Here is a 144,179-nt window from a genome sequence, read left to right on the forward strand (position 1 = left end):
AAAAGTGAAAGGTCCTTTTTCCCATGCTAAAACTACTATTTTTCCCATCCAAGAGTTTTCCTATTGGCTTCTATTCAACTGGTGCTTCAGAAAACAACATATTATTTGAATATTTTGAGGTTTAGAGAGGAGGGTTTTGACTAAATGTAATAATAACTTAAAAAATCTAAAACAACTAATGGCTGAGAAATAAAAGTCATCTGAATTTTATAATAAAAAGGAGATGGAATCAAAATGACACGCTACCATCTTGCTGTTTCTACAGTCTGCTATAGACTGTAGTAGTACAACTATTTCTACAGTCCACACTATAAACTATATCTACAGTTGATACGGTCTATAGTGTACTGTCATATAAAGACAAAGAGAAATGCCTATTCCAAAGAAAACTTTGACACATGGGAACTTTGCATTCCATATTACAAAAAAAAGTCAATATTTCATGAAAGAAAAATTTTAAAATGTCATTCTGGGCCCATGAGATATTTCTTTTCAACAAAATCACCTTGATTAATAATGAGAAGCCATATTTAAAAATTAGGGAATAAAAGTTAAAATAGTCTTTAAAAAAGAAAATGCCTGTGAAACATGCCCTTCCAAAAGAGATCAAGCAGCACATTCAAGCTTTATCAAAATAGCTTAATCTGTATTATTGCTCAAAAAATAAAATAGTCAAAATAATAGGCATATTATTGGGGAACAGTTTGATTTTTGACAAAACAACAGTTTCCTGTGAAAAAAAACATATCTTCCACTAGCAAATTTTCAGCCCATTGACCAGTGGGCTGGTGGGTTCGTCCTGCTCCACAGCACCAGGCAGGCAGGTAGGGCTCAGCCCTGAGTTTCAGCCCTGCTGCACTTAAACCATCTTCTTAATTATGCAGGAAAATATGCTGCAGATCCAATTTATTTTGGTTCAGTTCACCCTAGCCTGTAACCAGAGTAAACTGTGCAAGAGGATATCACAGCTAGGAGCAGTTTTTGCCTATCTATCTGCACCAAGGCACCAAGTGTTATGAGGATGCAGGGATGTCAGTGACTGGGAATAAGGGTTTTGCCTGAAATGGGGACACAGTCATAGCTGTGATGTTTCCTACACCACATGGATTTTTTTCTCATAGTTCCTTTTATCTTGGTTCTTGTTTGTTGTTGCTTACTTAGACTACTCTCTCTTCAAAGCTGCTGCAACTATATGTGTTTCCATTTGCTCTAATGACTTTGACTGCTACTCTGACTGTAATGACTACTTGTTATGAGTAGGCAAATCCAGAAAGTTGGAATGGAGAACAAATTCTGAGACAGATCAGCTTGCACCTAATTATGACAATTGTTCTTGCTGTGTAGTGCTGTTTAAGACAGATAGATTCATGTTTGCAAATGTCATGCTAAATGGCGTCAGTAGCTGTGCTTTTAGAGACATTGGGGATGTCTTTCTCAAAGCAAACTAAAAATTACATTCATCATACAGTTTGGAAAAAAATAGCCAAACCTCAGGGTTTACTAATGGTGCATAAATAGACCAAAGTTAGAATCATGGGCAAGGAATAAACAGTAGCCGTTCTTGAGATTCGGTACAGCGACCCAAGCAATGATACTGATCAATGCCTTCCCGGAGGAGGCCAAATTAGAGAGTGTGGAATTAGAGACACCATTCAGTGTGACATGAATGGAGCCCTAAGGAAAACAGAAGGGAACGACCTTGTGATGCTGTAAAAGGGCCTTTCAGTTCGGCCTGTACCATACCTTCTTTCATTGTGCGACACTGTTATCATCTTTCATTAGTGGACCTTTCAGCACAGGATTTTTCTCCCATGAAACAGGCAGATTTTTATGGATGATATTAGGACCATTAAATTAAAATCTTGGATGCTTGGCAATGAATACGTCCGAGGACAGAAGTTTAAAGGCACACAAGAAGCAATCAAATCACTTGGCAAGCAGAATAAGCAAATAAATACTTTGTGGCTGGACAAATGTTGTGTTGTATTAGCTTTCAGGAACATCCTGGGAAACAAACCCACGGTGGATATAGGAAATCAAGTTTAAAATCTCTGCTAACTTTGAGGCAACAACATGGATTTCTAGGCTGGGGTCTCCTCCTTTCTGTAACACTGGGTCAATTTATTTTACCTAAACATTCCTAGTGGCTGCAGCCCAGCTGGCCACAGCTGCTGAGCTGAGAAGTGCCCAGGGTGTCCTCCGGCCACAGAAGTTGTTGGGGACAACCTGCAAAGCGAGCCAGTGTCGAGAGGTGAGCAGAGGACGTGCCCCAGTGCCCTGCACACCCACGAGGCTGGCGTAGCTGGACAGGAAGGCAGATCAAGCCTCCAGCAGCAGAAGCATGAACTGTAGGTGGGTGACCCTGACCTTTGTGGATGTGCCTGTCCCCAGTGGATGGGGACAGCCTGTGAGAGTGACACGCTCCTGCCTCTTGCATAGTGTGCCACCCCAGACCTTGCTTTCCATAGCATCTCTTTGGTTATAAATTCTCAAAAGTGGTGAGAATTTACAGAGACATAGTAAGGGAAGGTGAAGAGGGAGGTAAGTTTCACAAACTCTTCCCTGATCACACAAAGTTAGTGAATTACAAACAAAATTTCCCCTGGTTGCTCCTGCTTTTCCTGCAGCATGCAACTGGAACTGCCATCAAAACACACAGATGTTCACAGTTCCTCCTCTGCTCTGTCTTCAGCGAGGCAAGGGGAAAGCATTAATCTGGCCTTTACTTCAGGTCACCTACTCTCCTCTCAGCACTTCTTCCTGGCAAGGGGAAGAGGCAGAGGAAGGCTGCTTTCTACTCACTTGGTCGTCACAGAGAGCGTCAAGAAATGCCTTCAGCCTGAGGACAGAAGGGGGATCCACAAGGGCGAAGAGGGAATAGTGGTGCAAAAGACAAGAGAACACACAATTCTTGTAAGAGTTGCCATGTGTTAACACCTCCAAAACTCTCACATGAGAGGTAATACTAATGTCTGATTCATCTTGACAATTTTGAAGGATCAGATCAGAGTGTGTGGTTTATGTTAGTTGCATGCAAACAGAGCAAAATCCCAGCCAGTAATTCTATACACTTAGTGTTTTCACAAAGTTCAATTACACAAAGCTGAAAACAATTATGAGCCAAATTATTTCAGAGAAAGAATTTAAACAGGAAAAATGTGAGTGATAATTGGGGACTATTTAAACACAATTTACTAAATGCCCCAAAAGGCACATTCTCACATTGCACAGAAGAGGTCAAGTGGAGTTAAAAACAAAAGCAAAACAAAACAAAAACACAAGCTGGCTTAGAGAGGAAATTAAATCAGCTTTTATAAAAACCTCCACAAACAATCTCCCTCCACCATTCTCCCAGCAACAGAACATTAAACAAACCAAAAACACATATATCATAATGAATAAGGAAGGAACTGCCGATAACAAACACATATCAGAAGACAGCAAGGGTAGATCGCTGAAACAAGAAGCAAAGGGACACAAAGAGAAGTATTTGGCCATCATAAGGATGAGAAGGGATTTTTCTCCTAAATATAAAGAAGGGGAAAGACCTCCTAAGAGTAATATTTATTCTCTGTTGGATGGCTGAAGTGGTAGAACTGTGATTCATAACAGAAGATTTTAGTATTTTTGTCTTAGGGAAAGATAAAGGCTTAGTCCTATATCATGTCTGTTGTTGTGCTGATGAAATGCAGTAAGGAAAAAGGGTATGAAAAGTGGACATAAAAGCCCTTTCCACCAAATGTCCCACCTAGGAGTTCTCCAAGTTTTAAAATATTGATTTTCAGTTGCTTACCATGTTAAGAAGCTTCCAGAGGACTGTGAGAACACTTGGGTGTTCAAAGGGAGTAAACAGCATGATCCATGGGGCAGCGCAGGGCAGGGAAGAGGTGACAAGGGACCTTTCTGCTGTGTGCCCGGCCCTAGTCCATGACAGAGCCAAAGGCAGGCATACTCTGCTTGGGCCAGGAGGAGGAAAGGCAGGAGAAAAATGCTGCTCCATGGAGCTGTGTAGGTTCTTGGGTTGTCCTAGTCAGAACCTCTTGGGTTTTGCCAGCTTTCTGCCAGTTCATTTAGCCTCTGGTGAGCCTGGCACCCCACTCTTGACCATCACTGATGTCGTGCTTGTGCTCACTGGAAGTGTGTTCCTCTGCCCTGGAAGGGTCAGCCTTGCAGAGGCTGCAAATTCTGGTCTCTGGTGCTAACTTGATCCATGGCATTTACGATGGCTTCCAAGAAGTCAGGCCATGAGAACGGTGGTTTTAAATTGCTGCAACAGATGGTATCTGTTTTGCTCACAGCTGGTTGTGTGTTAAAACACGACGTTCTTTTAAAAGGATTTGGCTGAGCAACAGAGAGCAATGCTACCAGCCTGCCCTGCCCCGGCTGCCGTGCTCCGGGCCCAGCGGTGACGTCTGGAGAGAATTGGGAGCACTACTTTCCAGAAAACACCATCAGGGGAAGGAAGCTTCCCCGGCGGAGAGGGAACAGCAAGAGGAGTTGCTAACAGCAAGCAGGAGCCAAGCAGGGAGCAGGCCTGAAGCCAGTGAGGAGCTCTTCACATAACCCAGGGACAGGAAGGGTACACGGCCATTCAAGGCACAGGCAGGAGGTTGCTGGGCTACGATGGAGCTCAGAGCCAAGGCCTGTCTGTCAGGACATCATGAGTGGGAGCGAGACTTTTCTGCAGGCCTCTGTATTTTCCTTCTGTGCCTCCTTGAAGCTCTCTCGGTCCCCTTCTAGGCGAGCCTGGCCCTAGTGCTGACAGGTGCCCACAAGGCCGGGTGTGCTGGACCTCCAGAAAAGCCACCGCTCTTGTGGTGAGCTCCCAGTACCACTGCTCTTCTTATAGTCCACATCTTGCTGCAAAGCTAGGCAAGACACCGAGGGCTTTTAGCCCCTTGCCACAGTTTCACCCTCACTGGATAAGCCTCTGCATTGGATATTCCTCCAAAGAGAAACAAAACTAGGAACCACAACAGCCAAAGCAAGTGCAGCCTCATTCCATGAAGCTCAACATAAACCTTGAAGCAATATTTTCATGGCCCGTTCTCCTCAGAAGCAAGGGGGGAGAAAAGGATTAACAAGTAAATGAGGATTAAGATAGTTACGGACTTTAAAAGGAAAAAATGCAACCACAAAAATCCTTCTGCAAAACAGGGCCTTGCTGCCTTTTTCTGCCACATTTAAGGGACAGCGCAGAGAGGAAAGCAGTAATGGAAATGACAGCACCACACGCCAGGACTGAGGCTAACTGCATGTCCTGCCTTGGTGGTTGGCTAGGAAAATGCTCCTGAGCCATCCCATCTGTGAGCAGTGGCTTTCACACAGGTCAGATATCAGCTCCTGTTGTCTTCTCCACAGCAGATGAGATTCCCAAACCATGGGACTAACCCCACAAGACATAAACCCTGACCACATCTGCACATGGGTTTTGATGGCTTTTTTAGGACTGTGCCTGCCATTACCACCACCTGTGGTGGCACCTGGGCCATCCCCGGTGGGACCATGGCAGGGGGTTGGGCACCTGCTCAGAAGAGTCCCGTGCAGTTCCCCAGCAAGCCCTGGGGACACTACAAGAAACAAGGTTTAGATCTGTATATTTGCCATTGATTGCTCAGGAGTTGGGGGACTGTCCTCAGCATGAGCTGTTGTAGGACATGAGTGGGTGAAGCCGTCTGTGAGCTGGGCTTCCTCATCACTAATCCCCTGAGCTGCCTGTTGGGACATCTCCTGAGGACAGCAACGAGACAAGGGAGCAAATTGCTTGGGCATCACTCTGGAAACTTGTCAAACATACTACTGGTCTTGTCATATTTATGTTTTATAGTTGTTACTCAATACGGAAGGCATTTCATTGAGCATTCTGAATGAAAATCTAATGTCTTAAATTATGCTTTATGTTGCTTAAGAAAAAAAATGATGGAGAGCTTGCTCTAATAAAAAAAAATAGAAAAGCTAGACATTTTGGTGTTTGGGATCATTTTTTGACATGGGAAAATTTGGACCTGGTTTGAGCCTCCTTTGTGAGAAATAGAAAGACAACTATGAACTACTGATGGGCTTTTCATTTTGTTCTTTTCATACACTAGCTTGTTCAAACGTATGTTTCAACAGATTCAATGCAACAGGCCAAAAGCAGCCAGAGCTGTATGTATAATAAATGTTAAATAAATAATAAACGGTGTACAAAGAGCTGATTGCTTGATGTTTGTGTCTTTGATGTGGATGCTACTTAGCATTTTGCAAGTTTACTCTTTCTGTTCATCTGCCTGCTAAATATGTGTTTTATCTTTCACATGGTTGTAAGTAAAGATTTTAATTTAATGTTTAAGGATCATTTCAGAATTATTTTTAATGTTACATAAGTTCTTACACATCTCCCATGCCTCCTCCTCTTTTAAAATTTTGTTCCTACTCAGAGGAAAACCATTCAGATGGAATGTACCAGATAAAAAGACAGAAAAAAAGCCCACAAATTTTGCAAGACATCTGTAAATTAAGTATGTGTTTTTAGAAGAGTTAAAGCTAAAGAGGCACCAGCACAAACCTTAGGCAGTAGGCAACAAATGCCTAAAATGCCAAAAACTAATTTGGCCCTTCCTCCCCCACCCCAAGCTTTGCAGAAACATTTTTCTTAATTTTCCAGACAACCTTAGACCAAGGCAATTTATCTAACTGAAATAAAAGGGTATTTTCCATTGTTCTATAATTTATAATGCCAAACATCTCATAAAGAGACAAGGATTATTTTGTTTGCTTGTTTTTCATGGAAGCTCACTACCCAATAAGCTGTGAAATACTAAAGTTCATTACAGAGTAATCAGCCTTTTAATCACTGATATTTTGCAAACCCACTTAAGAGATCCATAATTATTGACTCATTTTCTTTTATACACTTCCTTTGCTTTATCAGTGAATACAAGAAATCACCACCACAGCTGGGAATACTTAAAGAATAAAATAAACAAACAAAATCTCCCTGGATCCAGGCATTTTAAAATAAAGTCAAGCTGACAGAGCAATCGATTGATTTTCCAGCATGCAGAAGTTACACGTAAATGCAACAGACAAGTAAATATATTCATTTAATTTGTAGCTGGCAGAAATAAGACTTATTTATAAAGATCAAGGTTGTTTTCAACCATATATTACCATTTCTGGAAAATCAATCTACATTATTTTTAGTACAGGTTAGGAATTGGGAGCAATGGTTAAGTTATTTGCCAAGAACATGGTTAGACTGACTTGGAAAACTAGAAACTCTGATTTCCTTCCAAAGGGAACGTGTATCATAGTCACAGCTGGTATCATTATATAGAAGAGTTCAAGTTCATAATTTATGGTGTAAGCAACAAAATACAGTTTAATACAAGGGCTCATATTACCAAGCAACAGGAATCACCCCTGAGCAGTTTGGTCAAATCCATTTGAAGCTACTCAGGGATTGCAATTGTACTTGGCATTTAACTTTAGAAAGTGCAGCTTAACATTGTCTAATCCTCACACCTCCCTAGCAAAAGGACATGAGATTAGCACTCTGTTTAGCAGAGGGCCAGGCAGACCCAGCAGATAAGCCAAGAGTTACGAAAGCATCTCAGGTTCATAAACACTTCTTTCCAACACCTCTACGTACTTCTCCCCCAGAGTACAACTTAACATACAAAAAGATTTTGCATTTTTAAACCCATGCATGAGCACTCTCAAAATGAAAAGGATTTAAATTACAAATGTGATTTATGCACTCACACGAATCCTGCTAAATTACAAACTCACACAGATTTGGTACAGTAGATCGAATCCATGATTCAACAACAAGCTTCTATTTAAAGCCAAGCCAGGCTTTACACAAGGGTACAAAAGGGTACAAAATCTCTGTTGCCCCAAGCCACTGTATCCTAGTCTTGCACCCAGGAATTGCTCTTTGAAAGGGGAGGTGTCTCTCTAGAAGACATGGAAAAGAGCAGAGCAACTTTGAAGAGGAACCAGGAGGAGCCTAGTAAGATCAGAAGTAGCTTTCCCCTTTCCTGGCATGCAGCTTTAGGACCAGGACTCTCCAGTCGCAAATTAATTGAAGCTACCCTTAAGCCATGATTCCTGGTGCCTCTTCTTTTTCAGTTACAAAAGTAACTCTAATTTACTCTAATTCAGTCCATTTTGTTGTAGTAGTCAGTCTTCATCTACCCTAGCAATAAGTGCTGTGGTACAGGATGAAATATTCATCATTCCTAGAAAGGTCTTGCACAGTGAAATTCCTTCTGGCTGGAGAGAAACTTCTTGGAATAACTTACGTTTATAAATTGACTAATTTGTATAGATTGGGTAACCAGGAGAATCCCAACTTTTACTGCATATAGGACCCAATGTAAAATTAATGTCCTTATTCCCTCAATGAATGTGGTTAGTAAATGGCTTGGCAATGTTTCACCTGGGCAGAGAGGGCAAAAAATATTTCACAGTGGGGACTCCTGAGCTAAAGATAATTCAGTAAAAGAGGGTAAAAGACAGGAAAAGATTAAACTCCTTTCAGAGAAAATTACTGCTTTATATATTGCGGGCAGAGGGTGTCAAAGAGTTCACAGAGGAGCAAGATTTTAATGGAAACTATTTCATTCGGGAGCTGAGCAGATTTTGAAGGGCGATCCTGTGTACAATAACACCTGCAGCGAACTGCTGAGCAAACCCCTTACTCCTGCTCTTCCAGCCCTGCAAAATACCTACTGAAAACTGAAAAAGTAAAAAATCAAGCATAAAAAAAAATGATTGCCTAAGCGGGACTTCTGGGGAGGGTGGAGAGAGAGGCTCCACAGCTGGAAGTGAGAGATGAACAGCAGGGGACACATTGGGTTAGTGGGGAGACAATGTTCCCCGCAAGGAACCCTGCTGGGAGGCACTGCAGATGCCTGCTGGAAGGGGCCAAAACCCCAGCACTTGGGTTTTTTAAAGCAAAACAAGCACAAACACTGCGGGGAACATCCGTGCAGGCAAGAGTAAGATGGTCTAAAAAGGATTTTCCATGAAGAGTCTCTGGGGTGATGGAACAAGCTGAAGTTCTATCAGCAGATCCCCCCAGCAGTAACTCCCTCCCTCTTTGATGTGCTAACCAGGCATACCCCGTGTGGCTTCCTATCCCACTGCAACCTAAATGAGCCACATGAGTAGATCCCAAACATTTAAAATGTTCAGCAAAGTCCTCTGTTACCCAGCTGAAGTGGGTTAGTGGTGGCCAATTGTGCAGACAACTGAGGCAAAAATAACCTTTGCAGCAAGGGAGGCAACAATTTCTTCACCCAGCTCAGTGCAGCAGAAAGAGGGCCATGTCCAGAGCCTAGCAACATCACACAATTTGCATCTGCAACTCCAGGAAACTCAACCTATGCTGGAGGTGAGGACTTCCTAAACCATTCCCAAGAGTCCCACAACAATATGTCCCTAAGCAAAAACTGACCCTAAATTATGGGGAGATGGACCAACTGGCTGCTGAGGAATGATCATCTTTGTGCCAGCTTTAGCTGTTGATGAATAGAAAACACAATCCTCACTAGCCCATATCGTAAAACTGGAATCAAGCAAAGGTACCCAGGGCATAAAATGTAGTGCTGTTTGCATGTGTTGTCATAAATCTAAACTCATAAAATAAATATGAAAATTAAACAAGCCTCTTTTCCAGGAATCTATTGCAACAGTTTCTTTTCTTGTTTAGGAGGGTTGTGCTTGTAGCTTAGAAAGACACATTTTGGAAAGGAGTGGGTGGATTATTTAAATACCAGAGAGGAAGGCAAGCTTGTTAAGATAAGGATAATGTTGGCACAAGCAGAATAAAAAGATACAATCTGACCACGAATACATTAGGCTTGTCATTTTTTTCATCTTTATTCTAGATCTAGCTTCCAATTAAAGCACCAAGGCAAACAACTCCACTTAAGCTACAGCTTGTTGCAATTCTTATTTAGCAGTTTCCTTTAGGAAAACAGTTGCCTTCAGTGTCTAGAGCTGAGTTGCAGTGGTCTGAGAAATGCTACTTCTGAAGGTATTTGTGCATTCTTTTGGGTGACATTTAGAAGAGCAAACTCAAAAACTGGTTTTAGCTCCTTCCTTCTCTGTTAGGTAAAGCATATGATACAAGCAAAGCACCAAAATCTGCTCTAGCCTAGATTAACCTTGCAAGAACTCATCAGTTCATGTTTGTTGTTTGAGAGGGATTTTTCATGCTCCTCTATACCTTCAAGTGTTGAAACAGTAGTACAGTCTAAAGACATCAAACCTCTTTCATTTTTCTGCACTCTAGAAGCATCGAGCCCTTGCGTTAGCTGTTGTGTTATAATGTTACAAAGGACAAGCCCTGAAATGTTTACTGAATATCCCTCTGTCTGCCTGTAAACATTCCAGGGAAGAGAGAGCACAGGGTAGGGCTGAGATCTGCGCCAGTCACACTGTGTTGTGAAGCCAGCACTTCTGGTGGACCATCCTGAGATTTGGGATGCAGACCATTATCCAGCCCTGATGCTATGGATATTATATAGCACAGCTATGTGGCTGTTTTGCCTTTACAGCTGTATAGCAGAGAAGAAGATACAGCATCTTCAGTATTAAAGGCAAAGGCAAAAAGGGTCTATTACCCTTCTCTCCCTTCCTGCTTTTTGCCCTCTTCTTTCTCCTAAATCTGCTCTAGCTAGCTTTACTTTTCTTGTGCAATGAAAAACTGTTAAAAAGCAAGAACTGCCCGTGTAGGATTTTCCAGGGGAGCTGTACAATGACCACAGAACGAACTCCCCAAGAAACCACAAAACCTCTTCTCCAGCTTCAGAGCAACACAAAAATTAAGAATACCAACACCCTCTGAATCATGTACTACTACAACTTGAAAGGCAATGAGGCAACAAGCCTGAAATATGTGTCATTTACATTATCTAATGGACAACTGGAAGGTCCTCAGATAGACTGGCAATGAGAACCTGGCTAGTTCAGAGAAGAACAGGAGAAGCTTTTGTAGGACAGAGAAGGGGGAGGAGAAGTATGGAGGGAGGAAAGATGAAAAGATTTTTGTCAGGTGAGGCTCAACCTAAGAGAAGAGATGTGAACAGAGTCACAGAGGGCAAGTGGAGCAACATGGAAGGAGGTCACCCCCACACACCCAGGAAACCATCCAAGCATCTGTATTTCTCAACTGGTAGGAACTTTTCTCAATTTATGCTTAAAGGATAATATTTTAAAGTAGATTAAGGATTACATCAGATTTGGGGTAACAACACAATGAATAGCTCATGATTTTGACCACAGGAGGGCCCCCAGGTTTCATGAATGCATATGGAATCCTGCTGAGAAGGTTTAGGAAGAGATCACAAAACACAGAAGATGAAAGCCATGGAGTTAGACTGGAATCTTGCTAGGCCAGTTGGGCATACTATGCACAATAGTTTTCTTCTTCAACAAAACAGAGAGAAACAAAAGAGGCTATATTTCTGCACTCTACTTTTTCTCTCTTCCTATAAGAGAATCCTTACTGTAATATCACGTGTTAGATCTCTGAAACAGCAATATATATTCTTATAGTGCCAGTATGGAGGACCCAACACCTCCCAAGCCAAAGGAGTTCTGGCTAGTGAATAATGTTCTGAGATTGCATTTTTTTTTCTTTTTCTTGTGGGAAAGGACTATTAACATCTAGCAAGTCTGCAGCCCACATGGATTTGGTACTGCCTGCCAGGAGATAACACACTGTGTGTGACCTACTTCCTACTCTCATTTGCTCAAGGACCCTCAAAAGCAGGCTGGGAGAAGACTCCAGACCATGAGCCCTTGAACATGGGAAATATTTTCAGTGACATCACAGCATCTGACTAAATGAGGGAGCTGAGGACAGCTGTGCACGTGGCTAAACAATGGAGGAGGAAGAAAAAGGTGCAATTGCTGTTGATCCTGAAGAGTCCCTCCAAAAATCATGGTCCATACATCAACTGTCTACAGTAGATAGCTAAAAGAACAGAAAAGACTAAAAGTAAAAATATGCATCAAGATAAAGGGTACAGATAAGAGCTGGAAGAAAATGGAGACAAGAAAAAGGGATTAGTGACAAAGGGAACTTGGCAGAAAGGACCAGGAACTGGAAAAGATTTACTAAGAGGTTTTATGAAGCCCCTGTTCCCTCCACATCCAGCTTCTCATAGAGCAAGCCCTTCACACACAGTAGTTTAAATGGCTCCCTACTTTTCACACTGCCAGGATGCAGAAACCTTCCCAGGAAAATATCCCCTGAAGATGATCTCCTCCTTTTCCATTGAGGGTTTATCGTCCCAAATAGTCCAACATCTTTTCTAGTCAGTTCCAGTTGTAAAGTCAATCAGTTACAGCTGTGCTAATCCACTATTACTACCTTCTTTACCTGCTGATCTCCATGGTGAAACCTCCAGGTGAAACCAAGGTGACCTCCACCTGCTTTTCCCTATCATCTTTAGAAAACATCAGAACAAGGAAAGAACTTTAGCAGAGCAGAGCGCATACTGTGGATGCTACAGCATAGGATTTTTTTTTTCCTTTGGGAAGGCATATGTTTGAATGGGTTACATCCCAAACTTTTTGACTTGCAAAGTCAAAGAAACTTGTGGTTTTGTTTCCCGCAGTTGACTGCAGCAATGCTGCTTTTTATGTCAACATACATTTTAGTAAATGTTAGCTTGTACTCTGTAGTGATGGGCTGTTTGCAGTAACCTTGGGAGTACTGCTCTTATCTTATATTTACACAACAAGTGCAAAGAAACGAGATTAGGTATTTTTCCACAATGTTTTAAAAGCCTTTTTCCTCCTGTCTTTAACAAGGGCTGAACTTTAAGCATTTCAAACACTTGGAATCTGTACAGTTAATTCAGAATTAATCATTTCCTGACAGGTCTATCCTGACCAGAGTATAATGGATTATGGATTTTTGGCATGGATATGCTGTGTATCTCAGGTCAGGTGCAATGGTTGTATCAGCTGCAGAAAGGGAGGTGGAAAATAGATTCACAAAACTGAGTTGGACTGAGACTACAGCCCCAGAAAGTTGGGATGGATGGACGTAGAGCACGACCTTCCTCTGGAAACATGGAAGGACTTTGATAGGGTCGGCTTCCTTATCACAAGCATTTTGAAGGGTTGGACTGATGGAAAACTAGCATGATCCTGTCTCCAAAGGAATAGATTTTTTTTGAGTACACTGATTCAGCTGGCAACAGGCAGCATGCAATTTTCAGAAGAAGAAAAGGATTTTTCTCATGCTGCTTAGCACCAGGAACAATATCTCCTCTGTCCCCTGCAGAGAGCAGTCCATCTGAGCTACATGGCTCTGTAAAATGAATTTACACTTAATTAAAGATGTTAGGAGTGGAAGTGAGATCGAAGGGAACAATCATGGAAATGTAGCTCTACCTGCTATAAATCTCTGCCTTTCAGGTCAGGACCTGAACTCTCTCCTCATTAAAGAGGCCCTAACACTTTCAGAGTTCATGCACTTTTGCTGCAACCAGTGACAACTCCAGAGGGAAACTGTCCTTTAAAAGCTTCATGCTTTCATTTGTTGAAGTCTTCCTTACCTCTGGATGAGGTGACCAGCTCCTTGCACCCCGAAGCCCAGAGGGGCTGGGGAGTACAGCAGCTTTGTTTGGTTGCAGACCCCAGGATCACTGCAAGATTGGACTATTAAATATGTGTATTTAGTTTTATTCATACGATATCCCTGTGAATACTAGAAAACCTTCACTAACAGAAGATAACACAGACAGAAAAATTATAGTTCTCTAATCTTTCTCTGGAGCTGAAAATGCTTTATAACGTTATACAAATTGATCTGCTACTACCAGAATGCTCATAGGGTCAAAATGAGAACCTTTTTAACTCCAACATCTAACTCCATAAGGGGAGTAGAAGTTGGTGATGAGGAACAAGACAATAACAGTAGCCAAATGAAATCACACCAGTAGCTCACCAAGACGGATGCTTCCCAGTTTGCCAATTTTGTCGCCCCCATAATTGCTTGACTGAGCATCCTCCAACTCTGAAAATATCACTTCTATTTACATCATTATTCCATTTACACTCATTACTCCAGCCTGCGAAACCGGTGCTTGCTTGACAGGCGAATTCAACACTTGTTCTCCTCGGTGAACCTCTGGAGGAAGCCAAAATAATATCAAGAACAGGAAACACATAACACAAGGAAATGGTATTTTGTATTTTCAAAATGGCCAAGAAGTGAATGGAAAGCAGAGAGGTTCCTTCCTCCACACTGCCCTGAGCTGACATCCACCCTGATGAAAACCAAAGGGAAATTACAAGTGGGCTCAAAAACATCTGTTGTTTCTGCTGGAGACTAGAGTTGCCCAGAGGCTTTTACAAGGCTCCTGCTTCACACTGGAGCTTTTTGGTGGATATGACAGCTTCCAACAAGAAAAAGGAACACCCAGTTTGCAGAAGCTACCACAAAGTTTCCCCAGCGTAGCAGCTTCGGCTAGTGCACTAGGATAAAGCAGCAATACCATACAACAGCTTGGGGCCAAAGAGTTAAGAGAAGTAAATAGAACAGAAGAAAATTACCAGTATTTATTCTGACTGTAACCAACTTAACCACATTTCCCTACACACTAATCTCTAAAAGATTATTTTTATAGTGAAACTGAGATAAAGTTAAACCATATCTGTTAGCACTCATCAAAAGCTGTGCTTCAAAAGCAGAAACTTGACAAATACCTCTGAAAACATGAAGAGGAGCCTAGTTTTAAGAGCTTAAATGTTCCTTTGCTATGTATGTCACCTTTTCAGTAAGAAAATAAACCATTTACATCATTTGCTTGATTGCATTAGAGACAAATTAAAAAATAAATAAGATGAATATCAAAGCAATTCAGTAGTGATGGTCTTTAGTTTCGTTTATGAACATCCACATTACACCATTGCTAAAGTCAATGTTGGAGAAATTCAGTCTTAACGGAAGACTGTTTGAACTCCAGAGGAAATACCCTTTGTAGCACATGTAAGAATGTAAAGTTTGCCATGGCAGGGAGCCCTGCTGAAAGCGTACAGAAAAATAAAATATTTCTGTGCTACCAGACAACCACAAGAGACAAATTTTAAGTTGCAAGAATAGAACGTTTCCTAAAGCTTTGTGTAGCTATTAGAAACTTTTTTTAAGCTTGTAAAGTATTCCTGCTTTATGCACTTTAATTTAAGCAGAATTTGGCACATAGAATAAGACTGTCTATGATAAGGAATAATTCAGTTCTTTTAGTGTCCAGTGTTAAGATGATTCATTTCAGTTTAGCAGTTTCTCTGAGATGGGTTCTAATGGGTGCAAGCTGCTAGAATTGTGCCACGTTTAATTTTACATAGGAGTCCTGCAACTTGTAGGTGCCCTGGCTGAGATGACTGCCACCCCTTGTTGCCTCCCTCCTACGTACAGCGCTCAAAGAGAAAACAGACACTGACCAGTCTGGAAGACAAAGGGAGACTTCTAATCCCAAATTTCCTCCTAGTGCCACCATGGGATTCAGCCTTCAGTATTTCTCCAAATTCCTCAGCAAGTATTTTAAGCATTGAGCTACCTTTTAGTTGGTCTAACTTCTAACTATGCTCACCGATGATTAACGTGGGTGTTTACAATTCCAGCTGCCTGCTGCAACCTTATGGCTTATATATGTAATTGCCTAGGCCTTCGTATATAACACTGTCCTTTCCATCGGTCTGGGACTGTGCCATGGGTGTCCCCTGTGGAGCTTGCCAGGATTATGAAGTGACCATCTCAGATGCTCACTGCATAGGTGTAGCCAGCGGAGACTTGACAGGCTTGGTGACAGTCGTAAACCACAAGCACTATATGGGAAGTACAGTAGCAGTGCACTCAAGCCAACCAATCAGGCCCAAATTTGGTGGGAAAGCCTGCAGATGCTGGCCAGGAGAGAGAGGGAAGCACAGAATCAGGCTAGGAAGGGCTTCTCTTTCTCCTCCCAGTGGTAACTGCTGCCGCACAGTGCCAACCAACCTCTCCCAGCTCTGCCCCTATAGTGGCATATCTAAATATATGAGTGCATATAGTGCACTCATATATGCACATATATGCACTATAGGCCACTATATGGCAAAATCTAGCCACTAATGACCACCATGAGCACCCATGTTATGGTTACAGAGCATGAGGGCAGGTCATCTGGGCTCTTGTCAGTAGTCTCATCCACCACATCCAGACTCAGCAGAGAGGGGAAGGCGGCTCTGCCCTCTACATAAGAAAGTCTGCAGCACTTGCTGCTACCAAGTGCCTCTCAGAGTCCCTGTGAAAGGAAATCAAAAGACATTAAAAAAACTGAATGTGTGGTTTATTATATTTAAGATTCTATTTGCCTATAGGGTTTAAATATGTCTGTCACATAGTTAACAGTAAATTAATGTAATTTTACATGTTCAATATTTTGATACACGGTACAGGACTACAAGTGTGGTAAGGAGCATGGGAAATTACTATTTCCTTGATGCATGTATCAAATCCTGCAGCATCACTTAAAAGCTTGGACTAAGGACTCAAGCTGCAGTATTACAAGCGCTACTAAATAAACCAAAAAACATACCTATATTAAACATTAGAGAAACAAAACAAATGACAAAAGGTTTAATATTTAAGATTTGATACAGGATTAAAATACTAATATTTTTAATGTCCTGGTTTCAAATTAATAAATATAAAAACAATATAAAAATATACACCAGTTGATAAAAGGATGCACTGAGTAAGGTTAGAAAGCTAAATTTCACTTTCAAACGTATGCAGGTATGTCTTTAGGGAGAGGATTTCTGTGTAGCTGCGACTGGTCTTTCGGAAGAAGTCCAAGCTTGTGAGATGTTCGATGTCACGCACCCGTGCAGTGTGCATCTTAAGCAGATCTTCAACCCACTTTGATTCATCTTCCAAGCTCTGAAATGGAAAAAAAAAATATATATATACACACACACACACACAACATGAGAAAAAGCAGCTCTAAAAGCAAGTGTAGCCTTTTTGAAAGTTCAGTTGAACAATTTCTGAGCACTAATGTAAAGTGTCCTAAAGTAAAGGAAGCACAAAATAAAGGGTTTCACAGGAACCAAGCTTGAAACATTAGGTGCAAGATCATGTCTACAGGTCTCCTTTATTTCAGGACCCATTTTAGGACGTGGGCTGAATTAAGGACCAGAGTCATTTGTGAGAAGCTGACTCAACATTGTAGGTGTTTCAAAAAAGTATGTATACTGCTCTGAGAAGATCTGCAAGTCATTATATACTTTTTTCTTGCAGAAAGAACTTCATATTTATCAGTCACTGCATATTCTCAGGCTGTTTATTTTTGAGCTCTCTCTCCATGCATTATTTTCATCTAATCAGTACCTCTTCACCTCTTCTAACCTTTCCATCTACCATTAATAGACCATTATGATTAATGTCAACAAGGAAGCTAAGGTTTATGATGGTACCTGTAAAATACTGTTATTAAAACATATATATTATTTATGATAGAACAAATGCTTTGACTAAAAGCCTTCTTATCATGAAAGAATCAAGAAGGTGGTTTTCTCAGTCATTTGCAGTTCATCTTGGGCTATGTGAATGCACATGGACGATCTCCAAGCGGACTGGTCCAAGAGAACCAACACAAGAGCTCCAAAAGGGGCAGCTCCTGCTCTGCTTCCTATTGCTACCACTCTCCCAGTAGCTTGTGCCCGCTGCTTGCCGTCACGTCCACAAATTAATTTTTTTTTTTTATGTGAAAATCAGCTCTGCAAACCAGCAGAGTTATTGGCTGTTGAAGTGAGCTAAATCAGCTCAGTGACGTGGCCCGGGAACAGGACAAGCAGCACCTACAACTGGCAAGGCTGGGAGCAGACGTGGGAAAAGCACAGAGTAAACAAGACTTTCCCCTTTGGGCCTCGCAGGCAGGCACATCAGCACCGCTGGCAGGAAGCCTCATGTTAGGGGGGATATATGCGGCACCATATGCAAAAAAATTCCTTCATTTCTGCACCTACCCCTGAATTAACTCCCTTTCAGCCCTCTCTACAAGGTCCTCCCAAGAAGGGGTCCTCTCACAAGCAAAAACTGAGTTTCAGGAACCCAGAGATGTCCCAAAGCAGCCACAGCGCCACAGACCAGGCTTCTAACGCCAGGAAGATGAGCGTGATCGTTTGCACAGAGAGGACAACCAGGTCACAGCCAGATGCTCTAAAATCTATGTTTGTGACCAGCCAAACATCCAGCTGCTTTGATACAGGAAGCTTTTTAGCTCCAAAACCATTTTGCTTTTTCCTCTCCATGTCTATAGCAACCTGAGGCCCAAAACCACATCTGAAATATGAAATGAGAGATGCAAATGAGGACAGAAAGAGAAGGGAACATGCTCTGCTCCTTCCCCTCAGCCTGCCCAGGAACAGGGCTTGGCAGCACACAGCCCCAGGAAATCCCTTGCTCAGCTTTCAGTCTGGTGATCAGGTTGCTCGTCTGCAGATGGGCCTAAATGAGGTTAATACTGTAAATGTAATTACCGTGACATTTTCCTGTCTTCAAGCTTTCCTTCTAAACAGGAAATCTGCATTTTATAAAGCTCAGATGCAAGTCCCATTGCTACAAAGATGAGTTCTTAGACTACAAGGATGACTCAAAAAAGTTTGCAAAGAACTACAGTGTCAATAAATCACAGGACTGTGAGCTGGGTTTTAAACCAAGTAGCAAGAGAACATCTGTATAACCCTAGAAAATCAGTCAGTTAATCTGTTTTAGTTTTTCCATCTCACAACTGACCTGTGAAATCTTAGGTCCAGGAACAAGGTTTTAAACTCATCAATCAGCTAACAACAGTACAAAACAACTGTTTAAGTGTTTATATTTAAAATTCATCTCCATCTGTGCCAATTAGTCTGACCTCACTAACAAGACTTCTAGTGAGTCTTAGAAGGAAAAAAACAACTGAAGACATGGAGTTAAATAGAAATAGGCAATAAAATAGAGGGCTAACATAAAATTTCTTTGAAAAGATACCAGATAGCACAGAGACTGATATTACTGAAATTCTTTGGTTTAGACTATCTACGATATGAGAAATTATTAGTTGGAAAGTTGAAGATGCTCAGAGTATAGGCAGGTGGATCAGGAAATGGCTTTTAAAGGAGGTATTTAAAGATTCTGTTGAAAGGGAAAATAGTGGCTGGGAGGAAGTTTTAATGAAGTTCTTCCAGCTATGGTCTTGGAATTGATTTTATTTAGTATTTCCATAAGTGCTTTTTGTGCCAAGGTCATTCAGAATGCCAACAAAACACAGCGGGGAGTTCCTGTGTGTGGACCCGGGTGTGCTTATTTATGGCAGGATGATGGTGAGCCACCATTATTATAATACAGCTGTGGAAAAAGCAAATCCTAGAAAGTATCAGAAGGGCCAAGGCCAGGGGAAAGAGTACCATTTTCATTTTGAGATTTCAGATGGAATATTTTCTCTCATTCATGTCCCAAAAGAAATTTAAGCTGGAATAAATGTCCTGGAAGGCTACTACAATGCTTCTCCTCTCTCGCAAAACGAGCAAAAACGATCCCGAGTCTCCTGTGAATAGAGAGGAATATACCTAGAGTATACTCATAAATCATCAGGAGGGGTAAAACCCAAAGAAGCCCAGTGAAGTCATAGAAAGCCATAGAAAAAGAAAATGTTGACACAAGGAGAAATGAGTATAACCTCACCATGAATAAACAGAGTTTGGAAATCGTACAAATTCTAATGAGAAGAGTAGCCGTGTTCTCCGACAGCCATACAAAGAGAGAGAAAGTGTGTGCAATAAGAGCAGAAGGGGGAAGCTAATATTTCTCCAGATCTTAAAAGAAAGCTGTGGAGAGGGTTGAGGGAAAATTCTCATATTATCCCAAGCATTTTATCCATGAAGCTTTTGAGGTTTTACACAGTCACTGCTTTGAACAAGCCAGATGCAACACCATGTGCAAGAGTAAGACTGACAGTGTGCAAGAGTGTCAAAATTTTGCCTGACTATTAAAGAGCTGAATTAAAATATTTTTGTAGTGGTTCTTTGCTATGTCAAGCATAGAGTATTGCGCGTTAATGAGTGTGTAGCAGCACTAAAAGCACACACAACACTGAAAATATATATACCATACGCAGCACAGTATACACAGAAAATAAACCTGGGCTGGAATGTAAAAGATGTTCAGCTGCTTGTTTAAGAGGACAATGACAACAACTAGTTAGAGCACAATGTAGGGAGAGAACTGAATAAATAAATACCTACATAAACAAAGGACTTTGTCATAAAATCACATATGGCAAAGCACAAGTCACAGACACTAATTGGACCTTCATTCAAATGTCCAGCAGGAAAACCATCCATAGAAAAATCTCAATGAAATATATGTAGGATTTTCTGAATGTTCCCATAGAAGACAGCTTTGCCCAAAGCAGTTAAGAGTCTAAACAGGAGGAAGCCAGACCTCTTCAAGAGAGGGGGATGGCTCCAAAAGTTTGTTTTTTAAAGAGAGAGACCTGAAAACAAACGATGTTTGATGAATGAGAAAGAGACACTGTTCCAGGTGAATCGTGTACAGAGTCGGAATGACTATTTCTGCTTGTAGCTGGAAAAGGAGTTTTAACTTCTCGTGCCAATACAAAATTCGTAACACTAATGTGTTCAGTCAGGAAACAGACTCCTGGCAGCCTATAGTGACGAGTCTGTGTGCAGGAATCCACACAGCTGGGCGACGGGAGAACAAGTTCAGGCGGAAGGACAAGGCAAAATGCAGCTGCCTGGGGTGACTGCTGTCCTCACAGAGTGCAGTAACCTGCAGCTCTCCTGCTGCATGATCAGCCACAGAATATTTGTGTTACTTTCTAAAGCTCTGACCAAACCCAATCCTTCGTATTTCACCAAGATTCTTACGCTTTTTCATCCTAAAGGAATACGAAAATGGAACCAGGACAGTGTCCGTTCATCACCGTGATCGCTGCTAAAGGGAATACAAACTTCACCCCTGACAGCAATGCTTGAACAGCAAGAGTCGGCACTCTACCCTCAGCGAGGAGACAGGCTCTGGAACAACTATATTCTACCTGCACATGGAAACAGACCTCGACAAAAAACTTTGGGCTTGCTGCCACCGCAATACATGCTGGGCACAAAGCCTTCCCCCCAGCCTGCTCTGGGGTTACACTGACACCGTCCAGCAAAATGTACAAGCCTGCAAGTTGACTACTTGCTGCCAACTCACTGCATGTCAGCTCTTCCAGATGAGTTTATTGCTCAGCCACAGTTCTACCTTTCCTCTGATACCCACATTAAGCATGAAAGAGCACTCTTGTCTGATGAGTGGAACACAACACCTTATAAACACAGCATAGTCACTGCGGTTTCATTTGAGACATCTGCGAGCCATCATCTTCCAACTGTAATTGGTTTTGCAAATCCCATGGTCTGCAATAACACAGCAGAACCCTGCTGAACTTACGTTGCAGCTCTCGTCGTTGTCAGGCCGATGGGGCAGTATGTAGGAGAGAACCGAGAGCGGCCCGTCGCACTTGTCAGCCGGCTGGGTGAAGTCTAAGCAGCTGGTTATGATGCTGTAGTAATGAGTTGGAATAGGGATGGCACTGCCTTCCACAAACCTGTGGTGGAAGAGGAGATCACCACAGATAAAGCAAACATTTACCCATAGAGAATTAACCTTTTTGGAAGAAGGGGTTACACAAACGATACCATCTTCCCTCCCTTACATGTATTTTGTCGAGCAGTGTTTGATTACTAAACTCAGTCTTAAAATGAGCATTCAAGTTAGCTCATGTTTTGATACTGTGCCATGGAAATACCACATGCGGATTTCTAAAAGATTTCTTCAGTTCAGGGGTATAGGCAGAAAGCACCATTGAATTCAGGAAAGGTTTGAGTATCTAACCCAATACCACTATGATGTGCTCTAGTATGCAGCTGCCCACTCTTAAGATCTAGAAAATTTCAGGAGGGGAAAAAAGAAAAAAAAAAAAAGATTTGAAACATGAATTGGCTTCATCTTAAGGATGAATGAACACTTCATTTCAAAATCAAGGTGAATAGTTATCTAGTGAATTGCCATCCCTGTATTTTTCATTGTCCTATACGTAAAGGTCTTGAAGAAAAAAAAAAAAAAAAGGAATCAGGAAATTCACATAGTTTATCTAGTGGTTTACTTGCTTTCAAAAATCACAAGCAGTCATGGCTCAAGTTAGCATTCTGTATCACCTCTCTAAAACTAATGTGAAAATATTGAATAGTTTAAGATAAAATCATCATTAAGTGAAGCAATAGCAAGTCAATATAAACTTACTGTTTTATTTTGTCAGGTGTATCATGCAAACCATCATAATCATAGTCAAAGATTGGTCCACTTATAACATTGACTCCATTTCGTTCAGTGGCATATCTCTTCACCAAAACTCTTTGGAAATAATTCCATACCTCTGCAGGGAAAACAAACAAACAGAATATGATTTGGATGAGTCAAAACATGCCTACTAATCTTTTTGTTTCTGCATGGAGTTTAAAAATTCAGTGGACACCATTCAACCTATGGTTAAACAAATCAAAGAGTTAGCATCACAGATTTACTACAGATTCATTCAGTTTTGGCCATTAAAGTCTATTCAGACCTTTCTCTATAGATTTTTTTTTTTTCCAGACAGGGATGAAGGAAATGCACGGTACCATTCTACGGCTGGTATTGTGATAGATGCAACAGAGAGCTTGCTGTTCCATCACTAGCAGTAGAAACAGCTATTCACACACATACACTTTTGATGTCCTTATAAACACTTCCTTTGTCTTTCTTATCTAATTCCAGGGACTGATGCTACTTTTTTTTTTCTTTTTCCTTCTAAACAGAAAATAATACCATGACTAAAAGCAAAAAGCAACCATTTAAAACAAAGGCCAGTACAAAGGTCACATTCTTCCAGTTAAATTCTTGGATGCAAAAGGTCTAGCTTTTAAATTTGGTGCAGCCTGGTATGAACGAATTACAGTATGGCATCCAGGCAGATGTCTTGCATAAAGAATTTTAACCACAACTTTTGGAAAGAGCAGGACACATCCTGCCACACACTTTTCAACCTTAACAAGTTACAAGTATAGAGAGGGGTTCTCCACTTACACCATCTTTGCCCTTTTCTTCTAAATGCATATATTAACAGAAGCTTGTCTAAACAAAGCATCCCAAACTTGAAAAAGTTTAACTCTGGTTTTGCAACTCAGACATAATTCCATGATTCCTCAGTACTAATGGCAATGCCAGTTTAAGCAACTTCCCTCCCTTCCCCAGTGCACTTTTTTCTTAAGACTATTCAGTGCTATATGAATTTATTGTTCAAGAGCACCCCACGAACAGTGTCTAATAAGAACTGCAGCTGCGGTAACTGGTTGGCAGTTCTACTCCTCTGGCTGCTCACTCCACCAATGCAACAGCCTGAACAGTTAAAATAGCTCAACAAGAAAAGCATTTTTTTTCTGATTTTCCCACTGCAATGCAGTTTCCCATCTGTATTCCCACCCCACCTGCATAGACAGCAATGTCAGTCCAACTGGAAGCCAGTACAGGGACAAGATCTTGCAGATTCTGGAAACTGGAAGTGCTTCAGCCAGACTCAGTACCGATGATATATATATATATTATTTTGCTGTCCTCCTTCAGGCAATAATTCTATGTGTGTAAATATATACATGAATAAATAAAAACAGGAGAGAGGGCTTGTGCAGTCAGCACTGCCACCAGAGCCAGTGAGGTATAAAACTGTCATATCCCCTCATGTGAAAACTTCCATGTAATGAGTGGTTTTGGCTCTCTGCATTGCAACCTGCACAGCTGTAGGAGTTATACCTTTGGAATTATGTTAGTTCCAACATTTATTCTTAGGGAATCTGCCCCTTGCTGATAAAAAGGAACACCACATTACAAAAGGAGCTGCTTAAGGTTGGTTGCTCTGCAGTGATTAGCAACTCAGCTAATTGGCTTGGATTAGCATTAGCAGAAAAGGCGTTTTTATAGATAATGATTTCAGAGTGGGAATTCCCCAATAATTTTACACTCTGTAATCAGTTATGTGCCTTTGCTCAAATTTCCAGCAAACATCACCACTTGTTCCCACTCAGACGACTTCGGTTCAAAACACTTTTTTTTGGTTAAAAAAAAAAAAAAAAAAAAAAAGCCTCCCATATGCTTTGATGCTTATCCAAACCTCTTTGGCCTAAAATCTGAATTGTAAATCTCACAAGAAAAGGCTCTTGCAATTCTTCCAAGGTTTCCCAGGTCCTGCCAAGCCAAAAATGCCACCAGAATAGTCTGATGGTTTTCCTACCTCTTGGCAAAGCTAGAGAAAAAAAGGGACGTGCAGACAAAAGAAATGTTAACATAATATTCATAGAGCACAGAAGGTTTCATTTGATTTTAGACTATTCTTCATTTTTCCATAAATTGGTTTCCTCTTCCTTTTTCTTTATAGGTAATAAACGTCTTTGGTCTATGCATATGCTTAAGCATATGCTACAATAATTTAGGGTACAAACAGGAAAATTTGAACCATCTTTTGCAAACAGAATTACTGGGACATAGTGCACAGCTGCTGAGCTACAGTTACTGACCAGGTCTGCACTCCTATCTTAGTCTGGATTCGAGGAAAATATTACTGGTTTAAAACCTCATCCGCTAGTTTGTCTACCCATACTGACCATTATCTGCTGGCTGCAGCTACCTGAAATTTATGTTTTAAACTTCTCCCATCAATTCTTAATGTAGTTTAACAGGCACATCATTACATAAAATTACTGTAAGTTTGAGAAAGAGAAGAAACACTGTAGAAATGGCACTTACTTTTGAAGGCAGGATACATTGGGATGACGTTTGTTATTAGGAAGGCATCGTATTTCGCTTCTGCAGAGGAACTTAATTCTGAAAGTAATAAAATAGAGAAATATTACAAATTGAAGTATCAAAAATTCAAGGAACACAAAACTGTTTTCAAAAATAACTTTCAGCAGCAATTGAAAGGAATAGTGTCTTCTAAACAGAAATCTGAAATTTTTATTCAGAAGTACACATACACAAAAAAAATTATTCTTGCTTTCATGTGACAGCTGGATATGGAATGTAGGGATTTTGTCTTTGCTTCAACTGTCAACCATTTCAGAAGAGATTTACAGTTCATCTATTTTTGTAGTCTCTGAAGTCAGAGAGTTGCTCTGCTTGCTTTTGCAAAATAGACACATAGTTTCTAGAGCAAAGACTGCCAGATTATCCCCTCGCTCCGAGCAAGCCTGCTGCACCACTAATTCCATATCACAGATGCTCTCTTTGAAGTATTTCAGCCACCAAGCGAGGGAGGCAGAGCAAAGCAGGTCCAACTGCAAGACACTCCTCGTGTGTCCTTTCAGCACTTACTAAGCTCAGGAGCCCACAGCTGCAGTTTGCCCCAAGACTGAACTAAGGTAACCACACCAGGAGACTTTGCAATGATCTTTTCTATAGGTTTAATACTACTGTTGCTTTGATATGACAACAGAACTTTTTTTTTTTTTTTAATTTTCTATATAATAGTCCCATGTGGATTTATAAATTAGATGTACATTTTTCTTTCTGCTTTTTGAATTCAAAATAACTCTTTTCTCAGCTGGCATAAACTCGTGTCCAGGCAACAACTTCAAAGAAGAAATGTGAAATAGTAGTAGTCAAGATTTATTCCCTCATGACTCCTGATTAGAAGCTACAGGGACCCCATCTTTGTGTCTTTACTCCTTACTTGCAGGTTTAGAGTCCAGACAGCAGCACTGTGACAGTTATATAGTTTTGTGCATTACCACGGCCAGGGAATAGTTTACTCCATTTCCATGGTCTGTGCTCATGGTCTTGCTTTAAGGATTGGCCTTTGGAAGGTCACTAGCTGCCTTACTGTTAGTGACAGCTCAAACGTGACTTCGTCACTTTGTCTGCATTGAACTTCCATCTTTTGCCTGCTGGATCAAAGGGTGGATCAGCTTTTCCTGACTATCTTCTTGCTTAAATGTTCTTGCCATCCCATCTTCCTTCACTCTCATCCCCTTGACCCACACAGATGTGACCCCAGCCCATGGTATTAAGTCTTCGGTCCTGAGCAAGCGCAGGAAGAACAGTCTATCCATCCCATCCCCATGTTTGCCCCTGGCACTGAAACAACTTCAAATTCTGCACTTTCCATCTCAACTTACGAGGAGGGAACAGGAACCCATAGGATATTTGCTTGTCGCCCCTGTAAGCTGAACAACTCTGACTGTTTGCTGGAGAAATGCGCAGGTCTGGCCTCACACAGCTGCTTAGGTGCTCAGGGATGCCGGATACCTCAGCCTGCATTGAAAGACGTGCACTGGAGAAAGGCAATTCCTGCATTTATTGCTAAAAGCAAGTTATTAAGAAATAATTCCACATAGCTAACAGATTGAATGAAAGGCCTTGGACAGGATAAAACAATGCACCACAGTTGCATAGCCATTCCTGTGCAGTACCTGCTGCAGAGCCCTGACTTCAGGTAGCAGAAATTGCCCTTGGACATTATCCAAACATAGTAGCAGACTGTACCAGGAAAAAAAATCCCACTGAGAAAAACTTAGAAAGGGTATGAAAACAAGAAATTAAATATACAGTCCTCTGCCTTAAAAACTATCATCCTCTGAAGGAAATAAGGAATTTGCTATTTTCAATAGTATTCATCATCATTTCTAGCAGAGAAGTCTATTTGGGGAAGAGGGATTTTTAAACACCAGAAATACAGCTATGAAGCAGACTTTACCATCATTTTTCAAGCAAATTCCAAAAGCAGTTAGAGCACACTGACCTGTTTGGAAATAGTGTAAGATGTCCAGAGAGGCATCAGAAACGTTTCGCTGTAGCCACTTTCAAAGTCATGGTGATGCAAGATATTGTATTTTGTGCGATACAGTACTGCAGGGCGCCCATACAAAAGATGCCTCTCTACAAATCAAAAGAAATTACATTTAAATTCACCTTTGGAAATTTTAAACAGGGCAAAAAAAAAGATCCTTCAAACACACCCTGAATTTTGAGTCATCCTCAACAGGATCCTAGCCCTTTCCAACTGCTAAGGAAACCTTATAATAGAGAAAGTAGTAATTTTTACATATTTTTGGTTGGAATTCTCTTTCCAGGCTCCCAACCCACTTTCTGATTGCAGGTCCCCTTCTGCATTTGAAAGCTTGTCAGGGTCATAAATGTTTGTTTACAAACGGCTCAGAGTATGGAAATGTCTCAGAATATGGAAAGAGGCAATTTCTCCCAAGACATGACACTGCAGAATGGTCCCTGGGTCCACATTTTTTGCTGCACATGAGGTGAAAAATACTTTTTATGTAGATTTAAGCCAGACTTATCATTACTCCCTGCTTCTGCTCTCCAGACTTTCTCTCCTTGCTCTGTTTTGTGTAGAGCAGAAATCTCCACAAAAAGAAGGAAAAATTGCTCACTCACTGTTTTTTTTTTCTACTTGGTGCAAAGGACATTATTCTAAAGATTGCTGTGTTATTTTCTCTCAGTAACATGAAAGAAAAACAAACAAGATCTTTTCCTAACTTTGGCTCCAAAAAGACATCTTAAACTGCGCAAAACTTGTTTTTCTTTTGAAATGGAGGCATGATGCAGTTAAGGATCACAAGCTACCACAAACTACCTCATATAAGCTCACTTATATGAGGACAAAAACATCATTAAAACCAAAAAAAAAAAAAAAAAAAAAAGGCTTCTTGGCAAATTTTTTCTTGTGCTGCAGTGCTGCATGATTCATCAATTTGAACATCTGGAAAACAGTCTTGGCTTGATTTTGGAAATCAAACACAGAAACAAGGTAAGTAGACTAACACTGTTTACTGATAGGAATTTAACCTGGAAGAAAAGGGCACGTTTATTAGTTTTTGAGTCCAACTAGTATATTTTTATAGCACACAAGAAAGAAAAGAAGAGCAAGCCTCACCTAAAAAAGGGTCATACGCTTCCTTTATTCAAGAGAAGCTGAGGGAATATTTTTCTTCTGCTTGTGAATAACAACATCAGTTAAAGATCCATGGTTCATGACAGGAAAGAAGGGAATTACTGACTATATTCAGGAAGATTTGCAAGATTTGAACATGTGCAAATGTCTGTCCTTAAATAAAACAGACCAACTTGTATGTGTTAGAAATGTTTGCCTTTTAAATAAGAGGCCCTTAATGCCAGTTCATAAACAACTTAGAAATAAACAACTTAAATTGATTTAAATATTGTTTCTTAATCATCAACACAATATTAATTTTATACTACTGAAGCATAAAAGCATCAGAATCTAGGGCAAAATAAAGCTGTTGAGACATTTAGTAGAAGTATATTGATTGGTTTCCCCATTGCTAGAATCTGTCACAGCAGAGAATAACTCTTCACTAATTGAAAAGATCAGTTTAACGAGATGAAAGCCTATGAAAGACCTTATCTTACACAGTGCATTTGATCTTTTATAATAAGTGCCATTTGTTGTGTTTTGGGATTTTTTTTTCTCTTTTATTTCAGTATGTACACAAGCTTAGTAAAAGTTATTGGAGGACAACACGTGTAATAAAAATGTCAACAAATTTTACATGGCTCATCTAGCACTTTATGTTTTGAGAATAGCTGCAAAAAGGCTATTACACTTGCAGGGAAAAAAAGAAGGAATAGTTTCAACCACAGAAACTAAAGGATTGGCTGTATTGCCAGCTCGCTGTAAGTAGCAGCAGCTTCGTGAGAATTCTTGTCTTTTTAAATCTCCTTATCGATGTGATTTGAAGTATGCAAAGTCCATGCCTACACTCAAAGCTTGAGAATGTGCTAGGTTGCAGGAGGGGAATGATATAATTTGTTATGCTGAACTGGATCACAACCTCAAGAAAAAAAATACAAATCTGTGCTTTGATGTGCCTGTAAGACATCATTTCTGCTGTCTTTCAGCTCCCACCCCCTCTTCCCTGGCCTCTCATTCTATTTCTAGGTTTCAGCCTGGCCTGATACCCCGGTGATGGCATAGCCACACAAATGCTGATGCTGCCATGCAGCATGGAGGGCACAGGATCAGCCTTCTATCGCGTTTAGCAAATAACCTGCATCCTGAAAACTAAGCATTACGAAGCCAGTCATTTGCAAAGGAACCAAATGGTCCTTTTTACCAGTGACCGAGTGAACCCCAAGACTGCACATTGGTGGTAAAACAGCAAACAAACATGGTACATGTTCTCTTTTACAGCACTTAACAGCTTGCGACTGAACGGTGTGCTGTGTTGTTCTCCCTCTCCTTACCACAACAGAGGTGAGACTCTCAAATGGGGATGCCAAGCAAGAACTAAAACTTGTATCATGTTGAGCGACCCTCTGGCTGTGGTTATTGCAAATACAGCATGCATTTCCTCGTATGAGCACCACTTAGTCTTACGCCTGTGAGCTATTTTGACAGTTATTTGAAAGGATAGTGTTCTGCATAACATTGATCTGGTATTAGCAATGCAGTCTAGCTTGCAAAAGAAAGTAAAAATAATTTTTATTAACTGAGTCACCAGGTTCTCACCTTCTGTTCCTTTGACATGAAAGCGCCTGTTGAGTTCATCCAACTTGTTCTTCTCAGGAATAGAAAAAAGGAACAAGATTAGGATCACTGGAGCATTCTGACATCTTGTTTTACTAGGAATCTAGCAAAACAAAACTAGTGCTATAAAACATTGACAATTTCTTTGTTTCTTGTATACAAGTAGTACTACTTTCAAAAGGGCACAGACCAATTCATAGGAAGGATCTGGGGGATTCTTGTAGATCAAGCCCTCTAAAATATGATAATATGGCTGTAACTTTATTAGACAATTTTTACTAATAGTGGAAGTATCAGCATATCCTAAGCATCTACCTTGTCATCACACGTACATCCTATATCAAAATCTGATGCAGAAGGAAGAGCTACAGGATAGAGTGGCTTAGCAACTTCATCTGGCACGGTTGGTTTATAAACATTGGCTCTCAACAGGTGATTTAAACTTCCATGAGTTCCATTATTAGGAGCAGGCTTTAATCCAAGCAGATCTGTGAAAACATCAAACAAATGGTTAGATGGTTAGATTGCAAACATGTATTAAGTAATATCTACTGAGCTAATTAAGCAATTTATTTGTAATAATCTCTACATCTATGACATGCTAATAGATGCTTTTAATGCAACCAAAACACTAACCTTTTGTCCACATCATTAAGTTTAAAGTCTGCCTGAACAGTATGATAGTCTTAATGACAAGAAGGTTAATTTGAATGAACATTTTGGAAAACAGCTTTATTATACTACTCTAATTTCAGTGTAAGTCAGGAGGCGATTTAGTGATCTTCCCACCTAGAACACAGACTTACCAGTCACTGGTTTTAGAGTGACTATTTCATGATTAGAAAAAAAAAAAAAAAAAAAAAAGGCAAAAAAATAGTTAAATGAGTTACTCCCTCAGATCAAAAGCTTTATCCCCTGGAAAATCCGCATATATCAGACTCTACTTCACTGCTACAGGAGGGGTACAACAAAACCGTAAGAGAAGATGCTGTAGAAAACTAAATGATGCCCCCGAGCTGCTCCATGAGACACAGCAGGTGCAGAAGCAGTCTTTGAACTCAAACCGCCTTCCTAGGCTACTGAAGCACAGACACTACATACTGTGGTGCTGCGTATTTGCTAAACTGCAAGCGGCAAAACGCCCTTTATTGGCCAAACACTAGAGCAGAACAAATCCTGGCCCCCAAGAAGCCCATTCTGCCCTCCTAGCCAAAGCATGAGTGCCCAGGAAGGACAGGATGTAATGAGGGAGTCAGGACATGACCCCTCGTGTGACTACATGGATCCCTGAGAGCCCTGTTAGCTAAAACACCTTTCACAACTCATCCAGCAGGTAGCTTACCACACATGACATTGTAAAGTTCAATATTTTCAAAAGGAGGTACTTTGGTCTTGTACTTAAATGTAGGTCCGTAACCTATAAAGACAGTCTTCAGGAGAGAAAAAAAAAAAAAAAAAAAAAAAAAAAAAAAAAAAGGAGAACGAGAGAGAAAAGAATACAAAAGAAGAGAGTTAAGTAGTGGATTTTATCAGTGAATACTTACATTTTAAAGACCTCTGATTTCTTCTGCCACCCACCCCTAGAGGTTAATGCTCATACCTGCATGCTGTTTATCTTATTGTCATAGCCGTGGTCTCCATGGAAGAAACATTTCCCCGTTGGTTTCTTGTAAACATCCACAGCTTTCCTAAGTTGAAAAAGCATTAACAAGTTTCTCAGGGTTCTAGCTAGGGTTGCTGACCAAGCAATGTAATTTGGGGATAGGAGGGACAGGATTTCAAAGGCAGCAAGTTGCTCATGTTTCCTCCCCAAGGAGAGGGGAGTGCAGGTTCATCTAACAACTCCCTTGCCATGATCATAATCTCCCCCAGTTAGTAAAAGGCCAACAGAGGCTTCTACAAAAACGCTTTGGTGACACCACAATGCTGTAAATGTCAATGGCAACACGTTAGTGTCCTTTCACCTGTTTACCGTCTGTCCAATAAAAATAAAAAAAGAGAACAGGAAAAAAACTGGAGGAAAAAGAAGAAATGGAGAGAGAAAAGATGAGAAAGATTGCCATGAAGAAAAGTATCTTGAAAAATAAGTATGTGTCACAGCAACGATAATTAACGGCTTGTTGCAGAGAACTTTTTTATTTTGAATTTTGAGAGGGATATGAAATGTATAAGCAATACGCACAGCGGACTGGATTATCCTACAGGTTACTTCATAATCATTCTTATTAAAATGAAGCTCAGCCAAAATTTGATTTCAACCTTGTAAATTACTGGAGTTGCAACAGTAACCCAGAACTACCCTTTTCCTGGCCATGAACACGCAATGACTTACAGTTCTACTAACAAATGGCATATGGTGAACCAGTTTTCAGAAAATATTGTTGGTAACTAAGCCAAAGAAAGCTTGAGATGAATAATAAGAAAAATAGCTAATGTAAATCAGCTTGGGTATTCCACTTCCAACCAGTCAGTGCCAGTAACATTCTTAAAACTAAAAATTTTATAAGCCTAAAACTCAGAGTCTAATTCTCTGAAATGTACGTGAACCCTAACCACAGAAACTGTACAGGGAAACAGCCCAAAATCTAGTGGAGTTATGCAAGAAAGCAATTGGGGTTTCTCATTCACTGCTTCAGCAGCGTGATCCTTGCATAATTCAAGGGAAGATAAGCACAGATGTCCAAAGGCACTTACAACACACCGTGTGTTTGCCTGGCAGCAGCACAGACAAAGAAAACCACCATAATTTTAAAGCCTGTAACAGAATACTACAAGCCAAATCTGTGTCATCCTCCAAGGAGCATTGAGGCAACTTTACGGATAAAGACCTGGCCTTTCTTCTACTGTAATACACAACATGTGTCATATGATCAAAGGGATGGAAAGAAAGATTATTAAACTAGAAAAGAGCGTGTAATTCATAACAGTAACTCTGCTTCTGTTTTCTCGGTACATATGTGCAGTGACTTGTTTTCCTCAGCCAGTTACTAAGATTATACAGCATTGCTCGTATTTTACAACTGAAAATTCAGCAGCATATGAGGAAGAGCAAACAGAAACAGGGATTTCACTGAACAGCTGTATGGAAGCATCCTGGCTTCCCGTGGATTAGTTTCAGAGCACAGCACTCCCTTGCACGCACTACAACTGCCATCCTGCATATAACACCCTCAAGCTCCTCCACATATTCTCAGGATTTTAGCTACTCTGCTACCCTCTTGGTATCTCCTTTTTCTTTCTGTTTACCAGTTCCACCACTTAGCCCCATGTTCTCAACCTTCTCTGGTTATGCACACTTTCCGCTTCCTCCTACGCCCTCCCCCAGCTCCCAGCTGGAATAATCTTGCACTTAAATAAATGAGCTGATCAGATAAAATATATATGACGTATACATAAAAATTGGGATAAAAGCATAAGCAATAGTTTACCTTGCCACATGCCATTTGCGATCCACCAATAAATGGACATCCTCAATTCTTCGGTTGTAAGCGTAGTGCAAGCGTTTAGGAAGGTGCTGTTTTAAGTAGGGCTTAAAGTGCTGGTCTGGCTTCCTACACTGGAAACAAAGTGGTTGCAAACAGCAGTCATCAGTGAGATGCAAGACACGCATATAACCTTCAACTGCATAAACCAAGCTGTTGCACACATTACTGATGATGCATTGCAAACAAGGTGCCCACACGCAGTGTCCTGCACAGTGAGGAGACTCTCCGTGTAATATTTGTGCAAGACTAGCGCATAATGGGTCACTCAAAAACGTATCTGGAAAACTCTATCCTCATAGTCTTTTCATCCTCATCCTGTCTTTTCAAAAGCATCTTGCAAAACGTCACCCACAGATGTAGAACTTGGTTCTAATTTGGCCAGGGCTTAAATTTCAAAGGAAAGCTGAATGCTGAAAATACATCTTGTCTACAGGTATATTTAAACCAGTCCAGTTACTAAATTTGATAAAAATCAGCATTTATTTTAAACATTTTTTTTTCCATTAAACACAGGGTTATGGTTGAGGGCTATCAAATGAACTTTTTCAGCATCTTTAAAGTGCTAGTAAAATATTTACTCTAAAAGATTACTTTCCATTTCTGAAGGAATGAATAAATAGACTCAATTCACGGTGTCAAGACGGTCAGGGAGATTCTGGCTCTGCACTACCCAAAAAGGTTATAAAAGCTACTACAGTAGCAAACAGTGCGATTCATGACAAACATTAATCTCTGCTTATGAAGGGCCCCATTTAACACTCTTTATTCACACTAATGACTGGTTTTCCTGCCTAAAGAGTGCGCAGGGATTGCCAAATTATGTCCCAAATTAAGGTGTGAAGTGAGCAATGCACTATAGATATACATCTCCATAATAAACACTTACTGTAAGGTTGGCAACAATCACTTTAGGGTCATCTGTTAAGCGCACAAAAAAAAAAAAAGAAGATATCAAAAGGTGAACCATCTGCTGAAGAGATTACAAGCTAAGAATGTAATATTATAGAAAGGATTCCTCTTAAAAGCTGGCTGATCATTACTAAAAATACACTGTATATCAGATAGGATATTTTGAATATGAAATTTCCCTTCAATTAATACTTTGTTGATGGACGCTGCTCAGAGTCTTATGATTTGGGTGCAAGCTTAATGTGCATTCTAGTTTCTAAAAATATTCCACTTCAAGTATTATGGCTGCTTCTCCTTACAATATAAAACCATGCCCAAAATATTCTGAAAACACATTTGAACACAACAATGAAACAGTATGGTAAATATCTTACATCTTTTGTGTCTTGTACACATATTCCAGTAAGCTACTCCAGAGTAAAGGAAAAGCAACAATGAAATATTCCGAGCAAGCTTATGATTATTGAAGAGCTATGCAAGATGCAGCAAAGCTCAGCTCAACAACTGTCAGCACCATCTCTGACTTCTTCCAAGGCGAAGAAAGTCTAGAGAGTCTAGAGAGAAAGAACCACCTATAGAGTATCATCCTTCATAACCCTTTTTTGGATTACATAAGGCATGAGCTTGCTTAGCTTGAGCACTATGGAGTCCAAAATATATTGACTGTTGCAAAGACGTGCCTATAGGCATTGGGACAATATTAGGCAATAGAAAAATGGCAGAGGAATAAAACGGCTGGTAGTCTGCCATTTTATGAGCCAAACATCATTTTTAAGACTAAGAAATACACTTCTTTGTTCTATGTTCAGACTGTTCATTTATAAGCAGTTGCAAGTATTCGGACGAGGAAGCTGGGGACAGAAGCCAAAAGAGGAGAATGGCGTTGCGGGGAAACCAGAAGTGTGACTCAGATCAGTCATACTGTTAGCTGATCTCTTTGGAAAACGTTGCCATTCATCCTCCAAATATAACTATTTTTGCTTAGCAAATCAAGGACTGAAAGTTCTTCAAAAAAAAAAAAAAAAAAAAGAAGTCTTCTCAGAAGAAGTAAAATACAATTTTATAGTAGGCTTTGAAGAATGGGAATTCAGCCTTTGCGTTAGCCCCATGAGTTTACTCAACATAAGTTCTATTGTCAACAGATCTTTATGCACACAACCTGCATCCAAGGTACCGTGAGGCGTCAGTTGGTCAGTCCACGCTAACAGGTAGTGTTCCCCACCAAAAGCCCTCATCTTTGCAGTATATTTTGCAAAAATGTGGGTACCCCTGAGTTAGTTTAAGCTTCACGGTTTGCATGGTTGTTTGAACCACTTGCAAAGCCAGATTTGTGCTGCTACACTGAAGTAGAGCAGCTGAGGTGCTGGCACAAGGCCCGTCCTGGTGCCGCTGCCTTGGAGGTGGCAGAGCACGCAGGGCAGCTGGGGCAGCAATGCCACAAATCACAGGTAGCCACATGACAGGGCACCTGCCAGGGCCCTCAGTGCTCTCACAACATGGTCAGCTCCTTTCACACACCAAGTCAGGATGAGGATTTAACAGCATAACACAATAAAGCAGTAAGTTTAACTTTCCACCTTGGCTCAATTGCACACATTACTTATATAAATGTTTACTTATATCCTGCATTTCCAGTCCATACTGGCTATTTAGCAGCCCACTGCTCATCACCCATGCCAAAAGTATGAAGAAGTTACTGAATTCAGAATTAACAACTCACTTAACCCATTAGATCAGAAAAGGTAAAAGACTCCTTTTCTATGTACATATTTTCATTGACAGAAGGGTGAAGAGCAGCCGGTCCTAATCTGCCTTTCCTCTGAAAATCCTGTGAACACCCTGCAAACTCGTACTGCTCGGACTACATGGGTCTAAGGAGAAGATGGGGTCTAGTTTTCAGGACATAAATGGTATGATTAAATTAACTTACATTTCAGATTATTGCTAGACCTCGGACGAATTCGTCCTAAAGATCCAGGCAACAAAATGATATCTTCTACATTAGTCAAATAGTTGCTTAAAAATTCAGTTCTTTCACAAGTGGTGTCTTCCATCCCTGCAGAAGGAAATGCCAAAATTAATGCAGCTTGAAAATGAACATGTTTCCCAAACAGTGGACAGGAGATTCCAAACAGATCATTGTATGTGTTCTTTTCCTTTTGGCAACTAATCCTATCCCTCTTCTTTCTAGTCATTTAATTCCAGCATTAGACACTGGCAGGAGCCATATTTGGGATGCTTTTAGCACTTGCCTACATGAGAGAAATACCAGTCCCATCTGTAGAAACAATCACCATATATACTCTGTGTGCACTGTCACATCTCCAAATTCAACTCATGGAAAAAGCAGCCTGTTTCTAGTTTAGTATACTACTATGGGGATTTTTTTTTTTTAAACAAAAGATTTTAAGAGAAGACCCACACAAAAGGTACTGTCTGTTGGTGGTCTGTTCTAGGCCAGCCACAGATAAACAATTCTCTCCTAGCTTGTGGCTTAGTGGAATGTATTGACAGGCACAGTCCAGTTCTCTGCACAACCCTCCCTCCTCTCTAAATCTGAGCTGTCCCATATCCTTCTTTCTCCACAACCAGAGAGGAGGCATAGGCCATTTTCTTGTTAATTGAGCACATCTTGGGAGATTTTGAAAAACCACAAAACAAGATCTGAACAGAACAGTACTCCTTCCAAATATTAATGTCTGCTTAATTTGTGAACTTTGGATATGTCACTAAAACGTTATGCCAAAACAGGCTTATCTCAAAGATGTCACACTTTTTTATTTAATAAGACTTTCTTTTTCCTGTTTCTTTGCTAGTGGTTACTCTTTCTTCTCAAGAAAATATTTCTGCCAATTTCCAGAAGAGAAAAACCTAACAAATCATATAGATACTTTTACTGGTCACTCTCCATCTGTCCCCTAGATTGGTTTTGTCCCTTTTCCTCCTTCCACTGTTATTTTGATGACTTTCTCCAAGCAAACAGATATACTTCCTCACATACATTCCACTCTCTCCTGCTAAGATAGCTTGTCCTCATGGACCTTTCCATGGGCTATTGCCATGGAAATTATTTACTCCAAGGCCCTACTCCTCCCCTCATCAAAAGGAACCTAGGCTACTAAGTTGTTTTCTTCCATGAAGAGTGGGAGGAAAAACAAACAAACAAACAACAACAACAAAAACACCCTCAGGCTTATCTATATTACAGAGAATTTAAATACCCAGATAAACTTCTGTCCAGTTTCAGTTATCCTATTGAAAATTAACAGGAGAATTCAGTTAAAAGTCTATACTGACTCATTGTGTTTTAAGACTTAAACTTCTAGAAAAAAATCATCATAAAAATACCTTAAATGAGATTTGAATTTAGGCTACCTATACAGCTATTTTGCTCAAGCATTTCTACAGCAATAAAGAGTATTGTTCTCTTACCATGATCACCAACAAATATGACATTGACACAGCGATGTAATTTTAGCTGTTTCAGTCCATCCATGAGTTGTCCTACTGTCTTGTCGATCTCTCTCAGGGGATTTACCATCATCTGTACAAACATGCACAGGCGAAAAAAGTTACTGCAGTCATTACAAGGTTCCCCTTTTAGTACAAATGGAGGTCCTTTGGCCAAACCCTGATAGGATGACCATCCAGGTCAAGAGGCAAAGCCTTGGCTGAGGTGTTACACCTACAATTTCTAATGCCCTTTTCTAGTTCCACACCTTGATCTCCTCCTGAGGAAGCCATGCTGTTACAAGACAGCAAAAGATCATCTTCATAGCTGCTCCTAGGTCTCCCAAGGACCTTTGCACATTTGGCAAAACCAAGCATCAACAAATTAAAAAAATGCATGTGATATTGGGATTTGGTTTCTTCTAAAAAAAGATCTCTGCTTTTAAATGGCTGTCCAAACATGTACATGTAATGAAGCTTTTGACTGAGGATTCATATCCTGAGACAATTACTAAAATTCACTCCAAAAGACATCTGATAGTAGGATGACTCTATGCAAGTCACTTGACTTGAGTAGAACACGGGGCTCAGTGGGAGGCATTCAGCTGCTTCGAAGCCAAGTTTCCAGCATCTCAAATGACACTTTGGGCAAAACTGTCAGCAGGTCCCAGAAGACATGGATACAGTACTATGATTTTTTCATTTAAGTTTCTTTTTCATTAAGAAACAAAACAAGAAACAGTAAGACAGGCTCACAGGGTACTGTTTTCAGCCATAAGAGAATGAAACATTTCTACCAGATGGCACAGAGGAGGAAAACATTTTAAGGCAAGATTTTAGGCAAATGACTTGGATTTTGTTTTGGTTTTGAGAAGAAAAGATTTCTTGTCACAGTATGCTGACTTCCTCCTTACTTCTCTGTTTGATTTGGCTCGTCCAAGTATCTGGAACAAAACATTCTTCCAGTGAAAAAAGCAGAATGCTAACAAATTTAGGATGAGAAAAACTAGAATTTGGCAGAATTTTCTGACAAGAAAGAACAAACATCAGTTGAATATGACCCAGAAAGAGAAGGTTCAGAAATTCTCCCTCTGCCTGAATCATTAGAGAATGATATATAAGCCTGATAATTTATAAGATGACACAGAAAATATCATATCCCATGCGGCACTGTAACATCATGAAGAAACTGCTCACAGAAGATGAAATCTCCATGGGGAACAAGAACAACAATTTCTGCAATGCATGGCAGTGATTTGGGCACAGGGTGAGATTTTGAAATATTTTGATTTAGGAAAGTCTAAGTAGTTAGTGTTGTTAAGACCATGAAACATTCTGAATTAAAAAAAAAAAAAAAAGAAAAAGAAAAAAAAAGAAAATAGGGCTACAAGAAAATTGTGTTTCAGCATTCTCCCACAGTCAAAAATGAGTTTTTTTTCAATGAATAAGAATTCATTATTTTTGAAACTCTATCTATATAACATCAATCACAAAGAAAAACAACTGCTTCTCAGAATCCAAAACTTATTCCAGAAAAATGGAAATCCAGATGAATTTTGCATTAATGTTAACTTTTGTCAGTGGGCTTGAGGCTTCTTTCATAAGAAAAGAGCAACAATGTGTTCAGAGATTGCAAAGACTCAGGAGTGATGTTAATTTGTCAGCTGTACTTAGAGAACAGTTGAGCTGCTCTCTTCACCAATTTCATCTGTAGGTCTGCAGAGACACTTCTGAAATTCAAAGAAAGTCAACAGAAATGAAAAATCCTGCTCTTAAAAAAAAAAAAAACAAAGAACCTCACACAAAACACAAAAAACTCCAACTCTGCCATTTCTACCACGTGTGTTCAACACAGCTCACAGAAAGACCCTTGTCCATATTCTTAACCTCAGTGCTTTCTCTCTTCAGTTATTAAAGGCTAGCTATATTTTATTTTTCATTTTTCTATCCTGAACCCATTTTTTTTCCCCAAATGCTCACTGAAGGGCAAGGCTGGCTGTAGGTAGGATTTACACAAGCATTTTTTTTCTATTCACAGGCCATTGTCATGGATCAATTGCTTTCCGAGGTGCAAGATCCATTAGTGAACAAATAAAAATCTGGCATGTACTTTTCCTCAGCTGTGTGCTGCTCTCAGGACTTTGGGAGGTTGCTTAAGACGTGTGGATATCTGAGATGGTACTAGAAAAGCAAGCTGACATTATTATGAAAGAATAGGGTATGGGATCTGAGTCATGCAGACCATAATTAAATTGTTTCTCAATGAGGCTTGATTAGGAGGAAGAATAAATTTAACTATATGCGTGTTTTCTTTCCTTTGTAGGATCCTAGTCTATACTACATTCTGTTGCTCTTGAACAGCACAGAAAGATTAACTTGCCCATGTGATGGAAAACATCATTTGTATCAGTGGCATTTGCTTTTCTGAAATTCTACTGACAAGTTCACAGTTGATTTTCCATGAAGAGTTCTGAAAGGGATAAGAAGTTTGGATGAACTTTTCATTTGGAGAAAAAAGGAAACATTAGGTAGGGAGAATGCTATAGGCTACTTAAAATACTTAACGCCAAAGAGGTGGAATTTTCCAGGTAAATTAATGAAGAATAGCAATATTGTTCATAGCAATTATCAGTTCTTCTCTTAGGTAAATCAATGTTAAATGTACTCTGAAAATTTTCAGTTTTCTTATCCCTCACAACTTTCTTGAAGCCTTTTGTGTCCTTTTCTGTCTCACTTCAAGAATGGATCTCAGAATGACTATTTTAAGTTGAATCTTTACAGCACATGCAATAAGTTAAAACACACTGCACACACATATTGAGGAGACTATCTATGGCCTCTTGTAAAATAGATTAGACTAGTGTCTAGATGTTCGATATAAGCCTAAAGGAGAGACAATTAGGTTGCTTATTTTAAACTTTTTAAGCTATTTAGTTGAAACTCCTAAATGAGAGGGCAGAAGTTGCATATTGCCCCTCCCATGTGTCAATCAGTGCCAGGTGGAGAAAGGCAAACCACTAAGAAAGACCATTTTCTGCCACTCTCACCTTTTTCCCAATGAAGCAATTTCCAGTGAAAATAGATATACCACTGTACACCTGCTTCTCCTGCAATCTGGCATTCAGAAATCATATAATCAAGAACCTCTTGCCCTCCAAAAATCGTGAATTGGCTTTGAAATAGTTATTTTAAAACAGTTTTTCAAACTTTTCCTTTTAGTTTTTTGAGTCACATTTTCAGGATTTCACCATAAACAGGATGACCAGAGACAGAGTCTCAAGTAATCATTAGAGTTGCAAGACCTGGGGAGTTAAGGAGGCTGCCAAGTATCTCCGACCTAGTAGTAGTCACAAAGGTTGTCAACACTTCCCTGGGATTTATCTGACTTTGTCTCCAACTGATGGCTGGGTTTTTAAAGAGACTTTAAAGACGACTTTTCCTAAAGCAGAGTTTGAAGCAAGAAACACAGTTCTCAGAAAACTTGGTCTTTTTGGCTGCTTTCCTTTGGGTACTTCAGTAAATTATAAAAGGTCTGTCTTCAACCTCCCAACCTGAAGCAAGGAGGGAACTCTCAAGTTGAAAAATAAAGCTAGAGAAGGGCCTCAAAAGTGGCACTCTGTCATAAAGTTTTGGAAGACATGGAACTTACTTTCTTCCGGCGAGCTTGCGCAGCATATTGATCCACTCTACGTACTTTTCTTCTTCTTTTCTCTGGAGCTGCAACTGGTCTTTCCTGCCTCCTCTTAGGAGCAAGCTTTCTCTTAGGTCTCTTAGGCGGAGTAAGAGGGGAGCCAAAACTACTCTCCTGTACTGGCGGGGAGAGATGTCTGGACTCAGAAAAAAACGCCCGTCTTGACTCACAGCAGATAGCAAAGCTGTCTGTGTCAGCGCATCCTCAAGCACAAATACAGTGGCCTCTTCAAAAATTTACGCATTTGGACAATTTAGATGTGTGTCTCTTTAAAGAGGAATCCACCAAATTGTACTTAAAGCAGAATAGCAGTTATAAGAGCAGACAGCATAAAAGCAAATGAAATTGGTATTTCAGGAGAGGGTAGCTGGGGCTTATATTTTTAAAAAAGATATGAGTTATTTTTTATTCATCAGATATTAATCCATTAATATTATTAGATGACCCCCAATATAAGTTCACTGCAGACAACTTAATTATTGCTTGAGGGGGAGGGAAGGTGGGAATGAAACACCCACCTCACTTGGCTGATGATTCTAGCATGAGTCCTACCACCTACTCAGTAGGAATAGCTTTCTGCAAGGTTTCCCACACACTTTTTTAGATGAATCTGTGACCCTAGGTACCCTTATGAGTAGCATTAGTTGGCGTCACCATTCGTGTAGGTCTTGTACCTCACTGAGATCACCAGAGTCCCTCTAGCCGCTATCGGGGAGCTCCAGGACCTGGAGCTTACATTCTTCACAGCAGCTGTGCAGGGCATGTTCACTACTGGCAGTGCATCAAAAAGCTGCACTGCTACCTGCCTCGTGCTGTGGGGTTTTTTTGGGTAATTTTAGAACTACATTTCCTAGCACTGAAAGTGCTAGGATATGGATAATACTGATTTTTTTTCTCATAAATGCATGGATAACTGAGATAGACTTACAGAAATAAAAAAAATAATAATAATAAAAATAAAAATAAAAAAACTTTTTAAGACCTGACTGGGTGAAAAAAAAATGCCGCTATTTAACTCACTGATACTTTTAAACTGTAGAGTTCCTATTGACTTCAATGCTAGTTGGAGGCTTTCTGCACTGCTCAGGAAAGCAGGCACAGACAGTAGAATAACTATAATATTGAGTATAACAAATCACGTTGAGCAGGCTTGAGAAGAGTCAGTGATTTATGATGATATTTACTTCTATGTGTTTAGTCAGCTTCTCACAGTTGTTCAGTTACAGAGCTATGTAAATAGGGAAGGGGAAGGAAGAGGATGTTACCATCTGCCATGCTGTTTCATTGCTTCCAAGGCAAGCAGCTGGAAAGGAGATTCTAGTCCAGTCTCATTCGTCTCTCTCCCAAAAGGCATTTTAATAAAGCAGCACCAGAGTTGTCTTTTTTTTAGAACGCTTCAAGCTTTGTGCAGTCCTGATGAGAGGAGCGGCAGGGAAAGGAAGGAGTCTCATTTTACTCTCTCTGAATAAACTCAGACAGAGCTTCACGCTGCCAGAAACACACGAGCACAGGAAATCCAGGAGTTCTGAACACTAAAACGGCCGTCTCAAGACAGCGTGTTAGAGGAGCAGCAGGAACGGCTTAGCAGTGCCAGTTTTCAACGGGTTTTAATGCTCTTACAGTAATGTATTTCCAGAATACTTTATATTCAAAAAAAGTTAGCTTGAGGAAAAAAAAAAAAAAAGCCAAGTTCTTATTAACCAGCCAAACCTTAGTCTTGCTTGAAAAGGGTCAGAGTAGAGTTATGGAGGAGGGAAACAAATCCCTCCTCGCTTACAGAGGGAACTGGAACATCACAAGGGTAACCAGCCAGCCAAAGCTCTGCTTCTTGACCCAGATGGACCAACCTACCCAAGTTCAACTGCAGAAGCACAGAGGGAAAGAAAAAAATTGCAGAAGTGAATCAAGAGCAAGCATATATTTGATACCTCCCATCAACTGCTCCTGAAAATAAGATGAACCTCCTAAAATACATCCTAGGACATTTATTCAGGTCCCACCAAAATAACACCTGGACAAGCAGTACCATTTACACTAAAACTCATGATATCAGAGAGCACTAAGTTACTGTAGCGGTCATTGGGCATAACATGTATCCCATTTATATCAACAACACTGGCAGTTTAGCCATACAGTTTAAGTGCTTCTAATTCACTTTATTTCTAGTTTTTAAAGAACTCTGCGCATACATTGTTGTACATTTCCTGTGAAGTTCTGAGTGTCATCAGTTAAAGTCACTGTAAACTGAAGATATTCAGCAGTGAATGCCATTAGACCTTTAAGATTATATATTTAGAGCATTATTTGGAATAACAATCTCTAGAAAACACCCATTTTACCCTAATGGACATTTCAAGAATTTCAAGAAACAATTTTTTTTTTCCTAAAGATACTAGATGCAGCAAGAAAAACCCAAATAAGATGTTCACTGTTCAAAAGAAGAAACCAGAAGCCCATCTCAAATATAAAAATCAAATTTCAATTCTGCTCTCAATTTGCTAAAACTCACCTTACTGCTCCTCTTGCATTTTACACAAATGGCACTAATCCATTTATTTGTAAAACTTTCATAAGCTGTCAATTCACATTTACTAAGAGTCTAGACTTTTCCTTACAACTGGAGGCCAAACTTTGGATAATCATTCAGATGAAGCCCCAGACAAGAAAAGCGTTCAGGGACTTTCTACTTTTGTAAGGATTTTTGTGAATTACTTCAGCATCAGATTCTTAACGGACTTATTAAACGCTCACATTTAAAGAACAAATTCAATGCTATTGTCAGAGCCTTCTTTAAGTCCATGGAAAGAGCCCTACAACTCTGTTCAGAAGGAAGTGTCTGACTGCAGATAAATAGAATTACAGTTGTCAGTCTTAAGGCACAACTGGTAATTGTAACACTTCAGTAAGATGAACCATAATGCTCCATTGAGCTGTATCAGGACCAGAGAAATCTTATTCTCTGTTTTACTAAGTCAGCCATCTCTCCTCATCTGAGCTGAATGACAACATTAAGACATACACAGATGGCCAGTGGGGTTCTACAAGTCTTATCAGGACTGTTTGGACTGTTCAGTTTAGCAAGGACACCTTCCTTCTGTCCAATACGGTGTTTCAAGTGCACAAGTAAGAAACCACTGTCTAAGTGCCTGTAACCTGCTCAACCTTGGCAGGAAAGCAGCATGCTGTATTTCGAGTCAGCTACTGAAAGCTCAATCAAGGGGTTAAACTACTGTAATGTTTTGAACATGATTTTTCATTAAAATACCTTACTGTGCTTGATGACATTTTCCGAACTCAACAATCCAGTCCTAAGGGAACAGTATTGGCAGAACTTCCTGAACCCCTGGGGGGCCTATATGAAACTAGAAATAGCAGTTTTTAAACAGTTCATGACAGACTGAAATTATCAGTTTGGCTTACTGCAGGATATCAGCTTTAAATAAACCTTTTTCCTTCTCTGCCTTTTCCTTCTTTTTTTTTTTTTTTTTTTTTTTTTTTTTTTACTTTGGGGAAGTAACTGTTTGCGAAATGTTAAATTGTGCTTTTGGACCCACTGATTTCATGTTTTTGCTAAGGAAATCTTTCCATTTGTATTATTATATCACACAGAGAAATAGTCTTCTGAAAGGCATTGACAGTTCTTTCTAAAAATGAATCTCAAATGATAAATCTTTAAGACAATAATTTGCCTTCTCTAGCATAGGTGAAGCATACTGCAGAATTGGGAGAAAATTGCTAAAAATGTTACTCACAAGCAGTAACAATTATTGCAAAAATTTATTCAAGACATGTGCTTAACGTGCAAAAGAAAAGCTATACTAACCTCTGAGTTGAAAGGACCATATCTGTGGCCAGCAGCATCTGGTTGTTCAGAGTAGAAGGCATAAACATAAGGTCTGAAAGAGAGAAAAGCCTTGTTCACATAGCTTTCCTTCAATAACAAAAAGAAAGCAAATCTGCCAGGCCAACTCAAATCACACCAACCTTTCAACTAGAGCTGGCCTGAAGGAAAGAAACCATTGTTAGGCCATATGTTTCCATGATATGATTAATTCTACAAATTCATTAAATTAAATTCATTAAAAAAGTTCTACAAATTCATTACATCCAAGCGCACATGCAGGAAGGCTCATGGGGTACCATCTAAGGACACATACTCTTTTCTTAATTTTGTAAGAGAGATCATAACAGCATCTTGCACAAGCTTTGCAGTTAGCAGCTTGTGAGAACTTGTGTCCTAAAAAAATAGTAATAATTAAAATCTTAAATTTTCCCCAGTCCTCAGGGTACAATTCTGCAACTGCCGTTGTCTATAAGGTTGTTAAGCCATTATTTGGCTCAACAGCACAAGAACAATTCTGTCTAATCCACTCAACCACATGTTTCTCAATAAAAAAAAATAATCCATAGCATATATTTATTGAGAAGAATCAAAATACTGATGACTAAAAGCTAGGATCTACCAAAATAATCCTCAACTTAAACAAAAAGGGGCGGGGGGGAATAACATTTCCCCTTGCTCTTCCAGCTGCTTCTAAGGAGATGAAAGGAGCCGTTATGCAACAGCAGATGACAATAAATGAATTACCTTTCATTATCCGGAAGGGTTAGCCACTGCAGTATTGTTAATATCCTGCGTTCATGAGGGATGACACTGGACCAAAAAATGCAAAAAGTATGCCTCGTTATCACAGAATAACAGAAAAAGTACCCAAAAAGCTGGACTATGAACAGATTCTGATCTGATTAAGACCAAACACCACAGCATCATCCTCCTTTAGTACGTTTTGCTTCCTCGCTTCTCATTTGGCAGTAATTCTTATTTTGTAAGCAGAAGCACTTCGGATCTGCTGGATGTCCACATATTCCAAGAGAAAGATGATTAAATGCCTGCCTCTGGGGTGAGAACTCAAGGCACTAGGTTTAACTCTTCAAAACAGCAGTGAAGAATGATTGATTCCTGTATTTAACCCAGGTAAACCTGTTTAATTCACAACAGCATTGCCATGAAAGTCCAATGGAAAACTGTTGCGAATAAAAACCATGAAATTGCTCACGTCAATATAAATTTACACAATCATCCTTCTCTAGTAGTCTTAAAGATACTGGAAGAGTTCCCATTGATTTACTAGAAACCAAATGAATGGCTAAGCCAATGTAAACCAAAACAGACCCATTTGGAGCACCAGGCCAACAAGACAGTAACTTGCACAACTTTGACAACTTCTCACTCTGAAAAACACGTTCATCCTATTTCACTGCTTGTATCCTGAGACTCCTCATTAGGCTGCTGAGGCCAAAATTCACGCTATGAAGATGACTAACCTTATAAACAAACTGCTAAATTTCAAAACTTCTCATCTTAAGAAAGCTCTATAGTCCACTGACCATGCTATTACTATACTATTTGTCGATCCAGATTCCGTCAGATCGACAGCAGATTCCTGAGCCAGGAATCAAACTCAATTATCCTGGATTCACCAGGTTAAATCAAACTCACCATTATTCAGAAGCACATTCAACAGTGAAATAAGGATGCCAATAGACATTTTTAAACAAATCAGTTCTTTATGCCTTGCAGAGCAACAGTGGCCCTGAGTATCCTGCTATGAGGACATTATAAAATTCCATTCCATTATAAAATAGCTATAAGAATGAAAATTTATGCTAAAAATTTGCATACAACTTTATGGTAATGCCAAGTTATATGCTATATCATAAAGTAGAATAACAATTTTGTATTGTCCAATTTCTGAATTTTTATTAAAGGTGCAATTTGAATAATCTACATTACTCTGATTCAGTCATTTGAGAATAAAATCATGTTAATACTTATGTTTGTCTGGAAGACAGTTAATCTAAAAAATTTCTGCCTCGAATTAAATACTATAGCTTTAAGGAGAATATGTATCATTCATACATAAAGTGGTGGAACTCCCCCCTATAATATAGTTCATATGAACTATAATTGTTTATCTTCCACAATATTTTATATTTCAAAGCATGTAGATGACCACCAGCCTAGGTGTTTAGGCTACAGCTAGTTTACCATCTAGCTGTAGTCTTTAGAATCATATAAATTTCTTTGTTTTATAGAGCATCAGATTGGAGTTCTGTCAAGCTGTTGACTTGGAAGTCTAAACCTATGATCACAAATCATATCGTTTGTTTTACTTATAAGAAATATCGCCCAAAAGAGGGTTACAGACACAGCCTCCAACCAGGCAGACACTGAATGCTTAGAGCAAGGAAAACAGCTTAATAAACACTTGTATGAAATGAGTTCTGAACTATTGGTTACAAGTCTCCAGAAAACAGAGGACACTTACACAGACCAGAAAAACGTGCCAGCTTTCACTCCTTGCTTGGCTGCCGTAATCCAAATCTAATGAGGAAAATATAAGAGGATTAGAACAAGTTCAGGTCTTTAATGCCTCTCTAAAATCAAAAGAAAATGTTTTCAAGACATTGAACTTTGAAATAAAATTGCAGTCTCCAGCCAGTACCTCTAATTCAAGCCCTCAGAGTAACAAACCCATGCAGTTTCTGTACAGTGAACTGGTGTTTTCCAGCTATGCCATAAGCCATTTCAGCCCTATGTATCCGTGTTGCTTTTAATGCAAAGCATTGAGGCCTGGCTAGGCACTTTTTTAAAAAAAATAATACTCTGTTAGGAAACTACTACGCATTTAATATCACAGCATAAAACTACAAAGGCTCAGAGTACAGTTCACTCTATCCCCATATTCTGCAACCAGGAGCAGTCAATAGAAAATGTTTTTGGAAAGCATATACAGAAAAGGTGTAGACACAGCAAGAAGAGGAATTAAGAAAGTGGAGGGGGACTCCTTCCTCACTTGGAGATGACAAGCTTTTTGAGCTCAACCAAAATGCTGATTCATGGGAATGATGGAAACAACCTCCACAAATTTATCAAATCTTTCATTCGAACCCATCTATTTTTCTGGCTTCCACAAAAGCCTGTAGCAGCAAGTTCCACCAGGCAATCACACCCTGCATGGATGTATTTTTCTTTTGTTGCTTTAAGCCTGCCAATTTTACCAAGGTTAGGGGGAAGTTGTCATACTGTGAAAACAAGTTACTAATCCATTCCCTTCCCATTTCTGTATACCTTTCATGATTTTATAAGCCTCTTCTGTACTCCCCTACTTATTCCTTTTCAAGCTAGAGCAGCCTTGGTTTGTTTGATCTTTCTTTAATGAAAGCTATTCCATACCTCTGGCTAGCCTCATTATCCTTCTCTCAATTCTTTATTATATTAGTATACATAAGACAAGGGAGTGAGAATGATCAAAAATCTGGAAGCTCCAAGATTAAGGTAAGTGTGCAACATTAATTTATGTCCTGACAGAACTAACTAAAAAGAACTAACAAGAAGTAACAAGACAATTTAAACCAAAACACAGTTTGCTTACTTGGTAATAGGAACACACCTGGTTTACTTAACCAGGGGCTTACTTGAATCAGTGGCTCAGAAGTACATTTGAGACCACTATTACTTGGCTGAAGAAGACATTTAAAATTGTCAACTGTGCTTGCATTATTTGCATGTCATTTTTCACATGTTGGCTTTAACTGAAGCAAATTTGGCACAATCTGATGAAAGAACATTTCCACCCTGAGTCTATAGTAAATGGTAGTTATATATGGACAATGTTATAATTACATTCACGCAGAAAAATTGGGCATCTTTGCCCTTCAGTCCACATGTCCCCTAGACACACCTCTTCTCTGTATCATCCTCAGTTCTTCCAAATCTTACTGGACTTAATCCAATTATATTAAAATCAAAGTTCTAAAAGCATATTTATCTTTATGGTGGCTTACCAAGTAAATGCAGCAACAAGGATGAGAATGGCCATGGATTTACAGCTTTTGGTTTTCAGGGGTTTCCAGACAAGAGTCAGTTTCAGGGGTGGTTTGTATTGGTCTATGCTGACACTGGCACTAGACAGGGAGTTCCTCAGCATCATTCCCCAACCTGTGTAGTCCCAGCCTTGCATGGAGGCATAGACTACAAACAGACCTGCTTGTCCTTATTCACTAGAGGTTCTTGGGCTACCCAGGTGAAACACACACTTACAGCTGCGGATACACTCCTAGAGCAGAAATCCCTCATAGCAGAGAGTCTGAGAGGTCAAACTCAAACCCAGCATGAGGACCATCAGCTCCACTGCTGTTTTGCTCTTTGGTCTTGCTGTATTTGGAAAACTATTGTCCCTACAGAGCTGCAGCAGATTTATTTTTCTTTGAAAGTGTTTGTGTTCCTGCAAAGTTTAAATAATTTTGCAGATATCTTTGGGCAGTTACCAACAAACTAAGTTCAGGGAATTCAGTATCTGGATTTTACCATCTGTTAACTCTCATTTAGCTTTCTAGGACTATGGGCTGCACAGATCCAAGCAGTCTGATCTGTCTAGGACAGGCCAAATGAGATCAATCTCCTTCCACATGCAGCAGCTGAACTTGTCCAGCGCTGCTCCTGCCTCTTATAGCCTTGGTGAAATTACCCAATTAAAAAACTTGTTCCAAAAGCCAGCTTCACTCTGTCCAAGAAGTTGGTAGCTACTTTTTATTCCAGTCCAGCACACAGCCTGCTTTAGGAATGCCAAAGGAAAGCTGCATGACTGCCATCCTGAGCAGGAGGTGATGCCATCCACTTTCACCTGCGTGCGAAGTCAGAGACGCAGCAGATTTAACTAGTCCCCCTCACAGGACACTGATTCCAGGAAACTTCTGCAAAGCTCTCGCAACACCAAGTTCAGGATAGGACAAGAGACAAACTTGCAGAGAGACAACCTCTATGTTTTAGATCACGTCCTTGAAGAGCTGTTTCTATGTCCACCTGCAAGGTCTGACAATGTCCCAGGACAAGGAAAGCAGGGATCATCCTTCCTTGCACACTCCTAGTACCTCCTTTGGACCAGCTCTAACAGGCAGAAATGAGGAGAAAGCTGGACTCTCTCTTCCAAAGGCAGCCAGATAGGGAAAACAGCAGCCTCCCTTCTTCCAAGAATTCCACCTCAGGAAAACAGCAATCTATATTGGTATTAAATGCTGAGATGAGGACATGTCTGCTGGCCTTGAAATAAGCTCAGCAACTAAGACAAGAATCTGTTCAAGTCAAAGACCAGCAAACCACATGGTCCATATCTGACCCCCATGTCAGAGAAGCGAACCTACATTGACTCCTGGTCTAACCCAAGGCTACAATAAAATGCTATTAGAGCTTAAAAATAGTTTAAAACCAAAATGAGAAAATTAAGCACAATTAATTGTATCTAAAGGCATTACACATCTAAACACTTGCAGAGCCATCTTCATGCAGAGAAGCAACAGCAGTACTACAGGTCGGGCATTTCTATTCACATTAAAAACACTTTAAACCTATTTCCTGGTTTGTGTTAAAGCTGTGACAGTTATCACTGGTGAATCCAGCAGCAGCAGCCTCAGATGCTCTGCTTTATTATCCAGCTCTTTTAGCACTTAGCAAAGTTAGACAAAAGATTGACAGCTGGCGTAGGTGATGTGAGCACATAAGTTTCCTTGCTCTTCTCATCCAAAGGATAGTAACTCCAGCAGAAAAGCACATAGCTCGGCCTTGAGGGAACATCTCTCAGCCTTCAAATAAATTCTTCTCCTTGCAAGACACAGCAAGTCATCTCTCTCCTGAGCTAACATATTGAGAGGGAAGATATAGCTGATGCCCTCTCAGCCTTATCTATCCAGAACAACACAAATTAAGATAGGAGTAAGGGTTATTATTCCATTTCTTCTCTGTTGGTTAAAGTCACAGTCTTAATTAATCCAAGATGTTCCAGAACTGTGCATGCAAGTGTAATGTGTTATACTAGCCTCCGTTGTTGATCACATCTGTTCAGGTCACTTACCATAAAATTTGCTGTGTTGGGCATTGCAATGTCAATACCATTTGTGAGCTTATGTAATTTATTTGCCATGTGTAAATAAATTGGGTTTAACTGTTAATATGTTAGAATTTTATAGTAAGCTTTTTGGCTGTGTCAGATGTGCATCCCTGGTTTGTGCACAGGACAAGACTTTATTGTCTTGCAAATAATATAAAGGTTATATTTCTGAATGAATTTGCTTAAGCAGAAGAGAAGGAGATATAAAAAATTCAAATATTAACCAATCTGTATTCACATCAGGTCACAGGCATGACAGATTACCCAACTCTTTCAATGTAGAAAATTTTAAATTACGGAACCACAGATTCAACTCTAGTACACTGGCAAATGTCCCAGAAAATGTGATTTGCTACGTGCATACCAAACTCAGCCTCTCATTTGAATTATCATGACTTTTATACGCTGTCTGCATGACTATAACTCATCTCTGTTGTTAATGGGTGGAAGCAGACAGGCCACTTTGTGGGCCATGCTGTAAGGAACCTGCAAGCTCCAAGTTCTCCCTGTCTTCTTGTGCCTCCTAAACAAGACGTGTTTACATACAAGTATTAGAGAAAAATCAACTGAGGCAGCTGTCAAATGGAGACAGCAAGCACAAAAAGTGCTGTCTCTCTCTGCTTTTAATCATCCGTGAAGAAAGTAGCCCCAGCTGTTTGGAGCACCTCAGCTTTACCCTCCTGCCTGAAACAGAAGATTTTGGTACAAGAAGCTTGTTAATTAATAAGACAGAATCACAGGGCCCCATTTCTTTCACGTGGTTCAAGCCAGGGGAAAAAGAAACCTTCCTCACAAAACTCAAAATTTGCAGACACATCTCCCTTCCTCCCTCAACAACCTTCCTGCTTCTACTGATGACAAAGTAGCAGCTAAACACGGTGAAAGCTCGGGATGCAAAGGTGGGTGGCAGTTTTCTGCAGAGCCCTTCCTCCTCCTCAGCTGTAACTACACCACGGTCAGCCAGGCAAGGATGAGCAACATAGGATGTCCCATCTGTGACCCTCAGGGAGTCCAAACTAACAAAATTCAAATTAACTGAGGAGCAAAATGATTGTTTTTATGCCAACAAGAGCTCTGATATGGAATCTGAATGTGAAGTTCAGATAAGCATGAGGAACATACAGTTAAGATGTGTAACAATGAGGCCCAGTCTCTGGAGACTACAAAAACAGCTTTATGACATGACATATGTCCCTTGCTTAGGAACATGACGTCCTTTTTGCAAGGCTCAGTTCCTCATCTCAAACTGAGCCTTTTTGAAGAGTCATTTTCACTTAAAATGGCTACTAGTGGACATAAAGCTTAATAAAATGTGCCCCAAACAATCCTCAGTACTGAAATATATTTCCCAAAGTGGGAAGAGGTGTCTCTGAAGGCAAATTCAGACCGCAGAAGGCAGCACCACTGAGGGAGCCTCTGTTTTCATTAACTACTGGATAGCGGTTTTATACCTGTCATCTTCTGTTCTCAGGAGGGTTATTTCCAAGGATCATGAAAGGTCATTAAGACAAGCAACGTATCAGCAGTAAGCTTAAGCTCACTGTATCAAATTACTAATTAGAAAATATTTAAGATGCCACAAATGGAAAAAGATGGAAAAATACTGCTAGGCAGCGGGCAGCCTAATTTTGGCTGTTCACTTAAGTGCTTGAATTTGCATGGAGCAAACAGTCTCCGTGTCATGAAAAACAAAGGGGTGAGATGATATATAGAAAAATAACAATAATGAGAGCTTATGCATGTGCAAACTGTCAAACACTTTTTTTGTGCGCACCAAACACAAGGTTTAAAACAAAAGTTTTAAACCACCATTTAATATCCTAAGCCAGAAATCTAGGTCTCAGGAGGCCAATGCAATCAGTCAGAATGCCTTGAAACCCTTCCAAACTACCTTCTCTCCCTTTCTGCTTTTCTTAATGCTCTTAAAATTAATTTCTCATAACTCCTGATGTGGAAACACTCAGCTACTCATCTGCCAAATCCCACTGATGTCCCATGGCAGCCTGGATGTTTCCCAGCAAGGTGCTGGCTATGAGAACAAGTAATTAAAAAAAGATCTTTAACAAAGCATTATACAATAGACCAGTTTCCATGAGCAGGCAAGTATTTCAGAAATGGTCACCATTAAATGACATTCTCTTCCAGCCAGTTTCAGCCCTTTGATGACGCTGGAGATCCTAGACATTTCTACTGCTTTCCTGGAGGAGGAGGGCAGCTTTAGGTCACAGTTCCTAACCAAGTACCACTCTGAAGCTGTCCTTGTACTCCAGCCTGAGACTCAAGACATAAAAGAAGCCATCCAAATAAATGTTCCTGTAAAATATTAATCAAAACTTTTCTTTCCCATACCCCTACTCAGTTTTGCTCTCTTGTCTTTGACTACTCAGTTAACTTTGTCAATCAATGTGGTATTTAAAGAAAATTATTAAAAGGACTTGGGAATGTGCCCAAACCATATGCAGAGAGATTTTCTTCTTCATCAGAATCTATTCTGAGTTTTAATAGCTCATCCTGACATTTTCTTGACTTTGCTAGAGAAATTGTGTAAAATGTGCAGCTCCTCCATAAGCAGAAGGAGGAGCATTTACACCGTAATATTTTTGCAGGAGATCTACCATCTTCCCCTACTACCAGCCAACTCTGCCTCAACTCTGTCAGATTTGTCAAACCTATAGATTTCCTGTAAGTCTGCAGGTATCTGAATTCCTTTCCTCCTCTATGCATATTCTCCAAAGACATTCCCAACTTATTACATATTTGCTAACATTTCTCCAGAGCAACTCTTATTTTATCATCCACACCTGTGCATGCTACACCACATCTGGCTTGTGATGATCCACTTTTGCACAGCTTCCCTCAGCTCTTCGGTACTGACATTTTTCATGTCCCTGTTTACAACCCATTGCAACTTCTATGCCCTGGAACAATACCACTATTTCTGCTGGGTTGGTGTGGGAATTCTCCAGCATTCCCTACTCAACACAGTAGGCAAGGCAATATTTTTAGAGGGCTATGGTGTACTTTCAAAATATTGTGGTTTAAAATTAGAGGCATTTTTGAGTTTCCAACAGAGAAACTTAACTCCAACCTAATTTTGATTAAGGTGGGATAAACAATGAAATTAGCAATGCATGCTTAAGTTACAACTAATTAGGAAGTCACTTAGCTGTGGAGCCACAATTGCCTGTAAGCTCTGTGTTAGACTACAGCAAAACAGGGACTGTCTTGCAAGGACCTGTGGCTGCATATGGGACAGGTGAAGAAGTTAACTGCTGCTGCCCTTTTACTGCATGTGTCCTCAATCTTCCCTTTCCTTTGTTCATGTCTACCAGGACAGTGAGGCACATTTCCTCATCCTGTCCTGTCCAAACAAGCCATGTTAAAAGCTAACCCAGGTCACAGTTGGGCAAGGGAGTGACTACGTTCACCATTACACTGACAAACTTGACAAAAGAGCAAATATCTCATCCTGGCTCAGCTAGAGCCAGATACATCCGATGGTCACATATCTGACTGCAGCTCTAAATTGTCTTGATTTGCATTTGTTGCAGACTATAAACACACACAAATAGCACACACCAACCTGATAAGCCCCAAACCATCTGGGTAACTCTCTTTAATCTCTTGGGATAACTAAGATAGGTTTTGGGGGCTGACACAGGACAATCTTAGCAAAGAGCTCTGACAACTTGTGGCATTCCTAATCCCTTCCCGATCCCCCTGCAGCCATCGCCCTTCTTGTAGGGTTATTTTTTTTTAAAAAAAAAAAAAGAAAAACTCTCGACTAAAGGCTATACCTCCCTGAACTATCAGTTCAATGACCCATGCTTGCACCTTGGCATGTAAAATCTGTTAGCTTAATTTAAACCCACTTTCACTGGTCATTTAAATGAAGCCACCACACCAAGAGGAGAAAGCGCAGCAGAAGCACAGGATCTTCTTAGCTGGAATAATGCAGGGTGCTTTGAAGGGGGCCATGTACTCGCCCAGAGTCAAGGACAGAGAAACAACCAACTCCACACCAGTGTGCAAGACAGCGCCCAGTTCAACCATTGCTGCTGGCTTCAAAGCAGAAATTAATTCACAAACTTCTACAGCTTCTACAGCAAGTCGGGTAACAGAGATCACTTGTGGGCTTCACAAATTATAATTATGAAGCTGTGCCACGCTGCTCTGACAGAACATTAATACTCCAGCTGCCACAAGAACATTACTAGGACGAAAACCTGGGAAACCCATAATGAAAAGGAAACATTATGCCACGATCACAAAAATATAGTAATTCACATTAAACTGCTGCCTAAAGTGAGGTTTTTTTCCTAGCCACATCTAATTTATACTTATCAATGCAAGCACCCTTCCATAATCAATGGTTTTATTATTCTGAGAAGCAAAAGTCAACTCAAAATGTTACATTAAAATGATAGACACAGGGCCAGCCATGGGGAGATTAGGTACAAATTGTTCACAGATGTATTTTTTTAATTATTATTATTGGCTATGTTCCACAGCACAGGGGGAGGGGAGGAAGGAGGGAGGAAGGAGGAGGGAGGAGGGAATCTGAAACTTACGGGTTGACCTCCCCACCATCTGTGATTGAATTTCTCTCGCCCTCGAAGATTGAAGCTGGCATCAAACACTGGGTCATACATTGAATTGCCAACGATTCCATGTGATTCAGGATAGAGTCCCTTTGTGCAGAAGTAGATTAATTAGTAAAACACTAATGCACACAAATTCAGTTCTCCATAGCTATCCACAAATACCACTAAATTATTTTAAAATAGGTGTCCTAAAAAATAAGTAACCACATGCCAGAAAAGATTTTCATTTTAAGATAAGAACATTTAAAACTGCCTGTAGGAATTAAAGCAGTAGGAGATGATTGAATTGTGCTAAGAAGCACAAAAGCTCCCATTACTGGATACTTTAAAGTATTTTCACACTGGATAAAGTTTGTTTGGGGCCATCTAAAGCAAGCAAAAATTTATGAAAAGACGACTGATTCCAAGTTTCAGTTTCTCTTTATGAATACCCTTTCTGGAAACAGTAATTCATTCTTTGGTGGCAAGAGTAACACTGAATATTTCTATTTTATAATGTTTTATCTTCACCAGAGCCTCATGAGATAAGGGTTATTCCCAAGAAGAAACTAAGGCAAATCACCCAGAGCCAGGGCTACATGGCACAATTTCCCCAGCATTAAAGGTGATTTAAGAGGCTGCTTTTGTTCATCCTGTCCCTCAGCCCACTCCTGTCCCCAGCTATTTATTTCTCCTTTCTCTCCCCACATTGCATACAATGTTTGTGCAAAGGCTGCAGCAAACCAAAAAAAAAAAAAAAAGGGAAAAAAAAGGAGAAATTGAGCATTGCCACCAGAGTATGGAGGTGACAGCCCATTTTATAGCAGAGCCAGCACGGCATCCAGACACACTCAGCAGCTGTAAGGAGTGATGCCAGCTGCTAGGGCAGCCCCAGCAACTGCAGCCACTCCGGCGAAGGAACAACTGCTGGTTGTGCTCTGCTGGTTGCATTTCTCTTTTTTTACCCCCCTAGAAAAACTGTGGCCTATAATTACATGGCAGTACAAATAACAGCAAAAGCAGGCATGAGAAAGCTGTAACACTGTGCAGAGCGGTGAGATACACTTTATCGGAGAACTTCAAAATGTTCAGGAAAATACTTACATAATACCTGCTTAATATCTAAGTGACAGCAGAAAAGGTTGGACAGCCAAGCAATTTTAATGAAAAAAAAATGCACACTTTTGTCATCAAAAAGAAAAATGCTTCCAGAGACTTACAGTGGCAAGGGTGTACAGGTTGGGGAAGGTTTTTGTAGGGTATACAGGTCTCATATACGGAGAATGTGTTCCACAAGATCCTGAAAAAGTCAATAGTGAAGGCAAACATTAAGAAGTGAGGCCAGAATGCACGGAAAACAAAAATAAAAGCTGTCATTTCTTCCAGCAGAAGCAAACTGCAGAAACGGGTTAAATTTTAACTGAGTCAAATGAACACCCTGCACCATGATAGTAGTGGTCAATCTTCCCACAGGACAGGGCCCTTGGGCACTCTTTGTGCTTCACAAAACCCAACTAAAATTATAATGCAGCCAAAGGAAACTAACTGGGTTTCCACAGAGTCCTTCCTTTTGCATCAGCCTCCTTCCAGACCCAAAGTGATTAGAAATATCTTGCTATTAAATAAAACAGCAGAAAAACAGATGAATTTTAAGTCATACATATAGCAAAGCTTCAGTTTCACAACAGGCTTTGGCCACAGTTGCCCTAATAGCTACACAATACAAGGGCCAGCATACACTACAGGAAAATTCACCTTTTAAGAGTAGGGGCACATGCCCAAGCTACTGTGCCACTCCGGGAAGCTCGAATACAAAGCACACCCGGGTTCCTGCAAAACCTTCTTACTCTTAACTTTCCCATTTCTGACTCAAATGGAAAACGTGGGGTCACCTCCCCACCAGGCTATAAAAGTACATATCACGTACTGAGATTCATCTCTTCCCTTTACCTGCCCTGAGGTGCATTCCCAAAGGAAGCAGCTCTCTTCCCGCTCCTTGATTGCCCTTCAAGCTTCCAGCCATGAGCGGATGCCAGCTAAACCAACTTTCATGGAAAAAAGATTTAATCTTTGAATCTGAGGCAGAAGGGTCCTGCATTTGGCCCAGCCCTTCTTCCAGGCAGCACCACACTGACTTCTGGTCCTCAACAAACCACCAGAACAACTGGGCTGCAAGAGATTGCCTTGTGTTCATTGTCAGGAAACACATGCACTTACTCAGTTTTTCAATATTGGGCATGACTTTGTTCCCTTTCTTCATATACGATGCACGGAAACCATCAACAGAGAAGATGATCAAAGGAGGACGAACAAAGCTAGAAGCAAAACCAGAAGGACTGTGAGGGCAGCATTTCAAAATGACTTTTTTTATTTCCACATGCTCATTGCAACCCCTGAGAATTTAAAGAACAGATACTGCAAGTGCTATATGTCTGTAATTTTTTTGCTTACGTAACAGATCTACATAAACTACTAATATTCATGCTTAGTGGTATCCAGAGTTTAGTCTGTGGTCAGTCAAGAGGCTAAACTCCAACAAAAAAAACATCCTCCTTGAGCAGCTAAAAGTGTACAGCCAATAAAGCCAAGTGCTTATAGAAGGAGGTGAAGAAAAAGAAAGATTAGTAAGTAGGAGCACCTAACCTAGCACACAATTTGTTTTTAAAAACCTTCTACTTCATGACTCCACGTCTTCACTTACGCACACAAAATCCCTGTGGAGTTTCCCCTGTGCTCTATGGGCAGAGCCCATTCTCACATATTAGAGACGACCATATTCTGCATTATCTTATTCTGCTTTCATTACTATTTCTACGAGGTGTCGAGCCCAGTGAGGCACAGATGTGCCCAGGACACACTGGGGCATTTGAGGTTGGCTGCTCACTGGTGGATAAGCCATTGCTGGAGTCACCGCGAGGCTGGTGCTCCTGCCTCCTCACCACATGGCCTAGTAAGTATGCATAACAATAAGCATAACTGTAAGCCAGTTGGCTTCAAAAATACTTACATTATTCAAGTTATTCAATGCTCGAGTACCTCAGTAAATCAAGGCCAAACCCCCTCACACAGGAAAATAGCTCTGAATTGTGCTCACAAGTGGCTCAATCTAAATTTTATTGAAATGAGAAAAACATTTCCATTGATTTAAGGAAGTTGGGTACCTTCATCACACAAGTGAGGCAGGAAGGCACTTTTGACTAGCAAGTGATGAAAGGATGAGAGTTCAAGCCCATGTAGCACACATCACTGCTCATCCAGAACTTCAATGGGAAATCAAAGTTACAAATGGATAATTACAATCCAAAGCAAAGCACAGCGAAACAAAGGACTGCAGCAAACCCACAACTGTTCAGAGAAGTAACTGCAAGGCCACCAAAGAAATTCAACGTTCAAAAGCCCAGAGCAGAGCACGGGACCATTTGCCTCGTTAAATCTGCTTTGAGGTTGCATGCAAAACACTTACCCTGCTGGACATTCAGGAGTCTTTATTTCTTCACAGTCATCATCTACCCAGTGAGTTTCCCCTATCAGGAAGATCACATCATCGTTTTAAAAAGGTCTGTGGACACAGCTACAGGTTTTACAGAATTTAAAAATGAAAATAAAATAAGAAGTCTAGTTCCAGTTAATGGACCATCTTTCATACTCCCTATGAATAAAGATGAGGCCTCTTGTACAATGCTGAACAAGAGACCTGATTATATTCTATTAAGAAAGAACATTCAGACTAGCACTGCTATAAGTAGGCCTTAAAATTGGAACTAAAGGTATCCTTTTGACTGCAGGAGACAGCAGCAAAACTTTAGAGACAGCGGTCATCTATTTATTTTTATTTTATTATTATTTTTGATCTGTCAAAAAGGCAATGCTGCTTCTGGCTGTGAATTCCTACCCTCCTTCCCACTAGTTCTGATGTCTCCATGAGCTCATGCAGCTGGCTAAAGTCACAAAACAAAACTCATTCTTGGGAAGAAAAACAACCCTAAATAGCTTCCAGCTGGTTTAGAGAGCTGATCAGCTCATGGAAGGATCAGGTGAGACTCAGACACAGCTACAAAAGCATTAATACTCTTTCAAAGCTAAATTATTTTCAATTATGTTGTGTAAGCAGCTGTTTTAATTTTTTTTGGTGCTACTGAATGCTGAATAAAGAGCAGATAATCACCTGCACTTTCACAAGTCAACTGAAAAGCAAATTATTAACTAATGAGACTCACTTCCTGAACCTGGTGCTACTAGACAAACTGTAGTTCAATTAGAAAGGTAGAACAGAAAGCACCATAGAAAAGAGCTGCAGGAAATGTGTCCAGCGGCAATTCTAATTGACCATGGCAGGAGGTGGAGGAAAGACTTCCAAGAATTAAAAAAAAAAAAGAAGAAGAAGAAGAAAACACTATCCTTAGATAGACAAAGGCATGAATAAAGAGGAAATACTGTTCTCACATAAGGCTTATTCCTGTCAGACTGCCAGGGTCATAGGGATCATTTGTTATTAGCCAATCAAACAAAGATTATGGACATGAAAGCAGGAGACATGTAAATTCCTCGGTCTTGACCCTTGTAAAAGGGAGCATACAAAAAAAAGCAGGAACTGAGAACTCTACCAGCATTTAAGCAGGCTCAGCCTTGGTTTTCTTTGGAGAGGGGAGGAATTCAGTCTACTGGAACTGCAGGAAGGGGCATATTTCATTTTGATTCCCAACAGCAAATCTCAAGTAAAGAAGAAAAGCCCAGTCTCAGTATCTAGACTGGGACTATTGCCGCTTTCTAAACTTATGCAGTTGACCAGCAGACAAAATTTCTAACTTTATCCTAAGACTTACTGTTAAGAACCAGAACATTCATTATGCAAGGCAGGACATGTTTCAAAAATAGCAGGCTACAGGATGAAAATTAAGCTTTCACAGCCTGTCCGCCACATGGTGCAGGCCATATAGTGGCTGTGGTGTGTCTGGACAGTGGCATGGTCACCCTTACCATGACACCTGGAGCCTATGCCATGATGGCATCCATCTGGGAATCACAGTCCTTGTATTCACACAAATCCTGCCCCACAAGAAACAAAACATTCAGCTTTTGGGCCAAGTCATTTGAGAAGAAGCCTTTCAGACAGAGATAACATCTAGCAATGCTCAGCTCTTTCAAAATTGTAAGATATCTCTTCTCTCTCTGTGATGCAGACAAGTGTATCCAAATTTCTTTGGGCTCTTCATTAAACTCTTCTCTGGGCACCCAACCCTCTTCTCCCACCAACATTCCTTCAGGCAAATACAATGTCCTTCTACTATCAGCAAATTGGAAATATCCATCTCATTTGGAGTCGAAAAAGTTTTAAGTTTAGTTCTCCATATATTCTTCTTCCCTCCTTCAAAAAATCAGACAAAATAAGGAGAGGGGTCCTCCTTTAGAAGAATAGCTTGTACCCATAGGGATGCCTTCTATCACATTTGGAAAGAGCAAAGACCTACCTTTGCAAACGACTTGGTAATTAGTACAACAATCTCCTCTACTTAAGCAGTCTTCAGAGCAGTGACAAGCATTGTCATCATTCCTGGTTTCTCCACAGCGATCTTTGGTACATTCCCAGCCCCGAGCTAAAATATTCACAGGGTAAGCAAGAATGAGAGATTTTAATCAAAACAAAAAAGTACCCGCTCATGACAACACTCTAGTCGTTAAAGTTGGATCTAAACTTTATGGGCCTATTTTACTGAATTCAAGACCTCTGAAGGAGGCTTGTTGACCATCAACAAAAAGGAGCCTTGTGTCCTACAGATGCAGGAAGTTTCCTCCATCCACACACAAGTGCTTTCAACCCCCAGGTGTTGTATTCCAAGCTGTCACAAACTGAATGCAACTGGTGGAAAAAAATAAAGGAGATAAGAAAGGCTCTTCAAAGATAAGTGGAGCATAGACTAAAAATACTGATGTTTCCTGGGGCACTTTATTCTTTTTCTCCTAATTATTAGAGAGTCCCAGTTAAATGAATGGAAATTGGAGAAAAATAAAAAGGTGTTATATTACATGCAAACTGGTGCTTTACTCATTATCAGTTTCCCATTCATAGAGGCAGAAAGCACTTTCTAATACCTCATACCTCAGCTGGTGAGATTTAGTACCAACCTCAAAAAAAAAAAAAAAAAAGAGAGAGAGAGAGAACAAGAACTCCTTTCCAAGGAAATTCATGGCTGTAAAATACACCAGCCTTTTTCATCTTACAAATCAAGTCAGGATCTAAGGGCTTGTCTAAATTAAGGCACTCTCCCATAGGTACCACATTGCTAGACTTTGATTCTGAGGGACTTTTACAGAGTTCTGGCCCAAGCAACAGGAAATGTTAGAGCTCACTTTAGACAACATGCACCCAGCAAAAACACTCCAGACCAGTTCTCTGTAGGTTCTCACCAAAATTTTGTCCTTCCTGTGGGGCTTCTTTCTATAAATATATAATATTTACAAACTGTAAAAGTAATAGCTGTCTTAATAAATACCTATGGGAGTACACAATAATTTACATAAAAGTTCTAATTTACACAACAGTTCTAAGAGCTACACAGGGATCCATACATGTATATGGATATGGTACATACAGAACCAAAACCCTCTCCTTTTGTAGAAAACATTTTCTACTGTGCTTAAAAGCTTCAGAACCATTCGGAGCCACTTGGTAGCAATTATACACAGGAAAAAAAAAAAGCCTTTTGGACTTGAACCAAACCAGTTTTTCATATCAGATTAGCCCATAATTTTTGGTACCAAGCTATAGAAATTGTATGATTATATATAGAACTGAGCAAATCAGGATTTCCAAACACGGCACATGCACAGGGCAGTTATATCTTTAATCATCTCAGGCTTCTTTTCTGGCTGTTCCGTAATTCTTTGATAAAGCAGGAAAAAGCTTAACAGTAGAAGTAGAGGGCACCTGTGTCAACTCTGACCACTGTACAAACATTCAAGGAGATGGGTACAACTAATAACCTAAATGCAGCATGTTAAGAAATAAAACATAACTCATGCCTCTCTTTGAAGTTGTCCCTGCTATGAGTCATAAAAAAAAAAAAAAGGAAAATGAACTCAGTGCTGTATTTCCATTCCCCAGGGCCCAGTGAATTGTGGCTGAACATTTCTACCAGTGTGTTACATGTATCCTGACATCTGGAAATAAGAATCTGGAGTGCTGGTAACAAGCTCTGCCTATTACCTGGAGCTCACTTCGAGGGGACCCACACGCAGGTGCTTACAGGCATAACCACAATGCACAGACCACAAATTTCACTGCCCAGACACCAAGTTTCTTTCTTGGGAGAGAGAATGGTGGCTGGCACCAGCAGAGCAGAGCCCAGGGTTCACCATGGCCATTTGCACCCTAAGCTGGAGGGGAAACGGGCGCCCGAATGCCAGGGATTGATTGAAGGAGCATCACAAGGTCTTGGCAGGTAGAGGCCGCTGTCTTTTTCTGCCCGCACACCCGGCCACGAGGAGCCGTCAGGACATGTCCCTGTGCTCCTCATGAGGAGATGGGGCTGCGCGCCGGCCAGGACAGCCTGCCAGGAGAGGCAAGACCGGGGTGCAGGATACGGCAGGATGCGCTGGCTCAGAGCAGCAGGGTGGGCCACCCGCATACGCCGGGCGTCAGCAGCGTGGGGCAGGAGCCCCATCGTACCTGTCTTTAGGCACAGCTCATCAAAGTCGAAGCAGCAGCTGTTGTAGCTCTTGCAGAGGTTGTCACAGCGGCAGCCAGGAGGCTCTGCCTCTTGAAGTTCAAAGCATCTGTTTTTGCACGAGCCAGAGGTACTGATCCAGGGGGAATCTGACAGGACTGTGTGGAACAAGAAACAGGGCAACATCCATCAGGCGGGCAGCAATGGGACACGACTGCTCAACCCAGAGCCACCCTGATGAGTGAAACCTCAGCTGCCTTGCTAGGTGAAGGGAAGAGAGGAGGAAGGCCAGGCTGGTTGGCAAAAGCAAAGAAAAAAAAAAGCTAACGAATTCCAAAAAGGCTGCTCTTTTTGGAGAGAAAAGGGGGAAAGCAGCATACTTTGATAATGCCCCTTAAAGGGATCTGGCTTCACCTCCACGATGAGCAAGAGATCATGAGCAGGAATGCACTGAGGTCTCCAAGGGCCAGTTCCAGGAGCTGCAGCGACTCCTTGGAGGCAGGCCCTGGCTTGCAGAAGCTGATGACATTTTCATGGCTTGGTGGGCAGTTCGCTTCAGAGAGGGTTGCCACTAATCTACCTGCAGTCAGCAGCACTTGGCCTGCTACACTGCAAGGCACCAACCCAACATCAAGCATGAAAGAAACCTCTGAGATGCTCTATAAATTAATGGTGAAATAAGGCCAGGCTTTCCAGTGGGCTTCTGCAGAGCATGAAATGATAATACCTAAGCAACGATACAGAGGTGTATAAGAATTCAGTGTATTTGATGCCTTTAACTAAATAAGAGACTGCCAGTCAATAGCCATGAAAACTATTAGACTTCAATAACATACTAGTGAAGGTCCTTGTCAGAGCTGATGTGTGCTTTCTTGCTCTCTTCTCAAAGCTTTGGTATTTTATAAATTTATCCTATTGTTCATTCTAATCCTGCAACACTATGATAGCTCCATGGCAGCTTATACAAAGCAAAAAAAAAAAAAAAAAAAAAACACTTTGCTGCTCTCTAAAGTTAATGATGTTTTATGAAATAGACTGAAGCGAATGTAATTATTCTAAAGAAACAGAGGTATTCCAAGGAAAATTTCGCAATGTCTTTTGTTCCTTGAGAGGCCTATTAAAATTAAGTCTTTGAAATTTTCTTGGGGTTTGTTTTCTTTTAAACCATGTTTTGGCTTTGGCAAACCTCACCACAATTAGCAATACAGTTTTAAGAGAACTGATGCAATGGTACTTTTCGGAAATACTTACTCTGGTCTTTTTTCATGTATACGTATTTTCCTACTCTGTTGCATAGCTGAAAATTTAGTCTCTGCGTAAACTGAGGGATAATCTCTTTCTAAATAAGAGGGCATTATCCCAACACTTTCAGAGAATATGGGAAGGAAGACGGAGGGGAAGTTGGATAGTGACACTGCAGCTAAAGATGATCTCCTACCAACTCTGAACTCCAGACCTACTGTTCTACCACTGGCATTGGTTGGACACCAATTCAAACCAGTACACGTGCCTTGTACTGGCAAAAAGTTAAACCTACAAGAAGATAATGCCAAAAAACTGCCATGATTACAATCACGGATCATGACAGCAGCAAGGCATATTCTAGAAAAGGTAACAGTAGACACCTGTATTGACCTCCCTTGCTTTCGTGTGATTTTAAGTCAACTCAGTAATGCTTGTAGCAAGCAACAGTGGCATATTCACAATTAAGTTTTACTCTGTAGTTACATACGCTGAATGCACGCCCTTAATGAGTCATCAATATTTCAGCCATCTGGAACTCCGTGTTGCTAACACTGGTGTATCTCTTTGGGCAGCTCATGGACCATTACTTCCTTTGCTCACATAAACACACCACAAAGCGGTGTTAGAAATTGATCACATGAGAATTTTTTGAGATATGCTACCACTCACGTCTTCTTATCTAGAAGTCCCAGTCTTATTTTTAATGATAGTTGATTGTACCAAATGCTCTTGAAGATCTGTTGCTACTGTTCTTCTACTACCATCCACTTGGAAACTAGTTTATCTTGTCATCAAAATCACAGATGCAATAAGTTGCAAATATGGACCCAAAAAGTATTAGATATTGGCATATGCTACCTATCCTTTAACACTGTTATTTCAAAGGGCTGCTATATCTAATCATCTTTAAATGAGAGGGAGAACATTTCACTAGATCAAAAAACACATCCCAACACATGTTTAGAAGAACGAGTGTTAAAATCTGACTGCACTAGAACAAATTGCCCATGGAGGTGGTAGAGCCCCCAGCACTGGAGATTCTGAAGTACAGGTTAGGCAAAGGCCTGTCAGGAGCACTTTAGAATTAATTGTTCATATCTTGGGATACAGAGAAGGTCTAAATAGCTGTTCAAGGTCCCTCCAGTCCATCTTCTATGACTGCAAGAAGGATTACCATCTTATATAAGAAGGTACATAAGTTACCAGGGTAACTAGTCAATTTGTGGTTTTTTGTTTCCACATTTCTGACAACTATGAGACACAGGCTATTACTGATGTGACAAATTATGCAAAATGCCTTAGCACTTTCAAGTCACACCTCTTGAGTCAATGCAAAACACTTTACATATAGTGACAGAAAGAGGACGTGGTTTAACTCCTCTGATCACTGAATACATTAAGCCTGTTCCATTGTTTATTGCACTTGACCTTGCCTTTGCAGCCAGGCCAGGATTCTCAGGTCGTGCACAATGCCATGGCATGGCTATTGGTGCATGCAGAGTAGCTGGAAAGTTTATCAACAGGAGCTCCATCCATGGGGAGCATTTCAGTTTAACAGAAGCCCCCGCATGGAACAAACTCACAAAATTTCAAAACCACTTTAAAAATTCCTGCATTCCTCCTCAGCTCCTGCCGCCACACCTGCCTCCACACAGCCAAGAAGATGGACCTCAACATAAGGATCTTTCCATTCTTAAATAATACTTACAGCTTTTCATATCTTTCCCCACACTTTTTTTTTCAGCCAAGTAAGCTGAAAACAACCACATAAGGATGGTGTTTTATCTATCTCATGTGTCCTAGATTGAAGAACTTTCATGGGGCAAGAGCACCTTCCTGATTTATCTCGTGGAGGTTATCATGCTTCCACCGTGAATGTGTTATATTCACCTTGGAAAGCACCCTATCAAATTGCTTGGTCTGATGCCAATTAAAAAAAAAAAAAAGGAAAAAGGATCAAGTCAATTTACTTCCAGTAATATTTCAGTCATAGGACCACACTATATAGACATGCTTACATAGTCTTTCCAGGAAGCAGACTGCCTGGTAAGAACTTGGCATTTCCACTTATACAGACCAACTAAATACCTACATGTCTAGAAAACTCTAGAACACAAGTTTTGCCAACATAATAACATTCATATTATGAACTTTCATTTTCTTTCTGTGGAATGCCATTGCAATAAATAAATTTCACATAAAGTCACATAAAGTAAAAATGCACCCTAACCATAGCAATAGAAGAGAGATTGGATTCCATTATTAATGAAATCCTTAAAAGTGCAGTGAGGAGAAAAAGGAAAACTTCAGTGTTGCTTCTTTTGAGATTAAAGCTATCATCCTATCCTGAACAAGGAACATGCTTCAAGAGACTATTAAGAACTTTTTTTTTTTTTTTTTTTTTTTGAAAGTACTTAGGAAGAAATCTGGAAGACTCATACAGCAAACAACTTACAAAGAAAATTATGAAAAAGTAGCAGCCTTGGTTCTCCTATTTCCTTAAACTCCTTACAGAGTTTAAGTAAGTCAAGCTTACTAAATCTTTTGTGGGGTACAAACAGTAAGCACCTCAAATGTATAAAAGCATATATACAGGTAGATATGAACACCGTAAAAAAGAACAGGAGATTTTCTTTCTCTTTAGCCATTATAGCAGTTCTTTGACATGCATGCGTAAGGGACTTGGAACAAAAAAAATGTATTAGTTTTGATTCGTATAGGAGTTCTACACTAGATTAAAACGGAAATTTGCATATTTTCGTGACATAACTCTGGAGAAATAACACATTGGTTCTTAAAGAGACAGTGTTTTGTCAGGACAAAATAATTCAATCTAAGCACCAAGGAACTTGAAAATACACAAGACAAGGCAGAGTGGAGCTGAAAAACAACATACAGCAGTCTTTTATTCTGCATGTTTCATAGCACCGGCCTTCTGATGAAGCACCCTGGGAGTCAGGCAACTATGAAAACCAAAGCAGATTCTCTGATCACAGCATTTTTTCTCCTTAAAGCAAGCCACATGCTCCAGCACAACAATTTCCTTTCTTTTTCAGACAGGTGTGGCTATAAGATTTCACTGTTAGCTATCACATCCAAAGTTTTAACTGAAATAAAAATAATTAGACTAGCCCGAGAACCCTTCTTGTCTCTCACTATTCTCACCTCTAGTCTCACTCTAGATCTAGACTACTTCAATGTCAGGGTCTTGTTCAATCCCAACCAAAAAAATTTCCCTAGATTGCCCAAAGCACCACCTCCTCTCTCGCAGGAGACCCTGTATTTCCTGCTGTTCTCCAGGGATGCTGAGCTAAGCCTCCTGCTGCTGGAAACAGTTACTGTTCCCAGCCCTGTGGCACTGAGCAACATGCTGGTGCCTCAACAGAGCTGACAGCAATGAGCTGCAACTGGTCCCAGTATGAGACCTTGGGGAGGTCGGTAGAAGCTACCTGAGCAGCCCTGCCCCAAAGCAGACAGTCTCCAGTGAAAGCAAAGCAACTGGCAGTCAGGTGCTGAGGCTATGAAACGTAAATCTTTCATGTCCCTATTACACGCGCTGCCTAACTACTCTATAGTTAGCCTTCTAGGAGATAAAAATAGAAATAAATCTGTTTTTGATTTTTTTCAGAAAATATTTTTTATTGTTATACCAATGCCAAAAGCAATAGCCGCTACCTTTTTAGTCACCTAAAATGCCACTGCTGAATGGACAGCAATTGTTGCAGAAGACAGGGAAGAGAAGGGGGGTTCAGTACCAGGAACACAACACATTCAGGCCACACTAACCACGTTTTAATGAAAACTCGCACACTAACATTACAGATAGGTGTCCTCAGTGAACCCCTTTCAAGTGTATTAACCAGTACTGTCAACAGCCACAGTTCTCTTGTCTTCTGCCAGACAAAGGAACAGAGAAACAAGCCCAGCCTGCTTAATAATGACACTAATAAAAGGCAACTTTTCCACACTATACATTTTTCTGCTTGGGCAATGCCTGAGCTCACAACACCTTGCAACTACGACAGCCCCCTCTGTGCCGGGGGAGCTGGGAGCCCACAGAGCACTGGCCTCCCTCATGCAGTGCCCGGGATGGGACACGGCACCTGCCACATGTCCCTTCTCTGCCTTTCGCAGGGGTGCCCCAAGCCCCCCCGGATTGCAGAAAATCCCCTCCCCAGCCACCGTGACCAGAGCAACCTGCTTCTCTGGGGTGTAGGAGGAACCTGCGCAGGCTGCCGTGGAGCCACTGATGGGCCGGGTTTCCATCGGACTGCCAGGGCTCCATCCTAAAATAAGTGAGATTCTCCATAGTCACATGCACACAGAGCAAAAGTTTAAGTAAATAGGAGACCTATAGGTGAGTCCCAAAGGTCAACTGACTCTGGCTCGACAAGTTATTTATTCTTCACTGTATGCTACAGGGAAAAGGAACAAGCAAACTACTGTCTCAGGGTAGGAGTGGTTTCTAGCAGCCGTATAGAGTGCAAGGGTATCGCAACGTACAGTGTGTGGCGGTCACCGTACCTGAGACCGGGCCCTCGTCCCATTCCTCGGATCTCCTGAACCGGTGTGCTGTAAATCCCATGCAGACATTTACTCCAAAGGCAAACGCAAATAACGATATAACCTGCAAAAGCAAAAGAGCAAAGTGACGGGGCTGCGCAATACACAGCGCTCAGATGGTCCCCGGCGCGTCCCAGCTCCCCGCGCTGCCCCCGCCAGCGCCGCCAGCTGTGCGAACCAGAGGGGGGTTATGAATAAAACATCTCCTTTTGCAGCTGAAATGCTCCTTTTTGCAGCAACTTTGTGCAGGGAGACGGGCTGCTTCTCCTCCGAAAGCCAGAGCGCTCCTTCCCTCCCTACCTGGTGCAGCTGGAGGCAGCTCCTGTGAGCCATACCCGAGGCGTCCCGCGCAGCCCTCGCAGCGGGCGCTCCTCTGCTTTATACGGAGCGCAGTGCTCTGTTTGCTCTGGACTCCGGGCTATTAGGCTACAACTAATCCCACCTGGTGAGGTTGACAGGCTCGTGTGATTTGTCCAGGGGGTGATTTCATCATGTTTCACTCGCAAATCGCAGCTCTGAGTGCAAGAAGCTCCAGGCATCATCTCTCGCTGCGCCCTCCCCCCAGACGCGCGCACACGCGCTTTTATGTGGTTTCCCCTGGCAGAGCCGGCTTTTCGTACGTCGCTGTGGCCAAGAGCCGTGCATGGCCGTCTCGGGCTCCGCCGAGAAGTAACATGGTTAAAAGAGAAACCAAATGCATTTGCAGCTGGCAGGAACGAGCCCGGGGAGCTTGGCAGGGCTGTGAAATGGGGATGTCCCGGTGGGGTCACCCTGCGCTCGCTCCTGGCGAGTGTGCTGGGGTGGGGGGCCCAGAGCCAGGTCCCGCTTGCAGCCAAGCTGCCACCGTCACCCCAAGCAAGCTGCAGTGCACACAGGTTTATCGGAACAGCTCGAAATCTCTGCTTTGGGAAAAGCAGGGAAGCAACATGCTCCCTCTGCCCCACATTTTGCCCCCAGAAAGCCTGGCTGCACCGATAAGCTCAGCTATTTACCGAGCTGATGAAAATGCTGCAGAGAGGGACATTTCGAAGCAGGGGCTTCTATATTATTTGCCAAGGCAAATTATTTACCAGCGCAGTTCGCCCCCTTTTTGCCTGATGAAAGCTTCTTTCATTAAACGGTTTACAAGCAATTACACTTAAAGGGACAGAGTCAGGGTTTGTGAGCCTGCAAACGAACTTCGCTTCCTTGGCGACTTGTCCCATACTGCATACCTGCACTGCAAAACCCAATCTAGTTTTCTTTAAACCATGTTGCAGTATCAAACACATGCAATCCCGAGCTTTCTTTAGGAGTGCACATTACCTACTATCTGTCCCCCCCATTGCGTAGCCTTGCAGGGCAGAGGCTAAAAATCCCTGCTCTTTGCAACGCACATCTTATCAGAGTGCCACCCTCAGCCAGGAGCTGATCCTTTTTTATGCAGCTCGCTAAGGAGAAGCGGTTCCTTTGTGCAGCTGTATCTTTACCCTGCAAGCCTCCGGGAAATGCGATTAGGCTGAGAAGGGTGCGATCTTACCCACTGCGAGACATTGTATTCCTCTGCTTTGCACTGCCCAGGCAAGGGACATAAAGTCAAGACCCAGCTCCTGATTTTCACTTCGCCACTGTCTGATTTGGAAATGAAGTAGGCAGCTGAGCCAAAGGTGATCTTCTACTAAAAAAAAAAAAGTGCCTAGAGAGCTAGAGAAATGGAATTACCAGCAATCTTACCAGCTGTTCCTACAAAATCCTTAGTCTCTGACATATCCTGCATTTAAACAACTGCATCCCATGAACTAGGTTAAGTACACTAGCATAAGAGAAACAAAAGGCATCACACAAAAAAATTCCTAAGTAAGTGCTGCATATCACAGTTAGTGAGGTTCATAATGGCAGAATAATAATAATAAAAGCAGAACATGGGACTTTTTGAAAACCCAACATTTTTCTAGGCCTGAGACTCTTGCCTCTCTGAGTTATCTAGGCAAAACAGCTAAAGTTTCAAATCTGGAGACCAGTTCTGAGGGCCCAGCCTAATGTGTCCAGCCTTATTTTTGGCTATATTGAACGCTTGCAGCTCCTGCATATTTTTGTACTCTTCCTAATGTGCAGGTGCGTATTTTTTCTGAAGAAAAGTTCCCAGCTAAGCTGGAAATGGCAACCCAGAAAAATAAGGCATCAAACAAAGACAAAAACCACAGCAGGACTGACTTCTCATTCAGATTTGAAAATGCACCTCTCATTTATTCACGCATGTAACCACTCTGGAGTTGGTAAAAAGCTGAAAATTCACATTACATGAGAAGTCTGTTTTAATTTTCTTGGTCTATATGACAAGCATGTCACATTAATTAATCTTCTTTGTTCTCCTCTGAGAACAAAATGGTTCACTGCTGGGTTCACTGGTAAATAACTTTTTAATTGGTAATTAATAATCATTACTTGTCAAAATAAATACTACTGTTTAAAAACAGAATAAAGAAGCAATAATATATAATGCATTTCTGAATAGTATTATTCAGGGAAATCAGAACCAGAATGCAGAGAGAAACTGAAAGTTTTAGAACCTAAACGAAACACACTAAAACAGGAATTTTATCAAAATCAACAGAATGAGAAAGTCCTGTAATGCGCAGCAACATTGGTTGTTGTGCGTAAGGACTGGCCTTTGGCTTTTACAGCTGTTTTCTATAACTGATGTTACTGATTCTTTAACTCAGAATGCAAAACTTCCAAGCAGCCACTAGGTGACACTTTGAATGTGGCTGCTCCACAGAGTTACAAGAATTTCTGCTCTGCTGCTCTATAGAGTTAATACAAGAAAGGCAGCATTTACAGTCTAATAAAAATCAGATTTTTCAATGACAGTTTTTTAATGAGAAAAGAAAATGCGGAGGAACCAAGTACATTGGCTGAGGCTGAGGCTGGGCAGGCTCCAGAGGAACAAGGATTCCTGTCTGCCTGTCCAGATTTCGCACGGCTGGGTGCAGCTTGCGATCCCCAAGAGGTGACAGTGAGGAAGTTGCCAACAGCCCTGGCAACAAAACCAGGAAGGTGAAGGCCTCTTCTCCAAAATGTCTCTGGGTCCTCCTCTAGTTTCACACACCTTCCGTGTCCAGATGTGGCCATGAAAAAAAGGCCAGTCGGGTACGCAAAAAGGCAATTTCAGAGAACAAAACGTTCTGGTGAACTATGGAAACTTAATCCCCAAACTCAAGCTGTGAGTCATGCCGCCTCAGATAAAAGTGCCATGAAACCAAAGAGGTTTTCAGCAGCTGAAGGAGAAGTGGAAATATGTGGGCACTATGCTGAAAACACCCAGCATCTCCTCAGCAAAACTAACACAACAAAGAGGCACCACATAACAAGAAAACTGATCCCTAGGAATAATGGACTGTAAACCATATTTTTATAAGGCTTTACAGATCAAAACCAAACATCCTTGACACTTGGCCAACAAAGCGGTTTGGACCAGAACTACAGTAGCTGGGTTGTGGCTGTGACCTGTGGTGCCTCCAGCCAGATGGTGGCCACTTCCTCACGAAACTGAGGGGCTGACGCACAGCAAGAGGGAAGGGGAGATGAGTGCATGAGGGCAAGGTCACCAGGAGGACAGTGCCTGCCACGTTAGTGACTCTCAAGTTTTGCCTTCAGAGACAAGAGGACAAGAAGAGCAAGCATCAGCCCAGGATCTGGGCCACAGCCATAGACGAGGTCCAAGAAATCTGCATATTCAGCCCTAGGAAAGAGATGTGTGTTCTGGGAAAGCTGCCTGAGAGGTACTGAAGGACAAGGGACCTCATCTGCTTGACTAGCAAGGACAATGTAGAGGAGGCATTTAGGGACATGGTTTAGCAGGCATGGTGGTGATGGGTTTATGGTTGGACTTGATGATCTTGATCTTCTTGATATTCTTCTTTGACTGGACAACTGGGCGGTGAAAAACCTCACGCAATTCAACAAGGCCAAGTGCAAGGTCCTGCACCTGGGGAGGAATAACCCCAGACACCAGTACAGGCTGGGGACCGACCTTCTGGAGAGCAGCTCTGCGGAGAAAGACCTGGGTGTCATGGTGGATGACAAGTTGACCATGAGGCAGCAGTGTGCCCTCGTGGCCAAGAAGGCCAATGGGATCCTGGGGTGCATTAAGAAGAGCATCTCCAGCAGGTCGAGGGAGGTGATCCTGCCCCTCTACTCAGCCCTGGTGAGGCCGCATCTGGAGTATTGTGTCCAGTTCTGGGCTCCACAGTACAAGAGGGATGTGGAGCTGCTGGAGAGAGTCCAGCGCAGGGCCACAAGGATGATCAGGGGCCTGGAACATCTGCCCTATGAGGAGAGGCTGAGGGAGCTGGGCCTGTTCAGCCTGGAGAAGAGAAGGCTGAGAGGGGATCTAATCAGTGTCTATAAGTACCTCAAGGGAGGGAGTGCAGAGGACGGTGATGGTCTCTTTTCAGTGGTGGCCACTGATAGGACTAGAGGAAATGGCCGGAAACTGAAACATCAAAAATTCCATAGGAACTTAAGGAAAAAATTCTTGACAGTGAGGGTGACAGAGCACTGGAACAGGCTGCCCAGAGAGGTTGTGGAGTCTCCTTCTCTGGAGATCTTCAAAACCCGCTTGGATGCAGTCCTGTGCCACGTGCTCTAGGTGTCCCTGCGTATGCAGGGGGGTTGGACTAGATGATCTCTAGAGGTCCCTTCCAACCCTAAGCATTCTATGATTCTATGATTCTATGATCAAGATTCTTGATCTTGATGGTCTTTTCCAACCATAATGATTCTATGATTCTGTGGCAACGCTGGAGCACAAAAGTACAGCAGTGACGTTCTGGCTGCCAAAGCACCGCAGCAGGCAGCAGACTGCCAATGACTGGTAAGTTGAGTTGGAAATAAAAAGTTACAGTCTGATCCTCATGGATCGGAGATGACACAGGCGTTCTCATGGATATGCTAAGGGAGTAGGCAGGGCTTGAGGAAAGGGAGCCCTTAGCCAAGACTAGGATTGTGACAAAAAGACCATTTGGACTCTCTCATCAAAGGGTTATGCCACAAAGTGTTGACCTTCACAGAAACATTCACACTAGTCCAATATACATATACATTCCTCACCCAAGAAATGATGGATGTCACATTTTTTTTTCCAACCAGTAGTCTTATTGTCAAGAAGTACTAAAATCTACCAGCAGTTCCTAACCATATGTCTTACTTCAGATAAGCATATATAAAAATTCAGGCATTCAAACTATCTCAAGAGGAAAGCAAGCCACTTCTTTATGCATAATATGAGTGAAACATGAAACCAGGGGAGATGATAGGAGGTTTTAACGAAACTAGGAGGTTTTAACGTAACTAGTAACGATAAGTTGAAGTAAGCTAAAAGGCTGAAAGAGAGAAAAAGCCCACCAAACCCAGGACTACTATTTACGTACTTAAATACACAATAAAGCAGATTATCTCAGACTTCAGATAATGCTCTTATTTTATTTATGTATCTTGTGCATACATCCTTTACTGTGTTTATTTTTTTTTTTCTTTTTCCAGGTCAACATTAGCTTTGACCTCCCTGGGTGTATAAAACTTCATGTGAGGACATCTCCAATAGTCCTGTGACATATTACTTAACCTCCTGTTTAATCTTATCTACCCTTAGCCCAAACTCTATTCTGGCACACTCTTCAAACTGAAGGCTTGTTTATCAAAGAAAAATTTCCAAGTGCTATTCTCTTCCTTGCAACCAAAATGTGGATATAATTAATACAAATTTGTTTACTTTTATATGTATTCTTGCCAAACAAATGTTTGCTTCTCTTAAATCTCTTTTTTAAAATATTTCAGCACTTGGATCAAGAAAGGAATATTTTAATTATTATTTTTCTTCCTTTCAATTTAAAAAACCCCACTATTTTCTGAATAGCAAAATACTGTTTTATTCCAGTTTAAAGAGATATGTCACCACCAGTACCTGTTCTCAGCAGGCCTGTAATTGGAGCTTTGGACAGCCATGCTCTCCAGCCCCAATACTTCTTCTGGGGAAGAGGCAGATCGGGATGAGACTAGGGCAGATGATTGCCCCACAGCAAGAGGAGGGTATGCACTCATTTGGGCACGTTTTCTGATGGTTCCATATTGCACAAGGAAGCATTCTGGCACCGAAGAAGGGGGCTTCTGTCATAGGGACATGTAAGCATCTATACCTATGACAGCTTTTTTGGCATGGCATATGAATGCCTGAACGCAGGACTACAATGCTGCAGTCCAGGGATAAGCTATGACACTGCTGCAGTTAACAGAAAAAAAGGCCACTGGGGCTTGACCCTATCTCATATGAATGCAAGTCTGATCCAAGCTCACAGCTCTTTTACTCGCATATGGGCTGCAGGATTGCTACACCAACCGCAACAAGTCCAGCATAAGTGGAACTCTTCTTTTCATAAAGAAACTGAAGAAATCAGGACAGCTGACAAAGAAGAAAGGTTCCCTAAAAGGAGCATCCCCTAAGGAAGGGGTAGCGCCAGACGCAGAGAGAAGGCAGCTCCGCTCCTCCATCCGGCTGCCTTGCTGCAGCGGTGCCACCACTCCTGCCCGGCTCAGGCTGCTGCTGAATAAGCATCTGCCTCAGCCTTTCTTAATGGCAAAATACAAAAGCCTAAAACCAATTAATTACTCTTTAGGTCATTTCAGACAGGTGGGCCATCTTCCAACCATCACAAATTTTCCCCAGTTGACTGTGTCACCACTCCTGCAGTTGAATGCCAGCTTTTTTCTAATTACAGCTGAGTGCAAAGGCAACAAATGCAAGAACAAAGGGGAAAACATCCTGTTCGAACAGTACTGCCTGTTTTCTCAGGGTGAGAAAAGTAGAAATGGCATTTCAACAACAAAACAATGTGAGCCTGTGCGGGACTCTTTTGAATCCCGTATCATGATGTGTAACTGAATAAATTTCAAGCTCGGCATGAATGCAATATGAAATGATGATGAAAGTGCTACTAAGCAAAAAATATGCAACTCGATGTTAGCATGGTCCTGGAGTTTGAATAAGGATTATCTTTGATTTCTTTTGATTTTGGAGTTGACTACGTCATACCTAGAGGTCCCTTCCAATCTCAATCATTCTGTGATTCTGTGATATTTTTGTCATCTGTGTAGCATAATACTTTGGAAAGGAATAAAGGCAGTCATTTCTTATGGATCAAACAAGGTGACCGTAGGAAAACTATAGCCACTTAAATATTAATAGGTTTCCTCAATATATTAAAGGAAATAATCTTACTGAGTTTTGTTTCTCTGATTCAGATTTTTTCCATCTAACTATATGAGACTTCCAGGAACAACCTTTTGCTCAGTATCAATCCTGACTGCTGTACAATAAAAGCAAGTTATACTTGCTCAGCCCTTACAGAAAAGATGCATCTTCTCCCCACTCCATTAAATCCCTGTTTCAAAGTAGACAGCAATAAAGTTGCCTTGAAATGATATTTGTTGAAGTTTCTCAGGGCAGACCTACATGTTGCCGAGCATTCACAGAGCACCTGATGTTTAAATTACTGTCCTTCTCCAATTGCTGCCATCTCTTCTCCAGGATGCAGTATCCGAACACCTTCCAAGGCAATGTCTGTTTCAACGCAAAGTCAAAAAGACCTGAGTACACCACAGCTCTGATGAAGTGCCTCCAAAGAGACACTTGCTTCTCCTAGACATGACCACCTCCTGCTGCCTCTCCACCACTCACCTGCACTGCACCTCACCAACTGGTGCTCCTCCAGCCTCACTTGGAGGAATACTATGATTATGTCACTTAAGAACACTGAAGAACAGCAAACCTAGGGCAAAGGAGAAGGGCTGCATGATGGGAATCAGCTAGGAGCAGCAGTATCTCCTTCAGGTTTCAGCTGCACAGGGAGGTGCTCAGGTCTGCCCCTCAGGCTAACCAGGCTCACTTTGCATGTACGTATTTCCCCCGAGGAGGAAGGAATTCCTTAGGTCATCAGAGCAGTATCCAAAGTGAATATCTAACTATGATCTCATGATCTCACCCCTACTTGCAGGTGACCTGAGCATGCTGAACATCTCTTGGACTTTGCAGATAGTTTGGCCTGTTTTTGGCAGGTTCCAAATTCTGATACCTTCTGACAACACACATTACTCCTACACATTATGAAAGAAGAGACAAAATGGAGCTCTGGAAACTCCAGCAGAAGAACTCGTTTCTTCCTTTCTGCTGTTTGGTGACTCAGCAGGGAACCATCATCCTTGCAATCTCAGGCTGACTGCAAAGGCTCCATTTTGGTTATAAGCTGCCACACAACTCCAGTATAGGTTTAGGGGCATTAAAAGGTTAGAAGCTATTCACTGAAGTCCTCTGGTCAAGCTCAGAAGTAATGCAATCTTCTGGGAATGGTGGCTAGCTGAGGTTTGGACCCTTTGGACTTAAATAGCAGGATCAATCTTTGGTATGATCCTGTCGTTCACGAGGAATGCACAAAAAAATGCTGTTTCCCTGAGCACGCAAAGGAATCCTTTTGTTCCAGATACCCAGGCAGCACTTAGCTGCTCCCAGCGCTTATCCTGATGAGGGGTCATCAGCTCCAAGGAGATGTCCTGGACTTCACAGCAGCCCTCCCCTCCCCCAGCTCCCAGACCTCCACGGCCTCCTGGTGTCTCTGCTCCTCCCTGCTCCTCACACTGAGGTGAGGCCCCCATATGGCCCTGAGGAAAATCAGAATCTCCACGTCTGCCACAAGTAATTAAGTACAGAGATTTGTTTCGCTGGGACATTTTCACCCTACCCCTTCAAAAGAGCTTTATTTTCATCAAAGTCTATGGTGGTGGGGGTTGTATTTCTTCTTCTAGCTAAAATGTCTTTCAGGTGGCCTCTGGGAATGCACTACAGCACCAGGAAGGTGGGTTTGGGCAAGGAGGCCTCCAATGCATTGCCAAACTGTGAAGTTCTCTTCTGCCAGGCACCCTTCAGCCAAAGCCCCATCCTCAGCTGGGGGGAAAGCTCTACCTCCAGTTCCTGGTTCCTCTCTACCAGGCAGCAGCAACCCCCAGCAGCTCTAAGTGCCTTCCCAGTTCTCCTACGCTGTCCAGGAAACTTATTCCAGGTTTCCCATTCAGCAATGGCCCCAGGCATATACAGTCATTACAGCTGTAAGGGCTTTTCTCCAAGGAAGAAACACACACTAAATTGTTACATATTCTGATGATAGCGATTTCCATCTTGAAATTCTCTTTATGCTCTTTTGCCTTTCTGCTGCTGCTTTTCAAGGATGCAGGTGCTTACTGCTGCACCAAAACCACAGGGTGCTGCCTTGAGGGCTTGCGTTCACATGCAGCAGTTTGGTGTTTTCTGCGGGGCTGAGCCAGTGGGCCACATTGCTGAGGACACATGGAGCAGTGCAGTATTTGTAGGCTGTTCTCCCCGCAACCCCGCCGCCGACGCTTTGGTAAGCAATTTGCAATGTACCAAGGAAAGTGTTCAAATCCTGTCCCAGGTTTTCACGGCACTCACTGTAAAACCTGGAGAGATTCACTAGGGTAGCCTGGCTAGAAATATTCTGCCCTTTTTCAGGTCTTTGTGTACTTCCACCTTGCAAATTATTCATGCCTGTCGAAAGAATGAGCTACTGAGTTAGCATATATTTGTAGCAAGCAGATGAACTCAGCCTGGCATGCATTCTCCTGATGTAGTCCTGGCTACGTGTAGTCCTCAAGCAGTGTAACCAGGCAGCATAGGAAATGTGTCCTGGAGCTGCCCTTACACCTGCTTTCTGATAGACACCAATATGAACCCAGAAGCTTGAGATTTGAATAAAAAACATGTCTAAACAAAGAGGTATTGGGAAGGATGGTTAATACATGCCGAGTTCTTGGACTACTACAGAGAAGAGAAGAAGGGCTTCAGCTGAACACACTGCTTAACAACAAGCAGCAAGAAATAAAGGACCATAATGAGAATAAAACAGGAAATTGCGCCAATAGGGATGGGATGTAACTGCTCTGGGAGGGAGCATTTCAGAAAAAAAATGGCAGGAACAGCTCTGGCAGCAGTCCACAAAAGATATGCAGGTTCCTACATCCATTGACACGGGAGGAAAAAATAAGGTTATGCTCAGGGATGATTTCCCAAGACTCAGTTTCACATACACACACATGCACACAATAGCTAACAAAGAGGAGAGAGCAAAGCCAGAGATGGCTTCTGAAACTACAAGGCTTTCAGCAAAAGTCTTTTAACAGCCAAAACATACATGGAAACAGAAGTTGAGATGGCGAGAGTCCAGAAACATATAATGTTGGGCATTACATGTATACATATGAGGTTGAGATTTGAGGCTCCAAGTGAAAACTGCAAGAGAGCAGTGAAAGAGTGTGTGGAATAATATACGAACAAAGGAGAGAGCTTAGAGGTGAAGCGTGAGGTCCTTTACAATAAAAAGAGAGGAAGAAGGACCTAAGGTCTCCCATAGAAATGAAAAGAGAAGGGCTAGGCAGAATTGCATTAGCAGAGAAGGCAGCTGGGGACACAATTTTCTGTCCCCATCCCACATGACAGAAAGACACATCTGCAATAGTATAAAGGGCTTGTTTGGCTCAAGCAGGGCTGGAAGACAGAAACTGGGCCTGCCTGCTATTATTTTATATTCATTTTCCTTTTTGTCCAATTTCTCACATGCAGCACCAGCTGCTGGGATTTCTGAGCATTTCTTAGCACTTGGGAGCAACATCTCTATCTGGAAATAAGACCCGCTGCCAGGACAAAAGACCATTTGCCACAAATCTTTGTTATGGCATTTAATCAGTATACAGCAGGAAAATACTTCTCCTTTTTTCTTAGGGCTTCTCTATTTTTGTGTATTTATTTATTCACATTTCTTGGTATACTGAAGAACCAGCTTCCATGCTCTCTGTCGCTCTCCATGCTTGCTGCACGCAGTTTGTGGGTCTGAAGGCAACGAAAGCCCGTGAAACCCCTGGTGACCACAGTCACCATTTCCCCATTACAGGTTAGGGGTCGGTTGGTAACAGATACTAACAGGTACAACTTGCAAGCATGATGCTACTGCATTAGGTCTGACATTCAAATGCAGCCGGCATCCTTTATGAATAATGAGAAACCTTCTCGCTGCCATGACTTTATACTCACAGTTTAACCATTAGATTATGCCCTCTGAAACGAGTGGAGGGGTTGCAAGATATATATTGCCGTGCAGACAGGACTTGGTTCTTTAACATGCTGCATGGGCCAGCCTGCTGAGAGGGCACATGTATACAGTACTGGGCTTCAGGAGGGCCTTCTTAACCCCAAGATCTCTGTAACTGCTTAGCAAGCTGTGGGAGAGGAAACGGGGGCCGCAGCACCCAGGAGAGATGCCGAAAGAGCCCTGGCACTGCAAGGAGCAAGTACTTTCCTCCTGCCAGAAAAGCTCAGTACCCCTGTGTTTGAAATAGAGGCGGCAATGAAACGCTTCAACTTGCCAAGCTCAACGTCTCCAGCTGGGCTGGAGGGCAACCAGGAGCGGTATGCAGGGCACACGATGTGGGCTGAAAGAGAGCTTCCCTGCACTGCCAATAATCAGAGGCAAATCAGGATTAAAAGCAAAACAAATCAGAAGCAAAGGAGACTCAGAAGAGGGACCCAGTGATTAATATTTTAATATCAGGCTCACCAAAGTGATTATAATTCCTATCACGCAGAACAGAACTACAAAGGATGAGCTGTTTTAATAACTTCGTATTAACTTGTGTCTCTAATCAGAGCTTTGAGCCTGGGGCACAGGGAGTTATGAAAAGTTAACAGACCCTTAAGGTGTCCGTGCTCTGATGAAAGAAATTCATATATTTGCCTTGGAAAAAAGGCTTAGAAAGAAGTGCCTGTAATGGCAGCCTTATTTAGACGCATTGCCCTTAAGCCCAACACTTTACAGGTTAAGGTCCAGACAGTGCAAATTTTAATACAAATCAAAAGCAAAATGATGTGCAAATTAAACTCATAATTACTTATTCCCGTAGCACTAACACTGCAGAAGGAAAATACAAACAAAACACGATTGACTTTAGTTGTGTCTGGACTGGGTGCCAATTTTAACATCGCTACAAGGTAACCAGATATGAAAGGTAGTTTATATATTAAAAAGATTAAAAGAGAAGGGCATCTTCATAATGCAAAACCAGCTATCAGAGACCCAGTAAGTTTTTTTAAAAAATATACATCTCCATGTATTAAATGAAAGTCTCTACTTGAACTCCGAAGCAGAGGGTTTCCAGCGTTGCCCCCAGATGCACGCTGAAAGGGCTCGGCAGAAATACCCCGGTGCTGCTGCATAGCCTTGTTCCTGGTTTGCAATTCTGTCTGCTGCAATTAGATTTATATGTAAATAGATTGACTTAAGGCCTCCGTAACAAGCTAGAGGAAATGCAGGGGGCAGAAGGGAAGACGCTCCTACCGTACCAGCGGTTCTTTCCCCTCCATGGCTGGCAGGTAGTGCAGGGAGCCGGGTTCAGCGGGACACGGGGCACCGGGATGGTCGGGATCAGCCCCGCACCACTGGGATCGTCGGGATCAGGCGCGCGGCCCCGTGCTGGCGCGGGTGAAGTCAGGGCGCAGCTGCCGCTCGGACAATGGCCCCATTGGCACCGGGCTCTGAACAAAGACGATGCTTTTGGGGCGGTTACACCCCACGTGGGACACCCGCCTGAAGAAACCACCCCATGCTGACCATCTGTTATTAAATTCACCCCTCTGATGTGCTTGCTTAATCTTTTCTATAGTTTTTTCCAAGCTCGGGCCACCTTTGCTGGAGCGCGTAGAGGCTCGACCTCCTGCATCCAGACAGGAACCATCGGAACCCTCAGGTCTTTGATGGGCTTTTGAGAGAAAAAAAAAAAAAAATCTCTAATCAATTCCTGTACTGCAAATGTGATGTTTAAAGCATTGGCAAAGCTTTGAGTGGGTATAAAATAGAAGCTGTCATTATTTAGCATACATGAAACCCAGATATTTCTGCAGTGAGGCTGGAGGGATGAAAACAGAGCTTATTACCCTTGCTTTGGGATACTGTAGCAAACACACTGCAGCTGTGCAGGTAAAAGCAAGGCCCTTTACAATGACTCTTTGTTACTTTACAGGGAAGGCTGATAGGAGATCACATCAGGAGGGTTAGCCAAGATTATCCATTGGAAGATTTTATTTTTTGTTGTTTATTTTCACACTGGAAAGACTGGGATTATTTTTAATATACTTTTAATTTAATGAAAAGTTCCACCTCTCTTTGAGAATCAAGCAAAAAAAGAATGGCTTGTTATAGCCATGTTAAATCTAGTCCTCTGTCCTTTCTATGAGCAGGTCTAGGGGTTACTCTCAAGCATTGGTTTGAATTTTGGTGGATGCGGGAAGAATGATCTTTAAGAGAATATATTCCTCCATTCCTATGAAATTCCATCTTATGAACCTTTAAGAAATCATTTAAGCGCTCACTGTCACAAGCATTGTGCTGAATAAAGACATTTTTACATAACAAACTAAATACTTCCAGTGTTTATGCAGTATCGGTATCTGGAGACAATCACAAGCTTCCACATTTACTCTCCAGAGAAGTAGCTAGCGTTATTTAATATTTCCCAACATATTCATTGTGATCTGTAAACATTTTAGAGATGTTCCCCCCTGTTTAACAGCACAGCATTTTTGGTCATGTGGCTATCAACTTCTTTGAGTCATCCTCAATTAAAATAAATCTTAGCCAACTCTTTCCCCTTCTGTATAAACAAGCTGAGGACATGCAGCGAAACAGACACCCGCTCTCTCTAGAAGTCAAGTTAGATGCTGCTGCTTATGAATTAACTAACAAGAATTAATGCACTTGAAAGGATGGAAAACCCAGGAAGGTGCACGGCAGCATCTCCTGCCTTTTGCAGACACAGATGGGGAAGCCAGTGTCCAGCCACGAGGGCCCATGAGACCAGCAAAGGGCTTTTGTTGTGGATTTCTACCCCGACCACATCCTTTAGGTATGTCAGCACCCGAGGAGCTTGTCCTGGGTGCATTGGAAAATTTTCAAGTGTGACAAGAAGGTGCTTCCCCTTTGAAGGAGCGAACCAATGGGACAGACAGCGGATTGCAAGTTTGGGATGAGGAATTGAAAATCTACTGAATACTCATTTTTGTTATGCAAAACCTTCAGAACACTTAGTCTGATGAAAAACAAAGCTACAGATTTCCCACTATTCCTATACAGAGATTATAAATGAGGAACTTGATTGCTCGAGAAATACATCGACTTACTGACGGACATAATTCCATGCTTTCATATATAGCCCAGAACAGGATATAGGGGAAGCTGAACTAAAACAATAAAAATGATTCCTTCTGTTTCAGGATTCGGAACTTAAGGAAATGGTAGTGGGAAGAACTGAAGTCTGCAGCAATCCGTCAGAAAAGATGATATGGCCTTGTTTTAAAGCAGATTTTCTCATCAGAGATCAGGGAACCTGAACATCTCTTGATCTTGTGAAATCAGAGGGAAGAGCTACATATTTAATCATCCCAAGTGTTGAATACATATATATGGATTTCAGCACCTAACATTAAGGTCCTGTTTTTAAAAGTAGTGCTTACATATGCCTCAGCATGCTAGAAATAAAGGCCTTTTGAACATTGCTCCTTCTAATCCCTTCCTTTTCTGCATTCATTTTAAAACAGTATAGTTGCAAATGAATTCATCAGAAAATTATACTAGCAGTTAAAAGTGCCATGGAAAATATGAAAAACAGCATGAAAATCAACCACAAAAAAAAGAGAAGAAAAACAGTGCTTCAAAGAAATTGCCCTGTTGATAGCCATAAATAGGAGGCGATTGTGACTTACAAGAAGCATACAGCCCCTCCTACCATTAATCTGTTCCACATTTGATGATTGAGAGCGAACTACAGTTGAAAAAATATCCCAGGGGATTACTTAGTGCAGTGCCGAGCCCAACCATCCATCCCCTGCAAAGTACAACCTCATGCGGTTTTGCTTCATTAGTTGCTCCTCTGCAGCTCCCATGCCCCAGCTCAGTTTCACCTCCTGCAAACAGGTTTGAGCATGAAGAAATGGCTTCTGTGGCCCAGGCTGCCCAAAACTATGTAATTCTGTAGAAGCATTATTCCAGGAGCTGAGCTAATGGAAAAAACATATTCTGTCCGACTACCTTCTAGGCATGGCTGGAGTTACCCCTTCTGAAATCTGAAGGGATGATGTGGAGCTGTATCTCCAGCTTTGCTTTGGCAGATTTCCCTTCTCTTAACTCTTGGTTTACAGTATTAAAGCTGCACAACAGCTTTGTTCAAACTCCAGAGGTTTACTGGTTACTTCTGTTCAAAAATGATTTTACTGCCAGGAAACGCTGCTTTTTATTATTATTATTTTTCCCAACACAATTTGCCCACCAGAAGGGATGCCATGGTATTCCTTATCTTCACTTTGTTCAAAAACATATCTTCACTTTGAAAAGTCATCAGATCCAGAACTTCTGGCAAGGACTTCTAAAGACCCTCTGGCAAAAATTTAATGCTCTCCTCTTGAGCTCTGTTAATGATAGCATATGAGCCTATAAGCAGCTATAAAATAGCATAGCTTGCAAACCTGAACCAGCTTGGGATCTACCTCCTTGAGGGTATCTACTGCAGTGAGTTGAGATGAAAGAGAATTGGCCATAAAATGTAGTTGTGAGAAACGTGTGTGGGGATAGGGGGTGTGGCTACCTGGAGAACCATAAAGATCATTAACTAGAGTTTAATTCTCCCCTGGCGAGGGTGAAAAGGCTCTGCATGAACCAAAAGGTTCCACCTGGACAGAGTGAACTTGCTGAGATAGCTCGAATCCTTTATCACTTGGACCATCACACAGGGTCCCCCAGATCAGGGATAAGATAGGGAAGATATCACTCCCCTCAGATAGGTTCCTAGATGCTTCTTGACTTTAAACCTGACATCATGACTTCTTTACCTACTTGAATATTGATTTCTATGCTTCTTAACTGTCTCTTCTCACGCCAATTTCCCTGTCCTAACCCAATCCCAATACCCTGCCATGATCACCACCTCTGTAATCTAATGCAGGAGCAGGTCCACACCTCGCTTCTTTGAAATTCCTGGTCTCGTACAAAATGTACCAGTCCCACTTATTGAATGATATGTACAAGCTTCTTAAATGAAACAGTAATTCACAAATATTGGCCAAATTGACCAAAAAGCCTTTAAGAGATCTGGCATCCTTATGCCACAAGAGGGAACAATGCAAATTTCAAGTCTCCTCTTGGCTGCTAAAAAAAATCCCTCACTATAGAAAAGCTCTAAAAGTTTGCAGATATTTCAGTAGGAACTAGGAATATGTTAACAAAAATTAAAAGAATTTATGAAACAATCTAGCTACAAATAAAAATACAAACCGTATTCTTTTCACCAAATTAAATGTGAACTTGGCTTTTGTGCTTCAGCTGGTTATGGAGTCCTTCTGTCTTCGTGGCCTTGCCTTACTCTTCATAAAGATCTTTTCCGCCTATTTCTTATTTCCTCCTATTTCTCACCAAGCAACCTCCAGGTACACCAGTACACCAGGTATTCCCTCTGTAACCTCTTCTTTCCCCTGACAACCCATCAAAGACTTTCCCAAATGGGATGGCAAAAGCTCTATAGTGTGAGACTTATAATATCTCAAAATACTTAGGAGTGTCCTACAAATAAAATCAGCTTTTGCTGGGAAGAGTAGCACACCAGGTAACTCCATAGTAGAAAGTGTCCCACCAAAAATACGTCTGCAGATACAATCAGCATACCCTGGAGAGCCGAGGAGCTCAACCTCCACAAGGGTATAAAAGCCACTTCAAGTGAACAGACAAGCCACACTTGTATTTCCAAGAGTTTTGAATCAAGCCTTCCTGATGCGCCTGCTGTGGCCCAGTCTGAAGCCGACGTTTGATCAGTGACAGCCACTCCTGCACAAAATGCGTCAATGCTGGGGACAAAACGGGGGGGGTTAGTTTTTGCCTCAGCAACGAGGAGCACCCTGAGAAGGCTCTTGGGCTGCACATGAATGAACCAAGATCTCTGACTTGAATTTCACATATAGCTACTTGAGTTTATTTGCAGAGCTTGGTTTATGTTTCTGCTTGTAATTTATGTTCAGCTTTTGATTCCTTACAACATCTGTGTCCTTTTTTCAGACCCCCCTGCACGGTTTTATTCACTGAAGCTTTTAGAGTTTTGTTTTCGTTCTAATGTTTTTGCCATCTAAATTGCTTTTTATTATGATGTACATCACAGTGAGTGCTCTGGCAGCCTGCAAGGGGTGGCTTCTAAGAAGAATAAATTATGGGCATTAATAACAAAGCCTAAAGCTTTTGAACATTTGGTTTCAACGTGGAAGGATTCCCTTTCATATGGGAATTATGTGGAGGATTTATTTGTAGGGAGACTTTTGCTATTATTAAGATCTAACAAAGCAGTATTTTACTGAATTTCTTTTTGCTTTTTACTTGTTTGCTCTGTCACGGCTGCGGCAAAGTTCTGCTGCTGTTTCTCATTTTGCTGCAAGGTACCTATGTGCACATGAAGGCCACACTGTGTGGGTTTGGCTTTCAAGTTTTCAGTTACATGTGTGTGTGCTGGGGGGGTTGTTTGGGCTCCCTTTGTGGAGAAGGTAAGGACACGGAAACCAGGGGAAAAGTAGTTCTATAAAATAAATCCAGCTATCCCCTCTGTAAACACCTAGCGACCAAATACACAAGTTATGACAAATTGGTTGGCTGTGTTCATACCTGGGTTAGTGCTAAAAAGCAAGAGTGCTATAAGCAGGAGTTACAACATTTATTTGGACCTCCTTGAAAGGTCTTCCTTTCAGGCTCCATCCTGCAGCACGAGCTGCTCTCATGAGTAGCCCCATTGACTGAGAGCGAGGCCTGGATCTGCAGGGTCACCTAAACCAACAGAAGAGTTTTGAATGCAACTTCTTTTCCCATAAGTCACTTCCCATTATACCCTTTTGCCACCTGGACTCCATCTCCTTAAATCTGCTTTATTGGTCCCATATGTCTCTATGGAGCGAAGTGCCCGGGTGCTTTGATGAAGGGAAGGGCGGCGCGAGCACCGAAGGGCTCTCGGGCGCGGGCGCTGCGGCCGCCGTGTGTTAATGCCTCCTTTCACACAGGCGCCTTTCACGGAGCCCCCGGCGCGCGCCGGGAACAGCCTCCCGCTTGTAGCTCCCCAAACACAACCGCTTTCTCTTCCCAGCCCTCCCCTACAACCCACTGCCTCCAGGTGTCCTCCAGCTTGCACCTTGGCCGCCTTCGAGATGGCCCTTAGAGAGGCAGGACACCTCCTGCAAAGGGCCAGTCAACGGTGGCTTTGGATGGGAGTGAGCAAGGCTGAAGTCAGTCCCGAACTGGCAAAGAGACAGCAATAGCACCATCTACCCTTCCTGCAATAAATCACCATGAAGCTTCTCTTCTACAACCGTTTCTTCTAAATGCAAAAAAAAAATTATACAATGTTTTAATGTAAATTTGCCAAAAATAGCAGCACACTTTGCACCTGGATGGATCTTCAGCAGCCTATAAATATATTTCAAAGCGTAGCATATGACTACACACCTGCTTTTAAATTAAAGATACAAACAGTTTGATTACCTGATACTCAAGATCAAAAAATGAGGGTGGGAACTGCGTGTTCGCAGTGTTTGACTCAAGTGACAACACTCACAGACCGTGTTGGTGTTTGCACTTCGCAGTGACAGGAGTCAAGGTAAAAGCCACTTGATTGTTTCTTTTTATCACTTTCCAGCCATGGTACAAAAACAGGAATCACGTAATTGCTTCAGACACCTACGGGGTCAGGCTGGCAGTGCGAGGAACTCTGAGCCTTTTCCCTGGAACTAATGTCACGAAAAACCTTGTGGGCTTCCTTCCTTGCTACAAGAGATTTACTGCTGCGTTTTAACCACATGTCAGTGAGTTATTCAAAATTGAGAGCAGCAAATTTGGAGACTTATCTGTAACATGATTCTCTTACCAATAGGCTATAATTTATAATAAGTGTTTGCCTATTTAATTAGCTGTGCGATGAGATGAAATACCACAGAAAAGTAGGCAAGCACAGGCTGAGAAACGAGACACAGACAAGATTTTCTAGCTGCTCCAAGCTGCATACCAAGACATGGATGCTTATTTGTGTGTTCGTAAGTTATTGCAAGATCCAGCAAAGCCAGCTACGTCCATCGTCTTCAGGCAGATTCCAGAAATCCTCAGCAGAGACGAGGACACGTATACTGACTTTACATTGCTGACCAAGTTGGCTAGTTTAGCCACATTTTGCTAAGCCAAGGCATTTCTTCAGGTAGTTTTAACACTCAGGTCCCCAGCACAAGCCCAGCCTGGGGACACACAGCAGGGCCAGTGCAGGAGAACAGGGTCAGGCACTATCTGCTTCCCGAGCCGCCGCGGCCAGAGAGCGAGGGGAGAGACTCCCTTTTCCCTCAGAGCCAGAAGCAGGATACAGAAAAAAGAAATTATTTCTCTGAAGAAAAAGGATCAAAGCTGCAGATTTGCTCACTTTCCATGTTCACAACCGGTTGTGGGTCTGGAGCTGATCGAGGTGGTGGGTTGCAAGAGGGGGACAAGGACGAGATCTGGTGGCAGGCGGGAGCTGACTGTCTGCGTTTGCCCTACACGGTGTTTTTTCTCGTCTCTTGACACCATGTGTCTTGCCAACCCCTCTGCTCCTGGCTGCTTTAGTGACAGGCAAACCAGGGAATGGGACTGCAGGACATGGAGGACCTAGCAGGATGCCTATGTAATCCTCAGAACCAAGACAGAAGAAGAATTTCCTGTTTTGATAGATTTTTTTTTCCTTTTGTCTTCTCCAGCAATTTCTTCTTCTTCAGATCAAGCTAAGGTGGTTTCAACTCACTTTTGGCATGTGCCCAGAGCATAATCTTCCTCCATGATTCAAAATCAAACTTTTCATCAGTACTTTGAATATTTCCAGTTTAAATTGCTGCAACCTTTTTCTTCAATATATGTAACCGAAAGAACGTCTAAAACTTAGACACAGCAGCTACCCGCTGAGCTTCCTTCAGTTGAGTTTCTCATTCCCACTTGGAGCTTGCTTTAATGGATCAAGATTTTGAGAAAAACATTTCTCATAGACTCTAATAATAAAAGCTGTTAAAACTCCGAAGTCTCCAAGAATGTCTTTATTATGGCTGCCTTCATTTCCAGTTAGGTTTGTTTGGTTCATCTTTAAGATCTAGTACAACGCTGTTCCTCTAGGTCCTTTACTCTTTGTCCAAGTGTTGGTATTGTGACCACCCCTTTGGCTGAAAGGTCAAAATCCTCCCAGTTTGACCTGCTGTGCCTCTTATTAAAATCCCGGCCATAAATTCACGACTTCAGAGAAAGAGCAGTATTTAAATACCCTGGCAAAACCTAAACCGAATAACCAGAGGAAAGGCTATTGTACCTTCTGCTTTCCCTCGTAGTACTCCAGCAGTCATTTCCATTAGTTTGATACCAGTTAGTCTATAAGGGCTGTGGTGCAGGGACCCCATTTCATCTCTTGCGGAGCACTTGGAGCACCTTCAGACAACTTTTCCTGCAGAAGCTACGAGCTTTCTCATGCTAGCAGGATTTTCCTGCTTGAACTTATCCTATTCGTTGTAAAACATGTTGCAGGGGAGCTGTATGAATTTTAAAATAAGCAAAAATATATATATTTTAAAAGACCTCTTTTCAAAGTACTTTTCTACATCTTAAAGGCATAGGAGAGAACACATTCTTATCCTGTGTATATAAGGCCACCTTATACACAAACATAACATGTGGAGAGCAGAAATAAAACAAGTAACTCATTTTTAGACATATTACTGATGCACAAACTCTCCGGAGGAGTTTCGCTCCCTGTTAAATCAGCTCATTCACTACCAGAAGGGCCCCTCTATCCACTGGAGGATTTGATGGGGACTGCAGAGTTGCGTCAGCCCCTCATGCCTGTCTGTCTGCTCCTCCTGCGTCCGAATTGTGTCAGGAGCAGCAGAGCTTAGTCCTACACATGCTAATACACCCGGGGCTCGGTGAGCGGAGCGGGGAGGCCTCCCCGGAGCGGCTGCGAGCTGCCCTGGAGCATCCCCAAGCCCCGTGGAGCAGAGCCCTAACGCGAACCAGACCAGCAGCACGAGCTCTGGCAGACGTTCTGCGGCCCTTGCCATGGGATTTCCCGATAGGCATGAGGAGAGTAAACACGCCTCGAAGGAAATAGAGCTAACACCGGGCAGAGCAGAACTGCACAAGTGCTGCATGTGTTCGGAGGAGCGACGCCTCCCCGTACCTGACACTACGTCTTCCTCTTCGTGGCATAGCAGAGAGCAGCCTGGATGCAAACTTTATACGGGGTTTATTTCCACCAAAGTACTTCTGAATCGGAGGTAGAGCACTTTGATGGCTGCGTTTATATTTCGTAACAAAAACGCTAGCCTTCCTAGACCCATCTGTACCCATTCTGAGTGTCTGAAGAGGCACTCGGGGAGCCGGCCTTGTCTGGCTCTTGGTCTTGTGCAACAGCCTTTAGACAAAGAACCTCTGTGCTTTAGAGTTACCCTGTCCTTTCTGGGGGTTTTTAAGCCAAATCAATCCCCTCACCTGTAGAATAAGAGGGTTAATATGTATAAAGGATTTTAAAAGTTCACTGTAGATTCCAACTGCTCTTGTTCATGTAAAAACTGAATCTTGATTTTTTGTTTTTATTTCATAGAAGGAGCACCTCCCATCCCCAGAGAATGCAAACTGCACAGAACGCAAAATTGTAAAATAAACAAATAAATAAAAAGCATAGCTCATTTTGTCAAGAGGAGGATTCAGTCTCTCCAATACAAGAATAAAATACATAAAGTTGTTTTCTAAATCTTCTGCTCCAGAGGTACTGATGTAGCTTCCTCTAACGTCTTCAAACTTGGCTCAGTAGCCCCTAATCCCCGGCCTTTCTACCCAGTTAGCTACAAAGAAATGTGAGCTTTTTGGTAACACCAGATTTGAAGGGGTTTGGCAATCTCTGAGATTGGCAACTAGCAGCAGGAGTTGTATACAAAGATTTGGATTTCAGATAAAACAACAGGGCCCAAGGGGAATATTCCTATATTAAAGTCAACATTGTGGTCCAAAATTTGACATCTCCAAGATGCTAGATAGCTTTCCAGAAAACAAGACCATCACTCAGAGAGTGACAGGGGCTTCTAATTGTTACAACATCGTCTCCAGCAGGCATTAACACTATACTTTAAACACTGAACACTGAGGTTTGACACTGCTCCAAGAAAACTCTCTGCTAAGTTTCGGAGAGGATGTGCTAAATTTGGAACACTGTCCAAAGAGAAAACCAATTATTTTCACCAGAAGTCCATCGAATGTTTCGCAATGGCCTTAAAGCAGGGCAATATAACAAGGGATGGCAAGTAGCCACTGACGTGCTCCAATGTTGCCTGGCGGTGAGCAACCAAATCCTGAGAAGACCCATGGTGTTTGACATGCAGCCCAAGGGTGGCAGGGAGCCTGCAGCATGGCTGAAGCCTCCTGCCTTCTACAGGAGGAGCTCCTGGCCCATGCTGTGCTTTTCTTCCTCTGAGGGCCTGCTCAAGCAAGCAAGCTTCTCTGTGTGCTGCAGAAGATATCGTCATAAGCCAATGGTCCTCTTGTACTCGAATTCATAACTTGATACCAAGCAGTTTTAGCATGCCCTTGCAAGTACTAACATGGCCATCTGGATCCGAAGTACATCACCCAAAACGTGCACCAAGTCACCCAAGCTGTGGCAGATCTCACTTCTGCTGGAGTGGCAGGACACTGACCCGTGACTCTGCTGCTCCTGCTCCAGCAGGTACTATTTGTTCAGGTGCTCTCTGTGCAGGGACTGGACTTTAATCCCTTGTGGCAAGCTATGATGTCCTCAACAGCAAGTAAATGGACTAATAGCCCCTGGCTCCAACGGCTTCCCCACGTTAGTGCCGAAATGCCAAACAAGTTTGAGGTGTGCCAGGTGAGAAATTCTGAGCTAACTTGTTCCTTGCTCAGATCAGTTCTGCAGCGCTACAAAGGAGAGTGGACGTGGTACCACAGCCTTGCTGGCCGTGAACTGCAAGGCAGTTAGGGCCACAGGTGCTGAAGTGATGCCAATAGCAGCCCAGAGCACCCCTCATGGTCACTGCATAGGAATTTGTGACCATCTTTCATCAACAGAACAGAACATCTTTTCATCAACAGAACATCAACAGCCCCAGGGCTCTGGGCTTTTTCAAGAAATGGCTTTGCAGTAGCAACCAATGGTTTCCAAGACACTGCCACAATAATCCTTGGAGATAAGGGTAGCATTTTTACTATTTTCAGATGAGTGACGGTATTATTAGCAAATTATTTCCACTTATTTGAAGGGCCTGCCTTTAAACTTAAAACTCCCAGATTTTACACTAGATAGCACTATTACTTCCAATTAAAATCACATATCAAAAGACATAGGCTAATTCAAGGAGGATCAGGTCATTGATGGCTATTAAATGTGATGACCTAGATGCAGCCTAGAGCTCAGCCAGTCCTTAACTGGCTCCCTGCTGAAAGTTGGAAACACTTACATGATATTAATCCTCTTTCTCGTACTGTTTCCTCAAACATCCTGTAACAGGCACTACCAAAGTCTAGCTACAATGTATGTTTAAAGCCCTGATTTCTCCAGCTGGAGCCATCAGGGCTCAGCAGTTCTGTGAATCAAAACTGTGACAAATGACCTCTTCTGAAAATTTTAGTTCAAATGACCTGGCAGCATCCCACAATAAATCTGTTTGTGGAGACAGAACACAACTTTCCAGAACAAGATTCAACTGCTCTGAGCATGACCTGATTTCTCCTGTGACCTCCTGCCCTACTCAGGACACTATTTTGGGATCATCTCATCATTATTTGATGTCAAGGGGCTGTGTAAGGTTGCACAGATGGCCTTGTTTCCACTTGAATTGCAATCTTACATATATTCTTCGCAGAGAACACTTGGTGGCATTCTGCTGTGTTTTAGAACAGGAAAATACAAGAAAGAAGAACAAAATCTACCCCATGTCAATGATGAGATGCATGTTGACATTCTTGTGGTTCAGCAGCAGCACTGGGATGTTCCAGCTCCTGCAAGGGAAGAGACTGGCAACTAATAGCAGATGGATGCTGCTATCCTTTGTGTTGGCTGATATTTAGCGAAGGATAAAGTGTGTATTTTTGCAAGTATAGCTGCAAAACCTATTGAAAAGGAGTGCCCCTGAATCTCTGGTTACAGCCCCAGCTGAGGATGGGACTGTGGCCCCAAGGGCTGCTGTTGCGTTTCTCATCATTTTTGCCCTCTTCCTCTCAGGGCTCAAGCTTCTCCTCGCTGATCTTCCCTTGTCTTCTGCCTTCTCCCAACAGCTTCCTGCTCCAGACCCCTTCTCTCCATTCCCTCACCCTCTGGGCTAGTATAATTTTCCATTTTACCCATTTGACACAGTTTGACTGGGGATCAGCCTAAACCACCAGTCTCCACTCTGGATTGGCCTAAGGATCCATTCCCTTCTCCTTCCTCTGCGGTGGAGGCAATGATTTTGTGAACTGCTTCATCCAGACATCACTTCTTTGTGGTGCTAAGACTCACAGAAATTCATCAGGACTTTGCTTTCCCCATGCCTAAGTCTCTTCTGCAAACCGGACAAAGACTGCTAAGTCACATGGGTGTTTTGGGCAATTCTGCTCCTCACGTCTGCTGAAAATTGAGTCTTTTCATTATTCCAAGGTTTATATTAGTGGATGATTCAGGCAGCAGATATATATAGTTGCCAGCTTCTTTGAGTTGACAAAGTCCAAGAAAAAGTCCAAGAGATGATAAAGTTGAGTAGACCTGAAAGTTATCCAATGCCTGCAGTTTGCATTCAGTTCTCTTGGGAGCACACAACACACACTGAGCAATGGATTCCAAAATATTAAGAAATAAGCTAGCGTGTAAGAAAAATAAGGATCTCCTGTTGAATTGAAGAGTTAGGTCATTAATGCTTGTTCATATTACATTACTCACACTTGAGAGACAAATAACTATCTGTTGCCTCACTAACCCACATATTTATTTGAACAAATATTTCCCAAGAAGTAGGAGGAGAGAACCATTGCAACAGAAATGTTCTATATTATGGCCTTATCATAACAAACCAATTCACAGTGCACTGATGTGTGCACCGTGTACAAGCATCCATTGTAAAAAGCCATTAAGCATCTCTCATTCTGCAGTGCTGACACGCTTGTTCATTCACAGGGCTCATTAGCTCACAACAGCTCCTCTCATTTCCACCCGGCTTTCCAAGGTTTTGCTTTGCTGCAGAACCAAACCTTAATAGGAGCATTCTTAACTCAGAAGAACGTGACCAGTGCACATTTAAGGTTTCTGGCAATTTTACATATGCATGTATATATATATGTATATATATACACACACACACACACACACACACACAAATCCTGCAATCATTCAGAAGAAATTTTATTAAAAATATCTTCAATCTTCGAGTGGAAAGGGCATACTGGATGATATTTCATAGGGTTAATATGTTTAATAGCCTCTATTAAAAAAATGGCAAAGGGAGGCTCGCAGTCCTGTGCAGGGCAGCAGTGTTGCCAGCCCTGGCCTGCTCTGGAGGTGCCTGGGACAGCCACAGGCAGAACACTTGGACAAAAAACACCCAAAAGAAAATCAAAACTTCAGAACACAACAGGCTAATTATGGGAGCTCATAATCAGCCACATGGCATAAAAATAATCCTGTCTCCCCATTTTTTTACTCATCCCAATGGGCTTGCCATCCTCAGCAACGTGTGTCCAAGGCTGCAGAAATAATTAGTAAAGGAAATGGGGAGACACAAGAGCATGGGCAAAGGGAAAGACCTTGAGAAGTGACAGGGTGTGAGGAGGCCTTTGCCCATCCAGTGAATTTAGCTTAAGAGAGCAAAAACTGCTCAGTTTGTAGGTCCCTCCACCTGGCAAGGTGCCTGTACAGCCAAGTGCCCTCAGGAGTTCACCCAAGCTGCGGAAGTGGCTGATCAACATCTCGACGGGGAGACATAGAACAGAAGAACCAGGGGTAGGAGGAAAAGTCCTGACAGTTATGACAGGGAGAGCTTACAGGTTTTTCTTGTGATGCCTTCCTCAAAGGGCAGGGAAATTATTGACTCGCAGTGGGGATTTTGGAAGTAGTCTGGAGCAAGAGAGGGGTGTTGCCTTGGCAGAGGGGACCAGAAACACCTCCCAGCAGATGCAGGGGACGCCAGCTTGAATGGTACGAGCGTCCAGAATGCTGGGATGATCATCTCCCTCCGAGTAATGTTCAAACATTAAGTAATAGTGTCAAAATATTAGGTAATAACAACACATGCAGCAACTGGTCATCTGGAATTTCTGTTAATAGCAATAGCTTTATGGATGTCATCTGGAATTTCTGTTAATAGCAATAGCTTTGTGGATGCTTTATAGTGATTCATCTCGCTCTGAGGAGTTTCTTAAGCGCTCTAAAACCTACAGCTTCCCTCTCTTTCCCTAGTAGATAGAGACCCAGCAGAAGCTCCTTCAGGATTCCCATAAGTGGATTCCCATACGGGAGTGTCCCAGCCTGGAAGTCAGGGCAGACTGTATCTCCCTGTGATCCCTGGGCACAGCCTCTGCCGCGGTTAAGTGCAGGAGAGATGGATAAACAAGGAAAAACCATCACTCTACCTGGGAGGGGCTCTCAGTACCGGGTAGTATCTTGCCTAAAACTGGCCCAGCGTCTGGCGGGAGCTACAGCACATTTGCTCAGCACAGAATCACAGTGAGAAATACATGTTCATAGAAAGGTAGTCTCTGTGCACAGCACTAAAGCCAATTCAGCACAAAAGCCAGTTTCTGATTATTTTTCTATTCATTTGAAGTACATGTAAGTATTTATAGACCAAGTAAATCCAGTTTAAAGTACCTATCAATTTTGTAATAAAGTCATAAATTACATATTTACAAACTTTCTCTATTCTTAGTAGTGTACATCACTAAAGAGAACAAAATGGAACAAAACAAAAATAGCAGCTGGTTAGATGGTTGGATGACAGGTCTTCAGTCACGATAAACTGCCTCATTATACTAAAGAAATGGAGCTTTTGCTATGTTCTCAATACCACAGAATATAACATTCGAAGAAAAATGGTCAAAAATTAAGAAGTTGTTCACACATTTTCAGTGTCTTTTCATTTATAAATGCCTTTTTCTCATAATTGACTCGTTGAACATTTACTGAAAAACAGAAGTACTGCTTCAACTGCTCCTTCCATACTATTGTTCATAGCTTTTTTTCTTCCCTAAGTCACAGCAATTACCACTTATCAATTCCTTAAAGCCCTTTATGAGTTTTCCTAAAGCTAAAATTATTTGCAAAATAATTTCCTTACCTTTTTACCTTCTCTGAGGTGACATACAAAAAAGCCCTGTTTTTGCTGCTCCTCTGTGTCTTGTCCTAGTCTGTAAGTGCTGAGTGCTTTATTAAGCATCTGGAACATTTTCAGGGCTGTGAAAACAGACTTCTAGTCTTAAAAATCTCACTGTTAAAGCCATTGAAAAGTTTTGAGCATTTTGTGATGAGGCAAGTACGCAGAAATGAATACAGGAACTCCAGCAGGGCAACGCACACATGCACCCTTTGCAAGAAGCATTTGAGACAGAGGAACATTTTAGATCCATAATGCTCCAAACACAGGTAAAGTAAAAGCAATAAATTCCTGACACACTCTGTGTAAGGAATGTTTCAACAGACTGTAGAAGTGAAGCTAAAAAGTAATGGATGGAAACCAGGGAGGCTGCAGCAACACCAGAGGCGAGTCTAAAATCATAGTAAATAATAGTAAAATAATAGCACAGTTATCCGCCTTTTCCTGGAAAGGTGAGGAGGAGTATTTTTCCCTGAAATAAGTTTTTGGAAAGAATCAAACTAGTCATAAAAATATGCACGTTTTTAATGAGTTTTCAGATTTTTTTTTTCTCTTGTCAGGGCATGTTTTCATGTGGAAGTTTTATCAAATGCTTTCTTTTGAAAACATGGTTTATTTATAAAAAGCAAATTAAAACTGGGGGGAGAAAGAGACATCTAGAAAATGAAAGCTATTTTTAGAATGAAATATGTTTTACTTTTAAAAATATTCTGAAATTCAATCCTGTGAATAAAAATAAAATAGAAGAGGGATAAAAAAAATCTATTTGATTTTACCTGAAATGACCTCTTGAGCAATTCTGAAGCAAACTTCAGAAACTTCAGGACCTTTACTCTTGAGACCATTTCTTTTTATTTTTAAACACAGCACAGAAAAAAAAAAAAAAAAAAAAAAAAAAAAAAAAAAAAAAAAAAAAGCTGGTCATGTAACCTGCACCGGAATGCTCCAAAATTTCCAGAATGAATCCGACACAAAACACTTCCTGAACCTATTTGCAAGCAAATTAAGAATGCCAAGGAGCAGCAGATGTAGAAACTCAGCTTGCCACTGTTAGCCCTGCTCTTACCCACCAACCACGCGCTCATCTTGCCACTTGCTGAGCCTTTGCTGAAGCAGCTCAGGTTGCCAATGCAGAACATATGATGCCTGTTTTGTTGGTTGGCCAACAGATGAGCAAGTGGAATCAGGGCCCAGAAGAGCCCAGCTAAGACATGAGAAGCCCAAGGTGGGACTATGGGGTCAGGGAGACCGACCTCCATCCCCCAGCTGTGACCAGCAGCAAAGTCACCCCAGCGGCATCGTGCAGCTTCCCAGAACCAGGAAAACTCAACCAGCTGAAGGTGCTTTCGACTTTCACTTTCATACTACAATGTTGACCACAAACATACTCGTGTTTATCTTTTGAAGCACTGTACTAAGTGAAATACGTTCCAATCAAATATGCAGCTTTTCCAGGGAAATCCTGAGTCATACACAGCAAACCTCGATCACACTGTAGACTTAACCTGACAGTAAGAAAAGAATCATAGAATGATTAAGGTTGGAAGGGACCTTTGGAGATCATCTAATCCAACCTCCCTGCACACGCAGGTTACCTAGAGCATGAAACCCAGAAATGTGTTTAGCAAAACTGTATTTAGGATATTAGATGACTACAGAAAAGCATGGACTTTCTGTGAGCTGTCAGGGCTTAGTAATATGAAAACACTCATATTATTACCATTTTACGTAATAAAAAACAGGATATAAAACATGTATAAGCATATAAGCTTATATAAGCCAAGGCTTTTGGCAGCGTCCCTCACAACATCCTCCTGGGCAAGCTCCGGAAGTGTGGGATAGATGAGTGCACAGTGAGGTGGATTAGGAACTGGCTGGATGGCAGAGCTCAGAGGGTGGTGATCAGCGGTGCAGTGTCCCCCAGGGCTCAGTCCTTGGTCCAGTCCTGTTCAATTTGTTCATCAATGACCTGGATGAAGGCACAGAGTGCTCCCTCAGCAAGTTTGCTGATGATCCCAAACTGGGAGGAGTAGCTGATACCCCAGAGGGCTGCACTGCCATCCAGAGGGACCTGGACAGACTGGACAAGTGGGCAGTGAAAAACCTCATGCAATTCAACAAGGTCAAGTGCAAAGTCCTGCACTTAGGGACCTTCTGGGCTCCACAGTACAGGAGGGATGTGGAGCTGCTGGAAAGAGGCCAGCGCAGGGCTACAAGGATGATCAGGGGCCTGGAGAATCTGCCCTATGAGGAGAGGCTGAGGGAGCTGGGCCTGTTCAGCCTGGAGAAGAGAAGGCTGAGAGGGGATCTGATCAGTGTCTATAAGTACCTCAAGGGAAGGAGTGCAGAGGATGGTGCTGGCCTCTCTTCAGTGGTGGCCACTGATAGAACTAGAGGAAACGGCCAGAAACTAAAGCATCAAAAATTCCCCAGGAACTTAAGGAAAAATTTCTTCACATTGAGGGTGACAGAGCACTGGAACAGGCTGCTGGGAGAGGTTGTGGAGTCTCCTTCTCTGGACATCTTCCAAACCCGCTTGGACGCAGTCCTGTGCCACGTGCTCTAGGTGACCCTGCGTGTGCAGGGGGGTTGGACTAGATGACCTCTAGAGGTCCCTTCCAACCTTGAGCATTCTATGATTCTATGATTCTATATTGTAAAATACAAACACAAAAGATTACAATAGAGAAATACAACATCAAAACATACTTATACTTGTATATAAAAGCAAGTTAACTCAAAACATGTATATTTGCCTCCTCTACTTTAAGAACTGTATGCAACATTGATACTGTGTTAAAAATCAGGTTCTTATTTTTCTGTGAATAAATTGTCTTAAGGAACTGACCTGACTTATAAGTTTCCTCATACAAAGTTTACATAAATTACCATATTTCTGTGCCTATGAAGTCGACTAAAACACAACTTTCATGCCCTAAAATGCTGAAGGGTGTAAGGACAGGTTGTGGTCTTTGGTGTTAATCCCAGTTCCCGCTCCAGCACCTGACGGGACTGCACGAGTGAGGCCAGGACCAGGTCACCCAAGATGCCGGAGCCGCTGCAGTTCTGCTCTGCTCCCGCAGCAAACGGGACACACACAAGACCTCGGAGCTAAGCAACCCAAATGGAAATGTACTTGCACGTGGGCACCGAAAGGAAGGTATTAACATAAATTAATTTATCTTAATGAATTAAAAGCTTGCAGACGTCTACAAACACAGAAAACGCACAGTGGTTACTTTATAGACATCCTCATCTATAGTAACACTGCGATGTAAAGAAAAAAACCACAAGACAAATGGCAAGCCAATACTGAAGTTTCAGATAGGTAGCTTGATATTATATATTTGCCTTACACTTTCTAATGAACAAAATAAAGGAATCACATTAAAATCTGAAATACCACAATAACTTCCAGACTTTTACCTCTTTGCACGCTTTCAAGAACATCTGCATGCTTTCAATAACATGTAGAGTGTTTCAAGAACACTCTATATTTGTGAGGCATATTCCTCCAGTGGTCAGATACAACCCCAGCTCAGATGAAACATTTCTCCTTCGGTTTCAAGGAGGGCACGCCAGAAACCCGAGGTTTAAGCTGATAAATCACAATCTTTACTAAAGAAACCACATAGGTCACAGTCCATCTATCAGGTTTGATTATGAAGAGGATAAAGAGCTTAATCCACCAGCCAAATCCAAAGGATTTAACTGAATTGACCAAAGGTTAAAACTTTGAAATAGTCAAAGTTTTAAGGAGGAAGAAAAAGCAATAAAAACCCCAGCAAGTCCAAGCTAAACTGCAGTCTCTAAGCTCTTTGGAGGCACAGCCTTTTGATTCCCCACCCAAAACATCCAGGGAGTCACTGCAGGAATTTCTCTGATGGAGAAAAGGAAGATCAAAGAAACCATGAAAACCAGCTATCATGGGAAGGTCACCTAATCCAAGGACCCAATATACTGAAACCACCTCCAGGCGACACCTGCCCATCTGCTACCTAAACACCTCCAAGGAAAGACTTGCTGACCACCATTAGGTGCCCTTGGGGTCTTCTACACCCTTTCTTCCCACAGCATTTTCCAGCAATTGCATCTTTGCCATATTCCCTTAGTTTATGTCCAACAATTTGCCAGGGGTCATACAGACAGATACATGAATTTTAGAATTCATGGACATTACATTTAGAATTAGGGCATTACAGCTCTGTGCCCCTATCACTAAACAATACATGTCCCCTCAATGTAATAAGGTGCAAATCCACATCTCCAAACGTAAAAAACGACATTGGCCTACATTATCCATGACCTCATTTTTAAAATATAAATGCATCAGCCTCTGCAGCACCAAACAATGCCACCTTTCACTGCTTATTAGCCCAGGTCTCCCACAAACACCTCTGGCACCGTTACCTCACTCCTTAGCCAAGGGAAAAAGAGCTAAAAATATTTCCGCAGAGCTATTGCTATGGCCTCATGAACCTGTCCTGTGGTGCTAACACAACAGCTCGCTGGCTTGGGGAGATGTAAACTCAACCGCACGTGTTGTCCGTCCACCCAGAAGAGACTCCAGACGTCCCTCTCCTCCCCCTTGGACCTCTTGCTCCTCCTTTGCACCTTTGCTTCACCGAAAGCCCAAGAGCTACAAGCTGGAGGGGAATCAAGAGCTGCCAAGGGGGGATTCACCCGCCATGAGGGCCGATGGGCGCCGCATCGCACAGAGACACTGCGATGCGGCCTGGTTCCAGCACGTCTAAGCTCCCCCCAAACACGATCTACACGTCTTTGGAGCAAACCAATTAACAAAAGTGTCCACAGGGGGTTTCTGATTAACAAAATAAGCATAGGTATATTACAAAATACTTATATCTACGGCTTGTCTTTCTCATTCTACAGGTGAGTAGTTATTACAAGAATTACAGGATTCAACAGCAGGTATACAATAAAAAAGCATTTATTAACGTTTATGAAACAGAATATGGCTTTAGAAAAACCTTCCTGGGTCCCTGTTGAACTCTTTTTCTTTGCCCTAGAAGTAGAATCAGTCTCTCCCACAGGCGTTCATGAAAAATTGTAAATAAAATGTTTAACTCAAATGTAACCATCTTACATGAATGAAGTGTGAACTCTGGGCAACAGAAGTCAATCAGCACACGGAAATAAAACACTGCCTCTATGTACAAATAAAGAAAACATGAAGAGTGGCAGAGATTGTACCTCTATTATTAGAGCTTTTAAAAACTTGAGTTTTTAAATAAAACATTTGCTGGGTGTAAATATTACACTGCATAAAACACAGCAAAAGAAATTCAACTGTACTTAAAAGTCCCTGTGAATTCATCAACTGATGCAATAGAATGTTTCCAAGAAAGCACACTTGAGCAGAAGGAAATACATAGTTTTAAATCTACATGTAGCTTTTCAAAAATATTTTTCAATTTTAGCAAAGCCATTTTTCAAAAGCATGTTCCAATGTCAAGCTTAAAGAAAAAAAATCTGCCTTTGTCAAAATAATTTGCAAACTTTATTGGATTTTTAAAAGTCTGATTACAGGACAAAACATGCATTAAGCATTTTACTAAAATTCCAAAAACATAATTGCAAAGTCATTATATTCAAAGGGTCATGTCCATAATAAATACCTGCAGCTTAAAAGCAGCTTGGAATTTTTAAGAGTTTTAGTATCTGAAAAAAACAAGTGTTCCATAAGTCGTTCTTAAAATTCCGACATTAAATTGCAATGGTTAAAGCCCGAAACAGCTCAACTGAAGACTACAGAGAATGCTTGTCTTCTCAGGAGGTCTACCCTTCGTTAGACAATAGCACTGGGAACAGCTGGAAACAGCACTTCACCAAAGCTCTGGCTTCTGTTTGAAACACCCTCTGCCTTATAGCGTTCTTCAGAGGATTAAAACATAATTGGTTCTGGCAGTACACATGGTCAGCATGATGTGCAGGGGGCTGCCAGTTGTCACTGGGCTCTTACATATAGGGCTCTTTTCTTTGTTTAAAATGAAGAAGACAGGAGAGAGAGAAAAAAAAAAAAAAGTGGTAGGTGAAACAGCGAAATACAAAATGACCGAGAATCACCAATCATTTTTTCAGTCTGATTATTTCAATAACTGCATATGCATATAGAAGACTTCAATTAGGATTGTGGCAGAACTGCAGAATTGCTAGGGCAATTCACATATTCCTATATCCATAAAAAAGAGATCGAAGCTATAGTTATACCCATCCTTCTAAGTATTCAGAATATTGCAAGCTGTATCCTAGAGCCACTGATATCAGTCTGAAAGGGATGGAGAACGGATTGATCGTGCGCTTGCTGGACTGTTAGAGAAAGAAAAAGGATCCTTTTCCTTTTCTTTACTATCATGTTTATGTTTATGCTTATGCTTATGCTTGTGTTTCTTCTTCTTTTTCTTGTGCTCATGGTGGTGGTGGTGATGGTGATCACTGTGTTTTGAGGAGTTCGACTCTTTACTGAATACAGAGAGTGGAGCTGCTGCGACAGGGTGCATGGTTATCTCTCCCGAAGACTGTTCTTTACCTAAGAAAATGACAGAAATTGATTAATTATTAATCTGTATGATTTTCAAACTGAAGAATTTTTGAGACGTTCGTCAGAACCTACCCTGGCATCTAATATGTAAACATGCAGTCTGCAGGTACCAGTACCTTTTGTAACATTCAGAAAAGGACCAAAACATGCTGTTTGTGTTTCCATATTACTGACGATTTCATTGAAAATAGATCAAAAGCGTTAAGTGCACCCCAGATTATCTAGAGCTGTGTGGAGCTAAGAAACTGAAAGATGCAATAGAAACTGAAAGCTTCGAGAAACCAAACTTTAAGCACAGTAGGAAACTGTGTTTACTACACAGTAGATACCTACTATATTATGAGAAAATAGCTACTCATGAAAAATATGAAGTGTAGGAGTGACATACACTCTAGTGCAGCTTTGGGATGTGAACTCCTTTCAGACAGAAAGTAAGTTCTCTACAAGTATATACAAACCTTTTTATGCCAAACAGCTGAAAAGGACTGTTTTTTTTTTTTCCCTCAAAATAAGTGCCTCTCAGAATTAATTTAGTCTACTTTAAAATTTATTTAAAGTTTTGTTCTTAAATGAAAAGCAAATCCCTAAGGCAGTTACTGATCTCCACAAGCATGGGTTGCACACATGCAGTATGACTACTTAGATACTTTGTGAGCTCTATATTTGTATCTGGTGGAGAGGGAATTTGATCCATAGCCTCTCAGTTCCACAGCTGCTCTCTCATTTTCCTTTTGGCTCATTAAATATCTCATTATTTCAAATAAACTGCAATAGCTTCAACAGTTGAGATTAAAGGGAAATGATCTAAGAATAGCATAATTAATCAGGGTAAACACTTGAAATATTTGTTGAGTTGGTTTAGGCAGAAATGAAATATCCTAGGTAAGTGCTTCAAGCAAGCACATCAGAGCACCAGATTTCTCGAGGCAACTCTTCCTTTAAAGCTTTTACCTAAGCAGATTTTCCCTTCAGCAGCCTGAGTTTTTTCCCCTTCATTTTTTTTGAGGGGTGAAAATATCCCTGTTAAAGAGCAAGGAAACTTGTTGCATGCCATCATATACCATTTTTTCCAGCACATTTTTTAAAACGTCTTATTTTAAGATCATGAACAATTCTCTGGTGGTAATGCCTTATTCCTGAAGGTCAGAGCCAACTCACTTCAGAATGACAAACGGGCACCAAGGAAGATCCCTATGCAATGTATCTAGCTTATCCAAAAGAAGATTAAAAGCAATCACTTTAATATAGGCAATCAATTGCCTATACATAGGCAAGCTTTTATACAATAGTATGTTTCATTTTGAAATACAGCTGAAGGAGACAACACAGTGCATCTGTAAGCAACTTTTAAAATTCAGAATAGAAATAAAACACACGTTCTTCATAGTAAAGGGTAATCAACCTTACCATGGGACAGGGTAGAATCTACTGAAAACCATCAGAATCAAGAGTGATGTCTTTCTAAAAAGATGCCTGGGTTCAAAATCTGAACACAGTGCAATATAAAATTCTGCTAATGTTATAAAGGAGATCAGTATAGAGCACAATAGTCTCCTAAACTTAACATCTCTGAATAGGCAAATATTTTTTTAAAGTTTTAAGTTTGAATTTACCAGGATGATCCAGCAATGAGTGTACGTTAGCAATGCAAACGTTTCTCATCAGAATTTACGCCATTAGAATTGACAACTTTTTGCTGTATATTATGGCAGATATAAGACAGGCACACAGAGTCAGACTTTGGCTCGCTGAACTCCATGCAAAGTCACTGCCTCTGCTCTGCACCTGCTCTTACCCAGAGCAGCTCTCCACAAGGCAGACAGCACACAGCGAGGCAGGAGATGGCTTCACTGTTGAACTGCTTCTAGTTAGATTTCTCTGAGGGAGCTTCTATCCGCATCAAAACCTACCCTCGGAATCCGAGGGCATTCCTCAAAAGCAAGCAACTTCAAACAAGTAGGAATTCTTTCGTTTAATAAGGAACAAGCAGATAAAAACACCCACTAGGTAGAAGACTCTATTGTGGAAGAAGAGCTCACCTTAGTTGGGTCATCAGAAAAGAAGCCTGTTTTGTTGTAAAAACCTGGAAGCCTCTGTGCTGTAAAAAACACTAGTCCATACAAGTAGTAACAGGGGACGGGTCGATGCAGCAGGAGCTCTGAGGGCAAAGTGCCCGTGAGCACCAGGGAGGCACCCAATGCCCTTGGTGATGCTGGTGATGCCCTGAGGCTTGTGCCCCTTTCCTGCTGCTGACTGTTCTCATGCACCATTCACCAAATCATTTCTGAACTTATTTCAGCTAAGTCACCAAAAATTCAGGTTAAATGATGTTGACTGGAGCAAGTTAGGGAGCAACTGTGACACTAGTCCAAGTCAACAGGACAGAAGGAGCACTGATGAGCACCTAGGAACTGAAATGGGCAGGAAGATGTTTGGGAAGAGGGGAAAGCAATCCAAGCATAACACAGGGGTTACTGACACAGTGGCAATATGCTACAAGGGTGGTAGGAAATGAGAAAGCGTCATTATAAAAATCTTTACCAAAACAATAGTAAGTGCGATTTTTTCCACAGAACTCACTGACAGGAGAAAAGTTGTGCTTTTTAAAAGCAAGAGCAGCCGCTACCCAGAACAACCTTCACACTGCCAAAGAGCCCTTTGGAACTAGCACTCAAGTATACTGCTTATGGACGATGCCTCAGAATGGATGTATCCACTCGGAGAACCATGTCCGGTAGCAAAATGCACCACTCTGTAAAAGCTCTACAAAACATTTTACAGATTTGCAGCTGTAAAATTACCCTCGAAAAGAATGGGTGTTGAAGTGGCAGAACACTTCTTCATAATTTCCTTTTAATTAATAGCTGCTCAAATCTTGTGCCAGGAACCTGCCACGTAGAAGAGCCTGGCCAAACGGGAATCACTTCAAAGGGCATTAACATCTCGCTGCCATCACCGGGGGAGAGGGCTGCCCGGAGACTCCAAGCATTCCCTTTCCCTGCAGGAAGCCATTTCCTCTCGTGTGGGGAGCAAGGATGGACCCGGGTTTCTCATAATCCGGAGCACAGCAAACGCCGGGCGAGCCCAGGAGCTCCCTTGTGAGGTGGCCAGCGGCATTCCTTGGAACACAAGGCCCAGACGCACGTCTGCCCGCCTGGCTCTCCCCCGGGGCTGCACACACAGGGTCCAACGTAACTAGGGGCCTTCCAGCTAGATGGGAGCGGGGTTTAAATGAGACAGGATTGGCTAAATCATGGGGGAAAGAGCAGGACCCTGGTGCACAAACATCATAAGCACGGTGCAAAATAACAAAATACAAAACCGCCAGATTGTAAAGCTTACTTTTGGAATAAAAGTGTTGCAAACCTTAATAAGTTCTAAAGTTTTTTTTTTCCTGCAAATAAAAAATTGCTGAATTGCTGTCAGGTAATTAAAACATCTTGTTCCTTGATTGTCTAAATATTTTTCCTTTTTTTGGGGTGCATGAACATTGAATACAAAGCGGTGGGTAGGGGCTTCTAGTTAATTTACTTTGTATTGAACCCAAACAAGCTCTCGAAAGATCTTCCAACTAGTGCCTCCTCTCCTTCTGATTTTGTGGGGGTAGGGTGGGACACCACAGACTTACAGTCTCTGTTTCTTTGCATTTACAATCTATTTAAAACTGCTGGCTCGAGTAGGACTTTTCCAAATAGACACTTGCTAAAAATGACTCAATTTGCACCTGATTTACTCAACCGTCACGGAGGGAGAAACTAACTTTGCAAATCAGAGTAAAGGCCAAGGGCCGGAGTGTGCAGCTGGGGAGAGGCCAGCGTTCAAGCACGGTGACCACGCTCACGGCTGGGAAGAGCATCAGCACACACGTGGTAGCACTTAGCGAGGCTCTGCAGAACCCAGAGAGAACTTGCTAATGAGAAAAATCATTTCTTCTCTTTGCCCAACAGCTGGCCTGCAGCTCTGGCCAGCATTTTCTCTAAAGATCATACAACCGAGAAAGCTGAAAAGATCTTGAAAGCTGTTTTCTCTAGTGTCCTGCTTCTCCTTATTTCCACTATTCTCTTTTAATGTTACCCTAGAAACATCTCAGACTTTCGTTCTGAGGCTGCACGTCTGCATCTGTTGAAACATCAATGAAATCCACACACAGAAGTTACCAAGTGTAACTAATCTCCAGTTTCCAGGACGCAAGCATCTTGGTCATGTGGCTTAAACAGACTTTTTAAATTGTTTATTTACAATGTCAGCTTTCCATCTAGTAGAGTATGGTCTTGTTCTCATTAAAAAAAAAAAAGAAAAAAAGAAAAAAAAGAAAAAAGTTTTTCTGAGATTAAGATGAACAGATCAGTGAATTTTGTTTAAATATATTTTAACAATTTGCAGATTTGCTTGACTTCTTAAAATTCTTCAGTGAGATTTATAACCAGATAGACAAGAACTTACCCCTTTTCTCTGCTAAGATGATTTTAAAATAATTGACTTAACTGTTTTAATTATATCTTTCATTTAGCAACTGTATTGCTAAATGCATTAAAACTGCATTAAAACAGTAGCTTAACTATTGTGTTGGGTTTACTGTTTTTACTGTAATATTCTAGAAAATTTACAAGAGAAGGCAACTTTCTATTCAGTAAGTCAGTTCAGAACATTTTGTGGCTCTGACAGTTATTAGGCACTTGAAAAATTTAACTGTATCTGGCTTCTGGGTTAGACAATGAACAGTCACTTCTCCCAGACAGGCAGAGCTACAACATTATGTTGTTTTTACTAACTAGAGTAGCTGAGATTCTGCAGCCGAACTCTGATGCACTTTTTTTATGCACTTTCATTTATGCTGTGACTTTATCTACAGGATTTATATTTGTATTAAAGCTGCTTTCATGTACTTTAGAATAAAGAATTTGAATACACCCTTCTTTATGAAGCATAAAATTAACCATATACTATTTCAGCACTGCAAAATTAGCTACAGAACCTCAAAACCTAGGAGTTACCAGTTTGGAAGCAGTTATATTTTAGGTAATAAAGTCAACATGAGTATAATGGATACTATCAAACAGACAATATATTAATCTTGTATGTTATTGAAGAGAAGTCTAACAGAACTCTTCTAACAACTTTTATCCACCTTAAAAAGTAAAGCTAAGCCCCAGCATTGTCAGTGTTTTGTTGTATCCCAGAAGTAAGAGACAATCGTGTTCTTAGAGCTGCCCTGCATAACTGGGCTCCATTGCGGAGGACTGGACTTTCTCCACGTGGTTCAGACTGAAGCCCCATCAACCACCGCACCTGAAGTGCTGAGCTTTGCACCACATGCTCGAAGTCAGGAAAGCAACTTAATGCATGAAGAGAACCTTCATATTTACTAGCACACTCTTAGCACGTTTTCAACGTTATTTTTACCTTTTTAATTTACCCCTTTGGCAAAAAAAAGGGCAAGAGAATTGGATTCCATTTTGGTTCCTGAAGTACCAAAAGTGGTTGGCGAGGTTCTAATCAATTATTAGGGATGATTTGTTGAGCCACAACAACGCACAACTTCACTGGCAGATCACATGGTGCTATAACTAAGCATTTACTATAGTTAGGCATTCACTTTCGTAGGCAGAAAAAAAAGGGTCTAATTAATATATACTGATACATACAGGATAAGTTTTTAGAGAGGTTTATTTTGAAGCACCACCGTGCTTTAAGATCAGGGAAATATTAAGGTAGTGCATGTTAATCTTCCAACTTCACTGAAATTGTTTGAACAATGCAGGATACTCACATTAAGTGTGACGCACAGTGTGAAACCCACAGCTTACAATAGAAAACATGTAACATCTGATCCTGAGATTCTTTTGATTTAAAACAGAGTAGGGAGCACAACCACTCACTATTTTTGATGGTTTAGCAGGAAGTAAAAATCTGTCCTCATGTTAAGACGTGACCTTGCGTGGCTTCAGAGGCTCAGAAGAGGCTGCCTTATCCCTGGTTCTTGCAGCACAGTATTCAGATCAGCATAGGAAACTTCTTCAGACAGTTCACACCTGCCCTTTTGCTTTAGTAAATTCTTGCAAAAAATGGTCAGAATCCTTCATAACTATTTGAGTCCACCATTTCATTATTGTAGACAGGATGTTTTAGTAACTTTTGAAACTTTTTTCTATTTGAACAACTATGAAAAGGGGATTTAATTATAGCACCAAAATCTGCAATCCTGATGGAGTGGTAGCACAAGGCTTCATTTATTACCCTTGAAGAATGTCTCAACTCTAACCTTTCCATGAGCAGAAGTGTACAGAAAACAAAAGTTTTTAAGGAAAAAATTTTCCTGGCTTTCTGAGGGTCACATCAATTTGAGCAAATTGAAATTATCATCCTAAGAGGGCGGGGGAGAACGCACAGACAGAGCAGCACTGGGAGCCAGCTCGAGCTTCCTCTCTGCAGCTGCTCCTCGCAGGCTGTGCTTGGCTGATGACCTCAGGCCACATGTGACATGTGGGGACGTGACCCTCAGCTGCGAGACGAGGGCTGCGCGGGGACCAAGGGCTCCCTGCCTCCCGGGCAGGAGTCGCAGGGCCGGGACAAACACATCTAGAATTGCGGGAAACTCCGAGCCCCGTGCACCAGGGCGCCTGCCCTGCTCACGTCTGCACTGACTCCAGCTTTCTGAGGGTGCTCACGAAACATTACAAGTGTTTTGCTTTAAAAAGGAGTAAATAATTTTATTTACACACACACTGTGATTTTTTTCCATCTGTGTGGCATCTCTTTTCAGCAGTACTCTATTTCCCGAAGGTTAAATTGTCTTTCCTTGCTCAGTCTGAAATCCATATGTCCCTGCTTCTATCCGAGACGCTCCAAGTAGGAAGCAGGTGAAATTTTAGAAGCAAAGAACATCTGAAGGGGAACTGTTTCTAACTGCATGAACCAAAGAAAATGAAATTAATCTGACGCTTTTCAAAACAACACTTTTCAAAGGCTTCTATTTAAAATGAGATCTGTGGCAAAAGTAACACTTGTCTCATTTGTGAAGAGAATGTATTCCCATCTGACCAATGCCCCAGTGGTGCAGGTGAGGAGGTCAGCCAGCATGCAAGCAAACCTCAAAGCAGCTTTCCCGACTGCTGTACAGCGACAAAAACCTACCAAAGCAGCAGCAAACTGCCCATTGCTCCACACCAAACCAGACTTTACCCATTCTGAACTGTAGAGCAAACTTAATACGCAAGAGTCCTGGAGCGCAGAGCTCGCTTACAGAACGTCCCATAAGTCCTATTTGTAAGGATTTGGCAGAGTTTTGTTTATGACTTGATATCCCATAGTGTGTGTAAATTGAGTGAAGAGATTCATTGCAAAATATCATGTAAGAGTTATAAATACTAATCCTCAGCGGAGCAGCTTCACATTTGCATGCCCTAAATATGTCATTCTTTGCCTTAACAGCAAACGTGACCGTAACACTGAGGGCAAAATTCAAAGCAGCTCTAGGAGGTTTAAAGCAAAATTTGCGTACAGTTCAGCCCCAAATCTCACGAGAGCGGCTTAGATGTCCCCCTCCCCTTATTCTGCTTAGATGCCTCAGATTTAGACAAAATTTCTGAGCTGTGGAGGCCACGTGTCTAACAGCAACACGGTCCTGGCCGAGCTGGTTGTTGCAGGCACATATCATTAACCCAAGGCCATCTGGAATCCAGAAACTAGACCTCCCTGTGTTTTATGTCCCCATATGAACTTAATTTGTTAGCTGAGCAATGACAGCAGTTACCTTTTATTAAAAAAAAAAAAAAAAAAAAAAAAAAAAAAAAAAAAAAAAGCAGCGGTTAGAGCATCTGCCAAGGAAGCAGAAACCAAAGTTGCAGGCCCTGGAGGGGCATGAACCTAGGGCTCCCACATCCGCGGCCACGGCCTGAGCGCGCTCTGGATGAGGCAACCACGGGCTAGGGACAGCAAAGCGGCGCGAGGCGGCACCCTCTGGGGCCTTCCTCGAGGGCCGAGCACTTAACTTTGACACCCTGCAGTCACGCAACCTCCAACCCCTGCCAAGCTACGCTACCTCAGTTAGCTCCACTGGCACCTTCAGGAACTCATTTAAGAAATACAGTTAGAAGTTTTGGAGAAACTAGAAGCCAATTACGGCATTTCTCTGCTAGCCACAGATATGCAAAGTGAATGGAAGTTTATTCATGAAATTCAGACTGCTTTAAGGGTTTTGAGAAACACTGCTACGCAAAATATTTTATCAAATATTTACTCACAAGAATATTAAAGCAGTGAAAGAAAAAAGTGCTGGACATGAAATGAAAGATGCTACCTCTTCAACTTTGCAACCCCTTATAGGCATCCCTGAAACTAACATGCTTTTTAAATTGTAGTTTAACATCAGTAGTTATTAGGATCATAGACTTTTTTGCTGAAACAGCCTTGCTATTTTTTGAAGTTTATCTTCAAAATTATTATTTTTAAAATGAAACCTGACAAAATCAACTTTACCCAACTGCTAATGGGGTTCTATTTAAGCTTTATCTTATTTTATTCATTTCTTAGCTTTTTAGCTTCATAACCATGCTATATACTTGCCTTACTCAAACATGTATCAAAATCCAAAACATGTACCTTTATCTACAAATATACCGAAAGCTAAAGAAACATTTTTCTGCACCCTTTACACACTTCCTTCTATTCAGGCAATATTTAGAACTTACTATATTGAATTCATAGGAATAAAGAGCAGGAACAAAAAAAAATTCACACAATTGAATTAGTTGAAAAATTCATGCTACCATTTTCCAAAAAAGTTTACTCATACCTGGTGTTGACGGTCTCTCCAACATATTCAAATGATGATAAATGAAGGCTTGACTGTCATGAACTGTGTCCATATCAATCTCTTCCTCTTCTTGAGAGTTTGAGAACTAAGATATCAGGAAAAAAATAAGCAGATGCTAATAATTAATTCTTAAGAGTATCACCAAACAGAACTTCAGTTATTTTGTTTTTGAGGGTGGTGAGAGGGAAAGAAATTGATATCTACCACTGCAAAGGAACAAAAGCTCACTAAAATTAAAAAGGGTCAGTGTCCTTCCTCCTAATTCTTTCTAATTTACAGTGAAGCTGTGTGAACAAGAACATTGACCATCAACTTTAGTTCTTGCCAGCCAATAAAAAACCTGATGGGAGATGATTTAGCCAAAGTAAGCGTAACAGCTACTGTACACATACACACAGCATGTCTTTTGTTTGAGCATCACTTTAAGAGAAGTCAGCAGAAGCCACTGCTGTTATTCTATATGTCCTAAATATTGTGCAAGTTGAATTTCCATTTCTTACTCTGATTTTGAGTTTGACTTTACTATCTTCATTCTTCTCTAGTATTTGCCCTGGCTCCAAGGGAGACCCGAGTGGCGTATCAGCCTTCCTCTTCACCCCCTGCTGATGACCAGAAATGCTGGATACTGTTTCCTTAACAAGATGATCATCCTCCTGAAGCAGCATTAAAAGATCAAAATTAGAAGATAGCAAATGCCATGTTTCAGCCTAAAAGTGACCCGATAGCTGAAAACACTTCTGAGTAAGTGGGCCATCTGAACAAAGTTTTCTCTGTAGTTCTGGGAAAAAGGTATTTTCTAAAACCCTATATGGATTTGTGCCAGCCTCTCCTACAAACATAGTTCCTCTTTACTTCTGTCCCTGCTCCCTCTGCATATCTAGCGTTGGCATCTTTTCTGTCCCTGCTCACAGTCATGGTACTGTTGGGGCACAAGAGCGTTTGCTGCTTCTGAATAGTCTTTCTATAAATCTGTGCCTTGTCAACTCCCCTCCATCCACATCACTGCTGAAAAACTGCGATAGTCTCTCATCTACATATGGAATTTAGGTAAAATCATTTTCATTGGCTTTAAAAAGATTATGTTGACTTTGCTGAATAAAAATCATAGTCTATTATAATTTAATTTTCGTTTCCTGATATCACAACAGTATTTATTTTGAAAAGTTATTGTTTGGCAAATTATTGCTTAGAATAACTACAAATTAGGATTAAAGGAATTTAAAAGCAACAGGAGAGTCTAATACATTACACATAGAGCCATTAAAATAGGAGACAGGTGTTCCAACTTGTTCAACACAAAATACGGGAGAGAAAGGACCCATGGAAGCCTACACATTGTTAAAAACCCCCTGAAAGCCACACAAGAGCCCTGCTGCAGCCTCTCAAGAGCAGTATATGCTGCTCGGCTGGGCTGCTCCTCCTCTACTGCACAGGAGTGTTCAAGCTCCTCAAGCTCTTGGAATTTAGACTTGGAATTTAACCTTACAAAGTGGGCAACTTTGAAACTTTCACCATTCCTAGCACATGCAGCATCACAACAGTGCACCCAACACTGATTTTTAACTTGTTTATGCTCTCAGAATATACAGCCTGCTTTACAGTATGCAGATAATCTGTTTTAGTCTATAGCCTCATAATTCTTTTAACCTTAAATGCCTTTTTTCTTCTTCCTCATTTAATCCCTATTAAACTCGGCACACTCTTGTGAAACATTTTGGAGCAAACTTTGGCCAATGTGAGATGTAGCCTTTTCTGTAGAACAGAGATGAGCTGAGGAGAACATACAAGGGATGAATCCTGAGCTGAGGTTAGAATATCCTAATGCTGTATTTCCAGACTAGCGTAGGCAACACTGTTGCTGAAAGCAGCAGCCCTTTCCCTTCCTCACACTTCTCCATCCTGGGCCACCTGAAGCATTTTGTGCAGCTACATGACAAACCTGATCAGGAAACTGCTCTAGCATTTGCTCATTTAAAAGAAATAAAGTTATTCTTCAACCAGGTCGTTCCCTGATCCTGCTCACTACACAGGACAGGACACTGGGAGAGCGTAAGAGGAAAAGAGGAAAATGCCTTTTTTCTTTAACACTCAGGCTACCTTAATCAAGTTTAAATACTCACTGCACTGCAGCCTAAAATTCTGTGAACGAAATGTCTCCTGCCAGTTAATTCTGATGTCTGTGTGCAACAAATTAGGACTTTGTACATGTTCTGTAAATATACAGGATTGCTCTAAGCGGATCTGACTCCACCACCATTTTCTCCCCCTACTGGAAACAGCCTGCAAGCTACCACGATAATTTGCATGCTCAAATTTAAACTCATTTTATTCACAAGTAGACTAGCTATAGCTTTAATAAAGCAAGCTATAGCTTTAATAAAGTAAGATAAGCCTTCCAAAAGAGTGGACAGAAACACTCTAACCATATATTCATATTCTCTTTCAGCTGTATCAGATGCATTTTTTTTGATATTAAGAAAATTATTTATTATTCTCTTGTATGTTGAGCTTCTCCATAATGAATCCTGTTCAAAGAGACTTAGTCTTGCAGCAGCTGCAGTCTTTTTAAGAAATGCATGATCTGAATAGCTTTTAAAATCCATTTTCTAACTACACTGTGGATTATGCAATAGGGAAGATAAGCCAGAAAGCTATCAAACTTAATATATGTTTCTTTTCAGAAGTTGTTACAAATCCTTCAGAGCACTGTTCTAAGTAGATTCATTTGTTCAATGAAAACATACTGGAGTTCCAACTTTTCTATCTCTTAAAGTTCTATCTCTAAAGGAGGAACCTACAGATATTTGAAGATATAATAAAATTAATGATAAAAGGTTTTGATTGGGAAAAAATCTGCATAACTTGCCAATGAGCAATATTCTTTCTTTAGTAAAAAAAAGTTTTCATCACAGTATCAAATATTTCTGTGAATCACTTCATGTCTCATAGACAATACGGGGAAAAGTAAAGTTTTGTAAAGGACACAAATGATGAAACTAGGGAAAAAAAGAACGAGCAAGAAGTTTGCATGCTCTACGGAAAGCAGCCAAATCAAATCAGTGAAGCTATGGCACATGGCAGCTCTTCAAGTAGAAGGCACAAAGGCAAAGTAAGAAGGTGCAGAGCAAGCTTAAATAAAGCACAGGTTTGGAGATGGTACATCATGAAATCAGCAAGCAGTGCAAGGATGCACAGCAAGCTGGGTGGGATGCGTGCAGGTGGTTGGTGCTTACGGTGCTCTGAAATCCTACTGACTGTCCGTGATTGTTCGCACTGTTCACAGGTTCCTGAGGATTTGTCACCGATTCAGGAATAATCGTTGGATTGAGCACTGCTTTCTTTTCTTTGAGATTAAGAACAAGTCCAAGCTCTGGTAATGGTAAACACGAAGGTCTGCTGAGGCCAAAAAGGGTAAAATAGAGGTCCACAGCCCCACATCGTAACCTCCAGTCATGAGACGTTCCTAAAAACCAAGGGAGATTATTGTTAACATAGACACACTATCTTCACCTTCCCCAAAATAAAACTGCTAAAGCCATCTAAATATGCACATACTCTGTGCCTTATGTGCCTTTCTCTCATTCCTGCTGCCTCCTAGTAACTCTTAAATTCACTTGCGACATCCTGTTTTAAATGAAGGCCTTAAATTATTTGGGCTGCAAGTTAGACAACACATTTGACAAAACAAGATTCAATACCTAAATCGGAAAGTTGCGTGTCATAACATCACGAGAAACTAAGGGAGGGAGGGAAGTCACATTCGTGTGATTTTATCTTTGAAGTTTCACCTCAAGCTTTATGTAGGACATTAAACAGAACATTTTGTTACCAAGCTGGCCTCCCCCACCAGCAGATTTGGTTACAGTTGCCTTTGTGTATTCCATGAGGATGCAAACCTATTTGTTCTGGAAACCTCATCGATAAAGGGCATAAACTAGTAACATGAGAGCATCCTATTTGATATCACTACGATGCCATGCACGTCATTTGGTACTCAATATTTTAATCAGTATTTAAGTTGGAGATACATATTCTTACTGCATAAAACAATGCTTTATTATTTTATTTTTCACTACAAATTGCATACTGCATTGATACTTTCATACACAAATGGACAGATCACAGTTGGCATCTGCTGCAGCAGAAAGATACCCAACACCTGGCACAGAGCTGCAAACACAGCGATTCTGGCAACAACTCAGCCCAGCACTCGGCTGATAGCAAGTTTATTGAACGTGTTGCTCCACAGCAGAAGTACAACTATATCTGGTAAACAAGGCACATTCAAGCACTCACAAGAGAATCAGGTGCAAATATTAAACTATCCGGACCTTTAATATTAATTTTTTTTTTCAATTTAAGCTAAACCTTCCTAAAATGGCATGCTGAATTCCTGTTCAGTATCTCTCTCAATTTCCATCAGAAAATTTAGCTTTAATACAATTGATTGCCAAATATCTTGGCCATCTTTGGAAACTGTAAGCATTATCAATTTTATTAATATTAACACATTAGCACAGAAGTAAGAAATTATTTATATATCACAGTTCATTCTTTATGTTATGCTTGTTTTAATTTAAAATTTATCGCTAGTCTTGAATCATTCAGCTTTAAAACTGGTGGCTACTAACTTGTCTCACATTAACATTTCTTCTAAGCACAGCAGAGTGCTACAGTTATCCCTTACAGAAAATAAATTGGAACATTATGTCATCTTGATGCATTGAAATTTAAGCCCTTAAAGCCTCATGAATAATTTGTTACTTGCAAAAAGAAGTAATATAAATAACACTGCACACACTCTTCTCTTAAAAAGGGTGGGGGGGAGGAGGAAGCAAAAATAAACTTTGATGGGAACATCATAATTGTTTATTTCCTGTGCCTGACACTTGGCCAATCCTACAAAACTAAACCACTAGTAGTTCCCCACTTCAGCCCCTGGAGTGTAGCTGTAAACATTTAAATACTAAGAATAATCATACACAGTGAAGATACAGCCTTCAGTGACCTAAAAGACTCTCTAAACGTTTACATGTAATCTGTGTAGTACTATGCCAAATGTTAAAGGGCAGTTTATCTGGATTGTTTGAAACTGCTTCAGTAAGAAAGAGTAGGTCAATGGTAAAGCTGCAGATCCTTCTGTCTTTGGGTCTCCTCTAACCACATAAAGCAAATCACATCTTAGGTTTAAAAATATTTAAATGACCTTATTTAAATTATCTGTAGGAATGTTATCCTTGCTTATAACTCTCTCAGAGGTCAGCAAAGGAGGACAGACTGCCTAAAGTAAAGTGAGCTAAAAAGGTAGCACGTCCCGTTATTTAATGAAAGATTCAGAGTGAACATCTCTGAGGATCATGCTATGCCAGTGCATCAAAAGCAAACGATAGTAGTAGAGAAAATAGCTGAGAAAGTTCAGTAGGTTCACAATAGTCAACTTCAGGGCTTACTTCAGTTTCTAACTATCAAACCTAAGAGTGCTCTTTGCATGTAAAGCTGCATGTTCGCAGGCTTGGAAGATTGAAATTGAACTATGTGACATCACAGAAAATAAAACCAACCTGAATTCATCAGTTTCCAAAGTTGATCTACCAAAGCTTCATTACATAAAGGGGACTCCATGTTCTTTGTAAAAGGTGGATTCTTAGTCAGCATATCCAGAATTTTATGCCTAAAAGAGACCATTTTTAATTAAATCCAAAGGAATATCCTAAGAATACAAAGCTTATTCACCTTGCAATATTTTTATAAACATTAGCCATTTTATTCAGATACAGAATTTGTTTCAAAAATTTAAAACTTGACTATCACTGACACTTCAAACTTTTAGATCTTCAGCAAAAGCAAAAGAAAGCACGATGCTATTAAATACAGTTTCTTAATGGTTAGGTAAAAATTGTAGGCTTTACTAATTTACCAGAGAATATAACTATCTTATTTCATATTTCATAATTATGAAAAAGGAGCCATCACTGTATCTAACCTCCTATGGACACCAAAAAAAGTCTTAAGAGAAGTTAAAAGGTTTAGGATTGTGATATAAAATGGCAAGAACAAAAACACTGATTTCCATACCCTTCTAAAAAGGGACACTGTGACCCCTGAAGCTATGCTTTGTACAAGAGTTTTGCATTTACCATCTTTTCCTACAGTATTTGCATACTGGGCTTAAAACAGATATCTTTTTTTTTCCACTTCTTTTAAACCTGATCTTGGAAACATTCTATGCAGAATAATTATTTCTTCTATTATTTACTATTTTAAACCATCTTCTCTGTATAGCAAATTTCTTTCTTGCTATCTTATAAATTGCAGACAAAAAAAACCTCTGAAAAATCTTTTTTCAGATATTTATACACAAGGTTTAGATCATAATTCCAAGAAACTCCTCCTGAAAGAGATTTGAATGAAAAATCTCTTTCCTTCCTAGACTTCACCTGCTCTAGTAACTTTGTCTACTTTCATTACAAAAAAATGACAGCAGTAAAGGGGAAGACAATCTTGCAACTATGATCTTTTAAGAAACCAGCCAGAGACAGAAAACAAAAACAACACTTTGAAATACAGTGTTTTAATGGTGGTCACAAACAGAAAACACTGGGGAAAATAACAATTAGGAGCCTGCATGTTCAGAGGTTTCTAATGCATCTGCTAAGGTATCCAGTCACTCATCAGCTTCAGTGGCTTTATACTGGCTAAAGTTGAAAATAGTAGGCAATATTAGAGGTTATACCACATTTTTTACATTAGCCTTTCACCCCATCTACAGTCTAACAATTGTGTTACACTGCTGGCTAGCAAAGCATATCTCAATCTTGCTCTTTCCTAAATATTACAAAATCTTTTTACCGTATGGAACATTAGATTGGTATAGGGCATTTGTCAGTAGGAAATCTAACTTCAGTCATTCACCAAAAGACAAGAACATAAAAGAAATATATATATATATATATAAATATATATATAACAAAGAGTAAAAAGTGTATTCATTTTTGAGATGTGAACCGTGGAAAGATCAAAACAAGCTTCAATTTATGTAAAATTGCAAAGCTGTATTTTCTATTTGCTAAGAATTGTTAAGTAGGTAAGCATTTGATCTGCAAACTTGTACTGCAAGAAATTAAGAAGGATCATTCTCCCCACTTCTTTAGTGACCCCAGATCCCGAACTCACATAGTAATTCTGCTGTTAGTAAAAACACCAGCCATTCATTGACACACTAACCTTATGTAGGGTACTGGATCATTATGAACCATGGTGAGGAGCCACTGAAGCTCCTCATAGCTTCTATCAACTGCAAAGAAAATAAAATGGCTGTAAGTATACAGAAACTGGAATGGGTTTGATCGAGATGATCACAAATTCCTGAATTAGAACACAAAGAGGTTACAATTTCTCAACTGAATCATTATAATAATAAATTATGTTGTGCTTTGTAAAAGAAAGATAATCATTAATACAAAACCTTCCATATCAACACATTCAAGTATTCTTTCAACAATCTAAAGCATAATATTTTCTATAGGGAATATAAAATACAGAATTTTGAAAGGAATATGCAGGAATATGTAATAGCTTCTTATCCATTATTGGAATAGAAAGAGGAGGACTACAGGGCTTACGTAACCAGTAAACATACTCCCCTCTGCAGCCTTATTTTTTGAAACAGCATACTTAGATATTAAAATATATTTGAAACTTGTTAGCATACACTTCTAGAAAATTGTTTTAAAGTAGGTAGTCAATCCTGTTTCTAACTTATATTAGGTTACAAAAATCCTTTGATTGCCAGACTAACTTTGCATTAAAAAAATGGGGTAAACAATAATAATAATATCCATAAAATAATAATCTCCTATTTTGCTTTATTATTGTTATTGTAAGAGTCTGCAACCATATTCTTGTTTCCTAAAAACAACAAAGACCGTGTTTAGGCTTTGCTTTCATGCAGAATTAGGGCTATATTAATTATTGCTGTAAAAAAATTCCAAAAACATTTCTATTGCTTTCTCTCGTAATCCCTAATATGTATATATGTATATATACACTTACTAATTTAGTGTATTTTCAATTCTAAATTTTTTAAGCTCAATCTCCCATACTAGTTTCAGTCATTTTTCAGTCAATAATTCTCAAATACAATTTTTCTAGTCTAACCAAATCTCCTTCCTATTATTCCTTTGCTATTTCAATATGGCAAGCTGTTTTTAAAGGAGGAGGTAAATCAATTTAGGATGATATTAGGAGAATCAGACCCTGGATATTATTTTGCAAAAAGAAGTTACTCATTAGATTTATTCCTTTAATACTTTGGATAATTAGCACAGATAATCTCTTGCTGGACAGGCAGTTAAACTCCATTATAATACTGCTTAGAAGGAGGCTGAACAAGTCTTTAGCTGGCAGCTCTGTTCTTCCTGCCAGCCAACAAGAACCAAGCTGGTTAGGCCAAAAGGGCACTGAACCCCACAACTCCATTCTGCACTGATTCACAGCTACCCAGTTCTGGTCAGCTCTGACAGATACCAGAGCAAATTCGTATCTGTTCAATACAGAACCCACAACCTGCAATTGGTCTTAAGAATCTGAGAAACTTCTTTTTAAAAAGCTACTGCTTGGGAGATACTTTTAAGGACTTACTGACTGTTTGTGCTTAAGCATATGAATGCAAACTTGTTTTTGCTTGAGGCGGGGGGAGGTGGAATCACAGAGTGGCTGAGGTTGGAAGGAACCTCTAAAGATCATCTAGTCCAACCCCCCTGCTCCAGCAGGGACACCCAGAGCACGTGGCACAGGGTGGCATCCAGGGGGGTTTGGAAGATCTCCAGAGAAGGAGACTCCACAACCTCTCTGGGCAGCCTGTTCCAGGGCTCTGCCGCCCTCACAGTAAAGAAGTTCTTCCTCACATGGAGGTGGAACTTCCTGGGTTTTAATTTGTACCCACTACCCCTTGTCCTATTGCTTGTCACCACTGAAAAGAGTTTGGCCCCGTGCTGCCTACATTCGCCCCTCAGATATTTGTGCATAAGTTCCCCTCTCAGTTTTCTCTTCTCCAGGAGAAACTTGTACTGCTAGTGGAAATATTTTGCTAGACATATCATATAGCTAATAAATAGGTTCAGACAGACTTAGGTTTGCAAACTTATGTAGAAATCAAATTTTCTCAATCAATACAAATATAATTGTGCAGCAAAAACTGAACAATAAATCCTAATGGCTTTTGATTAGAGGATAAGCAATCTAAGAGAAGAATCCTTTACTCTTACATTGCTGTCTAATGGAACCAAGAAACACCAACTTTTCAGGGTAAAAACATCTTTTTTACTTCCTAAACTTATTTGTGCTTGAAATAAAATATATGAAGCAAAACAAAATTAAACTGCCATTTAGATCAACCGTCCAAGCTATTATATGCTCCCTCAAGCATTTTATGAAGTTACCATATCTCAAAAAAAAAGTCTTACTATTAGCAGCAAAGAAAATAACTTCATTTCCACAGAGAAGTTATTTCTTTTAAAATAGCTTGAAAAACTCAGTGCTATTCCGGTCGAGAGCTGATACAAAAACATGGGAGTTCCACACCGACCTAGAAAATACAGACTTCCCTTTTTATGGAAATAACAAAATCAGCCAGTTTCCTTCATAAGAACCGTTTAAAAGCCAACTTTGGCACAAGCAACAGGTTCAGATAGCTGATGTTTCACATCCAGCATGAAGTGGAGACCAGGTAAGTGGAACAAGGAGCAGACCTCTCGCAACAGACGGCCAATCCTTTCTGCTGCCAGAGCCAGAACCGCGAGCCCTGCGCTGCTGCCTTCTTCATGGATAACTGAAAAAAACACTCCGAGCTTTCACCCCTACCCCTCTGCTAAAAAGCCACCAGTCCTACTGCAGGAATAAAGGCTAATGCACTACAAAGGGCTATATTTGACAACAGAAATCGATGATGCTAGGATGGAAGGCTCCCTTGTGCACGGTGGTGACTTTGCAGCAAGCAGGTATTTGCTTCTGCTACCTCTGTACCAGAGGAAAAAGCCTTTGGAAAGGGGTAGGGAATACAGATTAACTCGCATCGTAACACATCACCTCCAGATCTTCATCACATCCTGCTTTCCCATTCAAGCTTTACCTGCCTGTTATTAGAGTATTTCAGGCAACTTATCCAATCTTGCTTGTACAGCAACTCATTTGACTATCTCTTTTAAAGATGTATTACTTCGCAATGCAAACATTTTTCTTACCAAGCCAGTGATTAACTATAAACAACATCCATAAAAGGCCAAGAATTTAATGAGAAAACATTATTTCTATCAGTTTGTCTTTCCAAAGGGTGGGATGAGTGAGAAGATTATTCTAAAGGAACCCAGCTGATGAGTAAGCTTTCCATCCTCCAGCAAATTTTTCCACTGACACTCTACAGAGCAAGAAACAGTGAGCTGTGTAACACAAAAAGAGAGATGAACGGCACCCGTGGAGGTCTGAATTTTACCCAGACGTCACCAGGAGGCCACCACACGATGCATATGCAGTGACTTCTTTGATATCGGGTGCCTGCTGAATTATAAGACTGAGGATAAGGATGATGCCCAAGGCAAAGCTTCCCTTGAAGCTGCTAGTTCTTCTTCCCAAGAGATTGCTTGCAGTCTGCAGGAGCAGGTCAGAATTCCCTCTGATCTGCAGTCACCTGTAAGACTCAAATTGTCTTTAAATCTGCCATTGTCTACCTGGTTTAGGAAGTCTTTGGACATAATGACAGACGTAAGATCATGTAAATTACTCCTCACTAAAAAAAAAAAAAAAAAAGGCAAAACAATAATTCCTGAAGAATCCAAGTGAAACTCTCCACTATCCTGGAAATGAAAAAGAGGAAATCTGAAGAAGCCTAAGTAACAGTCCAGGAGAAAATATTCCACTCTCAGACAAAGAATTGCAGATCTTAGCACTTTGATAGGGATAACCTCTAAAAACAGGAATTGCCACAAATTTGCTGCACAAAGGCAACCACAAGTAAACGAACAGATCAATCTAGGGCACTAAACCCTTTTACAAAATGTGTACCACTAGACATGATTTTCGACTGTTTCTAGAAATCTGCCAGGATTTAATTTTAACTTCAGATGGCAATCAGGAAAGTTACCTAGTATTTTCTTTCAAAGACCTGATACAGTCACTTAAAATAAAGACAGTATTTAAAAAATGAAAACATCTCACATACATAAGTTATGTATAGGGAATGGTAAAGCAGAGTTACTGAATAATCATTCAAATAATCCAAACTTCAGAAAGTTACACACATAAGAGGCATGCAAGTTGCAAAATAGAGAGATCAGTAAGAAAGAAAAGCAAAGCCAAAAATTCTGACTGAATTCAACTGAATATGCTGAATAGTTGACTAAAGTCAACTGAATCACACAGACTGAAAACAACGCATTAAAACAAATCTCCAGCATTTCTTACATCTATTCGTCATGCTGTTGACTAATTATTTTAAAACTTTAAGTATCTGATTCAATTTGCAAAATGCACTAAAAACAAAAAACCTTGAATTTTTCTAGGACAAAGCGTTAATGGAAATCTCCATTTCTCTTATTGATCATCCGCTACCACACCCTTCTTGTGGGCAATATTTCAGCCTAATATCAATGTCATGATCATTACAGTGTCTATTACCATTACAAGTTTTACAAAATGACAAAATACTTCCAAAAATACCTTTTGTATAATCAACAACCGCCTCCAACGCTGCTATTCGGACATCTACAAAGTGTCCATATTCCGCATAGGACTTAAAGAGAGCAGGATCACTTGGAACATGACCATTCTTCTGAAGCACTCGAATAGCCTTTAAACAGCTAGATTTGATGAAAAGAGATTTACTTAAGGCTTCTGGAATGCCAACCATGGAGAACAGAGTTACTTTCTTCAGAATTAAGTTATTTTTTTTAATATATGTGTGTGTGTGTATATATATATATATATAAAAAAAAATTATAACATTAACACAGAGAACTCGAAGTCCGATTCAGGCAGAAACACTGGAACAAAATTCTCCACTGTTTAATGCTATATTTTGGTTTAAGTAGAGCTACACTGGCTTACACAGAAAACATAGGGCAGATATTGTTACCACTTTCTCTTTTACAAAATTTTCATAAATGTTCTACAATTAACAGATTTACTGATGCCCAAGCATGATCAATCTAACCATGCTTTTAATACTCCAGACTGGTAGAATTTAATGTACAAAAATAAAGTCAACAAGAAAAAACTGCATTACCAACTTCCAAAAATAAGAAATAATTTGCCATACGAAATTCAAACAAGTACACTAATTCATCAAAATATTAACTACAGAAGACCACAAGAAGCGGTGTTAACACATCTGCTCTCTTTATAATTACAGCAATTATTAAAGCACACCTGACTGTAATGGTATGCCTGTAGCTAGGAAGCAGCTTCTCCATATTTAGGAACCGGGTAATTTCCTCAAGAATCAGTCGAACATCAGGATTTAAGTTATCCAGCGTTCGAACTTCATTGTTCACGCTGACTGCCGGAGTCACAGAGTTGGCTAGAGCATCAATCAGCTCGGCACGATAGTAGTTGTCTGAAAACTAGACAAAAATAGCATTAAAATAAGGATATATATTTTCTTTTTAAAGAATGAAAAATTCTGAATCATTACTATACAAAAAATATGATTTTAAAAATAAAAACTAAATGACAAACCACATAAAACTAAAACAGTTAAATATATGTCCCTAAATATGGATTTGAGAGTGTGAGCAAGCAGACAAACCATTAATAATCTTCAGCTTGCAATAGCAGTATATTAACAGTCATACATGGGTTTATAAAATGGAAAAAAAAAAATCCATCACAGAAAGTTTTCCAAACCTGGAAAATAAAAGCTATTGTTTCTAAATGTGCTTGTATTAACATGTCTCCCTCTGTTTCTTGGCCTCCTATCACCCTCTTTCTGCATTACTCTCAGCTGCGTTGCTATGACGGGTTCCTACATACAAAAAAGCAGGGCTTTTTTCCACTTAACTTCAGGTACTTAACTGGAAAGATTGTTAGTACCCTAGCAGCTTCTTAGGCATGGAGATGGCATCTTACATCACCTTTGGATCTTAGAAAGGTTCTTGAGTTATCTTTCAGAGTTGCTCTGTGTCAGAAGAAAGTTAAGATGATGCTTCTAACTCAGATACTTCGCTTTAGTGATAGAACAAGACAAATCTGTGTTTTAGTTGTTATTTAACTAGATGAACACCAACTAGGTTTCATGAACAAGTCTCATTTTCAGAACCAACCCATAATCTGAGTCCCATGTATTAAAAAAAAATCCTTTGTCTTTCAGATACTCTTCTCAGAATTAAAAAACAAACACAACAATCTGAACAACAAACCCAGTACTTAGCTTGACATTCTACATTTATTCAGAAAATGTTAGCGCTCATGCACATTTCCTCAAACTACATGGGTCTCTTGAAAGAGAGACAAGGCAAGAAAAAATGAATGCAAATGAAGACAGGTAGGTGCTTAGTATGTCAACAAGCACAAAGTGCTTTGAAACATCCAAGGAATGCTACCACAGAAGTATCAGCTGCAGAATATTCATTAACATTTAGTACTATTCAGCAGACAGAAAAACTCAGCGGACAGTATCTTCTTTTTGTGTGAGCATCTTACCTTATTTTTCCTGTTATCATTATACTTGATCAAATCCAAAATAAACATTAAAACCTCCTTAGGACAGAGATTGTGAACATCTCTCAGAAGAGCCATGGCAACAGGCATAGTCTGCAATAAAAACATCGTTCTTAAAATAGTAAAAAGACAGTTACACTGTTAAAAATGCAATTAGCAATTTTACAAAAGTTAAAAAGTTCTATTTAAATGGTTTCTGAAAGGCACATCACACACTTGTACATATATCAAACAGAATTTCCAGATCAAAGATGCTCATAATAATGTAGGCAGACTTGACAAAGCAGTATATCCAAGAAAATATTCTGATTCAAGGCACAAATACAAAAGTATCAAGAGGAAATGATGACAGAACTCACTCCAAGACATACAATTAATTTAGTTTTTTTAATGGACCCAGTGTCTAAGCTTCCATTACCATTAAGGGCATATAGCCAATATAGTCACTGGAGCCTAAGCTCCCACTACCATGAAGGGATGTGCAGAGCCACCACAGTCAGTGAAGCCTAAAGAGTCGATACATTTCTCATTTCTTATTATGAATAGGAGACCTGTTCAAGAAGAACTTAATCGCCAATAATTATAACATCAACCTTATGCAAAACTCGCTGTTGTTTACTTTAACAGTTATTCACTGTGCAGCTAACACCTAATGGTCGCAAAAAATCTCCACTAACATTAAACGTGCTGCAACGCGACGCTGACAACCAGCAGGAAGGCTGAGGCAACAGGAGATTATGCAGTGCCTTTAACCTTGAAAAAGCCCATCGCCTGATGATTAGATTTACAAAACTGTTTCCATAATGAGATCAATGCCATTAATGAACTTAAAGACCATCTGACAAATTCAACTAAAGAAGCAAAAGGTTAGCCTTGTTACAATAGATTCTACTTAAGAATTAGCTCAAGAATATTTGCAAATAAGTAGCAGATGGCTACTTTAACTTCAGCTACTCAGAAAAAAAAAGTATTAAAAACTTTAGTAAACTAACTTTTGACAATGATGGAACAAACAGAAGCTGAATAAGAGTTGGTTATTCTGGATTTTTATAAAGAGATAAAGCGATCATGCTATCAGTCTTTCAGTGATTGTCATCTTTAGAAAAATTGTATTTTCACATTTCTTTAAAAAATAAAATGAAATATGAATTTACCTTTTGCAGAAAGTAGCTTTGAAAGTTCATGAAGTTGTTGGTCTTCACAATGTTTGGACAAGTCTTACAGCAAAACATTCGGGTAAAAAGTGACTTCATGGCTGGTGGTCCTGTCCACGTACTCACCATGGAATTTGCAATCTATATAATTAGGGTGGAAGGGAAGCCGTATTAACATCACCAGTGCAGGTTTAGTTTGGCTGAACAAAAACACACATTTCCCATAATAAAAAGGTAATTGCAGAGGATGTCCTGCTCTTCAAATAGATACATATTTTCATCAATATATTATCTTTTATTAGCTTAGCTCCCACTGCCATCCCTCACATCCATTCTACCCATTGAAGGCAAACTTTATGAAAATGGTTTCACTTGAAGGACATCTGCAACTTATTATCTTTCCATGATAAATTTCTGTTCTTAATTTTCCCTTTTATGTATTAGGCAAATATTTGATGTTTATTAAGCCAAGGATTCTGACTTCACAGACAGTAATGGTGGAAGAGGCATTTGCAACAGCAGCCACCCAAATGTACCCTGCCAATAACCTCAACCTGGATTTCAACTAGACTTGAGCCACCCTAGGAGTAAAAGACCACCCCTAAAGTAACAGGCAAGTCAACCACCTCTCTGACTTTAACCATGATTCACAAACAGACTGCACAATAAGAACAGTTTATTGCTACAGTCTGTTTTGGAGTAAGGAAGTAAGACTCTCTAAGGATAAAATTGGTATAGGGCCTGTCCAACATCCTGGTTTGGGGTATTTATTGTATGGGATGATAATAAAACTGTGTGGAAAAGAATACATGTGCCTCGTGACAGACCATGTGCATGTACATATACACAAATGTAGCCAATGCATTCTACAACCTAGCAATAATGTAGAAATTCCACTCTTACAGACCCTCCAAAAACTTAGTACTATATTCACACAATATTGCAGAAGAAAATACAGTTGAATTCTTCATAAAATGCTCTAGCTTGTTTCAAAGAACACTGCATATATCATAGAGCAAAAAAAGAGACTATCTGAACATGGTAGCTACCGATTTCACTGTCTTTTTCACACAAGGTGGGAACTTTCTCATGAAAGCCACTTTCTCCTTGCATCTCTTCTCAAAGGAAAGTTGGAGGGAGCAAATGGTGCAGTCAGACTAGATGTTCCCTTTGCAAGAAGCCAAGTCTTGTAACTAAATATGTCAATATAGCTATTTCTGTAAGGCACAAAACCGCTGTAGAGACTGTACACTGTATCTGTAGAGAAGAACCTCTACAGATCGAAAATCAGCTTTCAAACCTCATGAAAATCTCATGAAAATTAATTCCCTAACACGACTATCTTCACTTTTCTCTTTAGAGTCATTTGTTATGAACACAGCAAACACTGTGTGTCTGTACATACCTGTGTATGTCTGCACATCATATATTTCACCATTTGGATACCGGATAACCACATTATAGTTTATATGAGCTATATGAACATTACACCTCACAAAATATTCATTTATATAGGTATGAACTTCCTTATCACTGAGAATTAATGTGTTATCTGACTACTTTATTCCCAAGAGACTGAAGTACTTTATTATGTACAAGTAGTAACAAATTACACAGCATATTCAATAAATGAAGTTTCTCCGTAGGGTACCATCAATTATTTCTCTGTACCCAAACAGACAGACCATAATGTTTTACAAATCCAGCTAGTGGTTGATCCACAAACCCAAGTTTCCTTTATGTGATTACACTGAGTAAACCTGGTTATGATTACAAGCAGTCAAACTGTCTGAGTATTAAGAGGAAAGACAAGAAAATAAATAAATAAATAAATAAATAATTTTAAGACACTGTAACAACTATTGTTTTAATATTCACTTTTGACAGGTACCTGGATTTTTACATCTTCTGAATGAAGTCCTTATGAATACACATTTTTAGCAGAAACTGGCACTATCAATACTAGTAAACACACTTGACACTATTATGTCATAGTTTTGTAATGTTACAATTGATTGTTGCAAGCATACCTTGGATTTTGAATTTCAAAATATGCCCAAAAGATATACTTCCATAAATATATTAAGTTATTCTGAAGGAGCACAGGTAAGAAATCAAGCTTTATACTAATAATAGGAACTCTATAACTGCCAAAAGCATTCCTATTTGAACACGCCTTTCTGAAACGTCTTAACCATTTATTCTTTTGTTTCCATCCAGTAGTTCTATAAGGAATTCTAGTTTTACTTTTTAATACTAATTTTGTCTACGCAATCTTCTTTCTTCAAGGAAGGCAACAATTTGGTTTCTTAATGTTCACATTAAGAATATTACATTTAATTTCTCCCTCTACACCACTGAGCAGCAATAAGAACTCATATTAGACAGATAAGTTTTACCACTTCAACTTCCTCAAAACAAAGGCCAAGAAATTTCCCCCCCAAAATTAAAAGAAACATTTTGCTATGAAAAAATTAAACAAAAGTCTTTTATTTCTGCCATTTAATCTGGAAAAATCCCTTGTGGTTTTCATGTCTGACATCTCAATTTTGACAATTATGGAAGCGTTCTGCAGTCTCCATTTACAGACTAAAATAATACAGCTCTCTCTTCAAATCAATCATGTTAAAAAATACTTGGCAAACACTTTTCAGAGGCCAAATATCAAGCCAATTTTAAGGACTGTGGTGAGTTTTGACTCTTTTTCAAATACTTGCAGTGTCTAGCAGATTTCTTTCATTATTTCCTCTACTTATTCTCACCTTTGCAAGGCAGAAGCAGGCCAGCATTCTCACTCGGTAGAAGCACTGCTCTTGTTCTAGGATATCGGTCAGCGCAAGCCGTGATGCCGGAGTGGGGAATTTTTCCAATGCCAGGATGGCTTCTTCCTGGGCCACCACATCTCTCTCATAGCGAAGCTGATACTGCCACATGAAATCAGACTGCTCAAATTCAACCTTCCTCAGGACTGACATATCAGGATCTATTCTTATCCAGAGCAAAGGGGAGTCAGCACTACAACAGACATGAAAAACATTAAGGGTGACTTACAGCATTGCAAGACTACAGAAATTTAAAACATATTCTGACTTTTTATTATACTTGCAATACAGAGAGCCAAAGAATCACAAACAAGGTAAGGTTGGAAGGGATTTTCAAAGGTTTTCTACAAAATGAGGAACCTCCTATTCTCCAATTCTGCAACCTCTCAAGTTGAGTCTGACCCTCAGACACCATAACTTCCACAGTAAAGTAGAACTTGATCATCTGCTACAGTTTAAAACTACCAGAAGAAAAATACCTAACAGAGAAAGTCTGGTGGAAATTAGCTAGGTATTTGTATACTGATTTTCAGCAATAAATCTGCTTTACAAACACACGTACGGAAAGTTGACAAGGTGATTCACATATTTGCACAGAATTGTCAAGCCAAATGACTGTAAACTGAATGTATTCATGGACAGGACTTAAAGCAGTAACCTAAAGGTGAAACAGACCATTAAAGTTTTAACAGTCCCAAAGGTAGAGGTACTCCAAACAAAAGAAATCTTTTACACATTATTACTCATATTTGTGCACAAATCTTTTATGGAAGCAGCAAATATGAATTAAAACTACTAAGAGCCTCTCTTCCACAGAGTTTGCCATGCTAAAATCGATCCTGGACTCTGAACTGGGTCAGAAGAGGGAACGAGGAAAGTTTATCCAAGAGAGCATCTTTATAGCATGACATCTGTTTCTATTTACATTTGTAGAATATCTGAAATTATTATCAGGATAGCTGCTAGAAAAGAAAGGATAATGAAAAGAAGCACGCATTGAAGGGATCTAGAGAATAGAATATAATGAAGGATGAATTTATTCATACAGACTTTTAAGTTAGAAATGATAAATATAGAATCCTCAATGAAAATATCTATTTCTGGTCATATTAATAGGCGAGATAAGGATTTCTGAGAGCAACACTAGTTGCAACTCTCGGAGGGTAAAATGGGTGTTCCAGTTTCAACTAAAATCAACGCCAACAACAACAACTCTTTAGCACACAAATTTCAGCCCAAAACACTTACACATTGTTAGGTTAAATCTCAAATCTGAGGAACTTGTCTATCACAATGTTAGTAAAACAGCTGTCACTGAGATCCAACAAATTTGATCTGAATTAATCCTAAGCAAATTCTATGGCAAGACAAAAAATGCAGCCAACACACCTTTATAAAGACTTGGTTACATTTTATCTGTAAAGTAACTTCAAAGATAGCATTAGAAATGTGTATGAATAAATCAGGACACATTATTTCACACTACCACAACTAACTCCTCTTTTTTCCAGAAAAAAACTCTTTTCAGCAATTAACCCATACATTTTGCACTACACCAGTGTTTTCCCAGCTACAGAAAGAAAGTTTCGATTAAGGTAAAGAAAAGCAGTCTAGTCCTGAAATTTGCCAACTATATAATGAAGCAAAATGTTACTATCAAATCCTTCACAATATCATGCTTGAGACAATCAAAATGTACATTGGTAAGACTCCAGCAAACTTACTCCATGGCAGAAAGGTCCATGTCCACCTCTTCTCCATTCATCAGTGGAATCTTTTTCTTCTTATTTCTATTAAAAAAAAACAGAAAATTACATACCGACATAAATAGAGTTCAACTAGCAAAAGTCTTCTCTGTGTCTTTTTCTTTCCATACATTACAGGTAAGTCTTATTAAACAGAATTACAAAAATAGAATTACAAATGTTAAAAAGCAGATATCTATCAATGTACTGCAGCTTTTCATATATTTGCACTCATATGTATTCATTCATATACTAATTCTTACCTTCTACTTTTAGAATGGCAAGGTATATCATGTTTAAGACTATTTTCTTCAATCTGCAACGTATGGTTGAACGATCCATCAAGTTCTTGCACTGTCACTTTAAGAGGACCCTTAATGTTCAAGAGATTATATTATTAGTATTAAAAATCATGTTTATTAACGCCAACTCATACTCAAATCTATGTAAAATATGGAAAGTTGACCTTACCACATATTTCTGAGTCCCAGGAGATGTGTAATCTTGCTTTATTTCCAATTCCAATACGTTCCGTTTTCTATTAAATGCAAAGCTACCATAAAATTTTACCACTCCACTCTGATCGCTAAGAAGATGTATAGGAATTCTACAGCATGATACAGTAGTCATAATCAAACATAACTTTCACTTTTTACATTTGCTTTATGTTTGTTCATTCTTAGAACTTGTTTCAAGAGAATCAGGAATCAAAACGACTACGTTTCCTGCAGTCACGTCAGAGTTGTAAGTACTGTCCTGAGAGAACTTTTTCATTATTTTTCAAATATAGTTTTTACACATACATTCACAAAACACATTAAAAAAACAGATATTCTGTTGAATATGCGAAGCACAATAAAAATCATCTATAAAGAAGAAAGTCATTAAGAGAAGTGTCTCAGGTAATTCTGATATATTTCAGCTAAATAAAATCCAGGGGAATTCATTAACGTTAACTTATGTAAGACATTAACTTGACAACAGCAGGGAAGGAAAGCCTTTTTATTTTAATGTCCTGACATTTAATGGAAGAGTGGCCACTCCAAACAACATTCTCAGGTAACTGTTCTGCCAAAATATGGGTTTTAGGCAGACAGACTGGTTCTGTTCAGAGTGGCTGCATTTACTGAAGGCCTTGACTTTGCCACGAGGTATTTCAACAGAGTGCTCGTGTATAGATAAAACTCCACTATTTTCCAAGTGCTTTGCCCTGCTAAGTATGGTGATTAGAACAAACAATGTGATATATGAAAGAGCTAATGGGCATTGGTATTTAGATACAGATATTATACTAACATGCTACATTATTTCTAAATACTAATTTTAGAGTGATTGTTAACCCAGATACTGAGAAGTTAGAGTGTTATTTATGGCAAAATAATTTCAAACACATAAGCCTGAATACATACATCTAATTCTATTTGTTGTTAAAGTGGTTTTGCTGCAGTTATGTATGACTTCACCTGTAATCATGTTTATTTTATTTAAAATTTTAATACTAATGCATACTAGCAAGCAATATATTAAGTGTTAGCATATTTTAAATTATCAGTGATCTTACATTACTTATTTCAGAGCGATTTACTGGAAATCACATCTGAAAATGCACCAGACTATAGCATTTTCCATGTCAGACTTCAGCATATTTTTCGGGCAGTGTCCTCTGGATCGCTTTAGTATAATTTGGCCTTAATTTCCACCAGAGTTCTTGTGCATCTTTCAAAGTAAAATTTAAAAAACATAGCCACCCCTTCTAGTAAAGGACACCCAAAAAGTCTGTACACTCTAAATGACTAAGAAAGTTATGAGCCTGAGGTTCACACTCCTATTTCTGATTTAAAGAACAATGTACTTAACAGTTTAAAGCAAAAGTATTTCCTATCTTTCTTCACATTCCTTCAACAGTGTCAATTAAAAGAAAACAAATTCATTCTCTGTATTAACAAACCAGACCAAGAATAAAAAGGATACACCCATTGCTTTATTAAAGGTTGGATGTCTTTGCCAGAGACATTTGAGATAGATTTCAAAAACCCAGATGTGGAAACCAACATCTGACTCCACATGTGCGACTGGAACTTCTGAGACGAAGCAGTGCTGGCCAGACTCAACAACTTGTTGAAAACCTAAAACGATAAAAAGTTACTTTCATTACTTTCCTTAAGAACTTCAATATATAAAATAAGCTTTTCTGTTTAACTACAGCTGAACTGCAACCAAAAGGCCAATAAACTCAATCGCTTTTTTTCTGGCTTCAGAAAAAAAGATTGCCTTTTAAAATAACAGAATAGTGATTTACAGATATTATCTGCATTTAAACGATTGATACTGAGGAAAAATAAACACTGAAACTGAAACAAGAGCAACACTCTCAGCATCTTAGCAGGGAAATGTTTACCGGGTTATTAAAAATAAGCTAAAAATGTTTTCTCTTCGCCTGTGCTACAGGCACAACTTTACACGTAGCTTTTTAATAAAGAGAGTTGAATACAAATTCATAGCACCACGTTTTGGTCTCCATTCTCTAGCTCTCAGCACATGTAAGGCACAGGTCATAGCCATAATTTATGAAGTTACTCACTGCAAGCAGCGGTGGCTTTTCAAGGCCAAATGATAACGCAAGGGTAAAAGAGTGTTTTGCTTAAACACAGTGGTCTACACTCCTGCTAGCACTGACAACTTTATGGAGGGAAGAGAACAGAAACTGTATTCTAATTACTTTCATTATTTATAAATTTTATTACGCTAGCCCACAGGAACACTAGCTCTGGGTCAGTAAACAAGCCTGTGCTAGAGCAGGTTGTCAGTGTTAAAAAACAGTCATGGTAACTAAAGGCAATGAAATTCCTTAATATTCAAGATACATGCAATATATAAGACATATTGCTAGTTATGTATGAAAATATAATAGCTAACCTTATTCTAACATCCCTGTTCTACATTTTATGTTAACTCTATCCTGCTGAAACTGAAAATACAAACAGAACTCTGTGGTGACCTGTTTTTCTCAAACTGCATTTTATAAATAGCAATTTAAGCTAAAAAGTTGTCTCTATCCCACATGAGCATTTCTATACCTACCTGTAACATGAACTCCATGCTGATCCTGTTCTCAATCAGTCTCATCACAAGATGTGCTTTACACTGGAACATGGTGTAATATTCCCACGACAGTGTATGGGGGTGTTTGATAGAAAAATGTAAGTGTGATGCAGGGCTGGAAAATAAAATAAAAAATAAATAAAAAAAAAGGAACTTGCTATATTGAGTTTTAGGGCATGAAAAATAAAATAACTTTTAGCGATCAAGACAAGTGTACACCAAAATTCACATTGCTTCTACCACTTCCTAATTCTGACAGGCTGATAATGATTGTGCACCTGTATGAAAGTTTTTTGGGTGGAACTGCCCACAGCAAGAACTTAATTGAGCCAGGTAATAAATGTTGTTCAGTTAATTCTCAAAAACACAGTGGTAGCATTAAGCCAGGGCAAAGAATCTATCACTCGAGTCCAGGAGTTACGCTTGAATTGATCCTCTCTGTGTTCCATATCTGTTTAAAAGTAATGGTACATCCTGAATATTTTATACCTAATTAAATAATGGTTGCAACTAAAGAAAAATAAATGTTCTAAGGATCATGGCAGACTTTAATGGGCCGGGCCAAAGGAAATGCTTGGTTTTTATTTTAGTTAGCAACTTTATGCTTTCAGTACTTTGGCACATAAGTGTCTTCTAAAGCAGATGTTGTGCCAAGGAAGACTGTGCAGAGCATCATGTAACAGCAGCCACACTGTTGCCATAACTTGAACTATATCTGTTCGCCCTCACGCCTCTATAGGATGCCTGGGCAGACATACCCTTTGCGTCTATAAACAAAAATATTTGAAATGGTTTAATTTCAGCTGATATCACAAGAAAAACAAATGGTGAAATCCTGAACATTTTTTTTTAAAGCAGAACTGATTTCTGGACAGTCTTAGCAGCTGTAAAACAACCCTAAAAATGGCAAAGGTCTAATTCTGGTAAGTTTTAAAACCAATTATCTCCATCAAGCTTTACACTGAAAAACACAAGCTCTCTTAAATGTGGAAGAGTAAGTCTAATATGGCACTTGGGACATACAAAGACTTTTACCCATTTCTCAATTATTAGAGATTTTCTTTTGAGATATTGCATTTGAAAATGACTTTATTTCAATACGGAATAAAGACTGTGGCAACTGTATTTTGTTGTGCTACCTTTTTTTTCCTCTACAGTAAGATTTACAAGGCAGTTAAGTTTTCCATGAACAATTAACAAAAACCTTAAGAAAACGGTCCACTCTTGTCCACTTCTAAGTAGTAGAAATTTGGATTTGTTTTATGCTGGTTGGCAGAGTTAGCGTTGTTTCACAGAAAATACCAAACACCTGAAAACTTCTGTGTTTGAATCACCACCACCACCTTCAGGTGATTTCCACAGGTGATTCTTGCTTATAGGTAATTTAATCAAATGACTCGAAGACAAAGTGGACACTACATTTGACCTATGGCTTTAGGAGAAGAAACTGGAAGACAGGAACTGTCCTGCTATTCTGGGTAACACTTCTGTGCTCCAGGCTATGAAAGAATTAGTAATGATCAAAGAATTTAAATGTAAGGAGGAAACCAAGGTTGTGGCTCAGACATTATATAATAATTTGGTTTCAGTATAAAAAGTTTGTCCAGATTCAAATTATACACTTAATTAACTTTGGTAAATTTCTTTTCTTGGTAACTGCAACCAAGCCAGAACCCACATTCTTGGGCTGCTTAATTTTACTAAGTGCTGATTGATTTTGGTACTAGTCACATTTTTTAACCACAAATCAATACTAATACCAGTTTGTTTGCATTCGAGAGGTATGTTTTGTAATTCATCCAGAGTCGATACAATTCCTACAATTTTTAAACTTTCATTAAATCAGATTCAAAATTAGTAATAAGGCCCTAGAACTTTTGTGAAACTGAAAAAAAAGCTACCTCTCCCAAAGACTGTCTGTAACGTTCATGCTCTTGAATGTGTTCCAGATGTTTAAGGTAAATATGCCAATATGCTTCTTTTACTTTAAAAAACTAAAAAGCCTAAATCACTCTTATGATTTGGGAATGCCATAATGCAAATATGCCTGGCAGGAAACTCCATCATAATCACTATAACACAGAAACACAAAAAAATAGGTTGGAGGAAAATAGTCTAGCAATTGCCATTACAAAAATGCCCTCCCTGAAAAGGCATCATTTCCCAAAGGCAGAAATGCATAAAAAAACTTGCACACAACGAAATTTTGCAATCTAGCAGATATAAATTGCAACTTGCTATTTTTAAGTGATGTTACAATTAACAAGTCCAAAATATAATGAAGAATGCAGTAGTGAAATAGAGAAATATAGTATCTAATAGTGATGCATCACTCACTGGCAATACATACATTTGGCAACATGACAATGGGATTCTGTCGATTGTATCCAAATGTAAAGTAACTACATAAAACTATTCAACACTTAATACTAAAATTTAACATTTAAGACGTGGTTTTTCTCTAGTGATTTTTTTAAGGTGCCCTTTTTTCATGTTTGCTCTAATCCTATTAATCTGGATTCAGTTTATCTGTACAGATGAATATGCTGCCAAACTGTATTGCTGCCAATTAAAAAGCCTGCCAAAACCTAATTAAGCACCCTAAATTTTGTTTAAAGAAAGACATCATCAACAGAATACCTAAAATTACTGCCACTAGTTGTGACTTGTTTTCAGCAGCAAGACCATCTAGCTACTGCTTCCCTACTTGCAAGAACAGAACAGTGAACTAAATCTAAATCTATCATAAGCAGACAGGTAAAACTGAGTAATGACCTGGCATGCAAGCACAGGAGCTGAATCCAGGATTGATAACATCCAGAAAACTCTGTAGTTGGTGAAGATTCACCTGGCTGGGAAACTGGCCAACATATCCTAGCCCCCATTTTAAAAGACTCTTCCTTCTTTTTTTAAGCTCGCAAGAAGAGATCAATATTTGAATTTTAATCTGGTTATTTATATACTTGATTCAATTTCAATCCCATGGCATTTTAACTGGCAAAACCCTGTATTTGCACACTTTCAAAAGCAAGCTAGAAATAACTGCGGTTATATTTCCATCACGTAGGGACTTCTAAAGCAATAAGAACTTCAGCCGGCCCCGTATTTTCCCACTTCACCTGCATATTCCCACCCTCACGGTTCTGTCCTGACCCTAAATGCAAGACAGCAACAGCCTGTGAAGCCATGTCATAACTCAGATAATCTATGCAAAGGGAAAAAAATAAACCCTATCAGTGTTATCACTGAAACCTGGATTGTTTTACAAATCTGGCTTATAGAAGCAGTCTCCCACCTCCAGTGATTAGCACTACAGAGTGGGCAGTATTGGAGTATTTAGAAAGGGATAAGGGGAGATTTAGAAAGGGAAAGGGATAAGGGGAAAGGGATAAGGGGAGTTCCTTAAGCGAGCACTACTGAAGCTACATGAATTGAGAAATTACAGACACAGCCAACGCACATTTATGAGGGGCTGCTTCACAGACAGGTTTGGTACTATTTTCTATTTCCCCGCTCTAACTGATATGACGTAATTTCAGTTTAAGATTGCAAGATGCTAAATGACAGTGGAAAAAGAGCAGGAAAAAAGAAACTGCTGAAAACTGAAGACACCTGAAAAAGCCTAAAGATTACCAACCACTCCAGAAATAACTTAAGTCAAAATTCTGGCTCCGTCTCTCTCATCCTCCTACTAATAAGTAGTTTTATAACAGTATTAAAAACATTTATCATACTTAATTCTCTTCAGGGTTTCAAGTGAGAGAAAACTAAAACAACAGGGATACAGTATACTCAAGATGTACTTTACGGGACTGGTAATATATGCCTTGGGCAGCTCAAGTTCTGCAGCATTTGGCCTTGTGCCGCACAACACACCCAAGGCACATATTAATGGCCCCATAAAAACATACCCTGTAATGACTTGTGGCTTAAACAAACATACTTGTCTTTCTCTTTTCCTCCTCCGAATATTGGATGCAGCAAAACTCCACCAGTCTTCAGTTCGTATGCCACTATTTGATCTAGCTCCTAAAAAGTACAACATGGACTAGTAAGCATAATTTCAAAAAATAGTGGGATATTATATATAAAAAAAAAAAGCAAAGCTTTTGTTTTCTCATTGTCCTAACTCCTAATGAAATATGTTTACAAACACATACAGTACTTTAAAATCAGGGATGTTCCTCTGTACAGCAAATAATGACAAGACATTAAAAATAGAAATTAAAATTCAACTCAATTATGTCTAAATATCACTATTTACAGAAAAGCGTGTGTCTGAGCAATAAAGGTGTTCACCGTTATCTTGCAGTGGAAAACAACACTGGGTATCCACACAGCAGACTGCAGCAGATAGATGGTCACCTCGACTCATGTCTATGCCAGAGAGAAGCCTACACTGAACTGGCACTTGTTTCTGAACTGGTGTGGTTCTGTACCCGTAGGAACAAGCACACTTCAGGCACCATGTCTGCGTGGACTCATTATCGCCAACAGCCAACACAGCTGCTGAGCCAAATCAAATCAGGTTGAGCACAGGCACAAAGAATTGGTGCCTATCTGAAACCCCATGTTATACCAGAAGTTTCCAAACGTTGATATATGCTGATATATTGCTTTGATGTATCGATACTATATGCAAAGGAGCAAGGATACTCACTGCAGAAATGGAGGCTATGACAGCAGCACCTCTTAATCCTTACCTGCTTCCTAACATTTTATTTGAAAAACTATGGTACAGGCAGGACATTCTTCTCAAAAACAGATGATTATTAATAGAAATGTAAAAATAAGTTTTATAATGGAAATGTAAAAATCTATTAAGTTCCATCAAGAACACCAAAATCTTCAAGCCAAATATTCCATCCATCCCATTCCCATGTCCAAAACCATCCACAATACTTTTTATTTCTAAAGGTGGTACAAAAGAAATCTTGAAGCAAGCAGAAAAATATCTGGGCACAGAAGAACGTCTCTCTTGACTAACACATTTTTGTGAAAAAAAAAAACAAAAAGAGAAGAAATAATTGCATATGGAGACAGTGAAAATTATTATTCACAAGGCAGTCACAGAAATTTATTTTGGTTAATTTGCTTGGTATTTTTTCTTTGTAGCAAGTAGGATACATAGCTTAACTAAGTTTTATTTCTACTGAACCTCTCTTTAGATTGCAATGCAGATAGATATAGATAACTATATTATCTTCTGCTTTTACACAGTTGTCTTTAAAGTGAAATGACTGAAATGTATAGAAAAATGCTGCTTATGGTATATCACCTGTTTAATCCAGTGGCGATACTCATTAACACCAAAGGTTTTCTTCATCCAAAGGCCGTAAATATAGCCCGAGATTCCTTTTAGCACCCATTCATCTGACCTATAGGAAGAAAGAAACAAGAACTGCTGCACTTCAGCAGGTATTTCGTAAGGGATGGTATTTCTGACCAGCTCAAAACAGCCACAAATTTCAGCAGGTTATATAACTTCTCTAAGTCAATAGACTTAGATGAAGTCTAAGTCTAGAACTGTGATGACTGTGAACCAATTGTGTGTACCTGATGAACTGTGAACCAATTTATGTACCTTGGCACCTACAAGGGACCAATGAAACTGAAAAGCCAATGAAAACTCAACTGCTACCACCAAAGCTCAGATTAAAACATTAAACTAAACTACTTTAGCTGAAACAGTAACAATAAAACAGTGGAAATGGACACTGAAGTCAAAACAGTAGCTAATCTACAGTCTTAATTACCTGATAACTCGTTTGTTTCATGTGCACACGTTATTTCCTCCCTGCCTGGTTTTCTTCCTTCCTTGCCTAGCTCATAATTTGGTGTACAGTAGTATTTTAAAGGCCTGTTTTGAGAGCTAAGAGGAACAACTACTAGGCGAACACAAGTTAGGAAGCTAAGAGACACATACAGAGTCTGATGATATGAACCCCAAGGAAGGGAACCTCTCTTGAAGCTCCACATCCCTCTTGCACTGAGGAGCCCAGAACTGCACCCAATACTCCAGCAACAATACTTTGTCGCTGAAAAAAAGAGTAGGCAAAAGACTTTAAAATAAACACTGACCAAAACTTTGAAAAATGATGCAGGACACTCTGTGGGAAGGAGTGATAGGGAGCTTAACTCCCAAACCAATTTAGATATTTAGTATTCATTTCTCACTCCCTTTCTCTTGAACTTCTCCTTAATTTATTAGTTCTGTCACTCCATAAATATTTCCTATGTAGACTGCACTTCATTATCCAAACTATCTGATAAAATTTTACTTATAATAGGAAAGAATCTCCTCCCTCTCTCATTCCCACATGCCAAAGCTTACTACAACATTCAGAGGCAATGATTTCAGAGAGGACACGTTGAACCATAACCATCGCTGGAACCTTGGTATCTCCTAACCCCCTTTCAAACAAAAAGCATCCTCCTCAATTTTCATTCATGGTGCTCATTTTATTATCCTTCTGCTTTATTTATTTTTATTTTTTCTACAGTTGTTTCACTTATTCCCCAGGTAAAATGTCATACGCAAATTCAAATTTTGGTTTCCTGATTTTTAAACATTTTTTAGACAGTACTTACCACGACATTCTGGATATAAAACATCCAAAAAATTGCTGGGCCAAAGCCTGTGCTAAACACCTCCTTGTCAGTGGAGTTTCATCTATAATCATTGCACTGTGTAGGAGATTTGTGCTAGACCCCATAAAAAGAAAACAACATTATACAAGCACAGCCTACAAAAAGATCGTTTTAAAAAGCAAAAGAAATAAAACCTCCAGAGATTTTCCTATGAGGTATTAACATCTTTTCTATAATAATCTTAATACGGGCAGATCTCCTATCATTATCACAAATATAAAATTCTTTGTATAGAGCCAAAATAGTTGTTTTAACTGTCAGTCTGGTTGGGATTCATGACACCCTCTCTCCCAGGCGAAGGAGAACAAAACATAATAAAACTTCTGCACTTAACTTGATCTTAAATATCTCATGTATGACATCTCTAATGCAGAACAAAAACCTTGAGCAATTTTTATTAAAGAGACAAATTCAGCATCTTTGCAAAAAGATGCTGAACTGTGTGTATATTTTTTTATATATTTATATATACATATATATATATATATATTTTAAAGCCTACACTGCCAACAAAACTCACTTTTTTAAACTTGGAAGCCTAAAGATCAGGCTCTGAAAGTAATACAAGCTTCAGGTATATCTCAATAGTCTTGGATCTAGTGTTTCTAAGCCCACATTTTTAGAAGATATAATTTTCTCAAATACTAACCTAAAAATACTCATGGACGCGTAAGCAGCTACTTCAACATATGCTTCATCTATGAAAACAGTCTTGAAACAGGAGTACGGATAGCGACAGGTAAGAATCTCCTCATAAAACTCAAACACCTCGTGAAGGTACGACGTGGTGTGTTTGAGCAATGGCAGAAGCTGGGGTAAGCAAAAGTGTGTCACCTAAAAACAGAGCAAAAACTTAGTACAAGACTGATGAGAATATTTAAACCCATAAATATCAAGTTTATTACATAATGTAAAAAAAAATATAGTGCTGCCACAGAAATACCATTTTTACTAACAGAATATATAAAAAAAAATCTAAAAATATATATAAATGATGCTATATAAATATATGCATTTATATAAATACATATAAAAATGTAAGTTAGCAGACTTCACCACAATGGGCTAAGAAAACAAACTCTTAGCAAAGAAAATGCTATGTCCAAATGTCCAGCTTAACTTGGCATACTAAAAATCGCAATGATTTTTAGCTACCACAACTAATGGGATGGCTTTAAAGCTGTGTTGGGAAACCCGTTGTTACCAACTACAAGTAAATTAGCCTCACAAATTCAGGCCTAAATTCAACAATTGCTCATTTAAAGGATTTAAAAATACTGCTCATACAAAGGCTTGGCTTTGCACGTAAAGAACTTTAAATACAGTCATTATTGGACAAAATTTATCAAAACAATACTAACACAAACCATATCTACATATAACTATTTTCTTAATCAATATTTACTGGACCTCACTATAGGCAACAACATAAAAAACAGTTACAAATTCTTTACAAAAAAAAATCTCTATGAAGATGATTACCTCATGCATATATGGATCAACAAGGATTTCAAAAGGTCCTATGGCCAGGGAGATATTAGAAGCTGCAGTTGGAATCGTCAGCATGTAATGGAAAGTCTTCTTTCTCATATCGTGAGTATACACAGTTTCCACCAAATCTCCATTTGAAACGGCCACCATTGCAGCATCTACAGTGTACTCAAGTTTCCAGGTACACAACTCAGAATATGAATCAACACAAGGAAACCAAAATCTAAGGGAATTAAGATTGGGGGAAAATGGTTAATAATTGCATTTCTCTTTTTCACGGCCTATGTTTCTCTCGAATTCTAAATTATATTCTTAAATAGTTTGGATATTGACATCTACTACACATCAATCTCACACAGCATCCAGCTCTCAAAGTTGCCTTGCAACCATCCTAAAAGACATTATATGAGAATATGGAAAAATTACTTATAACTCCTACCCTTGGAGATTAATTAAGAAAGGTATACACTAATTAACTTGCAAAGACTTTCTTCTTACCTTGTAGAGTTTTGGTAACCACATGAGAAGACATGAGCCCCTCTCTCTGCCATGCTGCCTTCCATACTGGGTACCACAAAATGAAGCCCTCCTTTTGGCTGGTCCAGAGAAAAATTTATATGCACCTTCAGGACTTTTAACTCTACAGCAGTAAAACAGAAAGTGGAGTAAATATATAAATTTTGCCAAAGTTATTTCAGAGGAATAATTCAGTTTTGCACTCTTAGTCTTAACCAAGACTACCCATTCTCTTCATCATTCATGTTCATTCGCAGCTGAATGTAGAGAACTAGAGACCTCTTAAGTTTAAATTAAAAGACAGGAATTTATATATATATATATATACACATATACACACATAAACACACATATATATATAGTAGACTGCTGAAGTAATTTTCTACAAAGGGAGATCATTGTTAGGGTACAAAAACTGCATAAAGATTCTCTACTATTGGGGAGTTGGAAGATGAAATGTAATTCCAGTTGCAGTTTTTAATCAAATATAAACATGCCTGCAACAAACATTCTTAAAAGCTATTTTATCATCATCATATTATAGTTAAGCTTTCTCTCTAATAGCAATGCCTTTGGTTTAGTTTCACAGGAACCTCATTTATGAATAGTAACTTAAAAATTAAAAGAAGGTCACAAAAAAAAGTTATCTTTCCTGTTACCTTGTACCTGACACACTGCACGAGTCAGTCTCACAATACAGGCTTTTTCTTTCCCTGCTACCACAAATCTCACAAATTTAAAGAAGAAAACGATAAAATCTAGCAAAACTACTAATCTAAGAAACTAACAAAAACATATAAGAAAATTATCAACTACAGAAAGCAACTTATTAAAACAGTTATTTGTTCCAGGACTTTGTATTCCTGTTTACAAAGCAGGCTATTTTTCACTGTCAAAGTAATCCTACAGTGACCCTCCTTCAAATAA

The 144,179-nt window shown here is 40.3% G+C and overlaps 2 protein-coding genes across 4 annotated transcripts in view; both read right to left on the bottom strand.

Annotated features, from left to right (window-relative positions):
- Nucleotides 1–16,320: 16,320 nt before the first annotated feature.
- ENPP2 (ectonucleotide pyrophosphatase/phosphodiesterase 2) lies at nt 16,321–81,661 on the bottom strand. Of its 3 annotated transcripts, none has more exons than XM_088533294.1 (25): nt 81,604–81,661; nt 69,129–69,231; nt 63,362–63,517; nt 61,164–61,289; nt 59,159–59,219; nt 57,913–58,010; nt 56,916–56,995; nt 55,684–55,803; nt 47,495–47,550; nt 45,754–45,819; nt 44,989–45,061; nt 37,457–37,568; nt 35,955–36,080; nt 34,002–34,033; nt 33,059–33,186; nt 31,231–31,318; nt 30,973–31,060; nt 29,946–30,118; nt 29,613–29,661; nt 26,868–27,004; nt 26,245–26,380; nt 24,875–24,952; nt 22,340–22,472; nt 21,488–21,644; nt 16,321–16,930 (listed from the first exon to the last, which is right to left on the bottom strand). In XM_088533294.1, the coding sequence occupies exons 1-25, from the start codon at nt 81,622–81,624 to the stop codon at nt 16,760–16,762; spliced, it is 2,568 nt and encodes an 855-aa protein (XP_088389420.1). In that variant the 5' UTR covers nt 81,625–81,661; the 3' UTR covers nt 16,321–16,759. The 3 variants fall into 3 exon arrangements, with proteins under 3 accessions (XP_088389420.1, XP_088389418.1, XP_088389419.1); XM_088533292.1 differs by lacking the exon at nt 81,604–81,661 and adding an exon at nt 69,610–69,679; XM_088533293.1 differs by lacking the exon at nt 81,604–81,661 and adding an exon at nt 69,468–69,515.
- A 21,075-nt stretch (nt 81,662–102,736) lies between these two features.
- Nucleotides 102,737–144,179, bottom strand: part of TAF2 (TATA-box binding protein associated factor 2) — a 50,543-nt gene continuing 9,100 nt past the window's right edge. Inside the window, exons 5-26 of the mRNA XM_010217114.2 lie at nt 143,235–143,376; nt 142,728–142,959; nt 141,895–142,079; nt 141,186–141,299; nt 139,873–139,972; nt 138,538–138,623; nt 134,574–134,709; nt 133,464–133,618; nt 131,964–132,078; nt 131,756–131,865; nt 131,472–131,537; nt 129,688–129,940; nt 126,926–127,066; nt 125,754–125,864; nt 124,482–124,675; nt 123,774–123,913; nt 119,286–119,355; nt 117,623–117,732; nt 115,295–115,524; nt 112,562–112,714; nt 112,041–112,146; nt 102,737–103,234 (exon numbers count right to left, since the gene is read on the bottom strand). Coding sequence (XP_010215416.2) covers nt 102,969–103,234; nt 112,041–112,146; nt 112,562–112,714; nt 115,295–115,524; nt 117,623–117,732; nt 119,286–119,355; nt 123,774–123,913; nt 124,482–124,675; nt 125,754–125,864; nt 126,926–127,066; nt 129,688–129,940; nt 131,472–131,537; nt 131,756–131,865; nt 131,964–132,078; nt 133,464–133,618; nt 134,574–134,709; nt 138,538–138,623; nt 139,873–139,972; nt 141,186–141,299; nt 141,895–142,079; nt 142,728–142,959; nt 143,235–143,376 — 3,215 coding nt within the window. The 3' untranslated portion in view covers nt 102,737–102,968. The remainder of the gene's footprint in view (nt 103,235–112,040; nt 112,147–112,561; nt 112,715–115,294; nt 115,525–117,622; nt 117,733–119,285; nt 119,356–123,773; nt 123,914–124,481; nt 124,676–125,753; nt 125,865–126,925; nt 127,067–129,687; nt 129,941–131,471; nt 131,538–131,755; nt 131,866–131,963; nt 132,079–133,463; nt 133,619–134,573; nt 134,710–138,537; nt 138,624–139,872; nt 139,973–141,185; nt 141,300–141,894; nt 142,080–142,727; nt 142,960–143,234; nt 143,377–144,179) is intronic.

The sequence above is a fragment of the Tinamus guttatus genome, unplaced genomic scaffold (assembly GCF_059628265.1).
Source record: "Tinamus guttatus ecotype Peru unplaced genomic scaffold, ASM5962826v1 Tinamus_guttatus_pri_ptg000492l, whole genome shotgun sequence".
Classification (NCBI taxonomy): domain Eukaryota; kingdom Metazoa; phylum Chordata; class Aves; order Tinamiformes; family Tinamidae; genus Tinamus; species Tinamus guttatus.

Coding starts and splice junctions, on each gene's coding strand:
- ENPP2 (XM_088533292.1), bottom strand. CDS start 69,660: ATGATGAAATCACCCCCTGGACAAATCACACGAGCCTGTCAACCTCAC. Junction 63,518..69,128: donor GGACGAGGGCCCGGTCTCAG/GTACGGTGACCG, acceptor TGTTCCACACAG/TCCTGTCAGATTCCCCCTGG. Junction 37,569..44,988: donor ATGGTCCTTTCAACTCAGAG/GTTAGTATAGCT, acceptor ATGTTTGTACAG/ATGATGGTAAATCCCCTGAG.